The sequence below is a fragment of the Salvelinus alpinus genome, chromosome 1 (assembly GCF_045679555.1).
Source record: "Salvelinus alpinus chromosome 1, SLU_Salpinus.1, whole genome shotgun sequence".
Taxonomy (NCBI): Eukaryota; Metazoa; Chordata; class Actinopteri; order Salmoniformes; family Salmonidae; genus Salvelinus; species Salvelinus alpinus.
This window is the reverse complement of record NC_092086.1, coordinates 43631695-43753590: the sequence shown is the minus strand read 5'-3', so window position 1 is coordinate 43753590 and position 121896 is coordinate 43631695. Positions and strand designations below refer to the sequence as shown.

The window sequence follows — 121896 nt, the reverse complement described above, 5'->3', positions numbered from 1 at the left end:
TCAGGGCTGAGATGTGAAATGGTATTTTAGTAGAGATGAGCTGAGATGTTTGGAGATTGGGAGTGGAGAATGAAGTGTTGATGTTGTGGTGAGGCTGATGAGTGCGAGGCCGTGCATTCCGATCTGTCTCTGGTACACTCTTCGCTCGGGGGCCCTCCCGTTAACTCAGAGCACCCACAGAGCTCTGGGCACAGAGCAACAAAACAAGCCCATCGCCATCCATCCCTCCATATATCCATCCATTCCAGCACTGCTGCCAGGGCCCTGGAGAGCTAACGAGGGCCACACACAGCGGCTCAGGCTCCTATGAAAAGTGGAACAACTAACTCTGACTGACTGTCTCTTTTCTTCCTCTCACCCTCTCTCTCGCTCCTGGTTTTGAGTTCTCATTTATTATCTCACTGCCTCCCTGCCTCCCTGCCAGCATGTTAGTGTTTTGGGGTCAGGTTTTCTTTTAATGGTTGGATCCAATTAAACAACAACATTTGACAACAGTAGTATCTTCAGTGGTAGTGACGTCCTGAAGTCTGAGCCATAGGCCCACTACTTATTCCTCATCTCCTCTCTATCTATCACTCTCTCTCTCTCTCACTCTCTTTTGCTCTCTGTTGTCACGTTTAGGCTCAAGGCTACTCATTTGGAGTAATCAAAATAGTTAAACATGTTGTATCATGACAATACCCCTGCGTTGCTTTTCTAGTTCAGTTATTGACTGAACCGATATGTCATTCTCTCCCCTGGCCTTCTCATTTCTCTGTTTTGTTTCAGCACATACAAGCTATGGTTATGAGCTAAATAATGGTGGAGATTAAATATCTTGCTAATATCTTTTTTTAATTCAGTTTATTTAAAATCCTGGATTCATTCAGATCTATGTCCTCTGCCAAAAGCCTTTTATCGAGCATAGAGAAACTCAACACCAGTAAAGCATCTCCAGTACCTCAGGAAAACTTTTAACATTGTTTGACTATGGACAGCCTGCAGGTGTCCATTGACACACAGATAGTTAATAAATGTTTTGGTTGACTTTTTGCACAGAGACTATGGGATTGCTTCCCCTCAGTTTTAAGCTCCATGAAAATGCCCACTAAGCATTTCTTTCTCTCCCACTCACTCTGTGTTCTTCTCGTCTAGTTCTTCTTCCTTACTCCCCATTCTCTCAGGTCACCCCAGTTAATGTCCTATTTACAGCGGGCATCTGTCAGCTTCCCTTTATGGGTTATGCCCCTCTCTCAAACTGAGACGCACCGCGCTGCTCCGCTACCCATCAGCCCATACAAATGCTGACCCGACAACCCTGCTGAGGACACACTCTGACCCTGCCACAGCTGGATCCGCCAGAAGTTGCCTTCTTCATCAGAAAGAACTCCTCTGCAAGTAAGTCCTTCAGGTCATAGAGAACTGCAGTCAACGAGTTCATCAACAATTCTCACAGATTGTAGGCGTGGTTAAACCCTGTAGCTCTCCACAGAGAAAGCAGGAATGGTATTGGTACCACTATGGAGTGACTGTGTCGGATGCATATGTTTTTTAAAGTTGAGAGAGAGGGTGTTGAATCAATTAAATCATTTTCAGCTGTGGTGTTTCTTGTGTCTGAAAGCACAATGTTGTTGATTCAGAGGTCAGCAGCTGCCCTTGGGTTCCCGTGTCGCCGTCATGCAGGGAGAGAAAGACATGTCAGGAACCAGTTCTGCAACACAGTGTTGATACTCTTCACATTCAATGCAGGGGGAAACGTTTGAGCGACATTGAGGGAACTCTCATCTTAAATCTGCCCAAAAACAGAACAAAGGGAAGATTATTACAGATGCTCCCATTCACTAAGTTGAGAACATGAATTGATGTCGGATCCACGATTTTACTGTGTGCATCTATATATTCTGTAACCTGTGTGTCTCTCACAACCCATTAAACAAGGGTGAATGTAATCACTTCATAAAGTATGTCACTTCTCCCTCCATTCAAATTAAAGTAAGAGAGATGTAATGGAAAGCATGAACTTTAGTAACACTATAGCAACCATAAAGAGTGTTATGTGATTCTGGACTACTTGTATCAAGCTCAGATACAATAGTCTTGAGATCGCTCCATTACAACTGCTCTCAGCTAGCGCCACCCAGTGGCAGCCAAGCATACTCATCGTATTATCTAAATGGCGTGTCATAGTGGAATTTTAAACAGACATATTTCAACTAGCTGGTTCTCTCCCTTATCGACTTAGGCAGTGACATAGTTCCTCTATTAAAACCCCTCCATTCTTAAAGTCCCCCTCCCCTCACCACTTCAAGTGAACCTAGGCAACACGGTGACTATGCAACACGGTGACTATGCAACACGGTGACTCTGTAACACGGTGACTATGCAACACGGTGACTATGCAACACAGTGACTAGGGTCTGGTTTCAATGATGGACTCTTTTTGGATAGAGGAACTATGTCACTGCCTAAGTCGATAAGGGGCAGAAATATCCCGGGGACTCTCCCAACAAATCAAGAGGCAGAATGTCACGATTCAAAACCAAAGTTTCTAAGCAAAAAAACCTTTGCAGTGGTTTTAGTTAATTAAGAAAGTAGATGCGAAATGAATGCACTCATTAAAAATAACCTCCATGATCTCCATCTTGCTAGCTACTATTTTTTATTTTATTGACGGGAAAAAGTCCATTGAAACCAGACCCAAGTCACTGTGTTGCCTAGGGTCGGGTTTTCAAGACTAGGGTTTTAGCCATGGCAACAAGGGGGAAATTCCACACACTAATTTGTTCACAAACAAACACAGGCTGGTGTGTCAATCCCATCACCATTAAGCATATGAATACCTTCTGAATGTTAGTTCTGCCAGAGAGAGAGAGCGAGAGAGAGGGTCTGTGTTAGTTTTGTAATGTGTCTTGTGCAGGGGTTCCCAAACTTTTTCACGCAGGCCCCCTCTGGTGTTGGGGAACGTTACTACAAAATCTATGGGCTAAAAAACCTAGCTAAAAAACGTTAGCTGACATTGGCTAGTTGATCTGGACATTTCTGACGAGTTATAAATACAGTGCCTTCGGAATGTATTCAGACCCCTTGACTTTTTCCAAATTTTGTTACGTTACAGTCTTATTCTAAAATGGATTACATAAATTGTTTTGCTCAGCAATCTACACACAATACCCCATAATGACAAAGTGAAAACAGGTTTTAGCAAATTTTTGCAAATACCATATTTATTTAAGTATTCAGACCCTTTGCTATGAGACTTGAAATTAAGCTTAGGTACATCCTGTTTCCATTCATCATCCTTGAGATGTTTCTACAACTTGATTGGAGTCCACCTGTGGTATATTAAATTGATTGGACATGATTTGGAAAGGCACACACCTGTCTATATAAGGTCCCACAGTTGACAGTGCATGTCAGAGCAAAATCCAAGCCATGAGGTCGAAGGAATTCTCCATAGAGCTCCGAGACAGGATTGTGTCGAGGCACAGATCTGGGGAAGGGTACCAAATTTCTGCAGGTCCCCAAGAACACAGTGGCATCCCTCATTCTTAAATGGAAGACATTTGGAACCACCAAGACTCTTCCTAGAGCTGGCCAACCCCGGCCAAACTGAGCAATCGGGGGGAGAAGGGCCTTGGTCAGGGAGGTGACCAAGAACCCGAAGGTCACTCTGACAGAGCTCCAGAGTTCCTCTGTAGAGATGGGAAAATCTTCCAGAAGGACAACCATCTCTGTAGCACTCAACCAATCAGGCCTTTATAGTAGAGTGGCCAGACGGAAACCCTCCTTAGTAAAAGGCATATGACAGCCCGCTTGGAGATTGCCAAAAGGCACCTAAAGGACTCTCAGACCATGAGAAACAAGATTCTCTGGTCTGATGAAACCAAGATGGAATTCTTTGGCCTAAATGCCAAGCGTCACGTCTGAAGGAAATCTGATGAGGGGGAAAAATTATATAATAAATTTTAGAATATGCTGTAACGTAACAAAATGTGGAAAAAGTCAAGGGGTCTGAATACTTTCCCGAATGCACTGTAGCTCTCTAAGGTGCAGTGACTGACAAGAGGAAAATTAATGATGCACTACCCAATTTCGGAATTGCACCTTGTGCATTCTACTATTCTACTCTCAAGAGTAAGTTGAAAGCCGGACTGAGTTCCTTCAAAAAATTTTATGGAACCACTGCCTTACAGAACCTATTGCCTTTCAGCTCTTTGACATGAGCAGAGGCATCGACAGAGCTTTCCATGTGAAGTACCATGAGCCTTCCATTTTGGCGATATGGTATATAACCTCTCTGGACTCAGCATGTCGTACAGAGTAAAGCTCTGTGTTATTGCGATAGCGGCCAAAGCAGATAGCTGTAGATCGATTTGCCCACTGCTGTTGGGTCGTTCCACGAAATGAGTACCCTTTGCGTACCTTTTATATTTTAAGTAGAAATTGTACTCAAATATTGCATTTTAAAAGCCTGTTAATATAGACCACATGGAAGCTTCAATAAATCTGATAGATTATTTTTATTTGAATAAAGACTTGCTAAAGTTCCAAAAGTCAGTATTTGAACATGTCCCTCTGTGTATCCTCTGACTTTTGGTAAGATTTTAACCCACATAACCCCAAGATTTCTCAAAGTTTTCACCATCATTGTAAAGTCGTAGTAATTTTGTTGCTTTGACAAAGTCATTTCTGAAGATTATTATTTATTTATTATATATATTTTTTTAAATAATTTCCCTCATTTCAAGGTCAACCCTCTTGTTTTAATAGGGTGAAACTATTCAAGGTCAACCCTCTTGTTTAAATATGGTGAAACTATTCAAGGTCAACCCTCTTGTTTAAATATGGTGAAACTATTCAAGGTCAACCCTCTTGTTTTAAATATGGTGAAACTATTCAAGGTCAACCCTTTTGTTTTAAATATGGTGAAACTATTCAAGGTCAACCCTCTTGTTTTAATAGGGTGAAACTATTCAAGGTCAACCCTCTTGTTTTAATATGGTGAAACTATTCAAGGTCAACCCTCTTTTTTTAATATGGTGAAACTATTCAAGGTCAACCCTCTTGTTTTAATATGGTGAAACTATTCAAGGTCAACCCTCTTGTTTAAATATGGTGAAACTATTCAAGGTCAACCCTCTTGTTTTAATATGGTGAAACTATTCAAGGTCAACCCTCTTGTTTTAATATGGTGAAACTATTCAAGGTCAACCCTCTTGTTTTAATATGGTGAAACTATTCAAGGTCAACCCTCTTGTTTTAATATGGTGAAACTATTGCTTTTTAAATCATTGTTTCTAAAGAAACATTGAACATCTAATAGTCAAGTAATACTGTAAAAGCAGGTGAGCTGGTTCTACTTTTTGGGGGATTTTTTGTGTGTTTTGTGGTGGAAAATGAGCATAACACGACAAACCTGTTACCCATAGACAGACTAGAAATGTTTTCACAATTATTATTTTTGTCAATTGCCCCTCCATGTTACACACAACAAGCTTCCATTCCCCCTGTCACAAGAGGATTTATGGCTGATTTAAGATGACATTTCCTGAATCCAGCTCATTTTGATACAATACTTTCCAATCGTGTAATCAGAGCAGGATGTTGTCCAAGAAAAAAAGAGTAACAGCACAAATCTCAAAGTGCTAGTACATTTGTAGTGTGTGTGCTTTATCGCCTGTGTGCATACATTCGTGCATGGGTATATGTGCGCACTGTGCAGCAAGCCATTACAGTCATTGTACAGTATTTATACAGGCAGGTAGCTGCAAGAGGGTAGAACGTTTATGATCTGATGAACACAACTATTAAAGGCATCAGCGAGGTTGCACAGAGCTCCCATTACAGAGCATTCATTCACTCTCATATACACACACACACACACACACATTCTCCGGATGGGACAACCCAAGGGCATTTCAGGAAATGGCTCAGTGATGGACCCACCAGAAGGAGGAGAGGACAAAGATGCCTATATTTATGTATGTATGCAGGTGCATGGGACTTTAGAGTATCTGCCGTGACTCAGACTCTGAGGTCAGGCAGGTCTGTTTCTCATGGGATCTCCCATATGGTGACCCTGACAGCTGGGCGCTTCCTGAGGTGGAAAGTTAGAGAGAGGAAGTGGAGAGTCAAGGTTCTTCCTATTTAAACAACTAGTGTTTGTTTTGTCATGATAAAATCAACATTTCTTTGAGACTAAATTTAACTCTCACACAGTGAGACAAAGCGTAAATTGAATGTTGGATTTGAGAGGACACAAATGGGTAATAATAATAATAATACTGTATATGTATTTTATATAGTGCGTTTCATTACATAAGGTATCTCAGTGTCGCTGAGGGGGGAGGGGGACTGGTGAAGTGGGGATAAGAGAGAAGGGTAACCAAACGGAAATCCCTGGATGTTGGATATAGGACGGAGTGACAAAATTGGCAGTCATGCAAACTGACACCTAAGATAGATGAAGAGATGTTTAAACAAGCTTGATTGGACAGTATAAACATTACATCAAACTAAATGTGATTGCTACATGGTGGAGCATGTGCGTGATGGGGTACTTGGACTTGGCCAATTAAAATTTGTATAAATTCAAAGTATTACAGGAGAGAGTGCCATGTACTATACTGTAGTATTGTGCAACAGTGTCATTTTATCCGTTTTTTAATCCTTCAATGTGAAATGCATAGCTGCAGGAACAAGCAGTATTTTAGGAGTAGTGTGTGTGTGTGTGTGTGTGTGTGTGTGTGTGTGTGTGTGTGTGTGTGTGTGTGTGTGTGTGTGTGTGTGTGTGTGTGTGTGTGTGTGTGTGTGTGTGTGTGTGTGTGTGTGTGTGTGTGTGTGTGTGTGTGTGTGTGTGTTACTTTTAATTAAAATCCTAACCTTGGGTTTGAGTTAATTAATCCTAAATGTATTAGGGAAATCTGCAAACTCAAATTACTTGACCTGAGGTTTTAATTATGAATCCTTATTTTGTATTAACTATTACCACAGTGTCACACCCGCTCCCGCTCCCCCTCTGTGGTGCTCGAGGGGGCCAGGTTGCCCATCATTACGCACACCTGTCACCATCGTTACGCACATCAGCGCTTCATTGAACTCACCTGTACTCTAACACTTATTGATTGCCTCCTCTATATCTGTCTATTCCTCAGTTTGAACCCCGTGTCAGCATTAATGTCGTTATGTTTCCCTTGTCCAGACGCTGTCCGTGTTTTGTTTCATGTCTGTCATTTATTAAATATTCACTCCCTGTACTTGCTTCTCGTCTCCCAGCGTCTGTCCTCACACACAGAATATTAACTAGCCAGACCTATATGTACTTATGCAAATGTAGCAGTCCAATTCAAGTTCCTATTACAGTGGCTCCTCCTAGGATAGATTCATGACCAGAACTCCAACTCCAACCACTGTAGGTGGTGTTTACCTAGAGTTGCCTCTTCATCACCACCTTCCATCCCTTTGGATACTCGTCCAAGACCCCTTTGAGTCACATTAAAGGAAATAAATAAAAAAGGTCTGTCGTATAACGGTTTGTCACTGGGAAGGGTGAGTGTGACTCAGAGTCTCTCTCACGGAGGTAGTGCCATGTTAACAACTCCCCCCCCCACCATTTCCGACACCAGTCTAAGAAGTTGGTGTAGAGAGCAGAGATGGGGGTATTGAGGTGAAGATAAATAGCCATAGCACCTCAAGGTAGCCTTCCCCAGAACAGCACCAAGCCTCATACCTACTTTTGTGTTCCCAAAATGCAAACATGGTGTTATTTGTCTTGTCAGGTCTGTCACCAAAGCACAGCCCAAGTGCTCTCTCTTCACATGCGCTTGAATTATCCATGGGTGCGTTGTGTGTCTTCAGCTCTTACAAGGATGGAGCAATGAGGTAATAAAACACGGACTATTAGATCATGATTTGTAGTTTCCCCAACAACATTTTCTACATAATATCACCCATATTCTGCATGAAAATAATAATAAACCATTAATGCTTTGTCATTCCACTGAACTGTGGATTTCTAGGTTCAGATAAGAAGCAGATTTAAACGCAATCTTGTTGACAGCTGTACTTTCATATAAAGTTTTACTAACACTTAGAGACAGGGCCATGACAACAGAACAACTACTATGTTATGACACAAACATAACAAGAATGCAAAAAGTATGACTGAAGACTTTGTCCTCTAACACACTGTGACAGTAGCCTGGGCAAATGATGGTTCAGTCAAGGTCACTGCAAGTACGCTGAAGTTTGTTTGGACAATTTATCCTTCACATGATTACTAGTGATGGGGTTGTTCCTGCTGACAACAGCCGTGTGAACGGCAACATCTAATCAACATCATAACAGGAAGAAGTCAGTCTAAAATTGTGCTTTAGATAGAATATGGAGACCCTTTATCTAATGGACTGTAGTTCCTTTAATGGATCAAAAACATGTTTCAAATCCAGCTTGAGGAACCAATACTTTGCATGCCTAACACTGGAAGAGCAACACAGACACTTTCGCAGAACTGCGCACATAGTAACATTTGTAGTGAATGGCTTTATTTATAGAAACAATTTCAAAACAACAAGCAAACAATGTGCAAAAACAATATCATCCATGCATATATAACCATACATAACTAATATAGTATTCATAAATATCTACTGAAATATATCATTACATTTAGCAGCCAGCAACTGATCCTGAAATAAATAAAACTACAAATAAGGATGAGGTGTACAATACATTTCATTGGTCAGGTTTATTGTTGAAGGTGGTTACGTGAGCAACATACCAAGGTGAAGGGCCTTGTCTCTTTCACTAAAACATATAAGTACCTATTGGTGGAGTCATTCTTTTTATGAAGAGATAGTGTCACCATGGCATTTGAGACATGCTATGCTGTAATTACCTGTCTGATGCGATACCAGACGTGCTGTCTTTTACAGAAGATATAGTTTACTGTACTGTTCTACTGAATGATGCAATAGTTAACCAGTGCTAGGAATTGCAGTGAATACGTGCATTTAATAAGAGGACTTTACGTTTCATGCCTAGTCTAATAAGTATAGATATGTGAAGAGTTATTGCTCCCACTGGCCCAATGAAAATGATACAAGAATATGTATGATTTGATCCCAAACTTGACCCCAAAATTGTACAAACCTTTTCATAATAAATTACATTTCTGAGATTACTTCAAACACATACAAGATACGCATGGTCTGTTTCTTCATCCAGAGAACTAATGCAGATTTTGTGCACTTCAGCATTCATCCTTCATATCACACTATCAGCATCATTAACACTAAGGTGAGAGAGGTGAAGGCATAGAGGTGTATATAGCACACACCATCTGGTGGAAGGTGGAGTAGTTCATTGGAAGTCATGCTGAAACCCTGACTTGAGATACACGCCAACCTTCTTATAAATCATATTGATGATATTGGAAGATTTGTGAGAAAGGTCATGTTGTGCAACTTTCCCTCAGATCAGGATCATACCATTAGAGGCAATAAGGAAGGTCCGTAAACAAAAACTGGATTGACATTTTTTTAAACATACAAAAGGCGAGAGCATTGCTGGTGGGGAGTTACAAAACAATCATACTAAAACCAAGCATACGCAGTACAAAAGCAGTGTGACTGACTAGACTCACTGAGATTCACCCTCCACGGTTTCGTCAATAACCCACCTCCGTTTTGAAAACGTAAATTAGAACATATCTAAATACTACTGTGTGCAGTTCAGGCAGTTTAGCTGTGGCGACCGTTGATGATGTTCCCCCCAGGAGGAGCGATGTGGATGGAGTCCAGTATAGGCCGGAGTATCTGACCAAAGGGTCTAAATGGTTAGACAGAGGAACAGGGCAGAGGATCAGAGAGGTACACAAGTCCGTAATGCATTACTAGTATCTGTCGCTCAGCTACTAAGTATGTAGACTCACGTGGAGAGCACTTCGGAGGGCAGGTCTGTGATGTAAGAAGGGATCTTCCGGCCTGTTAAGAACTGGGCCACCTCATTAGTGAAGGTGTTACAGTTGTGCTCAAACAACCTATACCTGTCGCCTCTATGGAAGAATAAGAACAGAAAGCAATCTCAGATCTAAATCAGCTATCACTGCTATGTTGTGTTCGTGGCTGATGTGTCCACCAAGGTGGTGGTGTAGGAGGTGAGTTACCCAAAAACAACACTTTTTTTGTGACACATACACACACACCTGTAGGTGTTCTCTCCTAGCGAGGACAGGTAGTCCATGAAGATCTCCTCTGTCACCTCTGTGTTTCCCAATTCCACCACAGTGTCTGGGGAACCAAGCATTGTTCCCCCCTAAAACACATAAAGTCCATATTATCCTACAAAACACCAACCCCCAAAACTTCTCTGTATATCTGATGCATTAAACTTCCCTCCTCTTTGAAGGTCATACTGTCAGCTAGTGCAAACCTATAATAAAGAGTAGAGGGCACACTGAAGTAGGTCTTAGCAAATATTACAAGGATATTAGCCAATACATCATTTTAGGCTTACCGGTGAGCAGCTGGAAATACCCACTCCTCCAAAGTAGAACTCGTCTCCATAAACCACAATGGCTGAGTGCCTGTGAGAATTGAAACACAAGACTGAGTGTACAGTAATGGATAGTTACAATATGGACATGAAAATAATCCTTCAAAGACAAAGTTGTGTGGATAAATTGTATTGTCACAAAATTATAGGTGGGAGAATTCTTACCAGATGCCATCAAGTTGTTTTCCTGTAACACATTAAAATATATATATATATATATGTGTGTGACCGAGGCTTGACGCTGCTGATGAGCATGCATATCAATCACGCTCGCACAAACCTGTTTCACTCTTGTCTTGTGTGTAGCTAGCGTTTTAGCGAACGTAAACGTTGCAATATTGTTGAGCTGAAATTCTGAAGAATAAGCCTTTGAATAGCTAGGCTATACTGTATAAACAAAGCTCAAACTTACTTCAATTGGCAGGTTGTAGCGAACTAGTTAGCAAGTTAATAACAAACAAAAAATGATGCATTGCAAGAGTAATGTTGGCCTACCCAGCTAGTTAGCTAGCCATCAACTGGATCAAAGGCTTGCCGACGTGCTCAATCAATCTCAACCGGCAGCTAGCTACTATAGCTACACAGCTTCACTATCTGGGGAAATTGTCGAGACTGAGCTTCACTTACCTAACATGATTGGGCTGAGATTGCGAGCCATTCCTCTTGACAGGTCGTATATATACAGTTGTACACTGTATGTTGTTGTGTCATTTTTATCCATTACGTTAAACCCCCAAATATGTGTTTGTGTTTATGTTAGCTAGCTAAGCTAACAGTAACGTTAGCTATCTTGCGGTTAACTTGCCTTTCTACTGACTGCTGATTCGCTGGTTTTGCAAGGTTGCCGTCTACTGAAAAATGTCACGATATTATATTATCAGCTAAATTACCTGAACGTTGTACCTATGACGTTAGATATTTAGATGTCTGATTACAATCTACAAGTACCCTGGCTGCCAGAGACAGTTGTCCCCCATAAAATTGCAGATTGGCATCTCATGGACATGGTAGTGCATCAGCGCCTCCATGCGTCCACATAGCACTGTAGAGGTTCTGTGGTAGAATGTCTCTGTTATTAAAAGAAAAGCATTTGCATGATATTCTCTATCAAATCCCCAACTACAGCTCCTCGCATCTGAACATTATCAATAGTCTTTCTAGCCTATTAAATGGGATTCACCCAGTGTGGACTGGGGAGTGACCATTGCGCGAGACAGTCGCTCTCCACTGTCAAGGTGCTGAATTTCGGATTTCCTATTCCCGCCGCTGTCCATGGTGCTGAATCTCATTTTGCTGCTTTTAACCTGTTTGTTTACTTGAACAACATCGTACCTTTTTACACTCATGACAAAGTTCACGAAGTCTTAGCCCTATCTTCAAACACCATCAACATGTAAGACTTACCCCAACCAAAATCAAGGCAGCCTTTAGTAATGGGCTAGCTATTATGAGGTGAAAGTGTATCAGCATCTTCATTCATCCGCATAGTGCAAAGGTTAGTTGGGGATGGTGTGATTGTCCTCCACCAAGTCTAAAGCAAGTAAATACAATACACCCATATTTCTGTGTGTATTATTGTTGCACTTGAGTCTTCAAGCTTCAGATCCAAGGGCATAGTGATTGCAGTGTTGTGGCCATCAATCATGGAATTGGACAGCAAAACCAACATTGATTGCATTTCAAGACTTCACAAGGTTTGACAGGTGAGATAAGGGTTCTAACAAGTGTCTCATAAAACTATTTTTACATTTGTATACTTTTGGTTGGCATAACAAAACCCTCTACATATTCGGTTATGGATCCATCAGGAGCTTGTAGTTCACTCCCACTTTGTTCACCCACAGGTTTACTCACTAACTAAGTGTCTGAAGGTTGTTGTCACATATCATAAGTATTCACCCCCTTGGATTTCTTCAGATTTTATTGTGTTACAAATTGGAATAAAAATTGATTTAATTGTAATTTGTTTGTCAACGATCTACACAAAATACTCTGTAATGTCAAAGTGGAAGAAAAATCCATTTTTTATTTTTTTATTAATGAAAAATAAAACACAAATTTACTGTATCTCGATTAAGTATTCACCCCCTGAGTCCATACATGATAGAAAAACTTCTGGCAGTGATCACAGCTGTGAGGCTTATTAGGTAAGTCTCTAAGAGCTTTGCACACCTGAATTGTGCAACATGTGCCCATTATTTTCTAAATTGTTCAAGCTGTGCCATAGATTTTCAAGTGTTGCCATAGATTTTCAAACAGATTTAAGTCAAAACTGTAACTTGGCCACTGTCTTCTTGGTAAACAACTCTAGTGTAGATTTGGCCTTGTGTTTTAGGTTATTGTCCTGTGAAAGGTACATTACTCTCCCAGTGTCTAGTGTAAAGCAGACTGGAGCTACTCCCCAGTCTTTGCCTATGTCAAGCATACCCATACCATGATGCAGCCACCACCATGCTTGGAAATAAGGAGGCAGTTACTCAGTGATGTGTTGGATTTGCCACAAACATAAGACTTTGCATTTAGGCCAAAATTGTATTCCTTTGCCGTACTTTAGCAATGCTTACAGGATGGATGTTTTGGAACATTTGTATTCTGTATATTTGTATTCTTCTTTTCACTCTGTCATTTAGGTCATTTTTGTGGAGACACTACAAAGTTGTTTATCCATCTTCAGTTTTCTCCCATCACAGCCGTTGAACTCTGTAGCTGTTTTAAAATTACCAATGGCCTAATGGTGATGTCCCTGATCAGTATCCTTACTGTCCTGCAGCTCAGTTCAGAAGGACGAATGTATCTGGGTGGTTTAATATATAATCCACAGCATGCTTAAAGAGATATTCAATGTCTGATTTGTTGTTACCCATCTACCAATCACTGCCCTTCTTTATGAGGCTTTTGAAAAGCTCCCTGGTCTTTGTGGTTGAATCTGTGCTTGAAATTCAATACTTGACCTTACAGATGTTGTATGTACAGTATGGGGGACAGAGAAAGGGTTAGTCATTAAAAAATCACGTCAACCCCTATTATTTCATGAGTCCATGTACATTTTACTCCTGAACTAATTTAGGCTTGCCTAAACAAAGGGGCGGAATACTTATGCAACGACTATATTTTAGTTATTTAATTGTTGTACATTTAAATTTTCTTTTCACTTTGAAATGATCAAGTATTTTGTATAGATCAATGACAAAAAAAACATCACACAATGAAATATATTTCAAACAAAATTTGTAACGCAACAAACAAGGAGGGTGAATCAATCAATCAATCAAATTTATTTATAAAGTTCTTTTTACATCAGCCGATGTCACAAAGTGCTATACAGAAACCCAGCCTAAAACCCCAAACAGCAAGCAATGCAGGTGTAGAAGCACGGTGGCTAGGAAAAACTCCCTAGAAAGGCAGGAAACTAGGAAGAAACCTAGAGAGGAACCAGGCTCTGAGGGGTGGCCAGTCCTCTTCTGGCTGTGCCAGGTGGAGATTATAACAGTACATGGCCAAGATGTTCAAACGTTCATAGATGACCAGCAGGGTCAAATAATAATAATCACAGTGGTTGTAGAGGGTGCAACAGGTCAGCACCTCAGGAGTAAATGTCAGTTGGCTTTTCATAGCCGATCATTCAGAGTTAGAGACAGCAGGTGCGTTAGAGAGAGAGAGTCAAAAACAGCAGGTCCGGGACAAGGTAGCACGTCCGGTGAACAGGTCAGGGTTCCATAGCCACAGGCAGAACAGTTGAAACTGAAAGCAGCACGACCAGGTAGATTAGGGACAGTCTCTTAAGTGAATACTTATGATACCCACTGTAAAGGGCTCTACACAGTCTACGCAAACGGATCCGACCAAGGTCCGTTTGTATCGCGTTCCAAAAATGCAGACACATAAATGTACATAGACTACGTAGAGAGTGACACAAAAGGACTCCGTCGGCTCTGTTTGCGTCGGCTGTTTAGACCACTTAAAGATTTGCGATGTAAATTTACTCACTCTTGAAAAGAGACTGCTCACAGCCAGCCCATAAGTCAAATTGGAACCTGTGATTGAACCATGCTGTATATCAGTGTTATACTACATCACAAAATTAATATTTTGATTTACAAGATACTTATAGATTTTAATAGGAGTGCCAATACAGCACTGTGTTTGTGTGTGTGCACACATTCGCTTGTACTTGCATGAGTCATGCGTATGTGTGTCCTGCCTGTTTTCATTTACATGTTCAGTCCAGTAGAACAATCAACGCAACAATCAGTGTATCATGTATTATCAATTTTGGAACGATAAAAACAATAGTTTTGTTATGCTCTAGCAAAGTTCAAAGGTTAAAGTAGAGAGGTTGATTTACCAACACATCCTTTTGCTTTTTATTGGTCACCTTGGAAACAGTTACCATGACATCTGGAGATGGTCGATTATGCAAGAGACCCAGGTGCAGAGAGGAGGCTGTGGAAGGGGTATGTAGGCGTTTCAACAATGGGGCAAAGCCTGGGACAAAAGTGGAATACAGCTTGGGGCTTCCCCAATAGAGAATAAAATAAAATCTAACATCTAATTGTATTTGTCACATGCTTCATAAACAACAGGTTTAGACTACTTACTGGTCCTTTTCCAACAATGCAGAGTTTTAAAAAATAAGTACCGCTACCGAGTTGATGTTCAGGGGAACAAGGTAATTGAGGTAGCTATGTACTGTAGATATAGGTAATGGTAAAGTGACTAGGCAACAGGATAGATAAGACAGTAGTGTGTGTGTGTGTGTGTGTGTGTGTGTGTGTGTGTGTGTGTGTGTGTGTGTGTGTGTGTGTGTGTGTGTGTGTGTGTGTGTGTGTGTGTGTGTGTGTGTGTGTGTGTGTGTGTGTGTGTGTGTGTGTGTGTGTGTGTGTGTGGAGTCAGTATGCATGTGTGGGCATATGTAGTGTGTGTATGTTGGGGTGTCAGTGTAAGTATATGTGAATGTGTGGGTAGAGTCCAGTGTGTGTGCATAGTCAGTACAAGAGAGTCAGTGTAAAAAATGGTCAATGCAGTACTCTGGTTATCCATTTGATTAGCTATTTATCAGTCTTGTTTAGCATTCTGATGGCTTGGGGTAGAAGCTGTTTAGGATCCTGCTGGTTCCAGACTTGGTGCACTGGTACCGCTTGCCATGCGGTAGCAGAGACAACAGTCTATTGCTTGGGAGTTATTTACAATTTTTTGGGCCTTCCTCTGACACCGCCTGGTATAGAGGTCCTAGATTGCAGGGAGCTTGGCCCCAGTGATGTACTGGGCCATACTTACCACCTTCTGTAGCGCCTTGCAGTCGGCTGCCTTGCAGTTGCCGTAACAAGCGGTGATGCAGCCAGTCAAGATGCTTTCAAAGGTGCAGCTGTTGAGCTTTTTGAGGATTTCAGGTCCCATGCCAAATCTTTTCAGCCTCCTGAAGGGGAAGGGGCGATGTCGTGACCACTTCTCAACTGTGTGGGTGTGTATGAACCATGTTAATTCCTTTGTGGTGTGGACACAGAGGAACTTGAAGCTCTGGACCCGCTCCACTTCAGACCCATCAATGTGGATGGGGACGTGCTCGCCCTTCCGTTTCCTGTAGTCTACGATCAGCTCATTTGTCTTGCTGACAATGAGGTAGAGGTTGTTGTCCTGGCGCCACACTGCCAGGTCTCTGACCTCCTCCCTATAGGCTGCCTCATCGTCATCTTCTATCAGTCCTACCACCGTCCTGTTGTCAGCAAACTTGATGAGGGTGTTGGAGTTGTGTGGGGCCTCACAGTCGTGGGTGAACAGGGAGTACAGGAGGGGACTAGGTACGCACCCCTGAGGGGCCCCCATGTTGTTGGCTGACTATCTTGCACTGACCCTACGCACATTCACTGGACTTTATATACACGTCATATACACACTCACTTACACACACTACACTGTCACTCCCACACAAATCTCCCATATGCATAGCCGCAGGAAGATGTTTGGTGGTGGATGGTGCTGTGAATTGCCTGCGCTACAGATGGTTATATTGGTCCGGCTAATACAGGACTAGTAAAGGCCCAGTGCCCTACTTTTGTACAACAACAAAAAAGGGTGCAGGGGGACCCGGGTGCTGCAGCACCCTCAGCACCCCTACTTCCCGTGGCTATGCTCACACATTCAAACACTACATACGCACGCACTCAAACAGAAATAACACACACACACGACGACACAACACAACACAAACAAACATACATACATACGTACACACACTCACACACACTTTTACACTCATCATTTGCTCCTGCTACTCTGTTCTTTATTTGCTACTCTGTTCTCGTATTATTATCTATTCGGTTGCCTAGTCACTTTACCCTGCCTTCATGTACATATCTACCGCAAGTACCTCGTATCTCTGCACAATGATCTGGAACTGGTACTCCCTGTATATAGCTCCATTCTTGTGTATTTTATTTTATTCGTCTTGTGTTGGTTAATATTATTTATTTAGTTTACTCTGCATCATTGGGAAATGTTTGTACGCAAGCATTTCACTGTAAAGTCTATAACAGTTGTATTCGGTGCACATTTGATTTGATGGTCAGCGTGGCGGATGTGTTGTTGCCTACCCTCACCGCCTGGGGCCGGCCCGTCAGGAAGTCCAGGATCCAGTTGCAGAGGAAGGTGTTCAGTCCCAGGGTCCTGAGCTTGGTGATGAGCTTGGAGGGGACTATGGTGTTGAATGCTGAGCTGTAGGTGGGTGAGGGCAGTGTGGAGTGCAATAAAGATTGCCTCATCTGTGGATCTGTTGGGGCAGAATGCGAATTGGAGTGGGTCCAGGGTGTCTGGGATGATGGTGTTGATGTGAGCCATGACCAGCCTTTCAAAGAATTTCATGGCTATAGATGTGATTGCTACAAGGCGATAGTCACTTAGGCCGGTTACATTAACATTCTTAGGCACATGAATATGGTGGTCTGCTTGAAACAAGTTGGTATTACAGACCGGGTCAGGGATAGGTTGAAAATGTCAGTGAAGACACTTGCCAGCTGGTCAGCGCATGCTCTGAGTACGAGTCCTGGTATTTCGTCTGGCCCCGCAGCCTTTCGAATGTTAATCTGTTCATCTATTCTTACTCACATCGGCTACGGAGAGTGAGATTACACAGTCGTCCGGAACACATGGTTCAGTGTTGCTTGCCTCAAAGTGAGCTTGTCTGGTAGTCTTGGGTCACTGGGCAGCGTCCCTACTCCTTGTCATGTATTGTACTTGTATCAATGGGGCCTATGCTTACAGATCTATAACACTTTCAGGGCAGGGAGGGAGCTGTGAGGACATCTACTAGAGGTGAGTGAAGTCTCCCAGAGGCCCACATACAAATTACAGACTTCACAGTCAATTAGCCAATCATCATAACTCTGAGATTTAAGCCATGTCAACCGAAGGTAAACACTGCATCCGTGCATGTGTGCTGGTGTGTGGGTGTGTGTATGCATTTGTTTACTGTTCATTGCATTTGCATAGGTCTATTTTAGCTGAACTGGGGCCTTGTGGATTGGCAGCTTGTGAATATTGGCTTCTATACCCAATAGTGCTACTGTGTATGTTATCTGTGTTATCAGTGGCGATTTTAGCATATACATCTTGGTGGGGTAAACTAAAAAAATATGTTTTAGATGCATGCCAGCAAAGCCACTACACAACACTAAACAATACATTAATTGGACCATAACGGTGACAAACAGTGCCCACAAACTGTTAGCGCCTACATAAAGCTGTACCAACAGCAGTCCCAACACCTTACCACTGCTACACCTGGCTATCAGATGATCCTTGTCTGGCAGCAAAACAGGTCATTCAGCCTCATTTACTGCCTTTAAAGAAAACATATGCTACCGTTCAAAAGTTTGGGGTCAATTAGAAATGTCCTTGTTTTTGAAAGAAAAGCAAATTTTTTGTCCATTAAAATAACATCAAATTGATCGGAAATACAGTGTAGACATTGTTAATATTGTAAATGACTATTGTAGCTGGAAACGGCTGATTTTTAATGGAATATCTACATAGGCGTAGGCCATCACTTCTGTGTTCCAATGGCACGTTGTGTTAGTTAATCCAAGTTTATCATTTTAAAAGGCTAATTGATCATTAGAAAACCCTTTTGCAATTATATTAGCACAGCTGAAAATTGTTGTCCTGATTAAAGAAGCAATAAAACTGGTCTTTAGACGAGTTGAGTATCTGGAGCATCAGCATTTGTGGGTTCGATTACAGGCTCAAAATGGCCAGAAACAAAGAACTTTCTTCTGAAACTTGTCAGTCTATTCTTGTTCTGAGAAATGTTGGCTATTCCATACGAGAAATTGCCAAGAAACTGAAGATCTCGTATAACGCTGTTTACTACTCCCTTCACAGAACAGCTCAAACTGGCTCTAACCAAAATAGAAAGAGGAGTGGGAGGCCCCGGTGCACATCTGAGCAAGAGGACAAGTACATTACAGTGTCTAGTTTGAGAAACAGATGCTTCACAAGTCCTCAACTGGCAGCTTCATTAAATAGTACCCGCAAAACACCAGTCTCAACGTCAACAGTGAAGAGGCAACTCCGGGATGCTGGCCTTTTAGGCAGAGTTCCTCTGTCCAGTGTCTGTATTCTTTTGCCCATCTTAATCTTTTCTTTTTAATGGCCAGTCTGAGATATGGCTTTTTCTTTGCAACTCTGCCTAGAAGTCCAGCATCCCGGAGTCGCCTCTTCACTGTTGATGTTGAGACTGGTGCTTTGCGGGTACTATTTAATGATTTATTTATTATTTATTTATTCAGCACTTTTGAAATGTACAGTGACAGAATTCAGAACATGGGACATTCTTACAGTATTCCAAGTCAGGGGGCATATAAGCATATAAAGGGGGCATATAAGCAGACAATGAAAGCTCTTACAATATTTGATGATGACCTTTCTCTAAAACAGGCTATAGGCTACATGTGCACCAACAGATCAGAACAGTAGGCTAAATTATGAGAGGAAAAGTGACCAAATTATTAGGGTGAGGCACATAGTCTACTAACAGCTTACTACACAACATACGCTTAGTATTATTTTCTTAGCTACAGTATACATATATCCCTGGCATATTACACCATTTATGCAGCAGCATACAATAAAAAAATGTCTCACCTTGTTGCGCTGTGCTCACTTGAACAGGAAGGTGGCGCGGCAGTCCTTCGTGGGCAAATTTTATCATCGAAGTCTGGCAATCTCTGGATTTATGGTGCTTTCAAGACAACTGGGAACTCAGAAAAAAATCAAGGTCTAATCATGATGTTAGTGATCTTCAGGGCAGAGCTCTAGAAAGAGGCCTGAGTTCCCGACTTGGAATTCCGAGTTGGATGACCGTTCAAAACGTATTTTCCAAGTCGGCGCTCGTTTTTTTACGAGTTCCCAGTTGTCTTAAACTCACTGAAGTCTGAGATTTTTCAGTTCTGAGTTTCGAGTTGTTTTGAAAGCGGCAGAAGTCATGCTGGATTGACAGAATGGCCAATGTTGAATGTTTATCCTTTTAAGCTTGAAAAAGAGACCCTTAAACCCAGATTTGGATCACACATCCACTCCACTGAATAGCATGCTAGTGATTGCTTTGCAATGCTTGCAGTTAGCCACCGATTCCTTCCAAACCACTCATTGTTGAATTTGCGATTTCCAACTTGTTGTGTATTGTTTATGTCCTATGGCCGATGAGCACCAATACGTTTTATCTATCATTTCTCTTCATAATTTCTCTTTGTATGACAAGGATTGAAAAGGATTTGTCAGTAGATTGTCGACTTGATTCATGATGATGACTGCTAGCTTGCTAGCTAAGATTTCTAAATATGATGTAGACATTATCAGTCCAATCAAAGCTACTGTAGATATAACGTGATTTAATGTAATTTTATCTGTGGCCAATGACCTTGAGACTTCTTGGAAGAGCACTTCTAATGTAACTCTATGGCAGCACCCAAGGGGCTTGAATTTTTGAGCTCTCCCCGTAGATTTTGCAAAACAGGCACACAAACAAAACTGGTGGGCCTGCCCGGAATGGCGGGTCACCACTGTGTGTTGTACATGGAGAAATTAAATAAACATTCTATCAAATTACCCTATGATAAGAGTGTGGTTGGGGCAAGTCTGTGTATGCAAATTATTGGTGTTATCAATTAAATTATTATTTAATGAGGCTCTACATATTTTGGTTGAAAAACATCATCCTATTTTCTTTAGAAACCATTGTCGTTTTTCCAATCTTGTACTTATCTTGTTTGGTTTTTGGTTACATGTACTGTAGAAGAAATATGTCTTCTTTTAGCTATTTTAGACGCCCCTTGCTGTGTAATTAATGGCCGGAGTGCCATATTTGGAACCATTTTTGCATACAGCTGGAGGTGTAGACATTCCCCAACCAAACTGCAGAAGGCTTTCATTTCCAATTGAGATTCTGATCTTTCCTGTCCTTTCAACTGTTACATAAAACTACACTGTCCCAGTCCCAGATTCTTGCAATATACTATATAATTCCCTAACCATCACACAAATAGGTGCACAGACACCTTCTGGATATCAGATCCCCAATTATTTAAAGAGATTTAAAGCACGTTCTCTGTTGGTTCAATGTTGAGATGAGCCTATGTTTCATGCCATCTGTTGTGTAGATCAAGTTACAGTTTATGCATCAATTCCATATGAATAGGGAAATAAAATAGGTGCTAAAATTATTAAATGAGATGGTGCCTATCTTTCCTATTAATTCGGGATAGAGGCATGTAGCTTGATAACAGATAGCCTAGCATCACATGGGACCTGGAATTATTTTGACATTAGATAATTCTCCTGGATATTTTAACAATATGGAAAACAATCATGTGCCAAAAATAGGACAGATGTTCCTCAATAGTATTTATAGAAAACAACCCATTAAACGCATTTAAGAGTTTATAGAATAATACTCATATTCTTGAAATACTGTGTTTTGCAATAGTGAAAGATCCGGGCGTGCCAAAGATGATCTACTATATTGACAAGATAGTCGAGTGACCACTCTAACAATGGAAATACATGTCCTCAAAGATGGAAGGCAGCGAGAGGAGGCGCGATCAGGTGGGACCATTCTAGCCAATGAGAGGGCAGATACGCGTGTGAACAAGAGGCACAACTCCAATATAAAGTCGTTTTTTTTAAACTGACGAGATACCACGTGTGTCTACTTATATCAGTGCATTCGCAACAACCTAACCATTACAAAAGTTATATTCTATCAAATAATCCTCACGTAGCAAATTAGCAAAAAATACTCACTTCGTGGTCTGGTTTTCGTGGGACAAATTTTGGGCGAAGTAAACCCTCTCGCTTAGTCTCTTCTCTGTCCATTATTGGGGGCTCGGCGCATCGTACCAGAGTCAGAGGGAGCGCGCTTGACGGAAGCACGCGCCAGGCAGTGATGTGTCGCAGATTTTTAAAACTCAGAAAGAGAACCTAAAATACCGCTCAACTATCTAATACTTGCATGTGAGTAAGTGATAAAAACTCCGAGAATAGAAAATGGTTGTAGAGTAGGCAAAAATCTTGTTTTAGCCGCTGCAGTGAGTTTTGTGGATTTAGGGGGGATTTGTCTTGGAAAGAACGAGAAACATTTCGCGTTCACTGTTTTGAGCGTGCGACCAGCAGCCTAGGAGCGATGGAACTGTCATCTATAGGCGAACAAGTGTTTGCAGTTGAATCAATAACCAAGAAGAGAGTCAGAAAGGTAAGTAATGTAGCCGTGCTTCCGAATAGAAATGTAGTCTACCTATCATTGGTGTCTTATGGTTTTAACAGCCAATGTTCTACCTGTACTCTTACAGAGTCTATATCAGCCATTACACAAAAGTATTGCTACGCACTTTCCGTAGTTTACGCAAGATATTAATATTGTCATTCTGCGTGAAAGCTGCTAATTCTAACACGCAAAAAGTTGAAAATAGATTTTTTTCTGCACAGAATGTTGCCTATAGGCTTCATTATTTTGAATAAAGAGATTGTGGAATCTTTTCGTTTTCCTTGGTTTGTGTATGTTGTATGTTCTGAATATAGACTACTACCTCAAGTAGTAAAATGTAGAAGGGGTGTGTTTACCAAAATCGGGTCTCCATCGTGGGGTATCACTGGTGGGATTGTCCGCGCGGCCAATGTGTGTGAGCTACGCAGTTTATTTGTACATTACGCCAACAGGAGGAGAACAGAGGACGGGATGATGGATTGGGGTATCTGCGTGAGAGAAAAAACTGCTGCGTAATGTTACACCTCGCATGATCCATTCAATATAGTCCTATTATGTTGTTGTAGTATGATAATCACAATGAGCCTATGTTTTTGTTTTGTATGGTATGAATCTTACTATGCATTTACTTATGCTTTAATTTGGTAAAGTTGGTTTGAAAATTGAAGATTATAATACAGTAATGTTTCATTCTATGTATTGAGTATTCTATACACGCACTCCGTACAATTATATTTTCGCAGTGGGTGGTCCAAAGCGGAGACCTTCGCTGTGCAGCACGTTGCGCAATACGAGTTGTTTACATGTAAAGTCCTACCTATTTCCATCGCTTTTTGACGTTCAAGAAAACTATTTTACATAAAAACCCATCAATGTGCGATCACGTCATCACAATAGTAGAGTTCGAGGCCTTTACATTAACGTCATCTCGTACAATCTCCTTTTCAAAATAAAAAATTACCCCAATGATCTCGACACCGACCCTTTAAAGCGACAGTCATCTTTTTATGCTCCATAAACTACCGTACAAAGAGTACTAATTGTGTTATTTGCTCTCTTGCTAAATGTGCCTTTCTCTTGCTTCTTAGGGTAATGTTGAATACTTACTGAAGTGGCAGGGATGGCCACCAAAGTAAGTACTCTTCTTATTAATTTGTGAATGCATTACAAATGTGTATGAGTCATGTATGTATGACTGATGTTTTATCCTCCCACTGACCTGGGTACATATAGTGCCTTCAGAAATGATTTACACCCATTGACGTTTTCCATATTTTGTTATGTTACAGCCTGAATTTAAAATAGATTAAATGTAGATTTTTTTGGTCACAATACCCCATAATGTCAAAGTAGAATTATATTTTTTAGAAAAGTTTACAAATTAATTAAAAATGAAAAGCAGAAATGTCTTGTGCCAATAAGTATTCAACCCTTTTGTTATGGCAAGCCTAAATAAGTAAACATTCGCTTAACAAGTCACATAATGAGTTGCTTGGACTCACTCTGTGTGCAATAATAGTGTTGAACATTATTTTTTTTATTACTACCTCATCTTTGTACTGTACACATACAGTTATCTGTAAGGTCCCTCAGTTGAGCAGTGAATGTCAAACACAGATTAAACCACAAAGACCAGGGAAGTTTTCCAATGCCTAGCCAAGAAGGGCACCTATTGGTAGATGGGTAAAAAAATGTAGGTGTCCTTCCTAACTCAGTTGTTGGAGAGGAAGGAAACTGCTCAGGGATTTCACCATGATGCCAATGGTGACTTTAAAACATTTTAATGGCTGTGATAGGAGAAAACTAAGGATGGATCCACAACATTGTAGTTACTCCACAATACTAACCTAATTGACAGAGTGAAAAGAAGGAAGCCTGTACAGAATAAAAATATTCCAAAACTTGCATCCTGTTTACAACAAGGCGCTAAAGTAATACTGCAAAAAATGTGGCAAAGCAATTCACTTTTTATCCTGAATACAAAGTGTTATGTTTGGGGAAAATCCAATACAACACATTAATGAGTACAACTCTCCATATTTTCAAGCATAGTGGTGGCTGCATCATGTTATGTGTATGCTTGTAATCATTAAGGACTGGGGAGTTTTTCAGGATTTAAAAAAACGGAATGGAGCTAAGCACATGCAAAGTCCTAGAGGAAAACCTGGTTCAGTCTGCTTTCCACCAGACACTGGGAGATGAATTAACCTTTCAGCAAGACAATAACCTAAAACACAAGGCCAAATCTACACTGGAGTTGCTTACCAAGAAGACGGTGAGTGGTCGAGCTACAGTTTTGACTTAAATCTATAGCAAGATCTGAAAATGGTTGTCTAGCAATGATCAACAACCAATTTAACAGAACAATAATGGGCAAATTTTGCACAATCCAGGTGTGGAAAGCTCTTAGAGACTTACCCAGAAAGTATCACAGCTGAAATCGCTGCCAAAGGTAATTCTAACATTGATTCAGGGTGTTGAATACTTATGTAAATTAGATATTTATGTTTTTAATTTTCAATAAATTGGCAAAATGTCTAAACATGTTTTCGTTTTGTCATTGTGGGGTATTTTGTGTAGATGGGTGATAAAATATATTTAATCCATTTTGAATTCAGGCTGTAACACAACAAAATGTGGAATAAGTCAAGGGGTGTGAATACTTTCTGAAGGCACTGTAATGTTCCCTCTGCTTCTGATGTCTTAGTAAAAACTTTATATCATTGGTTAAAGTGCATCTTATATTTAACACCCCTAATTCCGATTTCCTTAATCAAGGAAGTACACTGACAGGAGAACTGGCAACCACCGTACGCCATTTGGTGCATTTTCGTAATGTGAAGAGTCCGTCCAGATCCAGCGTTAATCCGATTCCGCACGCATCTAAAACTGAAGGGTACCCTTGTTTACCAACACTTTCAATAGAAATAGAGGGGTATACTACGACGCTAGCTAGATCTACTCAGGTGTTTTCCAAAGCTAGCTAGCTTCACTAAGCTTCACATTCCAGCTCAGGCTTCCTCCATGTTACAATCATGCATTTAGTATCTTCAACTGCCGCTAACTCCAGCCAGGTTTGTAACTGCGCTTGCATGTCGCACGTGGCTAGTGGAACGCCAAAATCTTAATTGATAAAATGCTGAAACAGGAATCCATCAGCAAGTCTGTGCCACATTTTAGGTTTTTGCTGAAATGAAAGAACTTATCCTGCAAATTCAGCAGGCTATGGTATGAAATAGGTTATTAGAAGTGGTGTCTTTTATTACACAATTGTTTATGCTGTCTTTGTGTGCACAAGCACCTTTTCCCCCCCCACAGCTATCGATAAAATGATTGTATTAAGTCATACGAAAATTGTACTGTGTGTGACGTTTCAAATACTGTAGGGTATTTGAATATTATTAACACAATAAAATATTTAATCAGTCGTCTTAAATGGTTTCGGAGAATGAAGGGGATGATGACTCGCTCTTTGCGAGAGGGAGGGAATCTGATTTGATTGGTCCTCAACTCTCAGCTCAAGCACTTCATTTAGGATAAAGTGAAGTTAGCCTGCCCCAGAGCAGGTTAGAGCTAAAGTATTCGTTGCCATATAAATTTACCTGGCTAAAAGGTGAGCCACCTTCGTGTCAACAGTTATCCCGAGTTGAACTCAGAATTGACCAAAGTTAGCTCGCTAATTCCTCTATCCCGCTTCGCAGTATACCCCTCAGGAGTTAAGACAAGTGGGGAAAACATAACAAATTCCAGAACGACTCACTTGCGCAATAGAGGTTGACATTTAAATGTGTCTGGTGATTAATTTGGGGTATTTGTAATGATATCTATTGACAATTTACAATCTGCCAGGGTTTTAAAAGGTAAGGTATAACCGCTAGCAGTCTCTATACATAAATTCATTGAAAGTTCACATATGATTCTATAACAACTCCTGTCATTGTACCTCCTTGCCTTATTCAAGGGTATCATGCCATGATGATCCTGCATAAACAGTGCTTATAGAGCGTGATTGTTTTACAGGTACAGCACCTGGGAACCAGAGGACCACATACTGGACCCACGCCTGGTGCTGGCTTATGAAGAGAAGTGAGTAGTACTGAGAGAGTGCTGTTAGTATGAATACTGCATACTACTTCTGCTTTAGCCAGTGCAATTTCATATTCTCTGTGTCTTATCAGGGAGGAGAAGGACCGAGCACTGGCATACCGCAGGAAAGGACTCAGACCACGAAGACTCATCTTGCGGGTACAGCGCTTACCTTTCTCCTTGTCCAGAACATCCACTTTCTTAATCCATTTTTATGTCCCTTACATTAACATAGCAATTACACAAATTACAAAACTTAACTTAATATACTATTATCTTAAGCCTGCGTCACACCAAGCAATGTACAGTGGGGAGAACAAGTATTTGATACACTGACGATTTTGCAGGTTTTCCTACTTACAAAGCATGTAGAGGTCTGTAATTTGTATCATAGGTACACTTCAACTGTGAGAGACAGAATCTAAAACAAAAATCCAGAAAATCACATTGTATGATTTGTAAGTAATTAATTTGCATTTTATTGCATGACATAAGTATTTGATACATCAGAAAAGCAGAACTTAATATTTGGTACAGAAACCTTTGTTTGCAATTACAGAGATCATACGTTTCCTGTAGTTCTTGACCGGGTTTGCACACACTGCAGCAGGGATTTTGGCCCACTCCTCCATACAGACCTTCTCCAGATCCTTCAGGTTTCGGGGCTGTCGCTGGGCAATACGGACTTTCAGCTCCCTCCAAAGATTTTCTATTGGGTTCAGGTCTGGAGACTGGCTAGGCCACTCCAGGACCTTGAGATGCTTCTTACGGAGCCACTCCTTAGTTGCCCTGGCTGTGTCTTTCAGGTCGTTGTCATGCTGGAAGACCCAGCCACGACCCATCTTCAATGCTCTTACTGAGGGAAGGAGGTTGTTGGCCAAGATCTCGTGATACATGGCCCCATCCATCCTCCCCTCAATACGGTGCAGTCATCCTGTCCCCTTTGCAGAAAAGCATCCCCAAAAAATTATGTTTCCACCTCCATGCTTCACGGTTGGGATGGTGTTCTTGGGGTTGTACTCATCCTTCTTCTTCCTCCAAACATGGCGAGTGGAGTTTAGACCAAAAAGCTCTATTTTTGTCTCATCAGACCACATGACCTTCTCCCATTCCTCCTCTGGATCATCCAGATGGTCATTGGCAAACTTCAGACGGGCCTGGACATGCGCTGGCTTGAGCAGGGGGACCTTGCGTGCGCTGCAGGATTTTAATCCATGACGGCGTAGTGTGTTACTAATGGTTTTCTTTGAGACTGTGGTCCCAGCTCTCTTCAGGTCATTGACCAGGTACTGCCGTGTAGTTTTGAGCTGATCCCTCACCTTCCTCATGATCATTGATGCCCCACGAGGTGAGATCTTGCATGGAGCCCCAGGCCGAGGGTGATTGACCGTCATCTTGAACTTCTTCCATTTTCTAATAATTGCGCCAACAGTTGTTGCCTTCTCACCAAGCTGCTTGCCTATTGTCCTGTAGCCCATCCCAGCCTTGTGCAGGTCTACAATTTTATCCCTGATGTCCTTACACAGCTCTCTGGTCTTGGCCATTGTGGAGAGGTTGGAGTCTGTTTGATTGAGTGTGTGGACAGGTGTCTTTTATACAGGTAACGAGTTCAAACAGGTGCAGTTAATACAGGTAATGAGTGGAGAACAGGAGGGCTTCTTAAAGAAAACCTAACAGGTCTGTGAGAGCCGGAATTCTTACTGGTTGGTAGGTGATCAAATACTTATGTCATGCAATAAAATGCAAATTAATTACTTAAAAATCATACAATGTAATTTTCTGGATTTTTGTTTTAGATTCCGTTTCTCACAGTTGAAGTGTACCTATGATAAAAATTACAGACCTCTACATGCTTTGTAAGTAGGAAAACCTGCAAAATCGGCAGTGTATCAAATACTTGTTCTCCCCACTGTATGTGTCATCTCAAGCAACTTTGCTGATACATGAAGCAATTCAAACGCAATTGAAATTGCATGCCATGTCCAATCTTGTCATACATCACATCATGGTTGCATAAATTATTTGATAATCCAAATGTTTGCTAATTGTAACAACATCGATATACAGTGCATTCGGAAAGTATTCAGATCCCTTGACTTTTTCAACATTTTGTTACGTTACAGCCTTATTCTAAAATGGATTAAATAAAAACTTTTCCTAATCAATCTACACACATACCCCATAATGACAAAGCGAAAACAGGTTTTTAGAAATGTTTGCAAATGTATTAAAAATAAAAAACAGATACCTTATTTACGTAAGTATTCAGACCCTTTGCTATGAGACTAGACATTTTGCTCAGGTGCATCCTGTTTCCATTGATCATCCTTGAGAGGTTTCTACAACTTGATTGGAGTCCACTTGTGGTAAATTCAATTGATTGGATATGATTTGGAAAGGCACACACCTGTCTATATAAGGTCCCACAGTTGACAGTGCATGTCAGAGCAAAAACCAAGCCATGAGGTCGAAGGAATTGTCCGTAGAGCTCTGAGACATGATTGTGTCGAGGCACAGTTCTGGGGAAGGGTACACAAAAAAATGTCTGCAGCATTGAAAGTCCCCAAGAACACAGTGGCTTCCATTATTCTTAAATGGAAGAAGTTTGGAACCACCAAGACTCTTCCTAGAGCTGGCTGCCCGGCCAAACTGAGCAAATGGGGGAGAAGGGCCTTGGTCAGGGAGGTGACCAAGAAGCCGATGGTCACTCTGACAGAGCTCCAGAGTTCCTCTGTGGAGATGGGAGAATCTTCCAGAAGGACAACCATCTCTGCAGCACTCCACCAATCAGGCCTTTATGGTAGACTGGCCAGATGGAAGCCACTCCTCAGTAAAAGGCACGACAGCCCACTTGGAGTTTGCCAAAAGGCACCTAAAGGACTTTCAGACCATGAGAAACAAGATTCTCTGGTCTGATGAAACCTAAATTTAACTCTTTGGCCTGAATGCCAAGCGTCACGTCTGGAGGAAACCTGGCACCATCCGTACGGTGAAGCATGGATGTGGCAGCATCATGCTGTGGGGATGTTTTTCAGTGGCAGGGACTGGGAGACAAGTCAGGATTGAGGGAAAGATGAACGGAGCAAAGTACAGAGAGATCCTTGATGAAAACCTGCTCCAGAGCGCTCAGGACCTCAGACGGGGGAGAAGGTTCACCTTCCAACAGGACAACAACCCTAAGCACACCTCCAAGACAATGCAGGAGTGGCTTTGGGACAAGTCTCTGAATGTGCTTGAGTGGCCCAGCCAGAGTCCAGACTTGAACCCGATCTAACATCTCTGGAGAGACCTGAAAATAGCTGTGTAGCGACTCTCCCCATCCAACCTGATAGAGCTTGGGAGGATCTGCAGAGAAGAATGGGAGAAACTCCCCAAATACAGGTGTGCCAAGCTTGTAGTGTCATACCCAAGAAGACTCGAGGCTGTAATCGCTGCCAACGCTGCTTCAACAAAGTACTGAGTAAAGGGTCTGAATACTTATGCAAATGTGATGTTTCCAAAAACCTGTTTTTGCTTTGTCATTATGGCATATTGTGTGTAGATTGATGAGGGGGGGGAAACTATTTAATACATTTTAGAATAACGCTGTAACGTAACAAAATGTGGAAAAAGTCAAGAGGTCTGAATACTTTCTGAATGCACTGTATATTTACAGCCCTCTTTTCCCCAATAAAACAAAATGTGCAATGTTGATTCAAAGTCTCTGAGGTGACCAGGACATGAGTGTGTCCTAACAGGGTGAGGAGACAAAGTAGCCAGTGGTGGTTGTAGTTCTGGGGCCTGACCAGCTTGCACAATATCCTTCCTGTATGACTGGTGGGGTATTTGGGCTATGGGGGGGATCAGTTTCCATTTCTACAGTTCAGTATAGGCAGTCAGCAAATGCAGCTTGCATGTCAATGAGACTCATTGGCTAACTGGACATAGCACAGCTCCAGACACATATACATTTGATCCATGGTCATTGATGGACAGTTGTTGGGTTGCAGAGGAAGTGGAGCTGATCAAGCATGGTGCTCAAAGACCACTATCTCAGTCAATCCCCAGCCACCATAAACAATCACATACAGCAAGTTTTACCATCCTGAGGTGCCTGTTGTTTGCCATAAATGGCATATTTTCTTTATAGGTATGTTGGAATTACTGCACAGTTTTCCAGACCAATGCATATGTCACCCCAGCATGAGAGCTCATTCTTTACAATGCAGCCCATTTCAGGTGTCACATGGGCTGGCCAGCCATGGTTGGTAGCTAAATATGTATGAGGGCATTGCACGCCATCAATTTCCAGACAGCGTGTTGGCTGTTGAATGGCCTCCTGACATGTGGCAGTCCAGTTTTATGGTGTCTCTGTCTCTAGTAACTGCCTGAGGAGAGGACTGATGGTGGAGTGGGCCTATCAGTGCAATTCCTATGACTTGCCCACTAAGTTGATGGCATTTCTTGTCAATGAGTGTCAGGTTGTGTTGGTTCGTTGTAGTGAACACCTGCCGTATGCGCTTGTGACGTGTGGTTGCATCCTCCCCATACACCATAATGTCAAAAAGTCAACATATACGGCAACTCCAGGGCAGACAGCCAGGATGGTGGACATGATTGTCTGGAAGAAGCAATGTGCCAGCTCAACCTGAACAGTATAAGAGTGCATTGGAACATCCCAATGTGCATCACAAATGCAGTGAGCCAGAGGAAGGTCATGTTCAATTCAGGCAGACGTATTGTACTAGCAATGAATCAAAGCTCACTTCTAAATGATAAGGATGTGACTTAAGAGCCCAATCCTGGAGGTGCAACTTATAGTACAGTGAGGGCAAGTTGTAGAACTAGGGAGAGGGTGCCAGAGTTCAGGGTTGGATAATTCTCTTTCCTTTCATTGGAGCCTCCCAGTTGCCTCATTGACACTCATAGGCTTGTGGTGTTGCCATCCCAAGCAGTCTGCTGCCTTTTTATATAGTGCCTTCTGAAAGTATTCATACCCCTTGACTTATTCAACATTTTGTTGTTACAGCCTGAATTCAAAATGGATTAAAACATTTTTTTTTCTCACTACCCAATAATGACAATGTGAAAACAGGTTTTTAGAAATTGTTGCAAATATATTGAAAATAAAGTACATAAATATTTAATTTACAAGGTCAATACATGTTAGAATCTCTTTTGGCAGTGATTACAGCTGTGAGTCTTTAAGAGCTTTGCACACCTGGATTAGCACATTATTTATTTGTTTATTCTTCAAGCTCTGTCAAGTTGGTTGTTGAATTTTGCTAGACAGCCATTTTCAAGTCTTGCTATACATTTTCAAGCCGATTTAAGCCAAAACTGTAACTAGGCCAATGAGGAACATTCAATGTTTTCTTGGTAAGGCTTGTCCAAACTGGCATCAAATCACCTCTATCACCTGTGGCTGAACACGCCACTCCGCAGACTGAGGCTATCCCCTTGACAATAGGTCTGCACCTAGATTCAACTGGCCTGGAATGTGCGCTGCTGACAGTGAGCGCAGGTGTGTGTGTGCCCACAGATGTATCCGTGATGCCACTTGGTGCATGGCCAGTGAGCGGACTCCGCCCTGGCGATTGATGTACGTGATCGAGGTTGAGTTGTTGTAACGAATCAGAACGTGATTCATTCTGAAAAACGAATTTTGCCTCTATCCTGGGGGCAAAATGTAATAGAGCCAGCTGTATCGCTTCCAGCTCCAAAACATTTATATGAAGATTTGTGTTCTTCCCACTGACCGTTCGTTATGCGTCCGTCGTAAACTGCCCCCCATCCTTTCAGGAAGGTGTCGGTCTTTATGACAACCTGCAAGACTACTGGACCCCAGCTGCGAGTATCCTTGGGCTTTGCCAGAAGGATAGACTGTGGTGACATTGCCACGTAATGGTTATCATTCGATAACGGTCTATGTTCGGATGAATGCTTTGGCTTATAAACCATTGTTGGATAGGTCTTATGCGTAATAGGCCAAGTGGTAAGACTGCTGATGCCACAACCATCAGCCCCTGTAAAACCATAACCCGGCGAGCCCTGAAAGTACGGCTCCGGTGGAGTGGGCGTGCTGCAGTCAGAATGCACCTCTGTCTGGTGACTGTTAGACGTGAGTGCATAGAGTTCAGTTCCAAGCCTAAGAAGCTTGTCTGTTGGTGAAGAGTGAGACAACTCTTTTCACAGTTTATCAGGAAAACCAGATTGTGGATATGATTTATCACTATCCTGGTGTGTGTCACCACCAATTCTCTCGACTTCGCTATTATAAGACAGTCGTCTAGATAGCACAATATCCGTATCCTGTCTGTCTGACTACTTTGAATAGACAGTGGTGTGTTAACATGCGAAAAGGTAGTTTTTGTAATGATTTGTTCAACACCCTCAAATCTAAGATCAGTCTCATGCCACTGTCTTTCTTGGCACTTGAAAATATTTCTGATAATGATCCGTATTTTTGTCTGCTTCCATCACTGGGCGAATAGCTCCTTTTCCTACAAGGAAGGTTATTTTCTGTTCTAGAATAGGGACCGCTTGTGCTGAAACTGTTGTGGGCGTGACACCAGCGAACTGCAACGCGTAAACCTTCCAAATTGTATTCAGTACCCAAGGGGGAGCTGCGCATGCGTGTTTCCATACACTCAGTCTGCTGGACAGGTCTGCTCTTTCTATTAGAGAGGGCAGGGCTGTCATTTGATTTGGAATAGCTAACTGGGCTACAGGCAGAGGCTGCTGTGCAGTTTGACGATTTATATTTTTGACTGTTTAGCCAAGTCACAGGCAGAGGCTGCTGCATGACTGGAATTAAACTGTGTGTCTCGGTGAAACCTAACTGTCCCAGCCCTATGTTTTGCCTTGTGCTCATGGAATCTTTGTCTAAGGCCATGACGCTCATAAGAACGAGTGGACAGGAGAATGGGTGGGAGACACAGGAGTGTGTACACTTAGTGTGCGCTGGAGGGATGTGTGGAAGTGTGTGTCTTGTGTGCACATATACCGGGCGGCTTTTGCTGGCAGTGGGCAATGTGTAGCTAGTCTTCTCTTTCGTGTTGCTACCAGGCGTGGAGCAGGATTCTCTGACTGTAGGATACAACACAAAGTCCCACACAGGAAGGCTCTCAGGCCCTTGGCGGTTTCTTCACTCTGTACGCCTGGGCAGCGTGCTGTTGCTGAGGGCGGAAAGGATTGCAGTTCCAGCCTCTCGCACCAATGTGGGACACCTCAGGCGTCTGAGTGGGTCTGTCCTGGGCCTGGGAAGCACTCGCAGAGCAATGGCGAGCCTCCCCTGTCTTGGTCAAGGCTGGTTGGGATGGGGCAGGGAAAGGAGCCCGGGGCCTGAGTGGCATGATAGCCTCGAAGGCTGCAGAGCCCTTCTGTTGCTGCTTAAACTTGTGTGTGATGGTCTCCACGATAGGCCTGAAGAGCCCAGATACTGTGACAGGAGCATTCTGCAGCACGTTCTTCTCCCTTTCTGACATTTGGGTGAGGTTGAGCCACAAGTGACGGTGTATCACGACCGAGAATCCCATGATTCTGCCCGCGTCCTGGGCAGCACACCTCGTCATGTGTAGAGTGAAGTCTGTCGCCTTCCTGAGCTCAACGTACATCTCTGGAGTAGCCTGCCGTTCCATGTCCCGGAGGAGCTGGGCCTGGTAGGCCTGGAGGATGGCCGTGGTGTTCAACATGGCTGCTGACTTGGCCGGCTGCCTTGTAAGACTTCTCCGCCAGGGAAGCGGTAATACGTCATACTCTGGATGATAGCTGCGGCTTCACTGCCGCAGAGGCTACTGAGAGGTGTGAGGCTATGGTTTCTTTGAGCAGGGGCATGGACAGATACCCCAGCTTGGGTTCTGTGTCAATCCTGGACCATGAATTGAAGCTCTGAATGTGAGAGCGTGTCTGTTGTGGCTTCTCCCAGGATCGCCTCACCTCATTCCTGACATCTGAGAACAGGGGAGGGGTCTATGGCGGGGCTGGCTATCTGGACAGAGACTGGGTGACTGTGGGAAGTAAGCCCCTGCCAGCATGGTTTCAGGGGCTAGTTGTGAATCTGGCCAAGACAGGCCTAGCTTAGTCACAGCCCTGCCCAGGCATGAACTCCTTGTTGTAAGGGTCCTTGTCAGAGATCGGAGGGGCAGCCGGCGTCTCCTCATTGTCCTCTTCCTCTATGTCACCCTCACTCTGAGCCCTTTCATCTGAGCCAGGATCTCCATAGGCCCACTGGCTGGCATGGAAGTCTCTCAGCTCCCGGTGTGCTGCATCCTCGAAATAAGCAGCAGGTTGGGGAAGGGCAGAGGTGTGGAGACTCTGTCGAGTATTGGAGAGCTGCACCTCACCCCCTCGTCTGTAGGCTCCCGGGAGATATACGGGACGAGCTGGGTGGTGGAGAGATAGAGACCAGCTGCACTCGATGGAGGGAAGGCAGAGGAACCCCGGAGCAGTGGATACAGAAGAAGGGGTCCGTAAGAGCCACCTCCGTGCTCTGGTCCAAGCCATCGGGCGCAGTCTCTGTGACGTCCCTCCCCGACATGTGTGCCTTGCACTTGAAGCACTATTTTATCCCGGCAGGGAACGACATCTCGGCCTGAGGAGAGAAATCATTAAAAAACAGAAAAACCTGATGGAATCCGTCTGGTACCTTCACTCAAAGCTTACGAACACTCTTTGAGTGTGATTGGGAAGGCGATTATTTAATAATGACCTCAATCTTTGGTCTCCTGCAAGTGCGACGCATTAGCTAGCTAGCTAGAAGGACCACTAGCAAAGAGTGGCTAGCAAGCTAGCTGACTCAGGCTACTAAACGGACCAATGTTGAATGAATCTAAAGAAAAATATATATATACAGTACCAGTCAAAAGTTTGGACATACCTACTCATTCAAGGGTTTTTCTTTATTTTGACTATTTTCTACATGGTAGAATAATAGTGAAGACATCAAAACTATGACATAACACATATGGAATCATGTAGCAACCAAAAAAGTGTTACACAAATCAAAATATATTTTTGATTCTTCAAAGTAGCCATCCTTTGCCTTGATGACAGCTTTGCACACTCTTGGCATTCTCTCCACCAGCTTCACCTGGAATGCTTTTCCAACAGTCTTGAAGGATTTCCCACATATGCTGAGCACTTGTTGGCTGCTTTTCCGTCACTCTGCAGTCCAACTCATCCCAAACCATCTCAATTGGGTTGAGGTTGGTTGATTGTGGAGGCCAGGTCATCTGATGCAGCCCTCCATCACTCTCCTTGGTCAAATAGCCCGTACACAGCCTGGAGGTGTGTTGGGTCATTGTCCTGTTGAAAAACAAATCATAGTTCCACTAAGCGCAAACCAGATGGGATGGCGTATCGCTGCAGAATGCTGTGGTAGCCATGCTAGTTAAGTGTGCCTTGAATTCTAAATAAATCACAGACAGTGTCACCAGCAAAGCACCATCACACCACCTCCTCCATGCTTCACGGTGGGCACCACACATGTGGAGATCATCCGTTCACCTACTCTGCGTCTCACGGCGGTTGGAACAAAAAATCTCTAATTTGTACTCATCAGGCCAAAGGACAGATTTCTACTGGTCTAATGTCCATTGCTTGTGTTTCTTGACCAAAGCAAGTCTCTTCTTCTTATTGGTGTCCTTTAGTAGTGGTTTCTTTGCAGCAATTCACCGACGAAGGCCTGATTCACGCAGTCTCTTCTGAACAGTTGATGTTGAGATGTGTCTGTTACTTAAAACATTTATTTGGGCTGCAATCTGAGGTGCAGTTAACTCTAATGAACTTATCCTCTGCAGCAGGGGTAACTCTGAGTCTTCCATTCCTGTGGCGGTCCTCATGAGAGCCAGTTTCATCATAGCGCTTGATGGTTTTTGCAATTGCACTTGAAGAAACTTTCAAAGTTCTTGAAATTTTCCGCAGTGACTGACCTTCATGTCTTAAAGTAATGATGGACTGTCATTTCTGCTTGCTTATTTGAGCTGTTCTTTACATAAAATGGACTTGGTCTTTTAGCAAATAGGGCTATCATATATATACCACCCCTACCTTGTCATAACACAACTGATTGGAAAGAAATTCCATAAATTAACTTTTAACAAAGGACACCTTGAAGTTAATTGAAATGCATTCCAGGTGACTACCCCATGAAGCTGGTTGAGAGAATGCCAAGAGTGTGCAAAACTGTTATCAAGGCAAAGGGTGGATACTTTGAAGAATCTCAAATATAAAATATATTTTAATTTGTTTAACACATTTTTGTTTACTATACATTTCCATATGTGTTATTTCATAGTTTTGATGTCTTCACTATTATTCTAAAATGTAGAAAATAGTAAAAATAAAGAAAAATCCTTGAATGAGTAGGTGTGTCCAAACTTTTGACTGGTACTGTATGTTCTTTGCCGTTTGGTCGAAGTTGTAGGCCGTCTGAAATTGCGCAGTTTAGACGCAATTTACAGATGATAAGAATGGTGGCTTTGATAAACGGCAGTGGCTGAATAAGGCAAGAGTGACACTCTCCGGCAGGGCAGTGCATATTATACCCTTGTGGGAGGGGCCAATCACTGCCTGGCGTGGCAAAGACAGGACTTCGGTGGTTTCATAGTTGAACATGATTCAGTGGTGCTGTCTTACTACTTATAGCATAGTAAGAAATCGATTTCAAGATTAAGTAAAACTCAAACTGTTTTACATTCACCATTGGCCTTGTGGTGAAATCCCTGAGCGGTTTCCTTCCTCTCCGGCAACAGAGTTAGGAAGGACTACTCTATCTTAGTAGTGACTGGGTGTGTTGATACACCATCCACAATTTTTACCCATCTACCAATAGGTGCCCTTCTTTGAGGGGCATTGGAAAACCTCAATGGTCTTTGTGGTTGAATCGTTGTTTGGAATTGGATTTGGAGTCAAATCTAGGGGGCCCCCCTAACGTAATTGCAAGAGTAGGGTCTGCACATGACAGTTTTCTGTGTCTGAGCCCACTTGCCTTAGAGACGATTTACAATAGCCACAACATCAATTTAAAGTGTAACTGTATGCCTTTTTGTCAGGCATAACCATACAGCACTGAATGAGAGCAAATTTGACTTGCAAAGTTGTGAGGTTTCATTCCTCATTCATAGTTGATATTTCCGCCTATTGTATCTGTGATATTTCCTAAATGCTTTAAGATGTCCTAATTTTTTTTGGGGGGGGGGATGTAGGGCAGACAATTGACTGCTCATATTCCAAATGTTAGCAATATCAGAGCTTGCAATATTGGATTAAATTAGTTTATGTGGCCCACCACCCCTCCAGCCAGGCATTATTCTGTACTGTTTGAGTTTAGGGGGTGTGTCCCAATATCTATAAATGTAACAACTTTTGCAGTAAAATATTTTTACACAACCATCCATTTCATATACAGTGTCTTCAAAATGTATTCAGACCCCTTGACTTTTTCCACATTTTGTTAGGTTACAGCCTTATTCTAAAATTGATTAAATCGTTTTTTTCCCTTCATCAATCTACACACAATACCCCATAATGACAAAGCAAAAATTTATTTTTAGACATTTTTGCTATTAAAAAAATAGTATTCAGACCCTTTACTCAGTACTTTGTTGAAGCACCTTTGGCAGAGATTACAGCCTCAAGTCTTCTTGGGTATGACGCTACAAGCTTGACACACCTGTATTTCTAAGTCACCAACTACTTCCCAGACAGAGTTCAGTGTGTCAAATCGGAGGGCCTGTTGTCCGGACCTCTGGCAGTCTCTATGGGGGTGCCACAGGGTTCAATTCTCGGGCCGACTCTTTTCTCTGTATACATCAATGATGTCGCTCTTGCTGCTGGTGATTCTCTGATCCACCTCTACGCAGACAACACCATTCTGTATACTTCTGGCCCTTCTTTGGACACTGTATTAACAAACCACCAGACAAGCTTCAATGCCATACAACTCTCTTGTGGCCTCCAACTGCTCTTAAATGCTAGTAAAACTAAATGCATGCTCTTCAACCAATCGCTGCCTGCACATGCCCGCCCGTCTAGCATCACTACTCTGGACGGTTCTGACTTAGAATATGTGAACAATTACAAATACCTAGGTGTCTGGTTAGACTGTAAACTCTCCTTGCAGACTCACATTAAGCATCTCCAATCCAAAATTAAATCTAGAATCGGCTTCCTATTTTGCAACAAAGCATCCTTCACTCATGCTGCCAAACATACCCTCGTAAAACTGACTATCCTACCGATCCTTGACTTCGGCGATGTCATTTGCAAAATAGCCTCCAACACTCTACTCAGCAAATTGGATGCAGTCTATCACAGTGCCATCCGTTTTGTCACCAAAGCCCTATGTACTACCCACCACTGCGACCTGTATGCTCTCGTTGGCTGGCCCATATTCGTCGCCAAACCCATTGGCTCCAGGTCATCTATAAGTCTTTGCTAGGTAAAGCCACGCTTTATCTCAGCTCACTGGTCACCATAGCAGCACACACCGGTAGCACGCGCTCCAACAGGTATATTTCACTGGTCAGCCCCAAAGCCAACTCCTCCTTTTGCCGCCTTTCCTTCCAGTTCTCTGCTGCCAACGACTGGAACGAATTGCAAAAATCACTGAAGCTGGAGACTCATATCCTCCTCACTAACTTTAAGCATCAGCTGTCAGAGCAGCTTGCAGATCATTGCACCTGTACATAGCCCATCTGTAAATAGCGCACCCAACTACCTCATCCCCATATTGTTATTTATTTTCTGCTCCTTTGCACCCCAGTATCTCTACTTGCACATTCATCTTCTGCACATCTATCACTCCAGTGTTTAATTGCTAAATTGTAATTATTTCGCCACTATGGCCTATTTATTGTATATAGACTTCTATTGTGTTATTGACTGTACGTTTGTTAATTCCATGTATAACTCTGTGTTGTTTGTGTCGCACTGCTTTGCTTTATCTTAGCCAGGTCGTAGTTGTAAATGAGAACTTGTTCTCAACTGGCCTACCTAGTTAAATAAAGGTGAAATAAAACATTTGGGGGGGGGAGTTTCTCCCATTTTTCTCTGCAGATTCTCTCAAGCTCTGTCAGGTTGGATGGGGAGCGTTGCTACACAGCTAATTTCAGGTCTCTCCAGAGATGTTCGATCGGGTTCAAGTCCGGGCTCTGGCTGAGACATTGAGACTTGTCCCGAAGCCAATCCTGGGTTGTCTTAGCTGTGTGCTTAAGGTCGTTGTTCTGGAAGATGAACCTTCGCCCAAGACTGAGGTCCTGAGCGCTCTGTTTTCATCAAGGATATCTCTGTGCTCCATTCATCTTTCCCTTGATCCTGACTAGTCTCCCAGTCCCTGCCGCTGAAAAACGTTGCCACAGCATGATGCTGCCACCATGCTTCACCGTAGGGATTTCCTCCAGACGTGACGCTTGGCATTCAGGCCAAAGAGTTCAATCTTGGTTTCATCAGAACAGAGAATCTTGTTTCCCATGGTCTGAGAGTCTTTAGGTGCCTTTTGGCAAACTTCAAGTGAGCTGTCATGTGCCTTTTACTGAGGATGGTTGTCCTTCGGAAAGGTTCTCCCATCTCCACAGAGGAACTCTAGAGCTCTGTCAGAGTAACCATCTGGTTCTTGGTCACCTCTCTGACCAAGGACCTTCTCCCCCGATTGCTCAGTTTGGCTGGGTGGCCAGCTCTAAAAAGAGTCTTGATGGTTCTAAACTTCTTCCATTTAAGAATGATGGAGGCCACTGTGTTCTTGGGGACCTTCAATTTTGGTACCCTTCCCCAGATCTGTTCCTCGACACAACCCTGTCTCGGAGCTCTACGGACAATTCCTTCGACCTCATGGCTTGGTTTTTGCTCTGTCAACTGTGGGACCTTTATAGACAGGTGTGTGCCTTTCCAAATCATGTCCAATCAATTGAATTATGTTTCATGGATGATCAATGGAAACAATGCACCTGAGCTCAATATCGAGTCTGATAGCAAAGGGTCTGAATACTTATGTAAATATGGTATTTGCAAAAATTTGCTAACACCTGTTTTCACTTTGTCATTATTGGGTATTGTGTGTAGATTGCTGAGGATTTTTTTCTTTAATCCATTTTAGAATAAGGCTGTAACAAAATGTGGAAGAAGTCAAGGGGTCTGAATACTTATCGAAGGCACTGTATGGGAGACCTTAGAGATATGGAAAAACATGGTTGTGCTTTGTTATATCTCGGGTAGCGGTATCTCAAAGACTAAATCCCTTTTTGAAGATTGGCCATTAGCGTACTGGGTCGGAGTTCCGAACGGAACGATATGACCACTCATGTAAACTTTTTTCTGCACCCTGATTGGACATTGCATACAGTCAGTTGCGTGACATAGAAATTAATCCCATCTCTTGCGTTGCAACTAAGTTGCTGGCAATTTTTGGGGTGACACTGAGCATCATAGATGCCACTTTGTTGCAATCAACAGAAATTGCGTCCAGATTGCAATGTGTGACATCGGCTTTAGTCTTCTCTTCTCCTACAGAATATCTATGCCATGGACCTCCGTAGTGCACACAAAGTCCCAGATACCCCTCGTCTGCGCCTCTCCCTTACCCGCTCCATGGGCTCCGAGCTGGACCAGGGCAGTCTGCCATTCAGGGCGGGGGAGGGAGGGAGCGTCTACCGCCGCCTGGCAAGACGCAAGAACAAGCAGAGGGTGCCCAAACCTGTGTCTGACAACAATTCCCTCCAACCACTGACCCGCATACAGGACCCCATGGAGCATGAATGGCAAGGCGCAGAGGAGAGACCGGAATCAGAGTTAACAACAGACACACGTGAAAACAGTCTATTCAGTTTGTTTTCTATCAAACATTTAATGAAATATTTGATCATCTATTTTTTATCTCGGTTTGAAGGTCAGGATTGGTCCTATTTGTGGTATATTGATCTCATTTCCTGTCTCTTTTTCTCTTAAGGGCATAGCCAGTCAGAGTGCAGCTCTCCCATGATGGAGCAGGAAGTGGAGTCGTCGACTGACAGAGTGGAGAGTTGTGGTTCCGCACTGGGCTCTGGAGATGAGACATTGGGGGGTGGGGCCTTGTTGAGGGTGACAGGGGCAGGGTACAGGTCAGAGGGTAGGACCTCTGAAACTGGACAGGAACAAATAGATAGGACTGACCAATCAGAGAGCTGTGTTTCTGCAGAGGGACCAAAAGACAACATTAGCAATAGGTTAGTGGACAGTGCCACAGAAGTGGAATTGGGGACAGATACCTTGATTGACAAGGTAGAAAGGTTAGGCACAGCTAATGTTATTGAGGGGTTGGGGACATATTATTTTATTGACAGTGTAGAGGAGATGGGGACACATATTCTGATTGACAGAGATAGCACTTCAGTGGTGGATGTTGGAGATAAAACCGTGTCTGATGGTTCTGTGGTCTGTACCGATGTTGAGGTTGCAGAGGAAGTGGTGGAGAATGACACAAAACAGCAAGGTGAAGAGGTTGTGACACAGTGTCCAGACAGTAGTGGCGCAGAAGTGAATCCCGGTAAAGTGATTGTGACCGATGTGACTATCAACTCTTTGACCGTAACTTTCAAAGAGGCCTTGGCAGCTGAAGGGTTTTTTAAGGGCTGAAGGACAGAGTTCTGAGAGAGGATTAGAGAACATGTGAGGTTATACATGAAATGCAACCCATATGTTGAATTTACCACTTAGGAACATGTTTAGATAAACCACAATATAATTTGTCATTAAAGATGTTTACAAAGCCTATGAGAATAAATTGATACCAATTACTAGGGTTTTGGTGAGGTATTGTACCTTAGAGAATTGGGTGGTAATTTTCACATTGTGTTTGGTTCTGGAAAGAAGATTAGTAAGAGGATGAGGAAAGATGGATGAGGGAGAGAGCAGTTGACTCCTGAATGTCATATTTATAACATTACTACTTCTCCAACGTCTCTTATTCCAGGAGGCTCATTTCGGTTGCTCTTTTTTCTAACGCTTTTGTATTAAGTCGTCTGTCTTCCTCACTATTAACAGTAAGTTCTGCATGTCCTGTATGTCATTCACACCCTTGTCCTCCATTCGATTTGTTAGTTTGATTTCTATAACAAAGAAATAGAAAGGAGAGAAGGAATGCCTAGAGGGATAGAAGTTTATCATTTCAAGATGAAGGCTGGCTGCGTTGTATTGTTGTTTTTCTTTATTTTACTTCTCAAATTAAAAGAGCCTACCTGATTCTATTTTTGTATTACCATTTGATAGTCAACCCCTCTTGCTAAGCCTTTGTGCATTTCTAGAGGGGATATCAGTTTACACCACTCATTCCCAAATGTGTTTCAGGTCTCATTTCATCTACTCCTTTTTCTAACGCTTTTGTATAAAGTCGACTGTCTTCCTCAGTATTTACAGTAAGTTCTGCATGTCCTGTCAATCACGCACAGCCTTGTCCTTCATTTCATTTGATATGTTTATTTCTATGGCAAAAATAGAAAGAAGGAATTCCTAAAAGGATAGAGGTTCAGCATTTCAAGATGAAGGCTGGCTACGTTGAAGTATTGTTTTTAATTCCAGGTTAAAAAAAAGGCATATTCTTGTATTACCAATTGATAGGCCACCCCTCTCACTAAGCCTTTGTGCACTTCTAAAGAGGAGATATCAGTTTACACCATTGTTGCAGTAAGAAATGTGCAAATTGAAGCAAATGTTCTCAGTTGTATTTATCGCATGTCACATGTAAAAGCTAAATTAAATGTCACGTGTTGAAAAATGTATCTTTGGTCACAATGACATGTCAAATGTCTTCTCTATACCATATGCCTAGAAATACAGTGTAAAATCTACTTGTGTTTGAGATTCATATAACAGGATGGATATTACCTCAACATTTTAGCATGGAATAAAACATGTTAGCAGTGACAGAAGTGTCCTCACTGGTCCATTTTAATAGCCGTTTTGGAAATGCATTTGCAGCAACTTGTGCCTCCTTTTATCACCACTAGGGGTCAGTCTCCTCAGAGAACCATGTATTTCGGTCGATCACCCCCCCCTCCCCCCAAAATAACATGCACTCTAATTTGACTAGCTACAAGAAAAAATATTCAGCACATCTTTAATTTTCATTTTATTATAAAAAACAGTATTTGAGTCCACAGTTCTTTGTACAGTAAAAAATATTAAATTAAACTCTCAAAGTTCTGAGCAGAAAGATAAATTGGGGTTGGGAGGAGGGACAGCAATTATTCTGGGGCAGGAGAAGGGGACCAGTGCATTGGGCTCTTGAGCTGCTGGGGTTAAGTCCAGAGGGAAAAGTAAGGGTGAGGCAGAGCGTTGTCTGGTCACATCTCTCCCCTTCCTCAGTTCTATGCAGCACAGTTCATTTGGATCCATTCCCTCTGTTTTACAAGAACCATAATGTCCTATGCACTGGCAGACCCTCCCCCCCATACCTCATGTACTCTAAACGTTACAGGCATATAGGTATGTGCCCCCCCACCTCCAATACTAAGTGTCTTACAGGAGTGCTCACACAGAGGGTGAGGGAGGGCATGTGTGTTCAGTGAGAGAGCTGGCCCTTCCAGTATTGATGTCCAATGGTTAGGCATTTCAAATGTAGTCTCCATTGGCCACTGAAACTTGCAGCATACCCTCAACCACAAACACTCATTTTATTCCAGATTGAAAGCCCAACCCAGACATCAGTGAAATGAAATAACCCCACCCCCATTTCAATAACAAAAATATATTCTATGTGAATTGTAGCAGTCTTCGGGTATATGCCAACAAACCATCAAACAAAAATAAATAAAGTAAACCCAAACTTAAATGAAAGATATGCATGATGTTTGGATTTATAACAATATTAATCCAAATCACTGCTAAACTGATAAGACTGATTTATGGAGAAATTACAATAAGTCCATTGCATTAAATCATTTGCTCTTACATTTTTTTTTTTTTTTTTTTTATCAAACATTTCTTAAAAAGGCAATAGTCCCAAACCCCAAAAATATTACCTGCGTCGTATTCTCTAAGGGAGATACCATCCCCCTATTTGTACACAATTGGCAAAAAATATATTAACAGCAATAACTTACCATTCATTTATTAATCGACGTGTTGATTTATAGTTGCATCTCCCATAGGAAGTTCACTTCAATGTATTTTTTTATTGAAAACATTAAATAATATTAATAGTAAAAAAAAAAAAAAAAAAAAAAAAAGGCTAACACTGTCCCAGGTGCAGTCCCGAAAGCACGGCGAGGCTACATGTCTAAAGTGTTATGATTAATGTTCTGCCCAAGGTCCTGGCTGTTCCCAGACAGCATGTCAGGTCCTCCAGGCCCATGGAGACCACCCATCCCACTGAGTTGAGACAACATGGCATTCTGGTCTGACCCAAAGTGGTCCATTGAGTTCTGTTGCTGAGGCGGCTGTTGAGAGGGGACCACCATACCAGGGTGGTGCTGGGGTAGCTGGCCCGGGTGCGGGGAGCCCGTCTGGGTCTGTGGGGAGATATGGTGAGGGGAAGGCTGGAGCTGCATGCGCGGGGAGGGGCTAGAGTGTGGTGGCTGGGACTGGGGTCGCGGGGAGGGTTGGGGCGAGCGCACTTGGTTGCTGAGGGACGTAGACAGGGACGTAGACAGCGTCTGGCCCTGAAGGTGAGGGGACTGGGCCATCTGCTGCTGGGGGCTCATGGGGCTGCTGTGCTGGGCCGGAGAGCCCCCACCCAGGTGCTGCTGCTGTTGAAGCAGCCTCTGGTGCAGTGCCTGCTGGAGCAGAGCCTGGGAGGACTGCGGCTGGGGGGCGCCCTGCGGGGGCTGGGGCTGCTGAGGGGGGCCGCCTACTCCAGTACCCGGACCCCCCTCAGCCCCCTGGTGGCCCGACATGGCATTCTGGTGTTGTTGCTGCATCTGGAGTTGGTGCTGATGCTGGAGCCTCTGCTGGAGCACTGCAGCAGCCTGCTGCTGGGCCACCGTGCTGGGGTAACCCTGGTGCTGCTGCCCTGGCTGGGCTCCAGGCTGCTGCTGCAGTCCAGACTGGCCCTGACCAGGCTGCTGGGGGGCCATGCCCGGCTGGCTAATGTAGCCCTGCTGCTGGAACTGGGCATGGTTCCCAATCTGTTGCTGCTGCTGCTGCTGTTGTTGTTGCTGTTGCTGTTGTAGTTGGAGATGCCTCCTCATAAGGAGCTCTCTGAACTGGGGGTTTATGTTGGCCATGTTAGGTGCCTGCTGGCCTGGCATCCCTCCTTGCTGATGCTGTTGATGCTGCTGAAGTGCTGCCACCTGTTGCTGCTGCAAACTACTAAGCATAGGACGCTGCTGCTGCGGTTGTTGCTGCTGCTGTACTTGCTGTAGCTGGGTCATAGTGGGCATGTTGACTCCCTGACCCATGTGCATACCTGGCTGACCAGCCACAGCATTCACATTGACCTGTTGGCCACCCATACCTCCTGGAACTCTGCCTGGACCTGGCCCGCCAGGGGCTCCCGGGGGTCCTGGGCCCCCCTTATACTTGGAGGCTCTCTGCTTGATAAAGGCAGCCATTAGCTGAGGGTTTGAGCGGAGGATGTTGAGCACCTGCTGTTGCTGCTCGGGTGAGCTGGGGGAGCGAAGGGTACGCAGCAGTTCCTGAAGGGCAGCCTGCGGAAGGTTCCCACCCCCAGCTGCACCACCTTGCTGCACCATACCAATCAATCCACCAGGTCCCTGAGCCTGCTGCCGCTGTTGCATTTGCTGCGGTTGTTGCTGCTGAGGCGCCACCATGCCTGGATGTCCCATCATGGCTTGCCTCTGCTGGGGTGGCATTCCCTGGCCGGCCCACTGTTGCTGGGGGTTCTGAAGCGGGGGACCAACCCTCTGCTGCTGCACCTGTGGAGGCAGCTGGCCCTGGGGGTTAGGCTGCTGGGGCTGCTGCTGCATGGGGCCAGGGCCCACCATCATACCTGGAGGACCCTGCTGCTGCTGTTGTTGTTGCTGCTCCATGTGAGCCCTAGCAGCAGCCTGAGCCTGAGGAGGCAGCCCCTGGGCCCCCACCATGCCCACCCCAGGGTGCGCCATGCCCATCTGGCCCTGGGGCTGTTGGTGGTGTGGGTGCGGAGGCATCATGCCAGCTGCCTGCGCCGCCTGCCTCTGCAGGGACATCTTCCTTTGGGCGTCTGCCACTTGTTGAATCTTCATGGCGATCTCCACAGCCGCTGGAGGAGGCCCTGAAGGAGGTTGCTGCTGCTGCAGCTGGGGCATAGAAGGCTGGCCAGGGTTGGGCTGCTGTTGTGGTGGTTGCTGCTGAGGTGGTGTGGCTGGTCCCAGGCCCGGTTTGCCTTGGGACTGAGGGTGCGGTGAGGAGCCTGGAGGCCTGTTGGTGTAAGGGGACAGGCTGTTGGGGTGTTGCTGGAGCTGTTGAGGGTTTGAGGCTTGGGACTGCTGCTGGACCTGAGGAACCATCTGCTGTTGCTGGGGGGAGTTCATCATCCCCCCTCCTCCAGGCATCTGCTGAAACTGGTGGTGAAGCTGGTGGTGCTGCTGAGGCATCCCACCTTGCTGCTGCTGCAAAGTTCCTCCACCACCCATCCCTGGCTGGGGCCCAGGAGGCATGTTGGGCTGGGTGGGTGTCTGTGGTGTTGGGGGCTGGGTGCCTCCTGATGTGGGTGTACTGGGGGCTGTGGTACCATTGTTACCTGGTGATGGCAGCCCCCCAGGAGGTCCTCCTCCGCAGGCAGGCTGGCCCACCCGCTGCATGCTGGCCATCCGTCTCCGAAGCATCTGAGCCTGCTGGAGGCGGTGCTGGAGTTGCTGCTGGCGGAGCTTGTGCTTGATGTTGAGGCAGAAGGGTACGGGGCACTTGTTCTCCTGGCAGTGCTTGGCGTGGTAGCAGCACAGGGCAATGAGTTGCTTGCAGATGGGGCAGCCACCGTTGGTCTTGCGCTTGCATCCCTTGGTGTGCTGCACCACACGCTTCATCTTCTGGCAGGACGGCAGGGAGCAGTTGGCATTGCGGCATTGGCAGGCGTGGACCAGGGACTGGATGCAGCGCTGAATGCTGAGGCGGCGGGAGTCCCCGGGGCTCTGAGTGGCAGCGGCCGCTGCGTTGCTGCTCTCGTCGTCCAGGCCCAGGCCCAGCTTCTCCATCTTGTGTTCATGGCCCTTAGTGTTATAGCAGGTGATACACAGGTCGTAGTCCTCGCAGACGGTGCAGTGGAAGCGTGTCTCCACGCTTGCCTTGCACTCATTGCAGGTGTAGACAAAGCGGTCCTGGCTCTGATTGTGTAGCTCCACCAGCATGCACATGGAGCTCCACTTGGCTCTCCTCAGGGAGGAGAACTCCAGGTGCTTGTCCCGGGCCAGCGTCAGGAAGGCGTCACGCCCATCCATCAGGTCGCAGGCCATTAGGGTGTCCGGGTCCGTGATGGGGGGCAGGGAGTTGGCAGTGGGGCCGGCGATGAGACGGATCACAAAGAACACCTGTAGGGGGCAGAGAAGAAAGGATGAGCACTGGGACTGAGAGTATGTGTGTTTGTGGCTTTATTTAGAAGATGGCGACAGCATCAAATACCTCCTTGTGTTTCTCCATACAAGCGTAGAGCTTCTGGGAGAGGTCATTGGACACATTGGGCATCCCTGGTTTCTTCTTATTGGCTCGGATCAGGCTGCTGTTCTTGTTCTTGCTCGTCTTCTTACTGTTCTTCTTTTTGGCATTCTTGCTGTCACTTTTCGGGGCCTGTGTGTGGAGAACACCAGATTAAAAATCGACTCCAATACATTCCATTAAAGCAATGAATCTGAAGCAGCCTCGAAATTGACCCAATTAGCAATGGTTCAATATCTATCCTCTAAGCAATACTTTTTAACAACAGCTACTCCTATCATGTTATTATTGAGGACAACCAATATCCCACACCCCAGATCCTGTAACATATTCACAAAAACACTCCTCTCTCCTGTTGTATTGAAGTCCTTACACTCACATCTACGCTCTCGCTGGAGGTGCTGTTCTCCTCCCTCTTCCTCTCCTCCTCCTCCTGCTCCAGCTCCTTGATGCTCTCCTCCAGCACGTTGGGCCAGAAGTCCCCCTCAAAGTATGGTAGTTCGTTGGCACTGGTGAGACGGTCCTCTGTGGCCTGCTTGAAGACGTCCTGAAACAGAGCATGAATAAGATGTCAAGAGGGGGGGGGGGGGCTCCATGCATACAATTACCTCATAGAAGAAAGCAGTTGGATTTCTGCCTGGCACAGCCTGTGCTATGTCTGACAAAACAAAACTGATTGTAGTCACCTTGTAGTCATGCACAATGCGCTCAGCTACGGCCTTGTCAAGCATCTTCTTGTACCACTCCTGTAGACGCTTGGGCTTGGGGATCTTCTGGTCCACAGGATGACAGTGGAAGATGTAGTCGTCCCCTTCACTTGGGGGACAAGCCCAGATGTGCCCTGTTGTAAACCTGCCATGGGAGAAGAAGGGTTGAAGAATCAGACCAGCAACTGAAAAGAGTGAATCTTATTAGAACAGTAAAGTAGAATGAAATCTGCAACCGACCCTTTAGACATTTAGTACATATGTTTAGAGTGATGAGGTCAAATCATGTTCTCAGGAATCTATGCCCACTAATAGGTTGAGCTTAGTAAAAAAAAAAAAAAAAGGGCCTCGTCTCTTACCCCAACTTCTTGACGTACTCCAGGTACCCTATGAGTATCTCATGGTAGACGCCTGTGCGGAGGTGTCGAGGTTGGAAGAAGTGCACGCTGTCCAGGTAAGAGATATACACTCGTCTCTGGTTGGGCGGAGGGCTGTCTGAACCGTACTCCTGCACATGCATGCCGAAGAAGCAGACGTCAGCCCCGTCTATGTCCTCGAATGCAAACAGCGCCTTCGTTCTGTAGGGAAAGGACTCGGACATCTCCCCGGTGTCCACAAACCTGTATCAGTTAAAGGAGAGCATAAGTAGACACACCCACATAAACACTGTATAGGCGTTGTCCCACGAGAACAGATAACGTTGTTAGGATAAGTCTCAACTCTCCAGTCTACAATGGGACTAATTGAAAGCCCACATGAACCTTGAGTCCATTTACGCTAGGATCAATTTGACATCTTCCTTGGTAGTCTATATTTGACTCCATATTAAAGAATCACTACCCCTCAAGACTCTCACCTGGACTTCATGCCTGGCTTGACCTCCACCACCTTGTCGGAGACATGGACCACACGGATAGTGACGTCACCAGACTCTGGATGGTTCTGCCGCCTGAGGTAGTCATTCACTCGCCCCTCTAGGAAGCTGCCCAACTTAGTTTGGGGGAGCCCTGTGAAAATTAAGTATGGAAAGAATAGAATGGGAGAGGGATGGAGAAATAGAGGAGGAATGATAGAGGACGGAAGGAAGAGAGGAAATGGGTGACAGCGATTAGAGGAAAGGTCACATGGTTTCGGTAAAAGCCAACCCAGTCTGGGGTGGTAGGTGGGTGTATGGGGGTTATGTCTGTTAAGTAGCTCAGAGCAGAGAACTTCACTAGTGACATTAAAGATGGAATAACCACTGGGCTCTAATCTGACAGTTAAAAAATATATGTTTTTATAAAAGGGCAAGTCAGAAGCATACAAACTCAACCACTGACTGCTTCTAGAGTGTTTCAGAGTACTCTGGAGTCAGTCTACGGCACTTGGTCAATTAATGTCTAAAATGCTCTGATAGCGTTGTCAATTTGGCAACTAACAACATATCTGAGACTTGGACTAATCCTCTGAACACTCAATAAATCAGAAGAGATGACAAGGTGTAAACTGGATCTGACACCATATAAGGACATTTCCCCCTCTTCCATTCAAGACATATTTAATTGAGATCCTTGTATGAGTCTAGGCCAGTTGGTCCTTTTATTTTGCACGCCCGCTCGCCTACCTGTGGCTCCCTAAAAACTCTGCCTTCATTGAGGGTGTGGAGAATGGGATGGGGGAGGTAAGAATTTCCACACGTGGAAGGATTGTAGGCACGCAAAAACAGGACAACTGTCAAAGTTGGGGGGAAAAGCGTGAGTATCGATGCCATTGAAAACAAAAGAATTCACCCAAAATATGATGATTTCAAGTAGATTTCTGGGCAGTGGACATCCACTGAGGAAAAAAAGATGAGGATGACATAAATAAGGCTCCAACTATATAAAAAAAGAAGTCCATGACTGCCTTGGTGACACACAAACCTTAAAAACAGCAAACTGTAAACCGAGAAACACTAAATGACAATGTTTTGCCATGGCCTTCAGTGTGTGTACAGGCCTGGGATAAGAGTGAAATCGAACCGGAAAAAGCTGCAGCGGACTGGCAGCGGCAACTATTGTCTGAGGACTGGCTTCTGAAATAAAAAAATAGGGTAGGTTACATATAACATTTTCATTGGGGAGGGAGGGGGAGATACAAAAGGGTTGGGTCATGGGAAAAAGTAGAATGGAAATAGGTAGAATGTGTGTTAACTGGAACACTCGTCCTCTCGAGTAGTGTATCAGGGCGTAGGAAATTAAACCAGACTGCCTCAGAGGAAAGAAGAAAATTATTTGGAAAACACAGTGCACCAAATCATACATTTAAACAAAGATTTGAAGGGGGAAAAAGTCAATTATGTGTTTGCTTTTCACATGAAAGTATGGTGTTATACTTGTGGGATGTGCGTTTAGGAAATTAGCATGTGTCAGTAACAGCACCAAAGGTGAAGATGGATAAAGAGAACACTGAAAAGAAACGGCTGAGTGACTGGAGAGGGGAGGGGAGACACAGACTGACACCCCGATGAAGATGACGGTAGATGAGCGCCCCCCGTTTGTCACTTACTCCACTTACTTCTGGCCGCGTATTTGTTCTCTTTCCGCGTCTTATTGGCCTTCTTAAGGCAGCTGTCACATACAAAGCTGTGGAGATGAGGAAAAGGAACACGCTTTATTTCATTACTTCAAATACATCATACTTGCATTTGTTATTTACCATTTCTCAGTGGCCTTCAGCTTCACTTCTTTGCCCTACTGAATAAGTTGGCAGCAATGAATGATGTAAGGTATTGCTGAGGGTCATGATGGCAAACGGGCAACAACCACGGTAAGATTGAACCTGGAACTGCACCTTGGAATAAAGTGGCCGGTTTCACAGTTCTAACAGTCGCATTAACGTAAGATGTACAGAATGTGTATGTAAGTTGGCTCACCCTGCCGGCCATATGGTGTCATTATGCAGGACACAGATTTGGTGCATTTTACGCCCGCAGTCGGTACATTCCACAAGCCTACAGAAAAGAGAGATGTGGACAGAGAGAGTCACGGGTTATTGATACCATGTGTCACACACGGATATAGTCATTATTTTCTCAACAGGAGTTTCAACTAGCAGAACATTTCAAACACAAAAGCCATGACGATAACCTAAACAGGCTAAATTGACTAAAACACAGTAAAGAGTAAATATTACAGTTAACAAATATTTCACAGTATCTAAAGTTTATGCAAATGTACCACATGGAAAACATATGGTTTGACACCAAGTTAAGATCAAATGTAAAGGGGGGGAAAAAGAGTAGATACCATTCAGGGTCGAGCGTGTCATTCTTCTTCCTCTGAAACTGATCTTTGCTGATGGACCTGTGAAGAGGAGGGAGAGAGGCCCAGGAGTGTGGGAGGTAAGAACAGACTCAATCCAATCACTGGGCCAGAAATGCAATGTACTATATTACAGCCATAAAGAAGTCACAAGCAATAAGAGCAGGCTCTGGCTTTATACAGGCTAGGATTCAGGCATTTTGAAAACATCATCTAACACTTCCAGAACATTAGGAGCCCTCAGTATGTTGGGGTTTTAGCTGAAGAGAGAAGAGGCAGAAATCAAGTAAAAGGATGGAGACGGCAGTTGAGGTGAACTGCTGCCTTAAGAGGTAGAGGAGAGAGAAATACATTTTATTTTTTAAAGTTGACCATTTCACTAAGGGAGAGACTGAGAAGGTATTCAGTGATGGGGAGAAAGAAAAACATTTCTCAATCGCATTGATAGAAAGCATTTATAAATCAAAGGAACCAAACAATATTTACATGTCATCAAAATGAGCAATAGAAGAACCATGTCAGTATTAACATGGTGGGGGGGGGGAGGGGAGGCTGGTACTCACGTCTGAGGCTGAGAAGGATCATCCCCAAGGGACACGCACTCGCCCTGGATTTCGTTGAAACACTTCTCACAGAAGTGGTACCTGTCAGCAAGAAGCCCAAATTGTGGTGAACTAGACCGTTCGCCAACCGCACAGCCAATCACAGAGAAGGCACGAGGAAGCAGTCACCAATCAGGGCAGGACAGGCCAGGAGAAGAGCAGAGGGCAAGGTCGTCGCCAGGTAGCAGCCAATCATGATGCAGGGTTTGTGTGTGGGCAGGTGTTTTGATTTTGAAGTTAAATTTTGGAGTGGATGATTGGTCACACCAAAGCAGGCCAATGCAGACATCACAAGCGTTAAAAAAGGAGGGAGAGAAGGGAAGAGATGGGGGAAGGGAGGGCAAAATGAATATTAAAAAAGCGTGAAATAAATCGTTACAGGTCAGACGAGGACGATGGAGGGATGAATAGGATGGGAAGAGTGAGGGACGTGGAGAACATAACATCAACGAGGACAGAGATCCAATGCAAAGCACAGATTAGTGTCACAGTCAGTGAGTGGAAAAAAACATCATTAAAGGGATACTCCGAGATTTTGGGAGCGAGGCCCTTTATCTACTTCCCCAGAATCTGATGAACTCGTCGATAACATTTTTATGCCTCGGTGTGGTTTTAAGGAAGTTAATTGGCGCAATTGCTAACTAGCGTTAGCACAATGACTGGAAGACTATGGGTAATTGTGCTAATGCTATTTAGCATTGCCTCATGAAACTACCTCTATCTTCCTTCATATGCGACAGACATAAAATGGTATCCACAAGTTAATCTGCCAAAATCCCAAAGTATCCCTTTAAGTTAACACAGTAACAAAAGGGGGGAGGCTCAAAAAACAGTGTGGATGAGGAAAAGCAAGTGGTAGTGCAACAGCGACCCATCATCCTTTTGCTCCATTTATAAGAGGGTCCCTTTCTTGTGTTGGAGAGGAATTATCATACATGTAGTGAGGTTGTTAATACTATGTTGCCCTAACGTAACTACACTATCGTGATTCTGTCTTCACGGTGAAATGAATCAAGCCAATCAGCTCCACAGCTTTGTTCAATGAAATGTTCTGCAAATCAGTGTTCACTGCAGCTGTGCAGCAATATCGCCCTGAGTCTTATTTTAAGTATTGTGTCCAAAAGCAATTATCTATCCATTTGCCAATTATCAGTTTGATTCAATTACTTACCTGTAATTGATCAATACATTTCTCTATGCATTCTAAGTAGACTAGTGAAAAGGTGTAGATTTCAAAATAATCTCAAGACAGGGAACCCACTTTGTAAATGTCAAAAGTGAAAATTAAATTTGTGAAGATGAAAATGGTGGCAGGGTGTAACCATTTAAAGCCATATTAAAACGTAACTAATCTGTGATTGAACTATGCTATATTGCAGAGAATATCAGCATGCACAATAACATCACAATAAGACAATCACTCAAGTAGATTTGTGAAATGTGGATTTATATAAAATATGCAGAAAACATGACTTGTGTACGTGGGTGTGTGTGTGTGAACGAGAACCCTTGAGGATATGAATGACCCTGCTCCTTTCAGTGTCTGAGTATGTGAGTCTGTTTGTGCTTCTGTACACCCCTTACCTGTTCTGGTAACTAAAATAAGCAGCGTCACGCGGGATGGTGCATAACTGTTTCCCATAGCAGCATAGAGTTTGGGGGGAAAACTCAAGCTGCAAACATAAGAGGACATAGTAAGAGATAGTATTTTCAGTACATAGACTTATCCAGGAAGCCAATTATTTTGTATGATAGTATGTTTAACACGCAGTGGTAAGGAGAGGTGAAAGCTGTGTTGACTTCAATGACTGATGTTACACACATCCATTTACACACACTTCCACTTACCTTCCTCCCGCAGCAGTAGCCCAGGCCCTGCATGACCGGGTCGATTTCAGCTTCGAACACCTCGGCCAGCTTGGAGCAGTACTTGTAGACGCGGGATGTCTTGCGGTTGTACAGCCAGGCATTGTTAAACATGAGCCAGATGTCATCCACATATTGCCAGGGCTCCTGGTACTGTCCCGTGTCCAGCTTACGCTTTATCGTCGACAGGTCTATGGGGTTCTTTACAATGTCAAAGTAGTCCTGGAGGGGACCAAGTCCAGGTGTCAGCGAGGGTACGGTTCAGCCCGGAAAGGAAGGTGGGGAGAAAAGGGATTGGTGTGTTCATCGATGCAGGAGGGGGGGGAAGGTAGAGAAGACCATGGTCGTCATCATCATCATCGTAGTTGTTGAAGTAGCAGAAGTTGTGGTGGACATCCAGGTGGAACCAGAGCAGGGGAGAGAAGAGGGTGCAGGGGACAATGTTGATGGCTGCAGAGAGGTTCACGTGCAGACAGAGAGACATGACAGCTTCTCCCCTTCACCACTCAAACTTTGCACCATTTCTACATTAAATGGGGAACAGGCCAAGGAAGGACACTGGGGTGGCCATGCTTGTCCCCACCCATTCTGCCCAAATTCAAACTTCTCCTCAAATCAAGGCAAGATTAGTACTCTAAAGGCAGACCAACTTTTACATCCAACAGTTATCAGAAATTAGAGGAAAAGCACCTGTTGTGCACTGTAAATTTGTGTTTGTTTTTCAAGCAGTGAGACAGTTCCAGTGCAACCGCTTTCTCCTCTACAGACTCTCCTGAAGGAGAGCATTTTCAGGGCATGAGTCAGGGTGCAAAGCTGAGGTGAACAGAGCAGTAACAACAGTCAGGCAGTAACAACACACGCTGGTAAACTGGCAGCATGGAGGTTGGCAACACAGCACAGTCAAAGCCAAGAGCACTGAGACAAAGGGGCAAAGCCAAGGATCTCTCTCCGTCTCCAGGGAAACACAAACAGGAAATGAGACCCTTCACTTTGACAGAGGACACAACAGCCTGTGATGCATGAACACATGGCACATAGTATGCTGCATTCCATTCATCTGAGCTCAATTACAACAACTATGAGTGTTGTTTCTACAAGTGTATTGGAAATTGAGGTGTGATAATCCCATTGTGAATGTATAAATCCTTGCACTCATAAAAGTGTGGTTTTGCTGGTTATTTGAGCACGTTAAAAGTATTTGAGCAGTATCTGAGCCTGGTTGTGTGTCCATGTTGAATACCCAGGTGGTGTTCTAGGGTCAGGTGCATCACTGGGGCTATTGAGGGTTACTGAGGAGAAGTGTGCCAATGACCTCTGAGAATGGAGTAAGTGTGCCCTAGCACTGCTTGAGGAGAGTTAAAACTATGGTGAGGACCATACGATATTAAGTCCCCCTCAAGCTGCATTTACAGTCAGCATATAGTTCTGATCTTTTTCTACTAATTGGTCTTTTGACCAAACAGATCAGCTCCTCTGCCAATAATTGGGCAAAAAGATCAGAATTGGGCTGCCTGTGTACATGCAGCCTCAATGGCGTACAAACAATTATTGTAATTAGTGCCAGACATCATTGCCTGGGTATCTCTTCACGGGTGTTCAATAAGAGGTCTGAGATATTTGATTTGCTAGCTATTAGCATTATCTGAGACGCACTACTGCTGCATACAGGCATTGGCACAACTCTTCACATAACTCACAATCAAATTCAACAATACTTATTACTGGCGAGGAACTGTCTAGAAAGCTTCTACTATGAATAGGCATATGTGGGAGGAAGAAAAATGAATTGCTAAATCATATCCAAATTGGAATTGTAAAAAAAAAAAGCAATTAAAAGAAAGCAGTTTAAAGAATAAAAAAAAAAGTAATGGGCTATGAATGTTTTTGGCTAGTAAATGTCCCTTTTAGGGCATGTTACTTTAAATGCAGAACGGTGATGTGCCACTGATAAAATGGCTGCTTATTTTAGGCCTTTTGAAGTCTGATGAAAGGCAGAAACACAAGCCGCCATTAACAAGGCCCAGGGTTCTAACATTCATGGCCAGGGCCAAACCACCTCTCAAGTGTTGATCTTAATCAAAACTGACCGGTAGAAACAAATCCAAAAATATTTTTGTTAAATTCTAACAGACAGAAAGGTTTAAATTTGCATCTCTTAAATGTTACGGACAGACTTATTGATTTCTGTTGACTTGGTTTACAAGCAAAACAGGTTTTTAAAAATGTACATAGCATTGATGTGTTTTTTTTGTGGTGTAAGAGAATTAGAGAGAAGCAAGCATGAGCTGACACGCGCACACACACGCACCTACCCAAGAACCTACAGTAAAAACCAACTGACCTACGTTTGATGTATAGTATACTCTACCTGAGCAGAGACATAACACTCAAATTCAGGATTGAGACAGCTTTCTCTCACTAACACACACACACACATTATCGCTACAACTCCCAGAGCCAACACTCTTGCACACATGTGGCAGTGGTAAGGATGAAGAGAGGGATGAAAGAAAAAGGAAAATGAAAAAGGAATGAGAGAAAAATGAACTAAAAAGAACGGTAAGAACGTCTTTAGAGGGAAGCAAAATGGAAGCCAGCGCAGTCCCTTACCAGGTTAGTTTTGTTACTAGTTCGAATACGTACGGGTATTCCCAGTAACTGGGGGTCCACCGGTTGGCGGAAGGGCAGAGACTCAGGGTCTTGGCGGTACAAGGCCTCCAGGGTGGGCATCAGAGCCTGACGCAGCTCCTCAGGCTTAAAGACTGGGGTAGTGGAAAGAGGAGGAGAGGGAGCGACAGAGGAGAGGAAGTGGGGATAGAGGCAGTGCAAGTAGTGGAAAAGGAGGAGCAAGAAAGATGTGATTTTTTTTGTTTGTTGATTAGGCTGTTTACCGGTGAATATACACGTCGCTTCAAAGATTCATAGCCTAGATCTATACACCATGTCTGACTTAGGTCCGAAACAAATGTTGAGGAATGCTTGCATATGAAGATAAGGACAGGTACATTACTCCTATGAAGAAGAGAGGAAAGAGTTAGGGGTGGGGATCTTACTTTTCCTCTTGTTTTGAGCGCTGGCGGGGGAGCTGTGCGTGCCCGATGCCCCCGACCTCTCCTCTTCGTCTTTGGGCTCAGTCTTCACCTCTGGCTTCCTGTCTCTGTCCTCTATCTTCGGCGTTGCTACCGATGACGATGTGTCCATAGGCTCGCCCTTGCAGCCGTCGCCTGAAGGCTTCTCCTTCTTAATCTGAGAGGGGACATCATGTTCAATATCCTATACACATTTCCAGACATCATCCTGAATGTAATAAAATATGTTAGCTGTGTGTAAAATAATCTTCACCACGCTGGCTAGCTAGCACTGTCTTTTGCTTTTGGACCCCTGCCTTAGAAAAAACTGGAAGCCTCACCTCAGGTTTCTCCTCTGACTTGATGTCTGCCTGTCCCTTGCCCATCTTCCCAGAGGCCTTCCCCTCTCCCTGGTCCTCGGCATCCTCATCGTCCTGCTGTTTCACCTCCATCTTGGGCTCAGCTGGGGCAGGGGCGTCAGACGAGGTCAGCTGGGAGCTAGGGTCCACGCTGCTCACCGAGGCCGGAGTGGAAGCCTGGCCGTCTGCCGTCAGTGAAGACTTCTGAGACAGCTGGGAGGACAGAGAGAGAAAAGTTAATGGAAAGGAAATGAATAACAGAACCAGCCAAAAAAGATAGTGAAAAGAGTGAACAGCCAAAGACGTAGACCAACAAGGAACGGAGGGCAAGAGAATGACTAAGGTGTCTGTCCAGGCAACGAGGGAAATTACATATGGAGGTATAGCCAGAGATCAGGGATCAGCTTAGAAAACTTCTGACAACCACAAGGAGTTGAGTTAGTGAGACTATGGGGAAAACTACTCACTGGAGTTTGCGGAAGCTGGGTTGGCACATGGGCATTCTGGGTAGGCACAGACTGAGCCTGCCCTGTCTGGAGGACTCCAGAGGCTCCACCACCGTTTGTCTGCTGCTGGAGCTGACTGGGCTTCTCCGAGTTCATTCCTTGCCCCATTGGCTGTGACGACGCTAGCTGCGGGAGCGGAGCGGCAACCTGGGGCGGGTTGGGCGTGTGAGGCTGGGGGGTTTGCGAGCCTGGCAGACCAGGCGGCGTCTGATGAGGGGTTGGTGTGAGGCTGCGTGCCGGGGAGGGGGAGTTCTGTCGGATGGGGGGGCAGTGCGGGTGTGAGTTGGGCTGAGAAGAGTTGGGCAGTTGCAGGTTGGAAGGAGGGCCTCCACCTACACTGCCTGGCCCCATAGAGCCATGGGAGGGCCCTGATCCTGCCACTGAGCCTGGCTGGGCTGCAGGGCTGCTGACCGGGAGCGAGGGCGGCGTGGGCATCTGGGCCTGCTGGAAAACACCATGGAGGAGACGGTTAGAGTCTTTAGCCAACATCAACTATAACAACTACTTTACTGTCACCATTTACTTATAGCATTGGTTCCAGTATCTATTTACCTGTGCCACGCCTCCTTGTGGCCCTGGATGGTTCATGCCGACTGGGCCAGCCCCGAGGCCAGGACTGGACCCAGGGAACTGACCAGAAGGGAGGTACTGGTTCTGGAGCTGGGCCACATTGGGCTGCCCCATCCGCGTTGGCCCCATACCCATCTGAGTGAGACCGAACAAGATAAATTACTCAATTTTGTTCGAATTAGACCATGGTTATTTTCTAGAGTCGCTGTAATTGGAATGTTGGAATGTTGAAATATAATCCATTTCTATCAATATTGAATGCAGTTACCTTAATTTGGACATTTGGAATGAGAGAGGGCGACTAACCTGATTTAGAGGTCCACCAAGTGGGAGGGGAGGCGTTGACCTCTGACCTAATGACTGCATACCCATTTGTCCAAACTGATTCATCCCTGAGACAGACGAGAAAGAGCAAACCAGTAACACACAGCCACCATTATATGTCCACTCTTCAGACTGGTTCGGTTTGTGCCAAGCAGCACACTAAGCTGAGCATATACAGTTGAAGTCGGAAGTTTCCATACACTTTGGTTGGAGTCATTAAAACTTGTTTTTCAACCACTCCATAAATGTATTTTTAACAAACTAGTTTTGGCAAGTCGGTTAGGACATCTACTTTGTGCATGACAAGTAATTTTTCCAACAATTGTTTACAGATTATTTCACTGTATCATAATTCCAGTGGGTCATAAGTTTGTGCCTTGAAACAGCTTGGAAAATTCCAGAAAATTAGGTAATGGCTTTAGAAGCTTCTGATAGGCTAATTGACATCATTTGAGTCAATTGGAGGTGTACCTGTGGATGTATTTCAAGGCCTACATTAAAACTCAGTGACTTTTTGCTTGACATCATGAGGAAATCAAAAGAAGTCAGCCAAGACCTCAGAAAAAAAATGTGTAGACCTCCACAAGTCTGGTTCATCCTTGGGAGCAATTTCCAAATGCCTGAAGGTACCACGTTCATCTGTACAAACAATGGTACACAAGTATAAACACCATGGGACCACGCAGTCGTCATACCACTCAGGAAGGAGACGCGTTCTGTCTCCTAGAGATGAACGTACTTTGGAGCAGAAAGTGCAAATCAATCCCAGAACAACAGCAAAGGACCTTGTGAAGATGCTGGAGGGAACAGGTACAAAACCTGAAAGGCCACTCAGCAAGGAAGAAGCCACTGCTCCAAAACCACCATAAAAAAGCCAGACTACGGTTTGCAACTGCACATGGGGACAAAGATCGTACTTTTTGGAGAAATGTCCTCTGGTCTGATGAAACAAAAATAGAACTGTTTGGCCATAATGACCATTGTTATGTTTGGAGGAAAAAGGGGGAGGCTTGCAAGCCGAAGAACACCATGCCAACCGTGAAGGACAGGAGTGGCAACATCATGTTGTGGGGGTGCTTTGCTGCAGGAGGGACTAGTGCAACTTCACAAAATAGATGGCATCATGAGGGAGGAAAATTATGTGGATATATTGAAGCAACATCTCAAGACATTAGTCAGGAAGTTAAAGCTTGGTCGCAAATGGGTCTTCCAAATGGACAATGACCCCAAGCATACTTCCAAAGTTGTGGCAAAATGGCTTAAGGACAACAAAGACAAGGTATTGGAGTGGCCATCACAAAGCCCTGACATCAATCCTATAGAACAATTGTGGGCAGAACTGAAAAAGCCTGTGCGAGCAAGGATGCCTACACACCTAACTCAGTTACACCAGCTCTGTCAGGAGGAATGGGCCAAAATTCACCCAACTTATTGTGGGAAACTTGTGGAAGGCCACCCGAAACGTTTGACCAAAGTTAAACAATTTAAAGGCAATGCTACCAAATACTAATTCAGTGTATGTAAACTTCTGACCCACTGTGAATGTGATGAAAGAAAGAAAAGCTGAAATAAATCACTCTACTATTATTCTGACATTTCACATTCTTAAAATAAAGTGGTGATCCTTACTGACCTAAGACAGGGAATTTTTACTAGGATTAAAATGCCCGGAATTGTGAAAAACTGAGTTTAAATGTACTTGGCTAAGGTGTATGTAAACTTCCGACTTCAACTGTAGGAACAACTTACCTGCAGGGTTCTGCATCCTGTTCACCATCTGATTGGGTCCGGTGGGTCGAACCATGGAGGGGTCAGCATGAGAACCATCTGAGAGTGAAGAGAAACACATTCATTAGCTTTGCATCTATGGCTACAGTAACCAGGTTTCCATCCAACCATTGCATGCGGATGAATTAACTGACGGCCTGATGGAAACAGGAAATGTGTCTGTAAAATGTCCTCATTTCCAAAAACAAAATACGCTAGACAAGGGTGGATCTGATTAAGCGACAATTCCGGTAGAAATATTGATATAATAACCATCATATCGAAGTAAACTTGAAGTCACGCAATGATATGTTACATTGTAGGCCTACCACCACAACACGAGGTGGAAAAGCATGAATAGTTTATATGCAGATTAACCAAGCTATGATCAACTTCACATGGTGGTTAAGTGCACGGTGATCTTGCAAACTTCCCCAAAATATTGACGGCAGGCCATTATTTGAATGTTGGTGACATGATGATTGGTGCTTGGCTGCCAATGATCAAATAAAAGGATCTTGTTCTTATTCATATCATATAACCCACCCTGTCCACTTTACCAGCACACTTGTGTAATTAACCGTTTCTGTGACAAACCCATCAGTAGAGTTGAAAATGTGATTGAAACACATTGAACTTCTGTTATTCGTTACCATACCTGAGAATTAACCGCAAAAGTAATTTGTATATGCACTCTGTCATTACACATAGCTTTTAAGCCGCATGAAATTCTATTTGTCTCATGCACCGAATACAACGGGTGTAGACTTTACAGTGAAATGATTGCCTTCAAGCCCTTCCCAATGATGCAGATTTTTTTTTAAAGAGAATACACCTAAAAAATAAACACAAGAGGAATAAAATAAGTTTGGACACACACCTCTGCTGGGAGAATGCTAATTAATTTTTTATGCTGATTTTTGAAAAGTCTTGAAAATCTGTTACCCATTGGATGGAAATCTAGCTATTGAAGTAAATAGAGCCACGCAATTGGGATCAAGCAGTGCTAATCACACCTATGTTAAAAGAGAGTAGCTACAGTTGAAGTCGGAAGTTTACATACACTTAGGATGGAGTCAATAAAACTCGTTTTTCAACCACTCCACAAATTCCTTGTTAACAAACTATAGTTTTGGCAAGTCGGTTAGGACATCTACTTCATGACACAAGCAATTTTTCAACCAATTGTTTACAGACAGATTATTTCACTTATAATTCATTGAATCACAATTCCAGTGGGTCAGAGGTTTACATACACTAAGTTGACTGTGCCTTTTAAACAGCTTGGAAAATTCCAGAAAATTGTCATGGCTTTAGAAGCTTCTGATAGGCTAATTGCCATCATTTGAGTCAATTGGAGGTGTACCTGTGGATGTATTTCAAGGCCTACCTTCAAACTCAGTGCCTCTTTGCTTGACATCATGGGAAAATCAAAAGAAATCGGCCAAGACCTCAGAAAAAAGAATTGTACACCTCCACAAGTCTGGTTTATCCTTGGGAGCAATTTCCAAATGCCTGAATTAATTACTTTAAAAAATGTGTACCTATGATAAAAATGACAGACCTCTACATGCTTTGTAAGTAGGAAAACCTGCAAAATCAGCAGTGTATCAAATACTTGTTCTCCCCACTGTATATCCACAGCAAAGAGTCCTATATTGACATAACCTGAAAGGCCACCTAGCAAGGAAGAAGCCACTGCTCTAAAACCACCATAAAAAAAAGCCAGACTACGGTTTGCAACTGCACATGTGGACAAAGATCGTACTTTTTGGAGAAATGTTCTCTGGTCTGATGAAACAAAAATAGAACTGTTTGGCCATAATGACCATCGTTATGTTTGGAGGAAAAAGGGGGAGGCTTGCAAGTCGAAGAACACCATGCCAACCGTGAAGGACGGGGGTGGCAGCATCGTGTTGTGGGGGTGCTTTGCTGCAGGAGGAACTGGTGCACATCACAAAATAGATGGCATCATGAGGGAGGAAAATTATGTGGATATATTGAAGCAACGTCTCAAGACATTAGTCAGGAAGTTAAAGCTTGGTCGCAAATGGGTCTTCCAAATGGACAATGACCCCAAGCAAACTTCCAAAGTTGTGACAAAATGTCTTAAGAACAACAAAGTCAAGGTATTGGAGTGGCCATCACAAAGCCCTGACCTCATTCCTATAGAAAATTTGTGGGCAGAACTGAAAAAGCATGTGCGAGAAAGGAGGCCTACAAACCTGACTCAGTTACACCAGCTCTGTCAGGAGGAATGGGCCAAAATTCACCCAACTTATTGTGGGAAGCTTGTGGAAGGCTACCTGAAATGTTTGACCCAAGTTAAACAATTTAAAGGCAATGCTACCAAATACTAATTCAGTGTATGTAAACTTCTGACCCACTGGGAATGTGATGAAAGAAATAAAAGCGGAAATAAATGACTACTATTATTCTGACATAAAGTGGTGATCCTAACTGACCTAAGACACTGACTTTTTACGAGGATTAAATGTCAGGAATTGTGAAAAACTGAGTTTAAATGTATTTGGCTAAGGTGTATGTAAACTTCTGACTTCAACTGTATGTTGTCAAATGTGTGTGTGTGTTTAAAGCGTCCACTCACTGGACGGCTGTCCGGGGGCCAGAGGCGACTGGCCCATGCCAAGGGGTCCCTGAGGCAGGCCTGAGGGGGGCATGCCGGGTTGCGTGGGCATCATGCCCTGCTTCTGTAACCGCGTCCGCCGCTTCTCCTCCAGTTCCTTCTGGATTTTATAGATCTTCTCAGCCAGGAGGTGGTAGTACTCCGCCTGGTAGCAATTTAGGAAATTCAATAAATGTATATACACCCTCTAGTCCGCCATTACTTGTTGTGGTCAGTTATTGAATACGGTGATTTAAACTTTCTGGTATACTACTGTAATACCAGTCTTCACCCACAACATTGAGGAGTTAGTTCTCACCCTGCTGTTGGCCGACTCATACATGTCCCCCTCTACTTTACGAGCGTATGCCACCAGGTTCTCCATCCGCCGGTCCTTCAGCGCAGCCGGGTCCGGGGTGGGGAAGATGGCCTGCACACTGCTCACCCAGCAGACGGATAAAGAGATACAGAGAGATAAGCCAAAAGACACTGACAGCCTGCAATGAACCATAATTGTGTGGTGTGGGTGCAGTCCAGAGTCACATACAGAGTACTAGACTAATAGTAACAGCAGATAAACACTTTTTCATTAAAACTGCAATGGCCTACGTGTCCCCCTCTGTGACTCTGGTGCAGTCAGGGCAGACTCACAGCTTGTGGACGAGGTGGTTGCGCAGGTCCTGGGTGATGTCCTCGTGCCAGTTCTTCCTCATGCCCGCGGCTGAGGGAGGGGTCGCCATGGGCATGGAGCCCAGGCTGCCCACCCCGCTGCCGTCGTTCATCAAACTGAGAGACGAAGAGAGGGGGACAGAAACGACAAGCTGGAAGCCATAATTTTGCTCAAGGTAGTCAATGAAGTAACTTTGTGAACTTGTGAGTGTGTTGCCTTGTAGAATAATGTTTTAAGTCTTTAGAGCTGGCAGGACCATAAAAATCAGTATTGAATTCCAAGGATAGTGAGTTCTTACCTCGATTAACCTCTACCCCTGCACATTGACTCAGTACCGGTACCCCCTGTATATAGCCTCATTATTGTTATGTATATGTCTTGTGTTACTTTTTGATTGATTCAAATATATATATTTTTTCACTTTAGTTTATTTAGTAAATATTTTCTTAAGGAGAAGTCTATCTTTAATTCTGTGAATATTACTTGTATCTTTTATCAATGTTTATTATGAGGATTTCTGTGGCTATCTGCAAAAACACTGGATGTTTTGGAATCAAAACATTACTGCACGTAATGCGCCAATGTAAACTGAGATTTTTGGATATAAATATGCACATTATCGAACAAAACATACATGTATTGTGTAACATGATGTCCTATGAGTGTCATCTGATGAAGAGGTTAGTGATTCATTTTATCTATATTTCTGCTTTTTGTGACTCCTATCTTTGGCTGGAAAAATGTCTGTGTGGTTTTTTGACTTGGCTCTGAACTAACATAATCATATGTTGTGCTTTCGCTGTAAAGCCTTTTTGAAATCGGACACGATGGGTAGATTAACAAGATGTTTATCTTTCATTTGCTGTATTGGACTTGTTAATAATGTGTGAAAGTTACATATTTCTAAAATATATGTTTGAATTTCCCGCGCTGCCTTTTCAGCGGAATGTTGTCGAGGGGTTCCGCTAGTGGAACGCCTGCGCTAGAAAGGTTAACTCTATTTCTTGAACTGCATTATTGGTTAAGTGCTTGTAAGTAAGCATTTCACGGTAAGGTCTACACCTGCTGTATTCGGCGCATGTGACAAATAAAATTTGATTTCATGGGGAGGGTATGAGTGTGTTGTTGTACCTTTGCACATTCATATTGTTGTGAAGCATGACGTCTGGTAGCAGGTTGGACTGATTGGGGGGCTGCACCCCCACCCCTCCATTCATCCCCATGGGGTTCCCTCCTACAGGGGCAGATAAAGAGAGGACAGGTTCAAAGCAGTTCCTTTCCTCGGAATCACAACCATACACTTTAAAAATGTTCTCCTGCTCAATCAATGACTAAACTAAGAAGTCTGCTACACTGCCCCTGGTCGTTGTTCATTTTTCTAGATTCTTCCTCCTCTTCACCAACACTGTTGTTGACGAGCCAATGCCCACTCACCCATGGCATTTAACGACCGCATGCCAGGCTGGTTGGGCAGGTTGGCCTGAGGTGGTTGCTGGGGCATCTGGTTGCCCTGGTAGGTGAGGCCCAGGGCGGCGTAGGCCCTCTCAATGGAGCTGGGGTCGATCTGGTTGGGCGGGGTGAGGTTAGGGTTACTGGGCTGACCCCCTGGCACTGCCCCTAATGAGTTGCCCAGGCCAACCCCAGCACTGCTTAGTAGAGCTGTGGAGATGGAGGGAGAGGGAAAAGAAGTGAGAGTGAGAGATAATCAACTTGCCATGAACGATGACGGGAACCGATGCTGAACAGGTAGCCATCTTGGTTCAAACACACGTAGTACATCACAATGCAGAGGACGGACACATGGCTCAATACAAACCACACTCACACTGCTGGTTCCTTTTGTCTCCAGCGTTCTTGAGCGGCAGGCAGACAGGACAGTCGTGCCGAGTGCAGTTCTTCCAGTGAGAGATGATCTGTCGTGACGAGGCACAGTGTGCCACTGAGGGGGAAGAGAGAGAAAGTGAGACAACGCAACACAATGACAGTGTCCCAGTAGAGACCTAATGTCAGCAGTAAGGCGGGAAATCTAACTGTAAAAACAAGGGAAACCCCAGAGCATGATTGGCCTGATTGTTGAAAAGCAACACAGAAACATGAATGAAATGAAGCTCAAACCAAGAGGAAGGATACATCTCAATAGTCTAAAGTGGCTTCCTCTACTTCCTCTAGGAGAGAGTGGAAGCCACTTCAGAATATTAACAAACCAAGAATAACAGTATTGAAAAGGACCACCAACTCACCCTGGCAGGACTTTCCAGCCTGGCAGTGGGTCATGTGGTTGAGGACGTTCTTCATGGTGCGGCAGTGGGGCAGGCTGCACTGGCGCACCTCCCCGTTGGCCTGCTCCCGCCGCTGGCACTTGTGGGCGTGGAGCAGGAGCACCAGCTGCTGCTGAATCAGCTTGCGCTTCTCCGGGTCGGCAGTGGGAGGCGCTGCCCCCGGACCTGTTGCCACAGTACCAAGGCCAGCCTGGGCCCCGGCTCCAACCGCCGCTCCACCCACCGACACTGGCCCTACTGCCGAGGCCTGCTGTGAGGCCTGATGACACAGAGCGAAAAGAGAGTGAGTTAACCAGAGGGGATAGGGGGATGTAAAGGAAGATGGCTGGAATAGAGGGGCTGTATGGAGGATTAAAGACAAGGGAGGGCCTTTAAAAAGGGAGATCAAAGTTGACAAGGTGGGATGGGCCGAACTAAGAGCAGTGGATTGTGAGTGAATTACCACTTAAGTCCAGAGGGTCTTTAATCTAGTATTTTAGTAGGACTGACAATACCAGTATCGCAATGTTTTTTCCATGGTAAAAATGAATACACGAAGCAGACCAAACTCTTTAGTACTTTAAAAACCTGCTGTATGTAAAATAGTCTGCTATAGCTTGGGAAACAAATAAATGTGAGTCTGGATGACAACATAATGACATTTGTTTCCAACACTAGGGCTGTTATCCTAAAGAAGTTAAATCCACTTCATGTTTTGTTTCCTTGCCACAACACGTATCGCAATACTGGTATTGTCCCGGCCCTATATTTTTCACAAAAATAAGAGGAACAGAAAAAGATAGAAGAATGAAGGAGCATGCCCTCACCATCCCAGCCATGCCCTGTATAGGCAGTGTCTTCTTGTCCAGGTTGAACTGGGCCAGGCTGTTGGCCAGACCAGCCTTGTTCTGGTGCTGTGGGCCCAGCCCAGCACCACCCAGAACCTGGCCTGCTAACTGACCGTACGGACCACCATAGGGGCCCACATTAGCCATCATATTCATCTGAGAGAGACGGGGGCAGAGGAAGAGATGGGGAGAAATTAAGGGAATGTTAGGTGAGTGAGATGTAGTTTACACTCATGGTCCTGCTTTTCTTTATTGAACAAAAATAAATAATTGCCAGATTTTTTAGAGCAGATTAAACGACACTAATTAAGCTTCATTAACTTTAAAATCACTAGCAACCTGAGATAAGTTGTTGACAGATAATAGAGTTCAATCTCTGGACCATTAGGCATTACACTGCTTTGAGCAGTAATCAGTCTGGTCTTATTCACGGAGGTTGTTAAGAAAGCATTAACGCTGACATACTTACAAAAACATAATTCAACAAATAGCTTGAATTTTCCTAGCATTTTCACACAAACACCAAGCTCTGTTGAAGACAATAGTGATCTAGGGGTGACAATGAGAGAACAGCTGCTTGCTAAGGGGGAGAAAGACCAAATCAGATCTTACTCCAGCAGCTTTCATCATCTGTTAACCCTTATCCTTACAAAATATCCTCAGCCTAAAGGAATGTAATAAACTACTTCCAACAAAAGACAGATACGGCCAACAGATAAATAAGCTGGTCACTGCTCAGCTAGGTCCCATCAGGATCGTTTGGGATGGAACTTTACAGCTGTAAGTGTGCACCCTTCTTACTCCCCACTGTTTTAGACACCTTATGGAAACCCATGTAGACACTGCCCAACTGACAATGAACATCTACGCTCTCAGCTGCCCAAACACTAAAAGAGAACATGCACTGATGGTTTGTGCTTTTAGCCTCAGGCAGTCTACAGCTCTGGAGGTGTTAAGCAAGGCAACATTCAGCCTGAACATGACAGCATCCACTGCACCCAGCCCTCGTGAAAACAGCTCTGACAACTGATTGGATTGTCATATTTACAGCACCAACAAACAAGCATTTAAACTGAAAAGCACCGACATTCTGGTCCAATTATTTTCATAGCAATGTGAAGTGCGTATTTAAAATTAGCCTATGGCAACATGATAGCTGGGATACACAATAACAGGGTAAAGGTTGATGAATCTGCTCTGCTGCCGTCAGACATACTTGATCAGTTCCGAAAGAGGCACTTCACAGTTCACACACTAAATACTCTTCTAGATTCTGGTCAATTAATGTTCATTCAGAGCAATCTTGAAACCATCTAATGACATATTAAACATAGTATCTCACTGTTGTCTGGTGTCAAGACAGCTAGCATAGCCAGATGTGCTTAACACCAAGACCAGCACAGAGCAAAAGAGCAGTAACGTCAATGTGTAAAAGAGGATCCTGCTCCTGTAGACATTTATGAACACAAGTCGATCTACAAAACAATTAGAAGGTCTTACCTTGTTCAGTGCTCCAGGTTGCTGTGGCCTCATCCCAGCCTGACCCCCTGCCCCCATTTGCTGCCCCCCCTGATGCTGCAGGGTTTCTGCCAGCAGGTTACTGTTACTTCCCATTCCCGGGTTGACCTGGTAACCCATTCGGGGCGAGCCATTCACCTGGCCTCCCATCATGCCCTGGGGCGTGGACCCTTGATGCTGTCCGTTGCCCTTCTGGGCCCCCATCATGGCCCTGTTCAGTCCACCCACCATGCCCGCCTGCTGCATCATGCCAGCCTGCTGGGGTGAGGGGTGCTGCCCCTGGGGACCCATACTCTGGGGCCCAGGGGAGGCATTCATGCTGCCCAGGAGTCCCATGGAGCCACCGGGGCTGTTGGTGGCTCCCTGTTGACCCGAGGGTGGCAGCGCTCCAGCCCGGAGAAGCTCCGAGAGCTGTTTATGTTTGGCAGCAGCGTCCTGGCCTCCTCCCAGGCTGGTGTGCAGCTGGCTGAGGTCCCCGCCGTTGACCAGCCCCAGCTCCGACGAGTTGATGAGCTCATCGGGTAGGTCGTGCTCCAGGTCAAAGAGTGAACCGAAATCTGGAAGGGGGTAAGAGGAGGAAAGAAAGGGCAGTGTAAGTGGGATATCCTGAGGTGTACATTGAGAGCAGTAGCAAATAAATGCACTTGTGCCCCTTGACATGGCAAGCTCACTAATAAAGCTCTAACCTCCTTCAAATGTATGTGCAGCAATAACTCATTCTGGAAAGAGAAATAACTCCATCTAAAAAGAACCAACTAAATGAATCACTCCACTTTCTGGACCCTAACGGCATCTGCATACTATGTTCCATTTACTCCTAGCAAAACTTGGCTAGGCGAGGTGAACGTCTGTGCCTCGCATACTCCCCTAAAAGACCTTTGCTTAAAAGACCTTAGCCAGTATACACTTCCTCAAAATGGCCTGAATTAATTTAACTCAAGAAATCTTTAATTCACTTTGATGTTTTTGCTGAGGTGGTCTTAGTCATGCAATTTTACACCTAACTAAGATGTTTGTTGCAGTATTTCGCAAGTGAAAAAACGTGCATGAAAACAAGTCGTCTCTCGTTTAATGACAAACACTTTATTGAAGAATCCGTACGGTTGACCAATCACTGACAAAAGGGCGTAGACTTCGGTTACGGGACTTCGGCTTGCCTCATGAAAAACTGTGGTGTGCACAAACAGCCGAACAAACCCTCGTCGAACACAAAAACGTCACAAAATGTCATCATATATGCACAAACTTTTTCAGATGGGAAGTATGCGGACGCCTTAAGTCAGTGCAGCGGCTGGCTGCAACCAACTAAATTAATCCCTCCCCTTTCTGGACCCTAAGTCAGTGCAGCGGCTGGCTGCAGCCTCCCACCAAAGGGTTTCCTCTCCTGGGCCAGTTTGTGGTTTGATGGGGTGGCAAACAGAGTGGACAGGGTAGGGTCAGAGTGCGAAGCCACAGAAGTAAACACTGACTGAGTAGCAGGTGGATGCATGTGTATAGAGGACATTTCTCTGCCTCTTCATAGAGAAAGGGAAATAGCAAGAGCACAGACATACCTGCTAAGTTGCAAGATCTACTTGAATTTCCCGTCTGAGACACGTGCATTCACTTACAGTGCAGGGTGGATACCAAACAAAGGCAAACCTTTGTGTCCTTTATGCCTATCATATGGCAAACAAACACCTCTGGATATAGAACTTCGGAAACGGGGGGGCAAGTGGTCCATTTATGACACCAGGTTGAGGATGTACTTGGCAGAGACTTGAAATGCCTACGGCACCAGAAGCATCTCAGTCTCACCTCTTGCCATCTCTAGCTTAGAGCAGCAGCAGACTGCAGCCATCTTAGAGGGGGAAAAATCTAACATGAAACACACAAGAGCTGATCCGCTCAAATATGCAAGCATGCATCCTCAGTCAAGCTCGAGTCTCTTTTAGAGAAACAGGTGGGTGTGTTAATATTTCTACACTACCCTCCAAGTTGCAGTGACTATAGCACAGGCAACACTCAAATTGTTCTTGTGCACGGCATGGATACAAAATCCGTACCTGTAGTTTAAGATAGAGGAGCTACATACAGACGTTGAACCCCGTCAGTCTCATAAACAAGAAAGAGAGCCTTCTCAATTTACCTCCTATATCCCCCGACTCTTACTAAAATTAAGATCTAGTCTAATCCCCCCCACCACCATGACCAATGAAACACTTGGTTAGTTGTGTACACTTGTGTCTGGTGGATGATGACAGAAACTACCTCTAAAGCAGTGATTTTGCAAATGCTTGGTTGTGCAAATGCTACTGTGAGCTACACCTGGTCCACAAGATTCAGTCCAGCACCAATGCCTCAGACTCCCATCACAATGGGAGGCAACAGACAGCAGAGGTTTACTGGACTGACATCACCATTTTCACAGCCCAACCAATTGTTCCATCACAGGGTCAAAAGTCTTTTTTTTTTTTTTTTTAGGAAAGTTGGGGGGTTGCATGTTGCATTTGCTCTTCCCTTCCAAACAGAATCAACTTTTCACCACAGAGTGGTTTGTTAGACCTGTGCAGAGCCTTTCCTAGAATTCCAGTAATGACTCAGTAGGTACAACAGAACTTGGATGACACTTAAAATCAGAGCTGTATGTTAAGAGAGAACATGCTTGTACAAGGCATATGCTTCATGTGTAATGGCGACTTGGTTGAGCTAGTACAGTACAATTTCTGATCTTTTGCCGAATTGTGGCCATAGTGTCCCAAAAAAGTTACATCTAGACTTCGTGTCATGTGAGAAATTGCATTGAAACGAAAGCTAAAACTTATGCAGGGACCTATTTGGGCAATCCTGAATTGTTTAATATGTGGATAAAAGCATCCTGATGACAAACATCACATGGAGAAACAAACAAAATGGGGAATCGTGGGTGCCAACTACCAGCCAAGGCAGATGTTAACTCCTTTGAATACTACCCATTGAATAAATATGATTTGGATGCGTCAGGGAGTGGGGTCTGCATAATTAGAAAATCTGATGTGTTTTTCAATCTGGCCTATAATAATTTAAGCTTGACATTTAACTTTTACCATGTTATCAACGTATTCAAAGGCGTTAACATTGTATAGCAGTCATGCAAATTAGGGGCAAAAAACAACGACAGGACTCAATGGTAGGAATAACGTCCAACACCACCTTATACTACAGTCCAAACAATTCAGACTTTAAAAACAAAGGGTATGAAAAAACTAGACTATGCATACAAACGCATAAGATAACATTACGCTGCTACATATGTAGCGACAAAAGGCACTACAACTTTCGTCTGCTCACGAGCAACTTGACTCTCGCTAGCAAGTGTAGCCACTAGACAACAATGCAGCAGTACACAACACACAGAAGTGGTGATGGCTCGGTCACAACGCTAACTAACTGCCGTAAGTATAACAACACTTCAGACACCATGTTACAGCGAAGTTGTCTGAACAGGTTCAAATAAATGAACCCCTACACCAATCCAATACTGAAAATGTACATGGTGTCACCTCTCTGATAAGCTAGTTATGCCACCTTGCCTAAGATTGATAAGAGCTAACGTTCAGCTAGTTAGCTACACAAACATCAAAAGCATGCATCTTTATTGCTTGCAACGCTCAAGTTAAATATCTAACGTTAGCTAACTAGCTGGCTATCCATAAATGGTAGCAAGCTGCAGCTAGTTAAATAGGAGAAGTAACGTTAGCTAGCTAAATTGGCCAACTAGCTACTGTAACTACCTAAAACATTCCAATACTGTGAATTCACAAGTTGCTATACGTGGACTATCCCATTGTTTCAAGCGGGCAGATAACTTCAGACCATAGATAGCACTGGGAGGGCAATGAGCCAGTCTACTTTACTTTGACCAGTTGGGTAACAAGCAAACCTTTACTACTACCACCTAATTGGTAGCTAACGTTGGCATTACAACTTGGCTGATGATGGATGTGGCTCATTCATGTGAACTTAGTAAAACAAGCTGGTTAACTTGCTAGGTAATATAACATCCCTGAACAGCTAGGCAGGACTGTTATAGCATTTCAAATGTTTACCGTTTCCATCACTGGCGGAGACTGAGAGAGCAGGGGATGATAGTTTAGGCCTCTTGGCTGAAGGCGGGCCGGACTCCAGAACATTATCGGCCATATTTTTTCACGAATTAAAAAATAGCTATATATCCACGAAGGATTGGCTTATTCCCTTGTTTGCGTCTGAGTTCTTTCAAACTTCCCTTCTGTAAATGTTTGTGATTCTTCCCCCACCGTTTAGGGACGGTAGGGGGAAAGGAGGCAATTGCGATACACTCTTCCTTTCAGGGTTCCCACTCTCGATCTATGCTTAGCCGTCGCTATCAATCCCCCTCCCCTGTCGGAGATGTTGTTCCTTTATAGATTTCTCCGAGTTTAGAAGGAGGGAAGGTGGAGTCGATGAAAAAGACAAGCAAGTAGGCCTTCGACAATCTCATTTAGCCTCTTTGGCGTTGGAAAAATGGTCCCAAGACCTGTCCTCCATGGCAGCATCAGTCTTTTCCGCCATAGTCGCCGGCGAAATCGAGTGTTTAATTCTAGAGCACTCCACTCAGGGGTCGTGTCCAGGGAAGCAAAATGGGAAACGCGATAAAGAACGCAAGCAAACCGTACCCCAGTGGTAGGTACCTTTGGGGGCCTCGTCTCATGCAACAGTTATGAGGGACCCGAAAACGGATAAATCTTCCACTTTGTCTGAATTGCCATTGCAGTCAATGCAATTTGATCCCAACATTACCACAAAGTAATGAGTTGTCAAATAATACAATTATGGCGTTAGGTCCTTAGTCTAATAAAAAAAACACGGATGAATGTGTCCGACAGTGACAGAATATCAAAATCATCCCCATACGTAAATTGGGATCGTCAAGAAACAAGAACTTGATAGGCTTATCTATATTTGGGGCTATGAAACCGGGATACCCAGTCCCAATGAGTGATAGTGGTTTAAGATGCATTTAAAGCATGGGTTAAAAACCTCATTCAACATTGAAAACAATTCGCATTGTCTTTTAGATAAATATCATTGTATAGGGGTGCAATTCAAATCTGAAAAAAATAATACAGTGACGCTGACTGATCCAAGTTCCGTTCTCCAATAGATTGTACTACACCTATGGGCTCCTATTCGATAAATTAATTCCATGCATTTAATAAATTTCCCTTACCATCTACTTGTAGTCTACATCGTGACATTAGTTTGTTAGTTTGTCAATGCAAGGCACTGAATTGGAAAAAATAACGGACACTGAATGCACATTTGGATGTTGCACCCTTTGCGCGATTATGCCAATTACATGCAATGAGGTTAAATTGAAGCAATACAATTTTGAGCAATTAGTTTGTGTTATGACAAATCATTTAGGCTAAATTCTGAGATTTGATGTTGCAAAAATCGTTTGAGTTATAGCCCAGAATGTGCCAATTAATGTCCTATCAAATTGATTCAATTAGTCCTAGTTTTATTTTGCAGAGGACGTTTGGTTTACTTCCCCAAGTGTTGAGATTTAAAGCTTACCCAAGAAAGCTCTTCAAAGGTAATCATATAACCTACTGCAATAAGATCACCATTGATTAGAAAGATGAAATTGGTTGATAAATATTGCAAGAAATCATCGGTCACTGCGTATGCTGATTTAGGTTGCAATGCAAGTGAAGAAAAAAATCCCGAACAAGAGAATACAGCGATGAGCGAAAATCTGATAAAGCGAGGGGTCGCTACAATATTATGGCTATTTTAGAAAAGTGTCAAGCTTCGTCCATAAAATAATGATAGCAACACCCCCAAACATATGTGGTCCACAAAATCCTTTGAGTCTTTGTGGTGGTAAATGCCCCCCTTCACGATTATCCTAATTTATATTTTCCTTTAAACCTTCCTTTTACTCCCGCCTCAAATACCCAATATACAATTATCGGTATATTTGTCTATGCGGGCATTTTTTCATCTGTGGCGATGGGCAAATTATGATTTATTTTTCATGTTGTATTTTTTCTTTCGCTCGCAGGTTTTTTTCTTCGTTAAATATATTGCCTTCTTCCGCCTCTCCTCTCCACTCCGTAAAAACACCCCTTCCTTGGATTTTCAGAGATTTTCCTTTTTTCACTCCCTCATTCTTCTCCTGCCTTATCTTTTATTTTTACTTTCTTCCCTCTTTTCGCACCGACACGACATCGCCACTCTTTCACCGGCGGGTCTTGGAGTCGCTATTATCGGCGCTGAAGTCGCTTTCTTTCTCGGTATCTCCTGCCTCTCTCGATCTGTCCGCACAAACAAAATGGCGGCTTGTTGTTTCTACTCCTCTGATACGGGGGAGGGTTGAGGTACAGCAACATTAGGCGTGAAGGGGGTTGGTACTCGGGTTTGCCCGGAAAATCCTTTCGAATTTTTTCGGAGGGGCAATACCAGTGTTATCATCTGTAGGGGGCAGTCGTGTTCCACCAACAAATCAGAATATATTTAAGAGGGCGCTTCGCTTCTATCGATACAAATAAGATTATCATTGCGGCAAACGATGCTCATATAGGCTTATATCAGGTGTCTCATTTAGGTAGATTTATGACCAACTGTTACAAATAATATAACTGAATATTCTGTTATAACAGCATTTTCAATTAGACATGACTACGTATAAAAACTAACACACACAAATATACATTTTGTCTTCATCAATAAACTCATATCTCAAATCCCAATATTCCTAATAAATGAGACAATTCTTGCACAATAGAGCCATTATCTAATGCTCTCCTATCCTGCAAGGAACCTGTGAAATGTATTAGTTTGTGAGAACAGACATTTTCTTTTTATAATAGAAAAGACAATGAAAACATTACCACATTCAGATCCATGAGGAATAATCACGCAGTCCTCCAGAAACCCATATAATTAATTGGGAAAATAAGTGATGCTAGTGAATACATGGTAGTGGATGTACCACAGCCTGTAGTAAATGTTTCCTGCCAGTCAAAAGATACCGTGTTAAAAAGGGGGATTTTGTGTTGTTCATTGCCAGTTATAAACTGTGGCTCAACTCTCAAAGAAGTCTAAGAAACTGGACATTATTGTGGCTGCAGCAGAAACGTTTTTGGGACTTAAGGATTTTATACTGAACCAAAAATATAAACGCAACATGCAACAATTGCAAAGATTTCACTGAGTTACAGTTCATAGAAGGAAATCAGTCAATTGAAATAAATTCATTAGGCCCTAATCTATGGATTTCACATGACCCGGCAGGGGCACAGCCAATTGGGAGCCAGGCCCACCCACTGGAGAGCCAGGCCCAGCCAATCAGAATGAGTTTTCCCCCACAAAAGGGCTTTAATTACAGACAGAAATACAACCTCCCCCTTCTCAGACAATCCCCCGGCGAGAAGAAGCCAGATGTGGAGGTCTTGGTCTGGCATTGTTAAACGTGGTCTGTGGTTGTGAGGCCGGTCGGATGTACTGCCAAATTCTCTAAAACGATGTCGGAGGCGGCTTATGGTAGAGAAATTAACAGTAAATTCTCTGGAAACAGCTCTGTTTGGACATTCCTGCAGTCAGCATGCCAATTGCACGCTCCCTCAAAACTTGAGACATCTGTGGCATTGTGTTGTGTGACAAAACTGCACATTTTAGAGTAGCCTTTTATTGTTCCCAGCACAAAGTGCACCAGTTTAATGATCATGCTGTTTAATCAGCTTCTTGATATGCCACACCTGTCAGGTGGATTGATTATCTTTGCAAAGGAGAAATGCTCACTAACAGAGACGTAAAACACATTTGTGCACAAAATTTGAGAGCAATAAGCTTTTTGTGTCTATGGAACATCTCAGGAATCTTTTATTTCAGAAACATGGGACCAACACTTTACATGTTGCGTTTATATTTTTGTTTAGTATACATCTGAAGCACTTGGAAGGGGTATTGGCGCCGGAAGATAGCCCGCCCTCTCAGGCTCCCCCTGAGCCTGTGTAGGGATCAAATTCGTTTATTTTTTAACAGTGAAGTTGTTTGATATATTTTATTTTTGGTAGTTTGTTAGTTTTTGTTGATAGTTCCGTTTTTTGGGGAAACCCTGTTTTCATCCCGCACAGTAGGTGGCGGGATGCACATTAAATTGTGCAATCGCCAATATACCGAAGACGAACCCACTGAAATGTGACCCGTCACTCTTGAGAGGGATGAACACTCACTCTTGCTCACACTTAGCATTTGAGGAGTGTATACGGTCACACTCCAGTTGGGAGCAAGGTATATACCCTCCCCATGTCTAGTCTCTCTCCGCCCTAACTCTGTGCACATGCTCTTTCAACATCAGCAATGGTTTTGGGTGTGTCAGAGGACAGGATCAAGGGGTTTATCTCGTCTTGAATCACAACGTCGTCCTCTATTCTCACCCCAAGTCCACGGAATCGCTCTGGAACCTGGTCATCGTCCTCACATATGTACAGCCCTGAAAGAGAGAGATGGACTGGAGTGTAGTCACTTGATGCATTCATGCACACACATGCATTAAACACTGGAACAGTAGTGCTTCAGTGTTTGTATAGGAATCTCTGGCTGTTTCACTGGGAAGGCTGGGTTTACACTACACAAAACATTCTCCTTAGCAAAACATAAATGATGCTTGTGTAAAGTTACAAATTCTACCTTGTAAACTATGTGGAGCCCACCGTGCGTGCGGTGAGTGGTGCAGTAATAAAGTGTTGCCTCTAAGGCAGAATACCCCTAGTGGAGTGTTAATCCAGCCTAAAAAGTGCACAGTTTTTCAAAGTTTGTCAATCAGTTGAATATGACTAATATGAAGAACTGAACTGTGCAAGTGAGATATTGTACCCTGGCTCATGGATACAGTACCTGGCTCTATTGTGATTGCCATTCCAGGCTGGAGGGGCTGAGAGCGGGAAAGCTCAGGGGTATCGTGCACATCCATGCCCAGGTAGTGACCAACATGGTGGGGGCAGTAGCGCCTTGCCGCCTGGAAGCAGCAATACAGGTCACTGCACGCTCAAGCGCTGAACTCAATGTGACTGTTTGATAGGGTCCCTTCTTTCAGTTCTTTATTTTGACATATTTGTCACATACAACGGATAGGTGCAGTGAAATGTGTTGTTTTACAGGGTCAGCCATAGTAGTACAGCCCCCCAGGAGTAAATTATGGTTAAGTGCCTTGCTCAAGGGCACAGTCAGATTTTTCACCTTGTCGTCTCAGGTATTTGAACCAGCGACCTTTCAGTTACTGGACTAACGCTCTGATCGCTAGGCTAACTGCCATCATGGGTAGGCCTAACACTTTATAATAACGGTCAGTAATAAACCATTTACAAACAGTTTGCTCAACATTTATTAATCATTACTCCAACATTAGTACATCACACTACTACAACAGTGTGATTGTTCTGGAATCAAATGTTCAATATATTTCCTTAAACATACTGTGTTGTGTTCTTATTCTTTTAACATTGACATGTTCTAGGCCAGGTTTTCCCAAACTAGATCACGGCCCCATGTGTGGTCACCTGATTTGTAGTGGGATCGTGAGAGAATTCGCATTTAGTTAATAGAACCGGGGTTACATCAGTAACCACCGGTAGCTGCTAAATGCAGTTGTAATGAACAGAGCGGTTTCTGTTTTCTTCCTACAACCGAGTGGACAAGATTAGGCACTAAATCAGACTTGGGGTGATGTTCTTTTCTACACAGAAGATCATACAACATTATTGCCTGATAATCTTCTGAATTTCCCAATACATTTGATACATTTCAGTCATTTCAAACCATACCGATTGAAATACTGTCAAAAATACTGTCAGACTGATTTGTAATAGACTGTCATAGCCCAATTTAAAAAAGTTTACATTGGCCGTTGATTACATAATTATTTTAATTTTTTTTACAAGGCGGGGTTACTATGTTTTTTTTTTTTTATCAAAATGGGGTCGCAGGCCAAAAAAGTTTGAGAACCCCTATTCTAGGCCATTTTGAGACCATCTGGTACTGCTAGAATGCCTAGCATGGCAATGGCATGTCCATCTTTTGGTGAGAAATTACACTGGTCACTAAACATTTATTAAGAACTATAAATCGAGAAAGCAAACAGATATCAATCACTTCGGTGCCATTGCTGAAAGCTCCTCCACCACACACCAGTCTTGCTGAATGCCTTCTCTCCTACCCAGCCTCCCAACACAAGCGTCACCCAAGCAGGTGTGATACCTAGGCTACTCCTGTGGCGTGCTGCAATCCTTGTCCCCCACCTTTCGGTCTTCTCCCGACTACCACCCAGGTCTGATTATTGTGCAACCTCATAGGCCTAATATTTTAAAACGGAGTCTTAGAAAACATATGGCTATTTCTCACGTTGATCGTTAGGCTACAAATGAACATGTTGCTATTGTCTACCCTAGACTCTTACACTGAGGATGATGAATTTAGGGCCCGATGCCTCATAAACGCGGAGAGATTTGAGTGTTTTTACAATGTTGCATCCTGGGAGAAACGATACGCTTTCCCAAGTATTGCACTAGAGAACTCTACTTGTTTTTCACACTCGACACGGAAAAACTGCACGCTTGCGTTACATGTCTAGATTGTTCTGTCGGTAATTAACCATGTCTCTGGAATGTACGCACCTTTTGAAATCAGTGGTGTTAAAGACTGATTCTAGTACTGTCTGAATCAAAATGTAAAATCCGATCTAGACTTGCCATTATTTTTGCTGCTTTTAAAAATGTTTATTTAACCTTTATTTAACTAAGCAAGTCAGTTAAGAACAAATTCTTATTTAAAATGACGGCCTACCCCGGCCAAACCCTAACCCAGATGACGCTGGGAAAATTGTGCGCCACCCTATGGGACTCCCAATCACGGCCAGTTGTGATACAGCCAGAAATCAAACCAGTGTCTGTAGTGACACCTCTTGCACTGAGATGCAGTGCCTTAGACCGCTGCGCCACTCGGGAGCCAATTTACTGTCAGGAAATGTGCAATCAAACTCAGATCCTGACATTTCTTACCCATATGAATTAAAAAGGTCAATGGTCTGAAGTTTCAGCACATAAATTTAAGGATTATAAAGGACCTAAATGGTTTATTACTGAACGTTATTAGTATTAAAGTGTTTGTTATCCAATAGGGTTTTTGATAAACAGCATTAACCTCTAATACCCTTTCCTAGCCATTGAGTCTACGTGGTTAAGTCCCCTTAAGCCACAAAATATAACCTATTACTTTCAATTAAATATTACTATTAAAACATTTGAGTTAATAAGTGATATATTATAATTTACGTTGATGCTAAACACACTTCAGTTATCTATGCATGCATTTGATACCATTATCAGGTAACGTGGACATGGAGTTATTTTCTCCAACCATGGAACTACTTTGAGCAGAAGGACACAGCGACACTGAGCGTACCTTAAGTGCATCAGCATCACTGGTGGAGCCCTTCACGATGCCCAGCTGTTTGAGTTGGCGTCCCAGCAGAGCCAACATGGTGCTGTAGATGTGGTCCAGACTGACTCCTGGGGAGCACAGAGACAGACAGGCCTTCTGCACCTCCAACACCCCCTCATACAACTCTGCCTGGGCAGGGCTGAACCTGGGCTCACCATGCAAGAGAGGGGTAGAAAAGGAGACTTCATTAAAAGGATGGAGAGAAGGAGCGAATATCCAAAATGGTATCTCTGTTGATGCAACTTACTTTCCGTTCACCGGCCAGGTGCGAGTAATATCACTGACATAACAAAAGTATTCACACCCTCCATCAAGTAGCACCATCTCCCCATTCTGAGAGAAAGAAAAGACAAGGAATTGGGCAAAGTCTTGTTTGTCTGGACACAGACAGAGTTACTGGTATAGATGTAGTATGTACCATCGTGGCAAACCTGGGGTGTTAATAATTCTAAAACTTCTGACCTCAGAATTGTGTGCCCACATTCAGCAGCAACATTACATATGTCCCTTCACCTTGACAATCTGGTTGTTGTTTATGTAATGAAGTGTATTGGCTCGGTTTCCACCAGCAACCACAGGAGGATAGGCCAAGAAATTGGCTCCATGGGCACGGCACTCAAAATCAAACTAGGATTGAGAAAGAGATTCACATTAACATTTCATCATAATTGTTGCTACCATAGGTGTTAAACCATATGACAACACACCATAATTATAAAGTGTCTAAAGACCTGAAACTCACTTTAGCATACAGTAGAGCTTCATCAATGTCCCCATGAGACATACCCATAGTCTTCTTGAATGCCTGAAAGAGGGGATGCAGAGGGTTTACGTGAACAGTTGAGAGTGCTTCACTCATGGCGTGCGTGAGGTGACTCACCTGTGCTGTGATGCGACCAGCCTCCTTCATAAGAGCCACCTCGGCTGGGCTCTTGAGGGCCCTGAGGGAGTGTGTAAGGGGTCTGAGAGAGCGCACCATGGGCCCCCCTTCCAACAGGGGCCAAACATGGGTCTGGTGGAGCCCAGGGTGGCAGGGCTTGGAGCCATCATACCACACAGTGCTACCTGAGAGAGCGGGAACAATCAGAGTAAAATTGTTAGTGATATAGTTTGTCTAATTTCTTTACATCACTTTGAAATGGTTCAAACAGTTGCATTTGTTCAGAATGAAAATTTGATCCACAATTTGGAGCTACGTTCTTCAGGCTTTTAATCCCTAATCTTTCATCCCAAGAGTAACATTTACTCTAAAATATGTATGTTCAAATGACTTTCCCCTAGTTACCCCCTACCTTTAAGGCTTTTGAGTACAAGTCCCAACTCTTCTGTGCAGTGGACCCTCTCCATCCCCGTCAACGCTGCCGCACCGTCCTTCCCTGACCTGGGCCCATCCCACAGCTCCCTGGCCGGGTCCCTGCGGGGTACAAAGAGGATGGCTTGGTCCGGGCGGCCGGTACCACACAGAACCAGGGCGCTGTCTGGCTCAAGGATGCCTGTGAGGTAGAGGAAGTCCTGGTTCTGGTGGAAGGGGTAGGGGATGTCATTGGTCATGTAGCGGATTGGGTGGGAGAGGACAATGACGAGGTGTTTGTTGGACGAAGCAGTGGGTCCCAGCCGATCTGCCTGAACCTCGATTAGAGAGGCCAGTCTTTGCCGACGGAGATCAAACTCTGTTTGGGTTAAGCCAGGGGTCACCTCACCTGTGACAGAGAGCAGGAAGGGGAAGAAGTTATAAACCCACCATTCAAAACTCCCTGAAGCGACTGCACTGTACTCAGTGCAACAGTATTCATAGCCATAGTTTGTGGTTGTGAATAAGATAACAATGAGCTTTGATTTCAGGTAAATGCTGTAGAGTAACTGATTGGCAGAAATGGGACATAGCTGTATGCCCATGAGTACATAAACCATTTTTTATGAAGTGTGGATGAGTGAAGGGGCTTAGCTGGCCGAGGTATCTTGGTGGAACCTTCTGCGGTTTCCACCCTCCTGGTTTAACGGAGACATTCCGGCATGGGCACCACAGATGACCTGCAGAGAGGTTACCAGTGAGGGGAAAGTTTGCTAATAAATTCACAGTTCTTTTTCACCTAGGTCTTAAAGAATCTTCCACAATCAGCTGGCCATACAAATCTACATTATTTAAGACTTATACATGACATTATAAGTTGATCCTATAATAAAGGTATGACATATTATTGGGGAATAACATGCATTATGCCTTCCATCTTGCTGAGGCAAGCATTTGTGTTATACAATGTGAAATTAGCTTGCATAAATCATGGGGAAGATCTCAATTGCATACTCCACGCGTCCTCTAAACCCCATTGGATGAGAAAGCAAGAGATCCCTCCCCTCGGACCTTCTCCTCCAATAGGATTTGAGAAAAGGACGCCTGGAGTAAACAATTGCGATCATGACCGTGACTACAGTAGTAAGATAAGCTAATTTGTCTGGACAGTGGCAAGATATAAAAATGACCTTCTACCATTGTAATAAATTAAATACAAATAACCAAATATTTCACCACTCACCTTGACTCCAAAACTTTGAGTGTGACACCAATTGGGTAGCGGATCTGGTCAAAATGTTAGATGAGGGCAACATTGTTGCAAGTCGGTCAGACTATCAGCGACAGTTAACTCCCATCATCATGATGCCACAAGTGGTGGCGCTAAATTATATTGAGGTATACACAATTACATCTAATATAAATACTTTAGCAGACTAAAAATCAAACAAACTATATAAAACGACTACCTTTTCATACGACAGCCAACATGTAGGAATTTGTGACTATATCATGTCGATAAATGCGTCTGTCCGTCTGCCGTGCTTGTGAGGTGACAAGTTTCAGCCTCCCCTGTAAGACAATCGTTACCATTGGTGGAAATACAATATTAGGTTTTTTGATTGGATAGCAATTATATGACCTCTTTTGTTTGCGACTTGATCCATTCACGCAGGACCTCATCGCTTGTTTTGTTTGTCATATGTTTCTATCTAATTAATGCCTGCGTTAAAAAAAAAAAAAATCTACGGAACAACATACACCATCGACTAGTATTTTAAAGCGATTGTTGTGGAGGCTTGGTTGCACCCCTCTACTCGAAGCTACCCGTCGTTGAAGAGCTGTCTGGTCATACAGGTAGCTAATATAACCCTCATATACTGTGTTTTATTGGAAATAATTAGCCTTTCTGGTTTGTTTTCTCTTTATTTTATCATGCATTCAAATAATCCCCACGGCATGACTAACTCGACAGAATTCCAGAATATTCTATCCTCACAATCCATGCTACATTTCTGCACGTGCCCTGGGACAAACTATGTTTTCTGAGATAAAGGAGTTAGCTAGTTTACTAATAATAGTAAATGAGGCTGTGCAGCACAAGTGTATGCTATCAATGTTCATATTTAACTAGCTACCTAGCTAGCAGTTTCATTTTTACTTCCTTGCACTTTCTTGTTGTGTAGCGTGTGCTGGACCTGTGAAGTGAGAATGGACCCGCGGAAAGTGCATGAGTTGAAGGCCTTCGTGAAGTTGTGCGACGAAAATCCCTCCATATTGCACCTTCCCGATCTCGGCTTCCTCCGGGCCTGGTTGCAAGGGTCAGTTGATAATCCTTCTGTTTATCGCATAGCGTCAAGCGTGCACTTGCTCTTTATCGTCAAAATTAGCGGGCCACTATCTGTTAGGATTCGGATCAACCCATGTTCAAAACCCGGTTTATTCCTCGGATATCAAGAGTATTAGAGTTAAATGAATGAAGTCATTGTTAATGCATTTGTGTGATTTTTGTTGTTGCCAATTCTCCAACTACCCTGAACGGGAATGCCGCAGTTACACCCACTCGCTGCTGCTAAGTATCAGGCATATTTCTCTCTGTCTGATAAGTCAGTACAACGTACTTTATTAATTGAATAAAAAATATAAATTCCAACTGTACTAAGTAATACACCAACATGTACTGGCAGTAGTTGGCAAAATTGAAAGGCTTATATTGGAAACATTTAAAGAAGATACTCTGTTTTTCAGAATGGGAGCTACAATTCCACAAGCCCCCCAAAATGACTCTTCATGCAAGGTATAAGTATGACTTGTTTCATATATCCATCCAGTTGCTATATTTGACAGCCTACCAGTACAGTTCAGCCAATAAAACAAATTCATTTCAGGGTGGGTGTCCATGTGCTGGCGCTCCTCCCCCTGCCTCTGCTCCTGAGCCCAATGCCCCCTCTGAGAGTGAGGAGAGTGAACTGGGTATGTCCATGGCAGCTTTCTCACACCTGGCCCACACATTTTCCCACAGTCACCCATTGAGTTCGTAAAGAAAATGGGTACACAGGCCAAAGGGTTATTGTCCTCTGAAAAGGAAATTGTTTTTTAGACTCGCACACCATACCAATAAATCATCACCCAGACATTTACAGTTCCATTCCATCTAATGCATTCAGTGATACAGTGAAGACCGCAGATCAACAAACAATGCGTTGCATGACCACACAGTTAGTAACGCTGCCTTATAAACTGATTGCCAAGCTCTTGAGCAGTGCTTATACAACCAGTGGATGATTATAGCATGTAGATCTTGGTGGGGCAAATGTTTTTAATTGCACCACTAAACGATACATTAATTGCACCTTAATGGTGACAAACGGTGCCCACAAACTGTTAGGGCCTACATAAAGCTGTCCCTACAGCAGGTCCAACCCCTTACCACTGCTACACCTGGCTATCAGCGGAGCCTTATCTGGCAGCGAAACAGTTCATTCAGCCTAATTTACTGCCTTTAAAAAAAACAGCTGATATGACTGACTTGCTTAAGCAAATGTGGTTTCTACTGACAATTGAGATGTACAAACTATAGCATAAGGGGACGACAAGCGGATAAGAGGTAATTGGTCATTTCGATTAAGACATTAATGAGCGAACCAGGACGGATGTAGTCAATATAACTATTTGTTCTGCACTTTTGAAATGTACAGCGACAGAATTCAGAACATGGGCCGTTCTTAGTGTTTTCCCTGTACACCAAATCAGAACCGTAGGATAAATAAAAGGGGCATATAAGCACACAATGAAAGCTCTTACAATATTCGGTAATGACATTTCTCATTAACAGGTTATAGGCTACATGTGCACCACCGAGTCAGAACAGTAACTTTAGGTGAAATTAAGATGTGAAAATAGACCAAATTATTAGGGTGAGGCACACGGGCTACTAACAGCTTACTACACAACATATACTTAATATTACTTTCTTAGCTACAGTATACAAATCTCCCTAGCATATTACATAATTTATGCAGCAGCATATAATACATTTTTGGACTCACCTTGTTGTGATTTGCTCACTTGAAAAGGAAGGTGGTGTGGCGGTCCTTCGCAGGCAAATTTTGTCATCTAAGATAGACCGAGGCCGGATTTACAATTCCGATTTGGATGACCGTTCAAAACTCGTTTATTCCCGACTTCCCAGTTGCAATGCTTGCAGTTAGCCACTGTCACAAATTCCTTCCAAACCACTCATTGTTGAATTTGCGATTTCCAACTTGTGTAATGTTTATGGCTGATGAGCACCGATACGTTTTATCTATTAAAGGTTAACTTTTAAAAAATACATTTAACTATAATTTCTCCATTTATTTTCATATCACAACGATTAAAAATTATTTGCCAGTAGATTGTCGAATTGATGACTGCTAGCTAAGATTTTGAAAGTAAGATGTTGACATGATCAGTCCAATCAAAGCTACTGTACATAACGTGATTTGACGTCATTTTATCTGTGGCCAATGACCTTGAGCCTTCTTGGAAGGGCACTACTAATGTAATTCTATGGCAGGAGCCAAAGGGCTTGAATTTGATGTCTACCCTTACTACTTGGTTGTGACGTAGTGTCCAAGTGAGTGACAGAACACTGAGCCAATCACGGCGCAACGCTTCTATTTTCTGCTGGCTTGCCCCACCGCCACAGAAAGCACTGAGCTAGGCTGAAAGACCATATTTGTATGCGGATTTATTAACTCAATGATATATATATATTTATTTTACATTGTTTGCAAACTGATATGTCACTCGTATTAATGCCAAAATAACATTTTAAAACAGGCAAGCCCACAAAAAAATGTGGGGCTCAAAACAGGTGGGGCAGGTGGAATTAGACGCGCAAGCTTTCAGTGTCTCTCATATCTGCTAAAATTCTGAAGTGCTTTATGGATCCCCTTGCTTCTTCAGAGATTGACCAAGATGGGGTGATTGAGCCAGACACAGATGAACCTCAGGAGATGGGAGACTTTGAAAATCTGGAGGTGAGAATATTTACTCTACTGAAGACAAATCCGTTATTAATATAACTTAAGGATGGGAGAGTGCATGAAGTGCTTTTCATTTGGGGAGTTTCTGCAGATGAGAACTAATGAGAAATGCATCTAGTGAGCATGCAAGCCCTGAAAAAGACTGCTTGAAATTTCCCAGCCAAAGCAGAAGACCACATGGCATCTCATGTCTTGCAGATACATAGTATGTTCTTATTCCTTTAGGTGACAGAGGAAATGATGGACCAGGCCAACGAGAAGAAGATGGAAGCTATCGAAGCGTTAGGAGAAGGTGGGTTGGTTGTTCTAAGGTTCTTGCATTAACATTGCCCTGACCTTGTAGTAAATCAGGAAGACATTTTAATGACCAGTGGTTATAATTATCACTTTTTGGTGCTGTCAAATACAGGTGAGTTGCAGAAAGCCCTGGACCTCTTCACTGAAGCCATCAAACTCAATCCACGGGTAGCTATCATGTATGCCAAGAGGGCTAGGTGAGTCCCACGGCTAGACTTAACAATGCCATACCACATGATGTGCTCTAGTACATGATCACGTAGTATTCATACAGACTGACGTATGTTCTTTGCCAGCGTCTACATCCGGATGCAGAAACCCAATGCAGCTAAGCGGGACTGCGACAGAGCCATTGACATCAACCCAGATTCTGCACAGCCCTACAAGTGGAGGGGGAAAGCTCACAAGTATGCTGCTAGATAGGCTGCATATTCAATCTCTTCAGACACAATGCAGTTGTATATGATTTATAAGTAATACAATATAGGGGGGTGCCGAGTAGTCGGACAAAATGAGTATCGTAAGGGATATTGGCAATTTTCTGGATACGATTATGATCAGGGTATTTTTATTATCCGTGATTGGAAAAAATACATTTGAGTGTCAGCACACATCTTTCTCAAGTTAGTCAGTCATGTGCAAGGTTCTACATGGTCTAAATAACTCAACTGGCTGGCTGTCTAAAGAAAAAGCCTGGCTGTACGTTGCTCATGCTGCTCTGATTGGATAGAGTGAAGTTGTATTTCTCTGTCCACTCACGTCATAATTTCACAAGATCAGTTTTCCTTGCATATTTTTCGGTCTGATCATTTAGATTGCTGCTGCCTGCTACTATGATAAATCACATGGTGAGGACGTTTGCTATCAAGATATGTGCATAATATCTAACATGCGAGGCATGGGTAGGGGGGAAAAATATGAAACGCTGATGGGCATTCTGACTCGGTGTTAGCAAACGTGGCAGCCCACTGCAAGTTGAGGACACAGACACACACCTCTGCACGCTGCTCCTAATCTGTAGCTTTATTTTGCAGTGAATGTGCAGGGAGGTATTTTGCTAACATCTAATAAGTTCATAGTTAAATAAAGGTTAAATAAAATATTAAAACACTTCTGTTTTTTCCGGTCACGGGTATCATCTGATCCGACTATCAACTGTCAATATACAGATACGATTACGAGTATGGCCATTTTGGCACACCCCTAATACAATACTTTGATTGAGTCTCTTTCCTCTTTGTGTGTCAGGTTGCTGGGGCACTGGGAGGAGGCAGCAAAGGACCTGGCCACTGCCTGCAAACTGGACTACGACGAGGATGCCAGCACTATGCTGAAAGAGGTCCAGCCCAAGGTACCCAGCCACTAACTGTCTTTTTGAAACCAGAGCAGTTTCAAGGTTGTCTGGTCAATCAGTGTCTTCTGGTCTGACTTTCAACTCATGCTCTTTCTCTCCTCAGGCTAATAAAATCATTGAGCACCGGCGCAAGTATGAGCGCAAGAGGGAGGAGCGAGAGATCAAGGACAGGAAGGAGAGGGTAAAGAAAGCGAGGGAAGAGCATGAGAAAGCTCAGAGGGTGAGTGTTTGGTGCAAGAACAGAGAGAATAAGAATTTCAAAATAGTGTCTCAACGTTAAAACATTTTTTTTAACTCTGCACAGGAGGAGGAGGCTAGACAAGCAGCAGGAGGAGGTGGCTTCCCAGGTTTCCCAGGTAAGAGAGGGAATATGGGTTCATGAAATGTCTTGACGATAAGTTGATTAGCTCAATCAGGTTTGTCTGTGCAGGGCTTGAACAAAGGCCTGTAATCCATGGCCCTGTAATTCTCCAGTACCTGGGCTGGTGACCACTGCTCTACATTATCTGACCATCACCCAAGGGTCCATTTGGAGCCCTGTAATCGCATTAATCCTGGGTTCCTTGTCTCATGCTGTAGGTGCTGGCGGTTTCCCAGGGGGTGCTGGCGGTTTCCCAGGGGGGGCTGGCGGTTTCCCAGGGGGGGCTGGCGGTTTCCCAGGGGGGGCTGGAGGCTCTCCTTTCGGCATGCCTGGTCTGGGAGAGCTCTTTAATGACCCGGAGGTGCTCAACGCCATGAAGGTACGACGCTCCTTAAATTGAAGTGTTTGCAGTCTTAAAGTTAGCCCTTGGATTCCATGTCAGTATCCATATCTAATCCCATCTCTCCTGTGGTTTTTCTCCAGGACCCTGAGGTGATGGCAGCTTTCCAGGATGTGGCTCAGAACCCAGCTAACATCGCCAAGTACCAGGGTAACCCCAAGGTCATGGCCCTCATCACCAAGCTGAGTGCCAAGTTCGGGAGCCCTTCGCCCTAGAGGAGAGGAAGAAAAAAGAGGGGCGATTTTAAAAAGAGGGGAGCGGGAAGAAGAACGAGTGGCGGGAGAGTAGCAAATGGATGTCGTCAGGTGTTGGGAGAGCTAAAAAGCTTATTTGAGATTATTCCACTGTGTATGGATCAAATGGGTAATGTTGATTGGCAGATGGGTGAAGAGGAGACTAGAGGCATGCAGCAACTTTTACACTAGACAAGGGTTTGTGGAGGGGGGGTCAACAGCAACTCTTATACTGTATGTTCTTAAATGGAGCCCACCTATTTGGGGCTGTTAGCTCTTAGTGGTTACTCAAGCCAACTCATAGACACTGATGGGAGCACTACTGGTTAATGATGGGGAATCAAAACAGCCTGTCAGAGCCTTCTCATTTAGAATTCCCATTGACACCTCTTCCCACCCACCCCATCCGTTGTTGTTTTTTACCTGAATCTGGAATAGTCAAACAGGACTCACACATTAGACACCAGCTCTGAGGACATTATTATATGGAATTGTCATCTTCTGTGTTCTCTACTGAGCCATTTAAAACTATGGCTATTTGTTTTCTATCAGGAGTGGATGTGGTAAAGCTATTTCCCTCAGGTTTTCTGTTTTACTCACTTTCGCTGTAACGTAAATTTTTTAAATATCTGACTCCTTCCAAATGCAAAAAACAAGTAATATTACTCTTTTGTTTGATTTTGAAACCGTAATGGAAATATCAATTTGAATCAATAAATATTTGGTTGTTGCAAATAATTTTTTCATGGTGGTTTTAATCAGATGAGTTGGTCATTAAAATGTCAATTCCCATTATTCCCCATGGTGAACACAGATCATGGCATTAGGAAAACGTTGCTTCATTTCACCAGTTCTGAATGCCCTTGGTGCATTTGTCAATTAATTCCCATCAAGTTATCATTCAACTACTTGTCAAGAGTGTGTACATTTTTGGCTACAATCAGAATGCCTCATATCACATTTATTTGTATATATCCACTAGTGGAGGCTGGTGAGTGGAGGATGGCCATAGTAGTAGCTGGAATGGAGTAGATGAAATGTCATGTGTGGATGGAGTGTTTCATTCCATTCCAGCCATTACTATGAACTGTCATCCCTTCACCAGCCTCCACTGATATCCACTGTATGAATCGCGTTGGTTCCTATTTCAGTCATGCATATGTTCACGTGGGTGAAACAAACACCCTAACATATTGGTTGACAGTAGAGCCTCCCACAATGCAGGCGATGGTTGCAGAATGAAGTTGTTGAAGAGCAACTACAGAAACTTGCAGGGATACTGTATATAATGATGAGATAGATGGCTTGCCTCCGCCCTAACAAACATGTAGGCAGGCGCAAGTCAGACAATTATCTCCATAATGCTTCGAAAGGCAGTGGCCATCACTGGGCGCGTTCGTCATTGCAGACGATTTTAAAAGCAAGGCGTGACTGACTCATTTACAAATCACCTTGCATCATAAATAACTATTTAATGTTATTTGTAGATAAATCGGTCGGTCACAATCTACCCATGATAGATCACCGTTTTGATGCTATAGAACACGTTTCCATCCACACTTTTATGTTTAAAAAAAATGAAGAAAAGACAGCTCTGATGGAAACAAGAGTTTTCGGTATAATTGTAAAAATGCTACTGATAATTTGTTAGTATGACATGGTGGATCTTGTTGTGAAAATGGCGATTGAAACGCCTTTATGCACAAATATTGATATAAAAACCATCAAAGTAAACTGGGAAACCCGATGATACGGTGTGTGGTCCTCCCACTACGACTCCAGAAACAGTTTATCAGGCTAAAATGCATGCAGTTTATTAATGAAATAATGTATGATGAACTTCAAAGGGTGATGAAAGTGCACGGTGATCTTGATGCTCCTTTCCAATAAATATTGAGGATCTAATTCTGGTGAGATGATGATAGATGCTTGACTGCTGTTTAAAATAAAATAGTATCGCTCTTATCCAGAAAAAGATCCCACATTGTCTAGCGTATTTTTTTGTCGACATTTGGACAGTTTAACGTAACATTTTCTGTTTCCATCAGGCCTGTCATTACACTTTACTCACATAAAAAATTGTAAGGAAACCTGGTTACTGGTGGGAAAATGCGCATATTTTCTTTATGCGGATTTTAGAACATAAACATGAAAATCTGTCGCCAATTGGATAGAAACCTAGCTACTGACTAATTGGGCCTTGTGGCCTCCAGCCTGTACCACAGGTGATCTCACTGCTGTGGCCGGTATTTTCCCTGGCTATTTGTCTTCCTGCTGGGGATTACCATCTGTTCGTAGTACTGTCGGCTGTTCGTGCACACACTTTTTTGTTTGTTGTTGAGGCAAATCGAAGTTCGGTAGCTGAAATCTACCTGCTTCCTCAGTGATTGGTCAACAGTACTACGAACGCAATTACTTTTCACCCGGTTTAAACTACTCCTACTTTCCCGGTTTAAACTACTCCGAGTAGGAACCGGTTTGCCTCGTGGCCGTGAGCCAGGTGCCCGCTCTGGCTGACAGCAAAATCGTCTCAAAACAAAAGTGACATAATTAAGCACATGGAGTGATGAGTAGGATTCTGTGATTTTACATTTTAAAAAACGCTTAATCTGCCATCAAAATGAAAAGTAGTTTGAAAATTCTAAATGTATTTTATGTAAAAGAGATGTTTCTGGAAGATGCACCATGCTGCCTTGTTGACAATATGACCGAGCCGGCGCAGATTACTGTTTGATTTAAAAAGTGCCTCCTCCCTCCCCGTTTCCGCCTAATGACTTGTCAGGCCATTGCCCGGTTCAACCTGGGCCAGGGTAATATAACTCCCTCAGTGGGAAATATGTACAGGATTCTTTAATGAAGTGTTTGTTGTCATTAATTCAATGAGAAGACTTGTTTTCGTGCAAATTTTTCCATTTGAGAAATACTGCACCAAACATCTTAGTTAGATGTAAAATTTCGCAAATTCGGCAAAAACATCTAAACGAATTACAGATTTCTTGATTTAGTTTAGATTAACTATTTTGAGGAAGCTATGTTGTTGCTATATCATCGCAAGAGGGACACTGTAATATTGCCACTTGAAAAAACATTTAAAAAGGACTGCCTTTTGAAAAGCAACGAATCACTTTGAAAACGGCCTATGTTGCATCGAGTTGAGTCAGAAACAGTTATTCGAATGTCAAAATTGACTACAACGTGTAAATAAAATAATTTTGGTAATAATAATAAACATCTCTGCGTCACAACGGATAAATGAAGGTTGGGTTTTGATTTGAAGGTGTCCATTTGGCCACTAACATGGCGTGAACAGCTGCAGTGATTAGCTGCAGTGATTGCTCTCTATCCAATAGTATAGACCAGGGTTTCCCACTCTGTCCCCGAGACTCCAAGGGGTGAATATTTTGTTTTTTGCCCTAACGCTACACAGCTGAAGGGAGTATACGAGGCACAGACGTTGTCTTCGCCTAGCCGAGTTCTACTAAACTCAGCAACAACAAAAAACGTCCTCACTGTCAACTGCGTTTATTTTCAGCAAACTTAACATATTTAAATATTTGTATGAACATAAGATTCAACAACTGAGACAAACTGAACAAGTTCCACAGACATGTGACTAACAGAAATGGAATAATGTGTCCCTGAACAAAGGAGGGGAGGTCAAAATCAAAAGTAACAGACAGTATCTGGTGTGGCCACCAGCTGCATTAAGTACTGTAGTGCATCTCCTCCTCATGGACTGCACCATATTTGCCAGTTCTTGCTGTGAGATGTTACCCCACTCTTCCACCAAGGCACCTGCAAGTTCCCAGACATTTCTGGGGGGAATGGCCCTAGCCCTCACCCTCCAATCCAACAGGTCCCAGATGTGCTCAATGGGATTGAGATCTGGGCTCTTTGCTGGCCATGCCAGAACACTGACATTCCTGTCTTGCAGGAAATCGCCCACGGAACGAGCAGTATGGCTGGTCAATCAATCAATCAAATGTATTTATAAAGCCCTTCTTACATCAGCTGATGTCACAAAGTGCTGTACAGAAACCCAGCCTAAAACCCCAAACAGCAAGCAATGCAGGTGTAGAAGCACGGTGGCTAGGAAAAACTCCCTAGAAAGGCCAGAACCTAGGAAGAAACCTAGAGAGGAACCAGGCTATGAGGGGTGGCCAGTCCTCTTCTGGCTGTGCCGGGTGGAGATTATAACAGAACATGGCCAAGATGTTCAAATGTTCATAGATGACCAGCAGGCTCAAATAATAATAATCACAATGGTTGTAGAGGGTGCAACAGGTCAGCACCTCATGAGTAAATGTCAGTTGGCTTTTCATAGCCGATAATTCAGAGTATTTCCACCGCTCCTGCTGTCTCTAGAGAGTTGATAACAGCAGGTCTGGTACAGGTAGCACGTCCGGTGAACAGGTCAGGGTTCCATAGCCACAGGCAGAACCGTTGAAACTGGAGCAGCAGCACGACCAGGTGGACTGGGGCCAGCAAAGAGTCATCAGGCCAGGTAGTCCTGAGGCATGGTCCAAGGGCTCAGGTCCTCCGAGAGAGAGAATTAGAGAGAGCATACTTAAATTCACACAGGACACCGGATAAGACAGGAGAAATACTCCAGATATAACAGACTGACCCTAGCCCCCCGACACATAAACTATTGCAGCATAAATACTGGAGGCTGAGACAGGAGGGATCATTGTCTGGTGGCATTGTCATGCTGGAAGGTCATGTCAGGATGAGCCTGCAGGAAGGGTACCAAATGAGGGAGGAGGATGTCTTCCCTGTAACGCACAGCATTGAGATTGCCTGCAATGACAACAAACTCAGTCCGATGATGCTGTGACATACCGCCTCAGACCATGACGGACCCTCCTCGTCCAAATCGATCCTGCTCGGTATAACGCTCATTCCTTCGACGATAAATGCGAATCCGACCATCCCCTCTGGTGAGACAAAACCGCAACTCGTCAGTGAAGAGCACTTTTTGCCAGTCCTGTCTGGTCCAGCGACGGTGGGTTTGTGCCCATAGGCGACGTTGTTGCCGGTGATGTCTGGTGAGGACCTGCCTTACAACAGACCTACAAGCCCTCAGTCCAGCCTCTCTCAGTCTATTGCGGACAGTCTGAGCACTGATGGAGGGATTGTGCGTTCCTGGTGTAACTCGGGCAGTTGTTGTTGCCATCCTGTACCTGTCTTGCAGGTGTGATGTTTGGATGTGCCGATCCTGTGCAGGTGTTGCTACACGTGGTCTGCCACTGCGAGGACGATCAACTGTCCGTCCTGTCTCCCTGTAGTGCTGTCTTAGGCGTCTCACAGTACGGACATTGCCATTTATTGCCCTGGCTACATCTGCAGTCCTCATGTCTCCTTGCAGCATGCCTAAGGCACGTTCACACAGAAAAGCAGGGAAAGCTTGAATATTCCAGAAAATGATGTCATGGCTTTAGAAGCTTCCGATAGGCTAATTGACATAATTTGAGTCAATTGGAGGTGTACCAGTGGATGTATTTCAAGGCCTACCTTCAAACTCAGTGCCTCTTTGCTTGACATCATGGGAAAATCAAAAGAAATCGGCCAAGACCTCAGAAAAGAAATTGTACACCTCCACAAGTCTGGTTCATACTTGGGAGCAATTTCCAAACGCCTGAAGGTACCACGTTCATCTGTACAAACAATAGTACACAAGTATAAACACCATGGGACCACGTAGCCATCATACCGCTCAGGAAGGAGACGCGTTCTGTCTCCTAGAGATGAACGTACTTTGGTGCTAAAAGTGCAAATCAATCCCAGAACAACAGCAAAGGACCTTGTGAAGATGCTGGAGAAAACAGGTACAAAAGTATCAATGTTCACAGTAAAACGAGTCCTATATCGACATAACCTGAAAGGCCGCTCAGCAAGGAAGAAGCCACTGCTCCAAAACTGCCCTAAAAAAGCCAGACTACGGTTTGCAATTGCACATGTGGACAAAGATCGTACTTTTGGGAGAAATGTCCTCTGGTCTGATGAAACAAAAATAGAACTGTTTGGCCATAATGACCATCGTTATGTTTGGAGGAAAAAGGGGGAGGCTTGCAAGTCGAAGAACACCATGCCAACCGTGAAGGACGGGGGTGGCAGCATCGTGTTGTGGGGGTGCTTTGCTGCAGGAGGAACTGGTGCACATCACAAAATAGATGGCATCATGAGGACGGAAAATGATGTGGATATATTGAAGCAACGTCTCAAGACATCAGTCAGGAAGTTAAAGCTTGGTCGCAAATGCGTCTTCCAAATGGACCATGACCCCAAGCATACTTCCAAAGTTCTCGCAAAATGGCTTAAGGACAACAAAGTCAAGGTATTGGAGTGGCCATTACAAAGCCCTGACCTCAATCCCATAGAAAATGTGTGGGCAGGACTGAAAAAGTGTGTGCGAGCAAGGAGGCCTACAAACCTGACTCAGTTACACTAGCTGTGTCAGGAGGAATGGGCCAAAATTCACCCAACTTATTGTGGGAAGCTTGTGGAAGGCTACCCGAAACATTTGACCCAAGTTAAACAATTTAAAGGCAATGCTACCAAATACTAATTGAGTGTATGTATACTTCTGACCCACTGGGAATGTGATGAAAGAAATAAAATCTGAAATAAATAATTCTCTCTATTATTCTGACATTTCACATTCTTAAAATAGAGTGGTGATCCTAACTGACCTAAAACACAGAATTTTTACTAGGATTAAATGTCAGGAATTGTGAAAAACTGAGTGTAAATGTATTTGGCTAAGGTGTATGTAAACTTCCAACTTCAACTGTATATACAGTATGTATATATATATTAGCGTGTGTAATGAAAGATACCAGAGGGTGGATAACTTAAAAAAGCACTAATATAAGAAGTAGATGGTACATGTTTGGTTTTTGGGCTGAATGTATACATTATGATTTGCTTCTGAACTGTATGTGAACCCCTCTGCAATCTACTGGCACTAACCATTAAAAACTAGGACTTCAACCAAGCTGTCCCTGTGCTATTTGCTCTCTTAAACTGCTAGCACAAAGCCTACGTGAAAATTAGGTTTTTCACAAAAGTTAATGAAAAATATAAAATTAACTGGCCCAAATCAGCTCTACATAATTTAGCAGGGAGGTGTGCAATTACCACACATTTTACCCATTATACCAGTGTAGAAACTACATCACCTAGATAGGTATTACCAAATCCCTTTCAATTCACATTCCTTGCAGAAAGAACTATTTGCAAACCTTTTAAAACACCCAGCAAGACAGTGGTCTTAGAAGGGTATTTATACTTTAAAATACATATTTTATGTCAATGGATGTGGATGAAAGAATTCCTAGTTTCATATTTCTTTCTTTACCTCCAACTCTATATATCCAAGTGAGCCTATGAAGACCTTAGGGATCAGATTTACCATTATACCCATTGATCTAGTCGTTTGTGATATCTACACTCAGTTGCCACTTTATTAAGTTCACCACCCTATTCACGAAAATAAATTGCTCCTACACACACCAAGTCCAGTGGTCTTGGCTTGCTAGATAATAAAGCATGCAGAGAAGTATTCAGGTATTCTGTTACTGTTTGTTTGAACTTTAGAATGTGCAAAATGACAGCACTGTCTGTGATGGTCTTTTGTAACTCAGAAAAGTTCCAAAACTGTTTTTAAATAATTCCAACACTCAACTTGTACTGACTGTAATAAACTCCAACTGGACTTAAAAACTTGAACAGTCCATCTCCTTTCCCAGATTCATCAACTGTTTTGAATTCATGCTGTTCCAGATGCAAAGGGGGTTGTACCTAATAAAGTGACCACTGAATCTATAGACTTTACAGAATGTGTTCTGGGAATAACAGGGGTATTAAACATTTGGCTGTAAATGTTGAACAGTTAAATCTATTACCTCAGGGGAAAAAAACTGAAAAAGGAAATACTGATACTGGAAAAAACATTTTGGGAGGTTTAATGTACTTTGATGTAGATACCTACTGTAGTTATTGTAATTCATGTTACATATATTTCTAAATCCCACATGGTGATCTCATGGAACCTTGCTGTTTTTATGTCTTCGCCATTAGGGGAGGTGTTATTTTAATTCTGCATTAGGCTAACAGGAAATACAGAAAAAAGGAGGGAAATGCTCAGACTTACAGTAGCTTACAACAAGGTTGACTAGGTGTTTTCTAGGTAAACTTTTGGCTCCAATGGGTCATGTAAAGCAGAAAAACTATATTTTGGGAACCCTTTTTCTACAGGGTGTGGGAAGGAGGCAAAGCAGACAGTGAGAGAACAATGTAGTATGTAACTGTGAGGGACATTTTTGTCTTTGAATCACAACCTTTAGAACTATAGGTTCCAGAAAGCATCTTTAAATGTGTCAACAATGCATAAAAATGTGGTCCTCTTCTTTTTTTTTTACAGTCTTCAATGCGAAGGAAGACTGCAAAGCACACATTGAGCATCATCCAGATAAAAATTATGATCATCTGACCAACTGGGTTTTTCATGGTGTAATATAATAGTAGGCTATGAAAACTCATGTAGTTTCATCCTTCAAGACATTTAGAAGTATGAAACTTTGTCTTGAAACTTTTTATCAGGGTTATCCTTGTGTTATTACTAGGGTTGCACATTTTGTGGAATATTCAGAGGTGGAAACTTTCCGTGGGAATTAATGGGAATATATGGGAATTAATGGAAATATATGAAAATTAATATTAATACCATTTAAATGTAGATGTATTTTGCATTGGATATATATTCCATATCATATGGAGACAGAAACAAACATTTTACCTTATCATAAATAGACATAATAGCAAATGATTAAATCTTTCCAATAGAAATAAAAAAACTATTTAGTTACGAATTGAAGTTTAATTAAATGAGTTGACTCTTCACATGGGATGATTTCACTGAACAACAAAAGAAAGGGAATATTGAATGATCCCCAATGATCCATTGCATCTCCCAAAAACGTTTAACATATATCTGTAAAATGATAGTCTAGAAACTAAAGCTTTTGTTGTCTTCCTCTCAGGTTTCCATGTCTTCTCCCTGGACATCCTCAATGTCCACCTCTTGAACATCAGACTCTGAGGCCTCATCTTCACTGTCACTTTCCAACCATGTTGAGGATGGCTCGTTGTCAGGCTCAAAAAGCATAAAATTTGCCCGGGTGGCCACCAATTTTTCAACCCTTGTATTGGTCAGCCTGTTGCATGCTTTGATGTGTGTTCCCAAACAAGGACCAGTTGCACTCTGAGGCGGCTGATGTTGGTAGGATTTGGAGGATGATGGAAGCAACAGGGGAAAGAGCCTCAGATCCACAAAGTCCCTTCCACCAAATGGCTGATGAGATATGTTGACATGACTGCCATATTGCATCTCCATCCCAAAGCCCTTGCTTGGAAGTGTACTTTGCCAGACTGCCAAGAACCTTGCCCTCATCCAGGCCAAGGTGGCGAGACATGGTAGTGATGACACCATAGGCCTTGTTGATCTCTGCACCAGACAGGATGTTCTTGCCAGCATACTTGGGCTCCAACATGTACGCTGTGGCGTGTATGGGCTTCTGGCAGAAGTCTTCGCGCTTTTTGATGTATTTCAGAACTGCAGTTCCCACTGCTTGGAGCAACAGTGAAGTGGGCAGGGCAGTACGGATTTCTTCTCTTACATCTGCAAGCAGAGTCTGAACATCAGACAGGATGGCATTGTCTCCCTCAATCCATGCAATGGCTACTGCTATAGGTTTCAGGAGTTTCAGGCTGCTTAGCACTCTTTCCCAAAATGCATAATCCAGGAGGATCGTCTTGATGGGGCTGTCCATATCGGCAGACTGATATGGCCATTTCTTGGAGACACCTTCCCTTCCAAGAGACTGTCAAACATGATGACAACAGCTTCGATGTGGTGCTCTTATTCTTCTCACTTTGCTTGGTGAGGTAGATTGCTGCTATAACTTGATGACCCTTCACATACCTAACCATTTCATTGGCTCTCTTGTAGTGTATCCATTGTTTTCAGTGCAATGATGTCCTTGAGGAGCAGATTCAATGCAAGATTCAATGCACAGCCAATGGGTGTGATGTGAGGGTAAGACTCCTCCACTTTAGACCAAGCAGCCTTCATGTTCGCAGCATTGTCTGTCACCAGTGCAAATACCTTCTGTGGTCCAAGATCATTGATGACTGTCTTCAGCTCATCTGCAATGTAGAGACCGGTGTGTTTGTTGTCCCTGGTGTCAGTGCTCATGTAGAATATTGTTTGAGGGGTGGAGATTGTAGTTAATTATTCCTTGCCCACGACCACTCAACCACCCATCAGAGATGATTGCAATACAGTCTGCTTTCTCTATAATTTGCTTGACCTTCATTTGAACTCTGAACTCTGCATCCTGCATCCAGCAAATGAGTAGATAAAGCATGTCTGGTTGGAGGGGTGTATGCTGGGCGAAGAACATTCAGAAATCTCTTCCAATACACATTGCCTGTGAGCATCAGAGGTGAACCAGTTGCATACACAGCTCGAGCAAGACATCCATCAGCATTTCTCTGACTACGTTCCTCCATTGAGTCAAAAAAACTTCTGATTCCAGGAGGACCATGAGCTGTTGCTATCGATAAGGTATCTGATTCATAATTTTCACCCCGAATAGAAGTAGAGGTACTTTTGTCAGAGGTTGCTTGTTGTGAGCAGTGAGGGAACTTTATGCACTTGGCCAGATGATTCTGCATCTTTGTTGCGTTCTTCACATATGATTTGGCACAGTATTTGCAAATGTACACAGCTTTTCCTTCTACATTAGCTGCAGTGAAATGTCTCCACACATCAGATAGTGCCCGTGGCATTTTCCTGTAAAGATCAGAAAAAAAGGAGTAAATAAAAACAAATACAATTCCATGTACAGATAAATAGTTAAGCAGTTAGATTAAACAACTCCTTCGTAAGATAAATGGTTTAAAATTAAACATGTATGGAAACAGGTGAATTAACACTCAGTTAGCAGGCTCAAGCAAGCTAAACCCCACATGGTAGCAAAAACTAACTAGCAGAAATTGTTAAGAAGTTAGAAATGATTTAAACACACTTTGCTGTAGGCTACTATTTACTAGTTAACAAAAATCATGTATGTCATAAAATATATTCACCCCACCCAGTATTGTAATCAAAACTTACCAGAAAGCATGTAGTCCTTGGCTCAGACAGTGTAGTAGTGTGGGCTCAATAGCATGTCATTAGTGTGCAAGATCTTGAGAATCAGCTGTACATGTAATGGAAGAGTGCACTGCACATGTGATGGAAGAATACACTGTGCATGCAGATGTTTGCAATTCCATTATATTGGGGATGGTTTAACCAAAATATGCCACATGACCTAGAATTGCCTTATGTGTATCCCACAAAAAAGGTTCACTGTTATAAGCTAACTTTTTTGATGAATTTAAGCAAAATTACCAGGCTTAACTTCCCATGGAAAATTTCCAGCCCTTTGCAACCCTAGTTATTGCTCTAATGTTCTATTATCATTACTCTATGTTATTCTTCTACTATGAGAGATACTATGACAGCAATTACCTGTAATAGGTACACACGTATCTGGCACAAGTGACGATTAAACTGATTTGGATTTCAAAGACTGCCATTATTGTAATGTTTAATATTACAACATTGATGTGTGATACCTTTTTTTATCAACACATACGTTTTTTGCAAATGTATGCCTTTATTACTATGATTTATATTGCCGGAATACTCAACGATGATTAACACTGCAGTTGTGTGTGCTTTTGTCAGGTTTGTGGTCAAATGCATGTCATTTAAAGTCAATTTGGCAATTGAACAAAAATCCAATTCAATTTGAAAATGTTTCTCATTGTAAAAGCACGTAATAGAATTTGGGTATTCCAAAACTGTAATTTACATGTAAATAAACATAACCCTGTTTTATGTTTTTAATACTTCAGATAGAATGCTCTGTGTGTCAGAGATGGTACCATTCAGCTTGTCTGGGGATGACAAAGGACTTCAACAAAGCAAAAATAGAAAATGATTGGAAGGAGCTTCTTTGCTATTAAATTAGAGACGTGTAAATAAATGACTGTTGTGCCTTGTAACTACTTTAAAATGTGAAACTGGTTGCACTAATATATGCAAACATTGATTTGGCATACAATTTAAGATAGACATTGTTTACATAACGATGTACTACTTTCATATAGAACAAATTGCACTTGAAATTAAAATTTCTTTAAAGTTATTGCAAATAAATGCATATTTTCACTTTTTTCTGAGAATCACTGAATTAGATTTCTTCATCTTTAAATGCAATATGAGATTTTATGTATTTCTATCAAATCAAAACTGTAATTTCTACTCAAAGCAAAGTTTGTTTAAGTATACTAGACATTTTTAGAATAAATCATACCAAGTTTGATGATTCTGTCATAAATCAGTGAAAACGTTGATTTCCGCCTTAAATTGCATTTTATAGATTTGATGTATTCCTATTAAATCAAAACTGGAATTTTTCCTCAAAACAAAGGTTGTAAAAGTATGCTAGACATTTATAGACTAAATCATATCTAGCTTGATGATTCTGTGACAAATGGTGGATTAGTTAATGATTTTTACATTCTTAAATGGCTTTTGGCGAATGTCTGTTGAAGGTCAGAATAAAATTAAAAAAACTTTACCTCGGTACAAGATCATCTTCTGCCGGTGACTATTAGTGACCAATAGTGGGTCACCTCCTCACACAGTTCATGCTCGCTCCATGGATTATCCTCTTCAAAATTGTCTCCCGCAATAAATGGCTCCATTTTGGGGACGAGAGGTTCTGGAAGGGTCTACCCTCCATCCAGTCCGATAACAAACCACACCGACCACTACTGTAGTCTCAGCAGCCAAAGTATAACCAATGTAGCATTATGACTGTCATTCATATATACATATCATTCAATACTAGAAAATCATAGCAAATAGAACTGCAAGTTAGTGCTGGATGTGGTAATTTGTGTTAAAGTGGCAATATGTAACTTTTTGGGAGGCCTGACCAAATTCAAAGAAATGTGAGTTATAGATGTTTTATTCTACTTGAAAGCAAGTCTAAGAAGCCGTAGATATGTTCCATGTGCACTATTTCTATGCTTCCCGTTCTTAAGTTTTGTGTTTTACTTTCGATTTTGTATACTAGCTTCACACAGATGAAACAATTTTTGCTTATGGAAAATATTTCACAGCGATTTAGAAGGTACAATATTTATCGACACTATACAAACTTGTTTTTTCACTAACTGAAATTAGGTGAACTATTAGAGTTTTAGCAACCAGGAAATGGCGTAGCAATTTCTGCATAGTGCAACTAAGTTATGAACCACTTCATCTTACAAAAATGTTTAGTAAATTTGGTCTTTCAACCAATGATCTGTAACTTCCAACACGAAAAAAATACAATTTCTAAATAATATTAGAAAAATACCTTCATTTAATCTATTTAACTAGGCAAGTCGGTTAAGAATTTGTTCTTATTTACAATGATGGCCTACATGGTATTTCTAAAATTGTATTTCCATGTCTAGTCCTCAATTCCAAATCGAGGCAGTTACACAGAACATCGTTTATTTATCATTTACAACATTGCAAATTCAACTTAAAAAACATTGTTTTCCAGCGAGCCTAAAACAATGAGATGTGGGGGTGGATGTCCTCAGTATTTGCAATGTACTCAAAGGGGAGTCTATCATACGAAGAAAGAGAAAGCAACAGAAAGCATGAAACTTGCAGAAGCCCAAGTAATGGTCCTGAGTCTTGCACCTAGTGTCCATATCTGTAAGAGGGAAAGGGAGTGTTAGTTATTAACTGTTTGACATACACAACTCATCTACAATGAGGCGGTGGAATAATGCATTAGCACCAGTAACATGGACGCATGGCTGTTGTTTTTTTATCAGCCATCTATTTCCCCAAAAGGCAAGCATACTGCAGCTCTGATTGACTGCAATTTAGCTAGGACCATGGAGTAGTGTTTTGAATAAGTGTTATGAATAAAATTATGACACTCACTTCTGAAACTCCCACTCCCTGTTGTCTAGGGGGCACACCTGCCTGGTCTTCAACCAACGGGAGATACAGTGGAAATGGAATGCATGCTGGGAGAGAAGATATTATTGACATAACAGCAAACCAAGACAATAGCCGTGTTTGAATACACATACTGTATACTACATACTTGAGTATATACACTATTAACTCATTTTAGTACACTGTAAACAAATGGTATTCTTTCAGTTGAGCGTACTAGCGCTTCGCCTGTCTACCCAGAAGTTAATGCTGTTGCTATGCAACCTCTCGCTAGCTTTTTAGCATAACAATTGACTAGCTTGACATTTTACAATTTTGTGTGTGTTCGTAAATTCAATCTGGAGTGCCAGAGTGCGCTCTGGGTGTTCGTAAATCCAGAGCGTTGTCAGATTGTCCGTTCATAAATTCAGAGCGTTTCGCCCTCGGAGTGCGTCACTGGACGCTCTGGCCGAGGAATAGGGTTGATACGAGCATTCTGACCTCAGAACGGCAGTCAAGCACCCAAGCTGACTGGTAAATGTTGGCTAGCTTGCAAGCCATTTCCAGACACAAATGAGGGAACACTTCACTGACCATTTTACTCGCAATAGCAGAGTTGGTTAGGCTGTTTTCATGTTATCCAGAGCGTTGGTGACTAAACGTGCCGCTGGCAACAATTTATTTACGCTTTTCCCCCTGATGTTTACTGACACCGGCCATATATTCACCGGGTGTTGAGCATTCGTAAATTCATCAGTTATTCTGCGCTCTGGCACACTCAGAGTGCTCTGAAATCGGAGTAGATAGCCAGAATTAACAGTGTCCATTGAGAACGCACACGACTATAACACTTAGCTAAGAATTACGTGAATAATCTAGTCAATAAACATTGTGTAGTTCGTTAGATTACAGTTAATATACTGCCTGGCAAGATCGATGTATTAGTAGCCAACTAACGTTAGGTAACTAGCTAACATACCAGTACATACTGCTGTAATGCTATGCTGTTCCTAAGGAAAGTGTAGCTAACAAATTGTCAGCCAACATAACATGTAACTTATTTGAAAAGTCATGACTTTATTACATTGCTCAACATTTGTCATAATAGGTTAAAGCAAGGAATTTGTATATACACTCTCGGACTTCGGCTGAATATTTTCCCGCCATTATCTTCAAATCTGAAAACGCTGTGAAGCCACGCCTATTTTCTGAAGAATTGCCTTATGGGCCAAAAAAGCACAGAAAGAGTGTTTACTGCTTCTATACTTTGTATTTTGGCAAATTTAGTACAACATCCAGGAACTATATCCATACTATGACCAATAAGCATACTACATACTCAATTTACGTCACAAATAGTATGGTTAGTGGGTTAGAATGAGTATTCAAACACAGCTCAAAACATACATTCAAAAATTCTATACTTTTAGGGTAGTTCAATATAATGCAGATTAGTTTAGATCATGCTGCTGATATTTCAATACTCTCACACTGAACTTTACAATCTAACTGATCAGGATGTATGCAAAATATACAAAGAAGTCTGACTCACATTGCAGACTCCCCAGGCTACGGTGCACTCCTCTGATGTGGCAGAGGCCTGGTTAGCCTGGCACTCTATGCCTATGGAGGACAAGAGAAATGTGTAACACACACCTTTATTAACCCAGTAGTCAAATAATGTTAATGGCATACTCACAGAGATCCATAATGTGATTCCTACAGATGGCACAGTTGTCCACCACAATGTCCCAGGCCCAAAGTGCCACTGCATTCCACTGAAAAGAAGAAGAGTCACATGAAATTATGATCATATCACTGGCAGTTAGTGTTTGGTTTATATTGCTGTTGTTTCAAAAAGGTATTAAAAAATTTGCATATTGTTATTAACAATTTATTCATGTTAATCTGGTATCAGGAGACTGGTGTCATTTCATCAGACAAGTTAGGCCTATTTCACTATCCACATTGATCACAAACAAGGCCAGAGTGAAAATGTTAGTGTTTGATACATCATTTTTCACTCATTCAGCGTCAATAAATAGACAACCTCAAGTGCAACTGGGCCTGTCATTTTAGCAAGATAACTAGGAAGCTGACGTTAGCCAGTTGAGCAAGTTAGCTAGTCATTGATTTCGTATGTCAATGCATCTAAAGCCGAACCTAGTAGTGGTTGGCTAGCTTCGATCACCACAAACAGTGAGATTAGTTAACTAATTAGGTAGCGATCAGCCCTAAAGGTGAAACGCAAACTCACTCCCCAAAATTAGATACAGCCAAACAGGGACTCCGTCTAGTTTCAGCTAGCTCGCGAGCTAGCAAGTTATGCTAACTAATCGCGCGTAGATTGTACCCAAACCCGTATTAAGCCTATAATAATATCGAACCTTACAGTATGTCTAAAATGTTGCTATGATTTATTTTTTAAATAAATACCTTCTTCACTTCAAAACGTTTCTTGCTTGCTCCACTATTCGTGGCGCTTGGGGTATCAACATCCATCGCTGCCGCCATGTTGACTATCGAACTTTCGTGTGAACAGAGATATTAGAAAAAGGAGGAGATAGACATCCCACGGGGATATGAATGACATGACGTAACGCCCCACACAGCAGAATGTCGACCAATCGTGCAGACGTTGTCATGCGGCGTCACACAGTTGCTAAATGAATCGTCACGCAATCCCTCAAAGTCGGGGTACAATGTCACGTTCAAAACTACCTCGGAACTCGGAAAAAACGAGCACGACTTGAAAAATCGATTTGAACGGACATCCAACTCGCAATTCCAACTCGGGAACGTTTCTAGAGCTACGACTTTCCGACCTGAAGATCCCTGGCGTCATGTTTTGACTTCGTATTTTTCCAAGTTCCAGTTGTTTTGAACACGGAAAAATACGAGGTCAAATCATGACGTCAGTGATCTTCAGGTCGGAAAGTTGGAGCTCAAGAAAGAGGCCCGAGTGCAATTCTGAGTTGGATTACCATTGAAATAGATTTTTCCCAGTCGGAGTTAGTTTTTTCCGAGTTCCCAATTGTTCTAAATGCGCTGAATTCTGAGATTACCGAGTTCCAATTGTTTTGAACGCTGCAAGAGGCCCGAGTTCCCGAGTTGGAATCCCTCGTTCAAAACAACTGTGAACCGGAAACATCCGATTTGCGACTTCAGTGCGTTCAAGACAACTGGGAAATCGGGAAAAATGAACTCCGACTATGGAAAATCATTCTGAACGGTCATCCAACTCGGGATTCCAAGTCCATTTGCAAGACAGCGCCGATAGAGATGGTAGCCTCGCTTCAGGTCCTTAGAAAACTATGCAGTTATTTGTTTTTTTTATGTACTATTTCTTACATTGTTAGCCCAGAAAATCTCAGGTGTTATTACATACAGCTGGGAAGAACTATTGGATATAAAAGCAATGTCAATTTACCATCATTACGACCAGGAATACGTCTTTCCCGAAGCGGATCCTTGGTTCGGACCTCCACCCTTGACATGCGATCTTATCCCAGAGGCCGACCCAAAACAACGCAGTCGCCGCAGGAGAGGCAGACGGAGTGGCCTACTGGTCAGACACAGAAAGCCTACTGGTCAGACTTACCAATGTCCAATCTCTAGATAACAAGGTGGATGAAATTAGGACACGAGTTGCCTTCCAGAGAGACTTTAGAGATTGTAACATTCTCTGTTTCACGGAAACATGGCTCACTCGGGATACGTTGTCAGAGTCGGTACAGCCACCCAGTTTCTTCACGCATCGCGCCGACAGAAACAAACATCTCTCTGGTAAGAAGAAGGGCGGGGTGTATGCCTTTTGATTAACAACTCACAGTGTAATCACAGCAACATACAGGAACTCAATTCCTTTTGTTCACCTGACCTAGAATTCCTTACAGTCAAATGCCGACCGCATTATCTTCCAAGAAAATTATCTTTGATTATAGTCACAGCCGTGTATATCTCCCCAAAGCAAATACCTCGTCGGCCCTGAAAGAACTTCACTGGACTCTTTGTAAACTGGAAACCATACATCCTGAGGCTGCATTTATTGGAGCTGGGGATTGTAACAAAGCAAACCTAAGATTAATACTCCCTAAATTCTATCACCATAACGAATGCGCGACACGAGCAGAATTCTGGATCTGCTCGAACTTCCGCGATGCATATAAAGCCCTCCCGCAAATCTGACCATGAATCCATTTGGTTGCTCCCAGCCTATAGGCAGAAACTAAAACAGGAAACGCCTGTGCTCAGGTTAATACAACGCTGGTCTGACCAATCGGATTCCACACTTCAAGATTGCTTCGATCACATGGAGTGGGATATGTTCCGGATAGCCTCAGACAACAACATTGATGTATACGCTGACTCGGTGAGCGGGTTCATTAGCAAGTGCATCGGAGATGTCGTACCCGCTCTGACTATTAAAACCTTCCCTAACCAGAAACCGTGGATTAATGGCAGCATTCGCGCAAAACTGAAAGCGCGAACCACCGCTTTCAATCATGGCAAGGGGACCAGAAACATGACCGAATACAAACAGTGCAGCTATTCCCTCCGCAAGGCAATCAAACAAGCAAAGCGTCAGTATAGAGACAAAGTAGAGTCGTAATTCAACGGCTCAAACACAAGACATATGTGGCAGGGTCTACAGTCAATCACGGATTACGAAAAGAAAACCAGCCCCATTGTGGAAATCGACGTCTTACTCCCGGACAAATGAAACAACTTCTTTGCTCGCTTTCAGAACAATATAGTGCCACTGACTCGGCCCGCTGCCAAAGCCTATGGGCTCTCCTTCTCCGTGGCCAATGTGAGTAAGACATTTAAATCTGTTAACCCTCGCAGGGCTGCCGGCCCAGACGGCATCCCTAGCCGCGTCCTCAGAGCATGGGCATTGGCAGTCCTCAGAGCATCCCTATCCCAGTCTGTTGTCCCCACATGCTTCAAGATGGCCACCATTGTTCCAGTTCCCAAGAAAGCTAAGGTAACTGAACTAAATGACTATCGCCCCATTGCACTCACTTCTGTCATCATGAAGTCCTTTGAGAGACTAGTCAAGGGTCATATCACCTCCACCCTACCTGATACTCTAGACCCATTCCAATTTGCTTACCGCCCCAATAGGTCCACTGACGATGCAATCGCCATCAAACTGCACACTGCCCTATCCCATCAGGACAAGAGGAATACCTATGTAAGAATGCTGTTCATTGACTACAGCTCAGTATTTAACACCATAGTACCCTCCAAACTTGTCATTGAGCTCGAGACCCTGGGTCTCGACCCCACCCTGTTCAACTGGGCCCTGGACTTTCTGACGGGCCGCCCCCAGGTGGTGAAGATAGCAGAGGTGGGACCAAGTCATTATTTTACAAGTCACAAGTAAGTCTCAAGTCTTAGCACTCAAGTTCCAAGTCAAGTCCAAAGTCAAGACAGGCAAGTCCGAGTCAGGTCTCAAGTCCTAAACTTTGAGTTTCGAGTCCTAAACAAGTCATAATGTGCTCTTCACCAAATGTAATACCATTTCATATTTTTAACAAGAGTAATAGTTAGTATATTATATTTACGCAAATCATGAATTCTTTTAAAAATATCTATATATTTATTACTTTCCAAATAAACGTTATATTTCCATGGAAATACATGGGTAGCCATGAGAAAGACCCCCCCCCCCAATAGTGTTCGACTATCTCAGCTGGCACAATTTGATTGGCTGCTGTCCGATTCAAACTGTAATCCGTTAAATGAAGAGTTGATGCGCTGCACACTTTTTTTAAATAGCATAATTTTTTATATTTGGGCTTGGTGAGGGTATCAAGTCAGGTCGAGTCATAAGGCTCGAGTCTGACTCGAGTCCAAGTCATGTGACTCGAGTCCACACCTCTGGAAGGTAGGAAACAACTTCTCCACCCCGCTGATCCTCAACACTGGGGCCCCACAAGGGTGTGTTTTCAGCACTCTCCTGTACTCCCTGTTCACCCATGACTGCGTGGCCATGCACGCTTCCAACTCAATCATCAAGTTTGCAGACGACACTACAATGTTAGGCCTGATTACCAACAATGACGAGACGGCTTACAGGGAGGAGTTAAGGGCCCTCGGAGTGTGGTGTCAGGAAAATAACCTCTCACTCAACGTCAAAAAAACAAAGGAGATGATTGTGGACTACAGGAAACAGCAGAGGGAGCACCCCCCATCCACATCGATGGGAGATTAGTGGAGAAGGTGGAAAGTTTTAAGTGCCTCGGCGTACACATTACGGACAAACTGAAATGGTCCACCCACACAGACAGCGTGGTGAAGAAGGCGCAACAGCACCTCTTCAACCTCAGGAGGCTGAAGAAATTTGGCTTGTCATCTAAAACACTCACCAACTTTTAGAGATGCACAATCGAGAGCATCCTGTCGGGCTGTATCACCGCCTGGTACGGCAATTGCACCGCCCTCAACCGCAAGGCACTCCAGAGGGTTGTGCGGTCTGCACATCGCATCACCGGGGGCAAACTACCTGCCCTCCAGGACACCTACAGCACCCGATGTCACAGGAAGGCCAAAAAGATCATCAAGGACAACAACCACCTGAGCCACTGCCTGTTCACCCCGCTATCATCCAAGAAGGCGAGGTCAGTACAGGTGCATCAAAGCTGGGACCGAGAGACCGAAAAACAGCTTTTATCTCAAGGCCATCAGACTGTTAAACAGACATTACTAACAGAGGCTGCTGCCAACATACAGACTCAAATCTCTGACCACTTAAATAAAAGGTATCACTAGTCCCTTTAAATAACGACACTTTAATAATGTTTACATATCCTACATTACTCATCTCATATGTATATACTATATTCTATACCATCTACTGCATCTTGCCTATGCCGCACGGCCATCGGTACGACCTGGAAATCACTGACGTCATGATTTGACCAAGGTTTTTTCCCAGAGTTTTCAGTTGTCTTAAAATCACTAAGAGTTGAGAAACCTGCCTATTTTCCTCGGAAGTACATAATGTCACGATTCCAAAGCTATATGATATTACAGAGAACAAGTGAATTCTCACATCTCTGAAAATATTTGTAATGTTGTATTTGTTGACGAAATTCATGCTGTTTTTTTAGCTATCGCCCAATAAGGGTCTATTCACTTCTTGAAGGAGAGCTCTCCTTGTCCAAGAATTCACCCAGAATGCACCATGCAACCCAGTGACGACATTTACACTAGATAGTACAGCCACAATGTTATAATTGACTATATCGTTAAAAGTCATGAAAACAAAAAAGTTTTTTGGTCTCAATTCAAGATTAGGCATAATGTTAGCAGTGTGGATGATGGCCAGATTTTGGGTGATGACCAAATTAAGAGTGAAATGCAGAACTGTAATTCTCATTTGAAAGCAAGTCTAAAAAGCTGCAAATCATCAAATAGGACAATGAGTCAGATATTTCACAAGATGTACAAATGTGAAGCAACCGGTTGGCATTTCCACTCACTAGCAAATATGATGATGAGGAAGCCTAGTGGCCGGCAGGGGGAGAAGATGGTGCGAGATGGATTTTGGCCGACATTCTTATAATTTTCTCATAGATTAACATTTGACAGTTTTGTTTCCAAAACTAGAATATGTTACAAACAGAGTGGACTAAGTTTTGTAGACTTTACTCTTTGCCAAAGTTTAAACAAATTTGTGTTCTTCAGAAGGAGTGCAGGGGCGATTTGAGATATTGCACACACGCACTTCAGAGTAGGCGTTCCCTAACGGAAATATCCACATACATGCTAAGATATGTTAATAGGATCTCACTAGCTCGTTCTTGGCGTTGCCCATCATGTTGCTTGTTCTGCCCTCTATGATTAATTTGCTCCTATTGGAAACGACAAGCTGTTGTCTATCTTGAGTAGATCTGTTCTATTTGTGTTATTTCTATGCTTCCCGTTCTTACGTTTTGTTTTTGTGTCTTTTACTTTTGTACACCAGCTTCAAACAGCTGAAAATACAATATTTGAATTTTAGGAACCAAGAAATTGCGGGGCGATTTATTTTCTTATTGCACCTTCAAGAAGATACATTTTAGAAATAGGTGGGGTTTAAAATCAAATCAAATGTTATTTGTCACATGCGCTGAATTCAACAGGTGTAGACCTTACAGTGAAATGCTTACTTACAATGTATTCTGATTAACCAACAATGTTTTAAGAAGTTAAGAAAAAAAATGAACAAATAATTAAACAGCAGCAGTAAAATAACAATAGCGAGGCTATATACAGGGGGTACCGGTACAGAGTCAATGTGCAGGGGCACCGGTTTTTGAAGTAATTGAGTAATTGAGGTAATATGTACATGTAGGTAGAGTTAAAGTGACTATGCATAGATAATAAACAGAGTAGCAGCAGCGTCAAAGAGGGGTCTGGGTAGCCCTTTGACTAGCTGTTCAGGAGTATTATGGCTTTGGGGTAGAAGCTGTTAAGAAGTCTTTTGGACCTAGACTTGGCGCTCTGGTAATGCTTGCCATGCGTTAGCAGAGAGAATAGTCCATGACTAGGCTGGCTGGAGTCTTTGACAATTTTTAGGGCTTCCTCTGATACCACCTGGTATAGAGATCCTGGATGGCACGAAGCTTGGCCACGGTGATGTACTGGGCCCGTACACACTACACTCTGTAGTGCCTTGCAGTCGGAGGCCAAGCAGTTGCCATACCAGGCAGTGATGCAACCAGTCAGGATGCTCTCGGTGGTGCGGCTGTAGAACCTTTTGAGATCTGAGGACCCATACCAAATATTTCAGGCTCCTGAGGGGGAATAGGCTTTGTTGTGCCCTCTTCACGACTGTCTTAGTTTGTTGGTGACGTGGACACTAAGGAACTTGTAGCTCTCAACCTGCTACACTGCAGCCTTGTCGATTGAGAACTGGGGCATGCTCGGTCCTCCTTTTCCTGTAGTCCACCATCATCCACTTAGTCTTGATCACTTGAGGGAGAGGTTGTTGTCCTGGCACCACATGGCCAGGTCTGACCTCCTCCCTATAGGAGGACTTCGTGGCTGTGGTAACTACGGGCGACGCATGGGCAAAGTACACAATGGGCATTAATTGTGGTGCTTTCAAGACAACTAGGAACTCAGAAAAAAACGAGGTAAAATCATGACAGTGATTTTCAGGTAAGAAAGTCAGAGTTATTTTTTATTTATTTTTATTTATTTAACTAGGCAAGTCAGTTAAGAACAAATTCTTATTTACAATGACATCCTACTCCGGCCAAACCCGGACGACGCTGGGCCAATTGTGCACCGCCCTATGGGATGTGATACAGCCTGGTTCTAGAAAGATACCGTCTTGGAATTCCAAATTGGATGACTGTTCAAAACGATTTTCCCAGTTGGATTTCGTTTTTCTCCCATGTTCCCAGTTGTCTTAAATGCACTTAAGTCGGAAGTAGGAGATTTCCGAGTTCCCAGTTGTTTTGAACGCAGCATACAATTCCAATGGAGTTTCCCATCTTGTCAAAAGTATCTGTTAACAGTGGCCAAGGTTCTGTCCATGCAGGCCCACTCTCTGAGAAGATAAGTATCAGCAAAAGAGCAGAGAAGGTAAAAAGTCAGGTTCTACCGAGATTTGAATCAGATCGCTGGATTCAGAGGGCTGGAGTCCAGAGTGCTAACCCTTACACCATAGGCCTGTTCTGGCACCTGGTGGCAGTCGATGGGCTCTGCAAATAGAGATAGTGCCAGATTATATTTTACAGTCTAAATGTAAAACGCAACAAACTGCAACAGCCATAGACTGTAAAAATGGACAAAGAGGCAACTGCACACAAGATTCCAAGAACTAATGAGATTGCACCTGGGATGTGATGATACCTTTACCACAAGACAGTACCACTGACTGGCACATACATGTATTGCATGGAGCCACATTACATAAAATACTTTGATGGCATACTTACCCAGAATTGTTATGTAGAGGATCAGATAAAGCATGCAATGGACCAATCCTTGCACACCTCTGTCAGGAACATGAAAATCAAACAAAACTGTTAGACACTGATTTAGTGTTGTAGGAGATTTAATGAGCAAGAAGCCAATGTGCATTGATTTACATGCATCTAAGCGGTATGTAACAGCTGAAAATGCAGCAACCTTACACATATATATTCAGCCTTGTTCTTCATTTGCACAAAGGATATATATGAAATATATATGAAACATAACATTGTATGTGTAATAGAAAAGTTGGTCGAACTAGAGCAGAAAAATCTAATAGCATCATGTGACACTTGGTGGAAATATATGGTACTGCAAATAGGGCTTTGGGTCTCTTGCATCCCGGCATCCAGGTACTAAAATAGACTGAAAATCAAATCAGAAAATGAACTTCAAGACTCACAAATAAAAATGTAAAACACATTTCTGCATGCTCAAATTACATTCAGTGAGGTGAGATGAAATAGCACTTGTCCGTTTGGTACATATAGAGTTCTGTCCAAGCAGTAGACTTATAACCATTTACATCACTGATTTCCTACTTTTTATTACAGTCTTCTTGTTTTTTTGTGATGCTGGTGCCTTAGGGTTCTTCAGAGGCTTGGCTTTGGGCTTGGTTGGCATGGGTTTAGCCTTTCCTGGCTTGGCAATTGCCATGGTCACCTTGAGGAGAGTGGGTTTGGGTTCGATTGATTTTGTGTCCTTGAATCCTTTGAGGGTCTTGCCAGGAGAAGCACTCTCCCCTGGACAGCTCTTAAAGACATGGACATCCCTCACACTTTGGCCCCGGAACTCAGGCGGGTGACCACAGGTGGCTATCATCTTAAGAGAATCTTCAGACATTCTCCATCCACCTGAGCAAAGAGCGGGGACGCAAAGTAGTTAGAGCCTGAGGGTTAGCAGAGTTAAATCATTTGTGTGTACCTCTCCCTGACCCAGTCTGTAATACCTACATGTTTCAAGCAGACAACTATAGTCCCTATGCCCAAGAACGCCAAGGTAACCTGTCTAAATTACTATCGCCCCGTAGCACTCTTGCTTTGAAAAGCTGGTCATGGTTCACATCAACACCATCATCCCAGACACACTGGACCAACTCTAATTTGCATACTGCCCCAACAGATGACACAATCTCTATTGCACGCCACACTTCCACCTCCCACCTGGACAAGAGGAACACCTATGTGAAAATGCTGTTGATCAACTACAGCTCAGCGTTCAACACCATAGTGCCCTCCAAGCTCATCACTAAGCTCAGGACCCTGGGACTGAACACCTCCCTCTGCAACTGGATACCTGATGGGTCGACCCCAGGTGGTGAGGATAGGCAACAACACATCTGACACACTGACCCTCAACACAGGGGCTCCTCAGGGTTGAGTGCTTAGTCCCCTCCTGTACTCCCTGTTCACCCACAACTGCGTGGCTGCGCACGACTCCAATACCATCATTAAGTTTGCTGACGACACGACGGTGGTTGGCCTGATCACCGACGACGATGAGACACCCTATATGGAGGAGGTCAGAGACCTGTCAGTGTGGTGTCAGGACAACAACCTCTCCCTCAATGTGAGCAAGACAAAGGAGTTGGTTGTGGACTACAAGAAAAGGAGGGCCGAGCACACCCCCATCCACATTGACCGGGCTGTAGTGGAGTGGGTTGAGAGCTTCAAGTTCTTCGGTGTCCACGTCACTAAGGAATTAACATGGTCCACTCACACCAACACAGTTGTGACGAAGGGACGACCATGCTTCTTTCCCCTCAGGAGGATGAAAAGATTTGGCATGGGCCCTCAGATCCTCATAAAGTTCTAAAGCTGCACCATTGAGAGCATCTTGACTGGCTGCATCATCGCTTACTAATGCAACTGCTTGGAATCCGACTGCAAGGCACCACATTTTTTTAAATTTCAGACATTTTAAAATGTAGATGTTCCAAAGGCATGCATGGAGGCCTGGAGATGCTAAACATGTTTATGTTAATTAACGGTAAATTACAGTGAGAGCGACAGTCTTTTGCTTGACAATAACCAGCTGACAACCCAAGCCATAAGACTGCTAAACAAGACTGCTAAATAGCTAATCAAATCGCTACACAGACTACCTGCATTTACCCTTTTTTGCACCAACTCTTGCACTGACTCTATGGACACACATTGTACTCTACCTACACACTCACACATAGTTACTGACATTGCAACACGCACATAACACGCGCACACATGCGTACTGACGCCACACACACTCACTCTCACATTTGGACCCCAGGAAGATTAGCTAGCACTACAGCGTTAGCTAATGGGGATCCTAATAAAAATTACAAAATGACCACACGCTGCTGCTGCTACCCCCACCTATATGTACATTGCTACCTCAATTACCTCGTACCACTGCACATCGACTCGGTAGTGGTTCTCCCTGTATATAACCATGTTACTTTTACTCTTCATTGTTATTTGTTAGTCACTGTGTATTTTTCTTTGTGTCACTATTTCTATTTAAAAATATATTTTTAACTTAACTCTGCAATGTTGGAGAAGGACCCGTAAGTAAGGATTTCACTGTTAATCTACACCTGTTGTTTACGAAGCATGTGACAAATGAAATGTTGATTTAATTTATGTGCATGCATGTGCATGACTCCCTTGCACAGCAGCATACACAAACTGGTCATTCACAAAGCAGTGGACTATTGACCTGCGGAGTGGCAGCAAGGTGCAATCACATAGCAGGGGGTTGTGGGCCAGGTTGATGACCTCCAGCCCAGTGAGTGGGCTCAGGTCAGGCAGCTCCTCCAGCTGGTTCCCCCCCAGAGACAGAGTGGTCAGCCCAGAGCCCAGCCCCGCCAGGGAGTCTTTGGACATCTATGAAGAGAATAGAAGTAACCACTCAGAAAGTGGATTCTTCATAGAAATTAATGGGCAGTTTTTCATTGATAACTTGAGATTCTATTGACCCCAATTCTGCAGATAGAGAATTTATCAACACAAACCTGGCAAAATACATCTCTTTATCTCTCTTACCTTCTCCAGACCCATGTCATCCATATACAGCTGCCTTAGGCTCTTAGACACAGGAAGGAACGCCTTTGGTCCGACCCAGCAAATGGAATTTCTGGAGAGGTAGAGCTCGATCAAACTGGAGGCCTTGGACAGCCCGTCGGTAGGCACCTCAGCAAGCTGATTGGACCCCAGATGAAGAGTATTTAGGTGGGCGGACTTGAGAGCGCCGGGGGCTATAGTGGTTATGGTGCTATTGGTCAGGTAGAGTCCTCTCAGCTTGGGAACTGAGGAGAGCTGGCCTGCCCGCTCCAGCTTACTGACAGTGTTCCCAGGTGGAGCACAAGCAGGCTAGGCAGGGGGGCCAGGGCAGCTCCAGGGAACATGGCCAGCTGGTTCCCTTCCAGGTGAAGGTAGGTGAGTTCAGGGGCCCCAGTGAAAGTCTGAGCCCAGGGAGGTGAGGTCATTGTCAGACAGGTAGAGGTAGACCAGGCCCTTCATGCCCCGGAAGTTACCGCCTTCTATCTCACGGACCTTGCAGTGCTCCAGATGCAGAGAGACCACCTGATCTGTACCAGGGAAACTGTTGCTAGGGACGTAATGGAAATGGTTGCTGCGAAGGTCCAGGAGCTGGGTATTAGAGGGGAAGCCGTAGGGAATTTTGGTGTGACCACGGTTCTCACATGTGGCGTGCTGAGCCTTCACCTAAGCAGGGGACAGAGAGAGGTAGATGGGTTCATAGGGACATTTTCAAACAAGAATTGGAGAGCAGTTTTTATATGGATGACTGAATTATAAGTCCAATTTCTCTCTGAGTATGATGGCAAGTGTGCTGTCATGGCAGCAAGTTTGAACATAATTTGTGGCACAACATTGCATCATCCCTCAGCACCCATACACCATCTCAGTATTAACAACAACAGCAACTTACATCGCAGACACAGTTATCCGGACACTTGCTCTTCTTTTTAGGCTTGGCTGTGGGCAGTGCACGCTCCCTGCTCTTCAAACTCCTCCTTTATCATGTCCTCCCTGCTCCGGCAGCGCAGCTCCATAGGCCCCACTGCCTCCAGGGGCTCGTCAGAGAGGTGAGGGGGACCTGCGCAGACCCCCATCAACTTCATCTTCCCTTTCTTGGTACACTCCTTCAGGGGCCTCAGGTAGCAACAGTGGATGGGGTTTCCTGTTAGGTTGAGGCGGGCTAGCTCCATGGGGACAGAGAGGGGCTCCAGGTAGCGCAGCTGGTTGTGGCTGAGGTCCAGTTGGGAGAGGAGGGGGGGCCTGGGACATGGCTGTGTCAGAGGTCCTGGAGGGACATGTGGTCCAGGTAGAGGTGGGTGAGCTTTGGCATGGAGACAGTATCCTCACACAGGTAGGTCATGGGGTTGTAGCTCAGGTCCAGGCGGGTGACTTGAGGCAGTCTTAAATAAAGGAAAGAAAATGGACAGAACATAAACAGGTCAAGTGTCATCAAGCTTAAATACTATTGCACCAGGGCACCATTGCGCAATAGTGTCAAACATCTACACAGTTTCACACCGGGTCATAGTCTGTGTGGGGAAGAAATGCAGCTCATTGTGGTCGAGGCTGAGGCGTGTGACGGTGAAGAGGCCAGCGAAGGCCTCCATGGCCAGGTTGTTGAGGGAGTTGCGACTGAGACACAGCCACTTGATGTTGTGCAGGCCCTGGAAGGCCATGTTGGGATGTACACCAGCTGGTTATGTGTGAGGGACAGCATGTTGAGGAAGCCTAGCGGAGTGAAGGCCCCTGGCTGGATCTCCTCAACACGGTTATGGTCCAACATCAGCTGCTTTAGGGATGACAGGCAGTCAAAAGACTCCTGTTGGATGGGGAGAGAGGGAGAGTTAGGGAACAGGCATGATGCATGTAACATTAAACAGCTAAGAAAAGTTGGTGGATGGGAGTATGGCCTTTGTGCAAGAAGTGACAGCTATGTGTACAACATAACTTGCACCTGAAAGGTACCATGTAGGTATCAATGTTACTAGAAGATTCTACATCAATCTGAACTGGTGCTTCACTCACCAAAACAGACATTTATTTGTTTACCCGATGTCCCCGGTGACTGTGCCAGCCGCTACCTCACCTGGTAAAGGATCTCGATGTTGTTGTTGGCCAGGTTGAGGGAGACCAGGCGGCCCAGGGTGCAGAAGGCCCCTTCACATACCGCCCTGATGTTATACCGCTGCAGGGTGAGGTGTGGGATTTGCAGAAACGCATGGGTCGGCAGCACCTGGATGTCGTTTTTACTCAGGTCCAGTTTCACTGTAATTTGAGGGAAATGAATGAGAAATAGAAAACGTAGGGGAGGTTTAAATATGGAAAAGGAAAAAAGAAAATGCGTGGGTGGATGAATAGCAAAATTACAGCACTGCATGCATGCCATAAATTAAGGTTTAAACCATATGAAATAACTTGTAAAACATTATCATTATCATTGATAATTTTGATTCATTGGCATCTCACCTCATCTATGATGGGGGGAACCTAAATCAGATTCTTTCTGATACAGGCCATGGTGAGTTTGGAGTTGTCGCAGATGCAGAACCTTGGGCACTTTCCCACTTGAGCTGGTAAAAGTATGACCAAGAGCATCAAAACCGCAACTAGCCACCTAGAGAGGCAATCCGCAAAGGAACACATCTGTGGGGGTTTTGGTTAAAAGACATCAAACACAAACGGGATTTGACTGTAGGCCTAACGAACGCCTCTCAAAAGACTAATTCTCTCCCAATTTTTTAGTCTCACAACTTTGAATACATATTGTAAATACAGTGAAAATAGTACATTAGACAACTTCTTATAGCGACATTGGAACAAAAATATTCAAAGACATGGAGAATCCCGTCTCCAACTTGGAAACCTTTACGCCTTTACGATAGGCTTTCCCTCGGGACTCATAAAATCACTTTTCCAATGCCAGGAGGATTGTAAGTATTTATTTAACGCATATTTAAAGACTTAAAAGTTTAGTTATTGAATCTAAAAATACGTATCTGGTTGTTATTCAGCAGCATTCCATAACATTTGCTAAATATTGTAACTTTTTAGAATGTTCCTATTGTACATTTAAGATTATAAACGTACCTTTATGGTTGAATTTGTCAAATTTGACATCCAATGCTTTTAGGATGTAGCCTTCCCAAATACCTTTGTAAAGTTTCCTACTCAAGGAAACGTGTAGGTCTGTATATCATTTTTCCACTGTAGGAACTGCGCGCACCGGGAATATGAGCGCCAAGGGGTTCACGTACATACTAGACTTCTGCATTGCTAGAATGACTGAGCACTTGCAACAGTGAGGGGTCTCACAAACACTGCTTTGATACATTATTTCGTCGTGTCTCTCGGCCCCTGCGAAACCTAACCTCAAATGAACACTTTGGCAATACATTTGACAGATTAGAGGTCGAAGGTAGCCAACTGTCCCACTCACATAGACGTCAATTCAAAGTATATTCCAAGTTGGTTAAACCACATTGATTCAACCAGTGCGCGTGTCCTACATAAAATTAGAACATGATTTTAACGCCAAACCTGCCAGGGTTATTCCTAAGTACGTAAATTACTCTATAAATTGACAGCGTTTTTTTGTGTAGCTTTGAAAACCAGAGTTCAACAACAACGCCAGCCCAGGACGTCCACATCCGGCTTCTTCACCTGCGGGATCGTCAGAAAGGGCGGGGGGTGCAGAGGAATATTTCTGTCTGTAATAAAGCCCTATTGTGCAGAAAAACTCATTCTGATTGGCAGTGCCTGGCTCCCAAGTGGGTCTGCCTATGCCCTCCCAGGCCCACCCATGGCTGCACCCCTGCCCAGTCATGTGAAATCCATAGATTAAGGCCTAATGAATTTATTTCAATTGTCTGATTTCCTTATAACAACTGTAACTAAGAAAAATCTTTTGAAATTGTTGCATGTTGCATTTATATTTTTTATTCAGTGTAGGTTTCAGAATTTGGGAGGAGAAAGAACCTACACCTGGATCAATAGTTTCTTCCCACTGTAAAAAGTAAACATGGTTGGACTAGATCCTTATTCAGGGTAGTGCTTGCTAAATTGTGGAATTGAAATGTTCCCAGGCCATTCAGTATACGGAGACACCCAAATAGTGTCTGTTTAATAGCTGCAACAAAGAAATCAACACATTTATTCAGTCCTTCCCTTTTGATTCAAATCAAAATCACATTTCCACAGCAGCCCATATCACACATTTATATTTTATATCCATTTAACTCTTTTTATTTTAATATAAAACCATTACTTATTGGGTAAATATGGAGAGAACCTGTGTTTAAGATCACATTTCAGTCCTTTCACTGCGGGTGAGGCAGGTTACACCATTCATCTCCCAACTGTTTGTCTGCAATATTTCAAATCGGTCCATCCATAAAATAATGTACGTCCATAAGATGATGGGCAAGGCTCCAGCTGTGAGTCTTCTGAGTTGGCGAAATAGAGTGCAGTGCAACAGTTAAGTCCTTGTTGTGTGCACTAAGGGCCCCCTTATGTCTGGGGGTGGGAATTGTTCTGTTCATAAGTCCGTGAGAGTGTCTGTGTGGTCCGGTGTGACTCAGTTCTCAGGCCTGACATGCTCCAGCGTGGACTTGAGGATCTTCCTGGCGCTGCTGCACGACTCCAGGGCCTGGACGTGTCTGAGTCACAAATATACAGTCACACCGTTGCAATGATGGACAGTTTCACCTTTCATCTTTACTGTTTTTAGACACAGCATCCTGACAACATAGGAACATGGGTACATTGTGCAATTTGGAGCATGTTGGCATTATCCTTGGGGAACTTTGTGCCAATGTGGTGTGTTAATCTGCAGTCGGAGAGGGTACCTGAGAGCTACGCTGCCGCCCATCACTCATGCCCTTACCGGGACATGAAGGCCTCCAGCACAGCGATGTGGTCCTGGGGGAAGTAGTCCTGACGCACGACGTACTCCAGTGCCTGCAAATGACCAGGCACCACATGTACCGGCTTCACCTTGTCCTCACTCTGAATGAGACAGGGAGAGACATGAGGGCAAGACATGAGGGCTACAATAATACAAGGCAGAAGAAAACCAGGAGTTTTTCTAGAAATTCATAGAACGTGTACCTTGAGGAGTCCCAGCATTACTAACAGCGATGATACAAAGTTGTAACCTTGGAAGGAGGGGCTTGCGAAGGCTTTCCTGAGAATTGCATCTGCATAACAAAGAGGACATATACTTAACATGCGGTCATACAGATGAACGGAAACAGTCACATATCCATGGACTTGGTCACCTGGCCCCATGTCTTCAGTAAGTACTCAGAAATAAGATAAGTGGCCCTTACCAATACTGTCTAGGACAGCACTCTTAACCTCTTCATCGTCCTCATTGTACACAGAGGAGATTTTCAGGAAAGCCTCCGCTGTCTTACCAGCATCAGCCACATCTACCTGGAAAGAGAAGAACAAGGACAAAAGGTTAAACACGTCACCATCAACCTGTTTCAGCCTACTGAC

The 121896-nt window shown here is 43.5% G+C and overlaps 7 protein-coding genes and 1 pseudogene across 30 annotated transcripts in view; 2 read left to right on the top strand and 6 right to left on the bottom strand.

The window, feature by feature from the left end:
- Positions 1–8500: 8500 nt before the first annotated feature.
- On the bottom strand, positions 8501–11691 carry LOC139537494 (desumoylating isopeptidase 1-like). Its single transcript, XM_071338919.1, has 6 exons — positions 11161–11691; positions 10699–10720; positions 10495–10564; positions 10184–10293; positions 9911–10033; positions 8501–9807 (listed from the first exon to the last, which is right to left on the bottom strand). Exons 1-6 carry the CDS (start codon positions 11252–11254, stop codon positions 9720–9722), a joined length of 507 nt encoding a protein of 168 aa, XP_071195020.1. The 5' UTR covers positions 11255–11691; the 3' UTR covers positions 8501–9719.
- A 525-nt stretch (positions 11692–12216) lies between these two features.
- On the top strand, positions 12217–43104 carry LOC139536596 (chromobox protein homolog 8-like). 14 transcript variants are annotated; one of them, XM_071338292.1, is made up of 7 exons: positions 12217–12236; positions 23377–23420; positions 25067–25184; positions 26309–26374; positions 26467–26533; positions 40862–41174; positions 41298–43104. In XM_071338292.1, the coding sequence occupies exons 6-7, from the start codon at positions 40874–40876 to the stop codon at positions 41960–41962; spliced, it is 966 nt and encodes a 321-aa protein (XP_071194393.1). In that variant the 5' UTR covers positions 12217–12236; positions 23377–23420; positions 25067–25184; positions 26309–26374; positions 26467–26533; positions 40862–40873; the 3' UTR covers positions 41963–43104. The 14 variants fall into 14 exon arrangements, with proteins under 14 accessions (XP_071194393.1, XP_071193709.1, XP_071193795.1 ...); XM_071337608.1 differs by lacking the exon at positions 12217–12236 and adding an exon at positions 21899–22276 and having other exon boundaries at positions 25071–25184; positions 40844–41174; XM_071338021.1 differs by lacking the exon at positions 12217–12236 and adding an exon at positions 21909–22276.
- A 333-nt stretch (positions 43105–43437) lies between these two features.
- On the bottom strand, positions 43438–75322 carry LOC139536266 (histone acetyltransferase p300-like). 7 transcript variants are annotated; one of them, XM_071336685.1, is made up of 29 exons: positions 72952–75322; positions 68867–69441; positions 67346–67522; positions 66501–66798; positions 66086–66199; positions 65695–65919; positions 65392–65494; positions 64242–64376; positions 63910–64036; positions 63573–63756; positions 60947–61024; positions 59180–59265; positions 58856–59008; positions 58265–58747; positions 57780–58010; positions 57424–57616; positions 56981–57132; positions 54353–54592; positions 54089–54177; positions 52466–52576; positions 51888–51944; positions 51515–51592; positions 51148–51224; positions 49478–49628; positions 48981–49241; positions 48601–48766; positions 48288–48461; positions 47882–48046; positions 43438–47790 (listed from the first exon to the last, which is right to left on the bottom strand). In XM_071336685.1, the coding sequence occupies exons 1-29, from the start codon at positions 73043–73045 to the stop codon at positions 44596–44598; spliced, it is 8172 nt and encodes a 2723-aa protein (XP_071192786.1). In that variant the 5' UTR covers positions 73046–75322; the 3' UTR covers positions 43438–44595. The 7 variants fall into 7 exon arrangements, with proteins under 7 accessions (XP_071192786.1, XP_071192869.1, XP_071193038.1 ...); XM_071336768.1 differs by having other exon boundaries at positions 48294–48461; XM_071336937.1 differs by having other exon boundaries at positions 52466–52546.
- A 144-nt stretch (positions 75323–75466) lies between these two features.
- LOC139537257 (xaa-Pro aminopeptidase 3-like) lies at positions 75467–83043 on the bottom strand. Of its 4 annotated transcripts, none has more exons than XM_071338497.1 (10): positions 82906–83043; positions 82280–82402; positions 81664–82071; positions 81252–81436; positions 81114–81176; positions 80885–80998; positions 80619–80704; positions 80333–80516; positions 77771–77891; positions 75467–77366 (listed from the first exon to the last, which is right to left on the bottom strand). In XM_071338497.1, exons 1-10 carry the CDS (start codon positions 82976–82978, stop codon positions 77200–77202), a joined length of 1524 nt encoding a protein of 507 aa, XP_071194598.1. In that variant the 5' UTR covers positions 82979–83043; the 3' UTR covers positions 75467–77199. The 4 variants fall into 4 exon arrangements, with proteins under 4 accessions (XP_071194598.1, XP_071194685.1, XP_071194512.1 ...); XM_071338584.1 differs by having other exon boundaries at positions 82318–82402; XM_071338411.1 differs by having other exon boundaries at positions 81664–82402; positions 82906–82924.
- A 345-nt stretch (positions 83044–83388) lies between these two features.
- LOC139537447 (hsc70-interacting protein-like) lies at positions 83389–90075 on the top strand. Its single transcript, XM_071338787.1, has 13 exons — positions 83389–83519; positions 83849–83983; positions 84411–84459; positions 84551–84635; positions 86613–86686; positions 86918–86984; positions 87102–87186; positions 87286–87396; positions 88238–88340; positions 88447–88563; positions 88648–88699; positions 88923–89083; positions 89188–90075. Exons 2-13 carry the CDS (start codon positions 83874–83876, stop codon positions 89317–89319), a joined length of 1146 nt encoding a protein of 381 aa, XP_071194888.1. The 5' UTR covers positions 83389–83519; positions 83849–83873; the 3' UTR covers positions 89320–90075.
- A 12869-nt stretch (positions 90076–102944) lies between these two features.
- On the bottom strand, positions 102945–106523 carry LOC139536198 (E3 ubiquitin-protein ligase RBX1). Its single transcript, XM_071336552.1, has 5 exons — positions 105839–106523; positions 105102–105180; positions 104955–105025; positions 103406–103491; positions 102945–103169 (listed from the first exon to the last, which is right to left on the bottom strand). The coding sequence occupies exons 1-5, from the start codon at positions 105914–105916 to the stop codon at positions 103157–103159; spliced, it is 327 nt and encodes a 108-aa protein (XP_071192653.1). The 5' UTR covers positions 105917–106523; the 3' UTR covers positions 102945–103156.
- A 6918-nt stretch (positions 106524–113441) lies between these two features.
- Positions 113442–120062, bottom strand: LOC139577088 (chondroadherin-like protein; annotated as a pseudogene).
- Positions 120063–120483: 421 nt separating this feature from the next.
- Positions 120484–121896, bottom strand: part of LOC139577083 (ran GTPase-activating protein 1-like) — a 7053-nt gene continuing 5640 nt past the window's right edge. The window contains exons 12-15 of one of the 2 annotated variants that reach the window (XM_071403859.1): positions 121725–121830; positions 121504–121592; positions 121242–121401; positions 120484–121052 (exon numbers count right to left, since the gene is read on the bottom strand). In XM_071403859.1, the coding sequence (XP_071259960.1) occupies positions 121276–121401; positions 121504–121592; positions 121725–121830 (321 nt within the window). In that variant the 3' untranslated portion in view covers positions 120484–121052; positions 121242–121275. The remainder of the gene's footprint in view (positions 121053–121241; positions 121402–121503; positions 121593–121724; positions 121831–121896) is intronic. The other variant, XM_071403869.1, reaches the window with a different exon arrangement.

Bases quoted from the DNA above. Each gene is read 5' to 3' on its own strand.
- LOC139537494 (XM_071338919.1), bottom strand. From the start codon at position 11,254: ATGGATAAAAATGACACAACAACATACAGTGTACAACTGTATATATAC. The intron at 10,721-11,160 runs GTAAGTGAAGCT...AATGTGTTACAG, and splicing joins TCTCAGCCCAATCATGTTAG to GAAAACAACTTGATGGCATC. The intron at 10,565-10,698 runs GTAAGAATTCTC...CAATTCTCACAG, and splicing joins AAACAACTTGATGGCATCTG to GCACTCAGCCATTGTGGTTT.
- LOC139536596 (XM_071337608.1), top strand. From the start codon at position 22,208: ATGGAACTGTCATCTATAGGCGAACAAGTGTTTGCAGTTGAATCAATA. The intron at 22,277-23,376 runs GTAAGTAATGTA...CTTGCTTCTTAG, and splicing joins CCAAGAAGAGAGTCAGAAAG to GGTAATGTTGAATACTTACT. The intron at 41,175-41,297 runs GTTTGTTTTCTA...TTTTCTCTTAAG, and splicing joins ACGTGAAAACAGTCTATTCA to GGCATAGCCAGTCAGAGTGC.
- LOC139536266 (XM_071336685.1), bottom strand. From the start codon at position 73,045: ATGGCCGATAATGTTCTGGAGTCCGGCCCGCCTTCAGCCAAGAGGCCT. The intron at 67,523-68,866 runs GTAAGACCTTCT...CGTCTCTCTCAG, and splicing joins AACCTGGAGCACTGAACAAG to ATGAATATGATGGCTAATGT. The intron at 51,593-51,887 runs GTATCTACTCTT...TCTTTTCTGTAG, and splicing joins GACACGCTCGACCCTGAATG to GCTTGTGGAATGTACCGACT.
- LOC139537257 (XM_071338411.1), bottom strand. From the start codon at position 82,282: ATGGTTTATGTACTCATGGGCATACAGCTATGTCCCATTTCTGCCAAT. The intron at 77,892-80,332 runs GTACGCTCAGTG...TGCTGCTTCCAG, and splicing joins GTGATGCTGATGCACTTAAG to GCGGCAAGGCGCTACTGCCC. The intron at 77,367-77,770 runs GTACTGTATCCA...TCTCTCTTTCAG, and splicing joins GGCAATCACAATAGAGCCAG to GGCTGTACATATGTGAGGAC.
- LOC139537447 (XM_071338787.1), top strand. From the start codon at position 83,874: ATGGACCCGCGGAAAGTGCATGAGTTGAAGGCCTTCGTGAAGTTGTGC. The intron at 86,687-86,917 runs GTGAGAATATTT...TTATTCCTTTAG, and splicing joins GAGACTTTGAAAATCTGGAG to GTGACAGAGGAAATGATGGA. The intron at 87,397-88,237 runs GTATGCTGCTAG...TTTGTGTGTCAG, and splicing joins TGGAGGGGGAAAGCTCACAA to GTTGCTGGGGCACTGGGAGG.
- LOC139536198 (XM_071336552.1), bottom strand. From the start codon at position 105,916: ATGGCGGCAGCGATGGATGTTGATACCCCAAGCGCCACGAATAGTGGA. The intron at 105,181-105,838 runs GTATTTATTTAA...TCTTCTTTTCAG, and splicing joins AACGTTTTGAAGTGAAGAAG to TGGAATGCAGTGGCACTTTG. The intron at 103,492-104,954 runs GTGAGTCAGACT...CTTCTCTCCCAG, and splicing joins TAGCCTGGGGAGTCTGCAAT to CATGCATTCCATTTCCACTG.